Here is a 144,179-nt window from a genome sequence, read left to right as displayed (position 1 = left end):
AAGGGTTGTGCTGTTGTTGGTTATCTGACAGTGGGGTAGTCGTTCTGTGGCTGACAATGAGTGGTGTCAATATGGGGTTGGCTGGGAAAGGCGCTGAGAGAATGGGCATACTTTTGTGATTGGTAAAGAAGTTGAAGGTGTGGCAGCCTCAAGATAGCTGGAAGTGCCATTCAGGAGTGCTGGGGTGTTGGGTCCCAAGTCATCAAATGCAGGGTTCATGATTGTAGGCTTTTCAGCTGTGGCTGTTCCTCAATGATATCATTTAAGTCTATTGTTGCCATATGCTTCAGCAGGTGCACATTGTTACTTGATGGCACAAATGCTGGTAGCTGGCTTTTTGCAAGCCCCTTGAAAGTCCACCGACCTCATCAGCAAGGCCCACCACATTACGAAGATTGTCTGCAGATTTTGGCCCCTGTTTTTTTGCCCACTCCAAAGTGTCACTGTAGGCAGGTTGGTGGGGGCCTGGCCTTTCTCCCACTCGGTGGTGTCATATAGCGGCAATGGCTTAGCCAGGGTGATGTGCCACAATGGCCACGACATTGCCATTGAAGCTAAAGAACGTACAGCATGCCAACGCTGGGACTCTCACAAATGCAAAGAAAAGCGAAGTAGAGAATCAAAACATTACAATGCCAGTAGAAAAGAAATAGAAACTTGTAGCAGAAAGGGTTGTCCGTTGACGAGAAGAACATACAAGCAGAACTGTAGCCCTATACAGTATCAAAGCCTCCCGATGCCAGCCCAGAGTGAAGAAGACACTTGAAATGGATAGGAACGTATTGGGAAGCACACAGTACTGACCCTCATACACTTTTAAACCCTTCAAATGGGAAAAGTAAGCTTACAATGGCAAAGTACTGCAACCGACCTCGGTCACTGAATATGACCATGCTGGGTCGTCAGTTTTCCTTGGACTTTGGGGTTGAAACCTCCTTCGCCTTCTGAGGTCTCTTCCATTTCATGAGTGGCTTCTGACATCCCAACTGGGGAATAAAGTTGAACTCGGGGGCATGTTCTGTTGCTTGCCATAACACCTGATGCTCTCCATTTAGTGATCAGTGAAGTTGGATTGGATCTGGTCCTGGTAAATACTGTGTTGATAGCTTAACCAGCAGGAAAAGTGTTATTGCCAATAACCACACCCACTTTGTTTTAAGTGCTGAAAAGGCCATTGCCAGATCAGCAGATTTTCATGCAAATGTCTTACTTTTTCTGTTTGAAGTGCCACCATGCTATGTCAGCGGTTTACTTTGAGGGTGCCAGATCCCTCTAATGGCCTCTGATAAACTGTACTTTGACTCGGCAGGTGGGGGAGGGGAGGTGAGCGAGGACAGGACAGCTTCAGCTGAACAGCGCTTTTGAAAAATCTGATGCTGTGGGAGAGGGGTTCATTGAAAAGAACAGTAGGCAAGCTCAGGATGCATGTGTTGTGTGTAGCACATACCAACAAGTCCCATGCATTCTTCCAATGGTAAAACAGAACGCATAAGATTCTGCATCTCCTAAAAACAAGAATTAATAAACACACTAAGGAGCAATATCTAGTGAACATGGGGATAGATGAGAATAATAAATAACAATCAACTAACAGTACAAATTGCACACATTCCTGTGCATCTGTGGGCTGCTCTGAACTTCTACTAATATGTATTGTTAAAAGTAACCAAAGAAAAATGTCAGTATGTAAAAGGCTTCCAATAAGAATCTGGCAATACAGTAGTAAAAAAAACCTAAATGTTAAAGATGCAGATATCAAATGTGCTATTTATTGCACATATTTAACATAACAGTGGAGCAAATCGAAGCCTCAGACCAAGTCCAACTGTGGCATAGGTCCAAGTACTGTAGACTTCATGGGCCCAAAACTGTTTTCTCAGCAGTCAGTGCTCTATCAGGAGTGAGTGAATTGGTGAGTGAAAGTCGGTGAGCAAGGAGAGAGTGGCTGAACAGTGCTTTTGTGCTGGAGCAGGCATGGCTCTTCATCAAGTGGAGCAACCAATCTATGGGCACGTGTGTTGTGTGTAGTACATACATGTTAATGTTAATGTTAATGTTAATGTTAAAGGTCATTTGTACCGCGCACTGTCACCACCGGAGTGGTCCCCTGGCGCTCTGGCGGCTCTGAAAGAGGGGGGGGATGGTGGGTTAGTGGGTGGAGGCTGGAAAAGTGCAAGATTGCAGTGATGTGCTGTTGGCAGCCTCAGCCCGGTGGTTCCGTCGGCTGGGCCTGGGGTGTATGCGGCCGGTAGTCGTCGTGTGCTGATGTGCGAGTCTATGTGTTTTTTTTGTTTTGTTGTTGCAGTGTAGTGAAGTTCGTGCGGTTTGCTGCGCTAGAGGTTTGTGGTTGTGTTTGGTTTGGAGTTTGAGAGGTGTATGCAGAGAAGGAAATTGTTAATGGTATTCGTTAGTCATCTCTATCCTGGACTGAACCGTGTAATCTTACCCGACGGGATGCTTGTACACCCTGAGCCTCAGGAGGTATGTGCCCGATTTTCCATTCGAGGCCGTTTGAGGATCTAGCTGCCCCCTCCGCCCGCTCCCTTAATAACCTTGCATGCTCCTCCCCCCCTCCACATGACTAGCGCCGCTGCTAGTGTCCATACACCCGGTTGTGTGGTGATTGGTGGTATATTGTCTGTTCCACAGCCTCGTGGGACCTAGTTGTGGCTGTAAGGGCGGTGGGGAATGGTAAGGGTTGGCTGGAGTAGTTGTATCCGTTTCTCTGTGTCTCGCGGGTGGACCCCTGTGTCCAGCGTCAGCCCTGTTGGTGCCCCGGGTACTTCTGTCGGTTCTAGCGGTTTGTCACTGTCCTTTTTTGATGATTCGTTTGTCTTATTGTTGTTTTGGATTTATTCTCCGGTGTTGAAGAGGTAGGTTACATATCAACATGCACCACACATTCTGGAACATGCAGTCCTCCAATGGTTAAAACACAAATGCATGTGCAAGAGTCTGTAAAAACAAGAAATTATAAACACAACAATAACAAAAAATAATTAAAACAGCAATGGATAGTGTAAGGGTATAGAAGTCGGAGACCGACATGACAAACAGATGGCATGCTTTTGGCTATGGACTTTTATTAGTGAGCAAATAAAAGAGAAAACCCTATCTGACCCTAGCTCTAATGGGGTTTCTCTGCCTCAACTAATACTGAGGAAAATTTCAGGATTTCATTCTAAAGCAAAGAGTCCACCATCCTGTGTCAAAAAGCCTAATTCCATCCATTACATTATAAACTTAACTAAGAAAGAGAGGTGGTCTATTTGGTCAAGAAGAATGTCTCTCTTCTTCTGGATAATAATCCAAAGTTCAGTTCTTGGTGAAGCAAACCAAATTGTTCTTCCCCAGGAATGTAAATCAAACATCACAAAAAGGTTCTTTGAGTATATTCCAGCAAAACACACAAAACAATAGTCACAGCGTTACATGATGACTCCCTCCCCTTGACCTTTCTATGGTTTCTCGATGGTTCTCATGATGCCAGGACACGTGCCTTTCTTCTCCTGCCTTTTAACAGATACTTCACAAAGCCAACAGGACACTTCCCTACTCTTGTTTCTTTCCACAATGTTCATCAAGACCAAGAGGTGTGTCTCTCTTCTCCTGGCCTTTCCCAAGCTCCTCAGGATGCCAAGAGAATGACGTTCTTCTCTTTGCTGGTTTAACAATGTTCATACGACCAAGGGGTATGTCTCCCTTCCCCTGGCCTTTCCCAAGCCCTTCAGGATGCCAAGGGAATGACTCCCTTCTCTTAGCTGGTTATCACAATGTTCATACGACCAAGGGGTATGTCTCCCTTACGCTGGCCTTCTCAAGCCCTTCAGGATACCACGAGAATGGCTCCCTTCTCTTGGCTGGTTATCACAATGTACATAATATCAAGGGTGATGTCTCCCTTCCCCATGCCTTTTTCAAAGTGCTCTTCTGAATCTCCAGTGTTCACTGTGTTCACAATCTAACTGGTTTACTACCAAGCAACGTACTGTGACTATGATGATGATCCCAGAGGCAAATCATCATTGGCTTTGGGTCCCCGGCCCTTCTCAGTTCCTCTAGGTCCTCAGGAGTTACACCCAGTTTACTATCCTGCTAGGCATTCTCCCTTGTCGGGTTCCAGACCCTCCTTATTAGTTTCTTTCTTTGGCACAGATTTCAGACCCCTTTTGTATTGGTGTCCTTCTCTCCTTTGGCACCCAGAGCCATTTGGCATAGGCTTCTCTCTCTTGACCAGACCCTTTTGTATTTGCCCCTTTGGGTCCCAGACCCTTTGGGCAAAGGTTACTCTCTCTTTTGGGGACTCACATAACCGTCCCAATCTCCTCATCCTCTTCTGGGTGCTTACCGGTGTCTCTCATTTGTGTACGAGCTTCGATTCATCTCGCCAGCATCTCTTGATCCTTCCAGGGACTGCAACAATTCTGCAACGGTTCCCTTTGGACTTTGGGCCCCCTCTGATCATTCAGGCTACTGCAGCTATTCCCAGAGGCCTCTTCCAATCGTTCCAGGGACTGTGACAGCTCTGCAGTGGCTCCCTGCTACTAGGTTGTGCAGTCCAGGTGGATCATTCGATCCAGCCTTCTCATTCAGCTCGTTGCTCCGGCTCCTGTCTCCCACTCCAGCCTATCCACAACATAACTTCTGGAGACGTAACTGCAACCGGGTATCTTTCTCTGCCTCTGCTGTTCCTTCCTTCATACAAGGATTTAATCTCCTGGTACCTCCAGGGAGGGCCTCTCCAATTCGAAATTCCCTTTTCTGTTTAAATGGTAGCTCGGCCAATAGGGATCCTATAGCAACTAGACCATTCAGTAGAGGTGCTCTTTATGCTTCCTCACTTCCTTGTCCCAATACTGATGTTGAGGACTCCCAGTGATTCAGTACAGAAGGGATATATGTAGTCCACACTCTTCCTCATCTCAGTACTTCCGACCGGGCTGGTATGGCAAAGGTACATGGGTACACTATATGAGGTACTGGTGGGAGGCGGGTTCGAAGTTGTGTCGGGGTTAGGTGGGCTATGGGGATACTGCATTCTCCCCAAGTCATCACTAATCCCATAGGGGGATCCCCTCCCCATGAGATCAATCCGCTGAATACCAATCCCATGGGAACTATCGGGTAGCAGCCTCACCTCCCTGGTCTCATGGGAAGGTGCTCGCCCTAGGGGAGAAGTGACAACATCCATGGATTCCTCACAAAAGGGGAACAAATTAAAAATAATAAACAAGCATAAGAAGGGGATACATTAAAACAATAAACAATTAGTAAATAACACAGATGTAGAATGTACTGTTTAATGAAGGCAGTAGAGTAGGTTCCAACGTGGGACCCGATTGATTTAGAGATCACCTAGTTGATGAGGTGTTCGTCTAGTTGATGAGATGCACACCAGGTTCGAATCATGGACCCAGATCTAACCTGGGTGCACCAGGTACACATTCAACCCTGCATCCTGCGCTAGCACTGAGAATGAACAGCACCTGAACCCATATCTGCCTTAAAATATACCTTGGTCACACTTTCCCCCACCCAGCAGACTTTCAGCCAGGGCCACCACATGACGGTGTGCGTAACTTCCATTTCCTATAAATTGCAAGCACCACTTAATAATAAACAGACTCTTGCGAGGCTTTGTCTGGCATAGTGCTAGGATGTGTTGGTGATGAAACTGATTCAGAGAATAAAAAAAGCCTTATTTCTTTTTTTTTTTTTAGTCAAGAGCAGCCGAGCGCTGTACAGTGTTTGGGTAGCCTATGTTTGGAGTGGGATCTTCAAACAGTAGCACAGTACTCTGAGTTGCAGCATAAATCCTTGGCCAGGTGTTGTTGAAAAAAATCAATCTCCAGTGAAATGCACTCCAGTTATGTATGTTTCTTTATAACAGGTTAGATAAGCACTGTGGCGAATCAGAAGAAGTATGCTGATACTCTTTGGACATGTTCATGGCCTTGTATTAAAGAGCAAGAACAAGGCCTATCTCTCCCTATTGATATGGGGGTATTCCCTCCCTACAAAAACGAACTAGGGTGATTGTCAGTCATCTGTGAATGTCCAAAACAAACTGTCTGCTGTCCAACACTAAGCTAACTCCCCCTACCACTATATTAATATCCAAGGTCAGGATAATGCCACCCTTCTGCTGAATTGTACTTCTCTATCACTATTATTTCTTCTTTCAAAAATTAATTATCAGATAGTCTCTCGTGACTTGTATCAACTCTTGAAGTTCCCTTTGTGGATTCTTGATTCTGTTCACCTTCTTAATATTCCGTTTTTTAGCCTTTTTTGGGTTCCTCTAATTATCATGAACAGTCTCAAAACACTTTTGCAAGTACCTGTTTGGTAGAGAAATTGACCTCTTGCATAATAACAGTTCTCATTAATATCATATACTTGTTCTGGGATATGGTTCAAACTATTGGTTTCTCTGGTTTTCCATTCACCACACCCATTTTCTATTTTGTTCATGTGTTCAATAGTACAGCCATTTGTGGACTCTCCCTCTTCATAAGGTATTATTCTTCAGGCTCTTTCATATCCCCCTTCAGGGTTTTCTGTTTCTTCCTTTCTCACTTTTCTGCATTTATAGTTCATCAAGTTTGTTTTCGAAACTTCAATGTTTATACTGGGGCGAGTTTCCCCAACTCAGTAATAATTCCTGTTTGGCCGCCCGTTCTCCCTGTTACTGCCTTTAATGTCAGGAGACTCTGGGAACGTCCTTCCTGTCTTGCTTTGTTATCGGTTCGTTTTTCCCTGCATTCAGGCTCCAGAATTTATTCTCCTGCTGTCTCGATGCTCCGGCACACAGATGGACTGTTTCTCGTTTTCTCGCTGTGGTCTCTGCACTGTTCCACATGCCCCTGGTTGACCACGACTCCTTTGCAGCCACACTACCACTTCTGCTCGGCCTATGGCCTACCCCAATACTGCATTCAGGATTCTGCGACATCTCTTGCGCCTTTCTCTCTCTCGCTATCTTGTCGGGGCTACAGCAGTTCTTCAATGCAGGTTTGAACATTGCTGGATCTGCGCTTCCCTTACGCTCCTCCTCATTCAGCAATGATGCTGGTGGGGGCCTTCCCCTGCTCGTGAATGCATGTCTCCCTCTCTGTCTCCTCATTCAATATATGTCCACTCTTCAACGTCTTCATCTCAGTGGATTGGAGACTTGCATTTAAAGAGACAAGCTCTCTTTCTCGTTGCAAATAACATACGCTAACTTTTCTTTTATCCAATTCTTGAGTTTTGAAACTTCTTGGCACTCCAGAGAGTCCCATGTAGGCCATTGTCTGCACTAGTTTAGGGAGTTTCACATAGGAACAGGAGTTCTTGTCCTATAAGGGGCAGTCTCTTCCTATGAGGTCCCACTTGCCTCCACCCTTATGGAATGTGTTGCGGAGCAGGCTCACCTCCTTAGCCTCACAGGGTGGGGGGCTCCCCACTGGGGAGAAGGGAAAAGTTCCCTTGATTCATCACCGTATCCATAAATTAAACAATTTTCACAGGTTTGTGACGAGCAAAGATAAAAACACCCTGGCTTGGTGTGCGATTCACAATGACATTTTGTGCTCTCCTTATCTTTGGAAGTGGCTAATCATGCTCAACTCCGAAAAATATTATAGTATTGTCTTAAGAAAAATAATGTAATCATTCAGTACAAATGTGTAGATACATTTATTAATAAAATTAATGTGGTGTATGATACATAAACATAATTCTACAGAGCCTTGAAAATATGATTTGTGCTTTACTATAATATTTTTAGGAGTTGTGCATGGGTATCCTTTTCCAAACATAAGGAGTGTCCGAAATTGTGTTGTTGAAAAAAACACATTTTGAGAGGTTTGCAAAACTGGAGAATTGCAGGCATTCTAAGCTGATAAAAGGATTCATCTCCAGAGGGTGGGTGCGTGACAGGAGAAGGATTGTTTGCAGGTCCTCTCTTTGCGGATGAGTGGAGATTTGAGCGGGTTGGTCGATTTGCTGTGTGAGGAGCATGTATCACCAGATGCATGGAGATTAGCTGCCTCATACTCTGGTGTGCTACTCATGACTGCTTTGCAGATGATACATGCTGGGGTCAAGCGTAAAAAAAGAAGTATGTTATCGCTGCCCACCCTTCTACCCCTCCCCACTGCCATCATGCAATGTAAACCCCATAGAAGGGTCCTTCCTTTTCGTCACTCCACCCCACACCGCTGTGTTTTACAACAGTACTATTGAGACTGATCAAAACACAATTGGGGGTCATTACGAGTTTGGAGGTAGCCATGGCGTTATTAGCGCCATGGCTGTCTCCAAACCCAGGTCCGGGTCCGGTCTCACTGAATGGGGACCTACAGGGTCATTCCAACCTTGGAGGACCTGGTAAGTCCCCATTCAGTAAACCATTCCCCATTTGAGCCCCCATAGGACTCAATGGGAATGGGGAAGGCGCTAATTACGGGCCCGCTATTTGCGGGCATGTAATTTGCGCCCTGGTCCCCTAACGGGAATCGCTAAGGACGTCTGGTCTGACCAGACGTTTTCAGCGGGTCCCGCTAGGGAACCTCGGAATAGGGCGGTAAGGGGTTACCGGCATCCTTACCGGTGCCGGTTTCCCCTTACCGCCCACCTCGGAATGACCCCCAATGAAAGAAAGTGAATTTAAATAACCACCATTTGTTTGTCATTGTCCTCCAAAGCATGCAGCTTTAAGCAGCCTCCACCTTCTAATCACCTACCATTCGCACCTCTTAAGGAACATGCCCAGGACTATATCGCCCCGCCCATTTCCTGTGCAGACACTGTGTCTGCAGCCGTCAATCCTTAATTGAAGAAGGCAAACACAGATCACTGGCAAGCATGTGCGTTATGTCCCAATCAGTCTATACAAATATGCAAAACCAACCCAGCACCTCAAAGATATCGCAGTCAGATGTGACACTGGAGTGTTACCTGTCAGGTCCAGGTTCAAATCCCCAGTAGGCGAGAAGAGAAAAAACAGGTGTTCTTCCTTGCCATCCTGGAGCAGTGCACTGGGTCACATAAAGTAAGGGAATCATGGTGGATCGTTCCAAAAGGTAAGGGAATGTCATCCTTTTTAGTTCCATCCCACTTTGTCATTCGGACAGCCAATGTCTTTCATGCAGGTTGGGGTGATTTGGTCAAATGTTCATGCACCCATAACAAAACGTGCAGCAGCATGGGAAATTACTTTTAGGGGAGCAAAATGAACTGCTCAGCGCCACATCAGGAAGACCTGATCCCCTTGATGTTTGAGACTGCAAGGGCCTGTGCTACAGTTCGGAAGTCCTCTGGAGGGATGAAGGCTTTGATGTTGCTATGGGTGGAGATTTGGGGGCCGTTTGTGCCTTCTTGGCTATCTGTTTCTGGATTAAGAGGGTGCTTTCAACGGTGAAGCCTAAGCGTAGGGGGGCAGCTGTGTGGCTCTGCAGGAGATCCTGCCCCCTACCTCCCATGTATTGGATACATGAAATTGTGCCGTGCCTAACACCCGCCATAATACCAATACTGCAATGAGTGTTTGAAAGAAGATACCCATTGAGACAACCCTACCGAATGTACCTTCAACGTGATGATACCCTACAGAAGAAAAAACCTGAAGGAGTGTGAAAACAAGCTAACCAATTAATTAATGATGTCATAAGAAGTGTGCACGATGTCTCGAGATGCGGGCTAAAGATGATGTATAGATCCTGAAGAACCTAATGACGAAGTAAAGAATTGAGTGAGTTTTCCCAATATAGAAAAGGAAGATTACACATGCACGAAGCACTGCAGAAAACCAACCCTTCAATAAAATGTACAGTCGCTGAAACGCAAGATAAATTAAGTCATCATAGAAGCTGGCTATGAGTAGTGAATAGCATGCAGGCGAAGCCACCATCGTATGGAAACTGGACATTGGTATCACAAACTTAGTAGGCCAGAACCCATGAAGCTGGAATAGGAAACTGTGTTGAAGCAAGAAAAATCAGCTCATGAAGCTGAAGGGCAAGGCTGCCTGGCCTATAGTCAAGATTCAAGAAGCAAGGTCAGCTATCTGTTCCGAGGAAGAATTAGTACGCATAGGATTAACCTTTTCGTATTAAGATCCAAGGTAGAACACAAAGGATGCCAAACTTCAATTAATTTTGAGCATTTAAAAGCTGCAAAATGGACCAAATCGTGGTCTCCCGTCACATGAGCCAAGGATGGGAATAGAGCTTGAAATTGAAGTGCCAGACATGAAAGAGAGTGCCCTCAGTCCTGTGCATTCCCAAAGACAAGGATATTCTACAAGGCCAAGTACAAAGAAAATTTCTCGGCAGAAGGCATGGGCGATGAGAGATGGTAGGCTAATTGGGTGGTGAGGTAGCTTCTTGACCTACCTCCCTACACCTTGGATTTGGCTTACATGCTGCTAAGTGAACCGAATGTTCCATACATGGCACAAGCATGCCAACCAATTATATTAGTCCATATAATGAAGAACCTTATAATTTTAAGACCAATGAGATACTGTGTATATAATGTTTCCGAAATGACATTTTTTTTAGAGGTAGTCATAAGTTGTCCACCTGATAACGGGCAGCCAATAACAAGCCTAGGTCCTTTAGAAAAGTATACTTAGATGTTTCCCTTAACCAATCCCAACCCTCGATAGGTTTTTCATTACTGCCACATAGTATGACGTCACTGATGCACTATTGATATCAAAAGTATGTTTTTTGCAGAGATCGTTGAGAGACTGAGCATATGTCTGTTGATGTTCGTTGTAACCTCCATGCTTTAGATAATTGTTAATAAAACAGTACTTTGCCATCTTCCTGAGTTGGTTCCGTTATTTGGATTCAGAATTACTCTGGTGTGATCCCATTCATTAAATATGCACGTTCCTAAAGGGCCATAACCTCACGAGGATGTAGCCAGGGATTTAAGTGGGGTAAGAAATTGAGGGGGGGAGCCTCATTTGGGGGCATGCAGCCTAAGAAAGTACACAAACCATAGTAAGGTACGCAAACAAATATATGAATGCTTATAAGCATTCATATATTTGTATGCGTACCTTACTATGATATATAAATGTATATAAGCATTTATATATTTGTATGCGTACCTTACTATGATATATAAATGTATATAAGCATTTATATATTTGTATGCGTACCTTACTATGGTTTGTGTACTATGCAAGCCATTGTTTATAAACATAGAAATATGTCACATATTTCTATGTTTATAAAAGGTGGCTTGAAAAGTAAACAAACCATAGGAAGGTACGCACATTAATATATAAATGCTTACATTTGTATATTTGTTTGCATGCCTTACTATGGTTTGTGTACTATGCAAGCCATCTTTTAAGGTACGCACACATTTGTCTGCATACCTTATGGTTTGCGTACTTTTCAAGCCATCTTTTATAAACATGTGCATGTTTATAAAAGATGGATTGAAAAGTACACAATTCAATCCATCTTTTATAAAGCTTTGACGACGGACAAAGCCAGAGGCGTTTTTGTCCATCGGCAAAGCTTTATAAAAGATGGCTTGAATTGTGTACTTTTCAAGCCATCTTTTATAAACACAGAAATATGGCACTGAGTCGCCAGGTTCTCCGAGGGTCAAAGACGCCTCGGTAACCTGGGGAGGGGGAAATGAAAGGACAGTAACTTCCTCTGGTGAGCCCTCGCGCGAAGAGTCACCAGAGGAATTTACAGTGCCTGACAGAAGGGCCAGCCAGCCACAGCGCTGGCTGGCACTTCTGTCAGCTTGCCTGACTTGATGGCGGGCGCATCTCCCGTCGCTGCCGCAAAGAGATAATGTGTCCCACCAATGAGGCCCCGGCTCAGTCCCACTTTTTGGAGACTGCCGGGGCCCCGATCTGGCTGGCCCCGGCACACTTAAAGCACTGGATGTAGCTGAGAGCACGTGTATAAATGACGCTCTCAAGACGAACGTTCACAAGTGAAACAACCCATAGCAAATGCTTTTTCTGATTTTATGTGGTGGTGTGGTGGTTTTTATGGAGTGGGCTTTCATGCCCTCTATTTCCATATAAAAGAGTAAAGTGAGCATAGAAAAAGGACAGCCGTATCTGCCATGCTGGCGTCAGAATGTCCACTGCAATAGAAACCCTGATTGCCGTACACGGCCTCTGCCGCCACTGAAGCTCTTCCAAGGTCGCTCCTCTACTGGGATCCTGCGCTCACTCACAAGGGGCGGGCGCGATATTCCGCATTTCTCTTATCACAGACATTAACTGCCCGACAAATGATCCAGTTGTCTGGAGAGATAAAAACTCGGCTTGTGGTTTCCACAGACTTTGATTCCCGCCTGTTCCCGGAAATGTACGTTTTTAAGTGGGTAGCTGGAACAAAGTAATCCGATTGGCTGTGTAAATTAGCGTGCTTTTCCGATAGAGAACACACGTTCTTCGTTTGGAAGCTAATAGCCTGACCCGTCGCTCGTCAATCCTTTTTCCAGACGCTCCTGTTAACTACAGAAGTTTGTTCCAGTGTGTCTTAACTTTTGCAACGTGGTAAAACAAGAATAAGTAAAGCTGGTAGTGTTCGAGTGGAAAGGGAAGTGAGTGGTGGGTTTGCAGTGAGCGGCCTTTACCATAGGGATGAACTTGTGTGCAAGAAGCGAAGATTGTCTTTCATTCAGACCAGATCTGACAACCACTAAAATGGTGCCTTCTGTTTCAAGCTCCCTAAAGTTTGAGAACCACCTGTTTTCTTCCGGCGTGACAAATCTGACATCTGTGGAGGTCTTAAAGACACCAGGTGTTCCACAGGCACTTCTGGATAAAAGGTGTGGGCATCATCAGCGCTGGTGATTTGGGTCCGGTTCCTTCACATTCCTGCTGCTTCACCCCAGTATTGGTTCCAAAGGGCAGTGTTAATCCTTAACAACGGTGATTCATTCCATGCAAATACATATTTTACAGGGATAGAACACCAGACTCATACCTTGCCAACCTGACTTCACAGGAAGAAATCACTCTATTAATGGGCGACTGAAACAACGCACCCTCACTGGTCAAAAAATTACCAAAAAAGAGGCCAATCCTCCAAGGCGGAGGTCAGCAACCTTTGGCTCTCCAGATGTTTTGAACTACAGCTCGCATGATTCATCACCTTTGGTTATGCTGGCTAGACCGATGGGAATTGTAGTCCAAAACATCTGGAGATCCAAAGGTTGCAGACCCCTGACCCAAAGGTCTCAAAATCCAAACAATCACGAATGCACTTACTTCTCCATTACTAAGACCATAGAAGAAAGAGAGCAGTGAATAAAAGCCAGAATGGAGACACCACGGAAATATTCCGAGGGAGTATTAGATACAGCGCGTTAAGTGGGCTGGGGCCAGCCGAGGCCAGGCCCCGGCTATATTCAAAAAGTGAGCCTGAGCCAGGGTGCTGGTGGGGCCCCCCGGACAAACCACAGTTTTGACAGGACACATTATCCCGCCGCAGCCGCGACGGGAGATGCACCCGCCGTTAAGTGAGGCGAGCTGACTGAAGTGCCAGCCAGCCACAGCGTTGTTGTAGCTGGCTGCCACTTCCGTCAGTCACTGTAACATCCTCTGGTGACCCCTCGCACGAGGAGTCACCAGAGGAAGTTACTGTCCCGTTGTTTCCCCAGGTCGCCGAGGCGTCTTTAACCCACGGGGAACCTGGGGATTACATTAAATATTTCGAGGTTTATAAAAGTTGACTTGAAAAGTACTCAATTCAAGCCATCTTTTATAAAGCTTTGCAGATGGACAAAGATGGCTTGGGCTTTGTCCGTCGTCCGACCTTTATATGGCTTGAATTGTGCACTTTTCAAGTCATCTTTTATAAACCTAGAAATGTTTAAAAAAGATGGCTTGAAAAGTATGCAAACCATAACGTACCCACACCCATATATAAATCTTATATATGTGTGTGCGTATCTTACTATGGCTTGTGTACTGTTCAAGCCATCTTGAAGTACACAAACCATAGTAAGGCACGCAAACAAATATATAAATGTAATCATTTCTATATTTATGTGCGTACCTTACTATGGTTTGTGTACTTTGCACGCCATCTTTTATAATCAGACATTTATAAAAGATGGCTTGCATAGTACACAAACCATAGTAAGGTACGCACACAAATATATAAATGCTTTCATGCATTTATATATTTGTTTGCCTACCTTACTATGGTCTGTGTCCTTTTAGGCCACTCGCACCCCATAGGTCATGCTCCCAAATGAGCCCCTCCCCCCACCTTGATTTCTTAACCCACTTAAGGCCCTGATTAAATATCCAACGCATAGCCGGCAGGGGCGTTGCTAGGGGGGGGCTAAGGGGGCTACAGCCCTGATCTTTTGGTTGTAGCCCCGGGTAGAATCTCAGGAGCTACAGCCAAAAGACTAGCTAGCCCCCAGTCCCAACCGTTCCGATATCAGCGTAGCCCCGGGTCTTTTCCAGACCTAGCAACTCCCCTGATAGCCGGTAAGGTTTGTCCAAAATGAACCCTACTTGTATGATTCTGTGCACCGAGGTGTCACGCCATACTCTTGGAATGAGTCCCAATGAGCAGCAGTAGTAGTATACTAGTGTATTCTTGGGTAATAGACTTATTATACTATACACAAATAGAACAAGAGGATGCAGATATTTGTCATTTATAACGCGCCTGTACACAATACTAATTAACAATAATACACAAGCACAATAACAGTAAAAGTGGCTATACCCCGAACACCCCACTGCACATCAAAGCTAGACATCAAAGAAAAAAGCATCGCTGCACCAGCAACTCTACTTTCCTCCTCACACAGCTCTCATAACTAAAAAACATGAAGCACACATGCACATTCATCCAGGGTGCTCAAATTCCTCCTCTTCATTGATGTGTATGCGGCCTCTAGTGCTCCTGCCCAAAACAAGTGCAATCTTGGGTGAAAGGCATGTTAAGTGCAACACATATTTGCCATATCCTGCTATAGTAATAATAACTGATCATTGATGGTAGCAGCTGCAAAATGGTGTGAGTACCTGGGCATCTAATAGCAGTGATTGGCAAAGGCCTAATGTTTATGCATAAGCCAAAACTGTTTCCTTTGCCAATGCTTATTTTAACAGGACTTTAGTGAAGGACACATATAAAGCTGATAAATCGAGTGGATAAACACAGACCTTGTTAAGACATTTGTATTACACCAGCAACATGTTTAAAGCTCCAATTAAGTTATTAACTCTCAGAAGACTGCTTTAAAAAAAACAACACTGGCAGGCACTTTGAGAGCAAGGTTTGATGGTAAGGCTTGACAACGTTAGCTCAAAGAAATCCCAGCAGGAAGGGTTTTGGGCGGTAAGGGGCAGGAAGTGGGTGGGAATGGCCAAACAGATTAATTATCATGGCTACGGGCAGTCAATGGGTGGGTAAATAACCAAACAGCACACCCTTCGTATCCCTCCTCATAATATTAATATGACAAACATGGCAGCTACCTGAAGGAGGCCTGGCCAAGAGGTTCCACAGAAAATGAATGAGGTCCTGAGAAATCCCAGGAGGGGAAGAAAGGAATAACAAGATGAAGAGAATATTAGTATAGAAGATGGAAGGAAAGGACTGCAGTAATTGATTGTAGTAGCCGCGCCCCAGCTTGGAGTGTGTACATTCACTCGGGCCTCAGCAAGGACTGCTGGCCATTACCGGCAATGTACGCCCCCCCGGCTGGGGCATGATTGCTGTTTGCACCCTGTGGTTTTCCAGGGGTGCAAATCTTGTTTTCCTCTTGAGATGGTTTCCATGCTATTGCGCCTACCCAATATCCCAAAAGAAAAGAAAAAAGAAAAAGATGGCCACCGCCATTAGAAGAGGGACTTAGTCCCTTTTCCATTTCCCTGGTGGCCGCGGGTGGGAGGAGCGCCGGGACCAGTGCATAAAGCTCCAGTCCAACAGGTAAGTGTGGGGGTCGGACGGGGGTTGGTTAAGGGTGCTAATGTCATTGGGGGAAGGGGAAGGGTGGGGAGGCAACATGAAGAGGTTCCCTGTTGCCTCCCCACAATCAAGATGGCGCCATCTGGGGTAGGGCCTCGGGTGGCTGGAAAGAGCAGACGGTACATACTATTCTCGCCCACTCTTCCAGCCACCTGTTTGGCTGAGTGTCATTCCCTGGGTGCGAATGACCCTTAACAAAGAAGTGAAAGGATACACCATTTAATTCCTGATTCAAGAACTGAAAATTAAGATTAAAATGATGGGCTCAATGTGCCACAGCAAAATAGTGTATACATGCTGTACTCTGTACATCTTTATAAACCCGTGACATCTAAATATTGGCTCAAGTGTAGTGTATGTATGTTCTGTCGATTCCTTTGCACAAAAGGTTAAAGCCGAAAGTGCTAAATGCAAGCTTAAGACAGACTATAGCAATTCCTCCCTCACATCTATGGCTGACATCTGCCACTAACAACATCCCCAAGTGCTCTGCTGATAACAAACATGAGCTACAAAGACCGTGTGCTGCCCTGTTTCTCTCTTTATGCTTGAAATTCAAAACACAAAAGGCACACAGGAGCAGAGCACTTCAACTCTAACTTTAGAAGTTAGTTGCTGAGCAGGCCCGGCAATTGCGCTCTTGCACAAATATGAGGAAAAAAACGGTTCACTTTTCAGGGAAAGAGATGCATACCACAAAACGTGGTAGGGGCCACCCCTGGGTTAGTCTTGTGCAGCTTTGCAGCTTTAACGTAGCAAACCTCTGAAGCGGTGAAGCTTGCTCCTGTTGCAGAGCTAGCCTCTTGCTAATACATCCATACCTGTGGCTGTCTTCCCACCCACCAGTACAGTATTTGATGTCCTGTGGCCTCAATAATGGCAATGGCAAAGAATTGGAGGACAGAGAGCATCAAATACTGGCATAAAAATACAGGCAATGACACCAATAGCTAGGGATGGCGGACATAGGTTAGAGCATCAGTCACATGTCAGACCTTTTCTCTTTTGGCTCAGGCTGCATAATAGAGCCACAGCGCTTGCCCTTCTGACAGCTTCAGGATTGGTTCTTGGATTTATTTCTATTTTCATCCCCTCCTTGAAGTGATTCCCAATGGCTCCCCAAAAGCAGCTCTGGTGTGACTCCCCAAAAGAAGCTCTGGTGGAACTCTCTGCCTTCAATCTATAAGCTTGGATGTCTTGGAGCAATTCATGCAGGCATTGGTTGTGCCCCTTATTTTATCTTCTCTGACCTCGTAAGGGAACATAAGGAAGACATGCTGCTGGAACCCTACTTTTCTAATATGGAATGATTCTCTTTTCTTCTTATTCACCTGGCATTATTTAGGAAAAAGGACCCACGTGGTGTGTAGTAACCCTCCTATGTGTGTTGCCCCTTTAAGGGGGTATGTCCCTCACACTTGTATTGCCCTTTTAAGATGGGCCATGACTGTGTCATGGCCCAAGCTAATACAAGGGAGCCCTGCAGGCACATGGAGCAGAACGGCTGCAGACTCCGAAATGGAATGACCTGAGTCCGTCTCTCATTAGGGCCTGCAGGCCCACCCTGTGTAAGCAGGGCCTGCAGGCCAGGTTGCCATGCCCCCCCCTGCCAGCAAGGCAGCCTAGGTTTGCATGTGCGGGCAAGGCTTGCCCTGCAACTCCAAAACTGGGTGTCCCCCCCCAGCAATCCCCCAAGGCACTGGGTCTCTGAGGTGCTGGTGTCCCATAGCACCTCAGGGGGTTGTGGGATGTTCATGGCCAGCCCCCCTAACACCGAGGAGGGGGCCATTACCGGTCGGCTAATGTGCCCGAGGCCATAGTTAGAAGCCAGAGCGAAGCGAGGGCTTTAATGGAGCCACAGGGGCATTACCCAACCGGTAATGGCCCCCCTACGAGGGTTATATTGACATTAGCACCCCGGCATGTCGAACTGGGATATTAATTGCAATTTGTCTCGAGTCGAGAAACGGCGCTGCAATCGTTTCTAAAGTTGAGAAAAAAAAAGAAAAGAAAATGGCTGCCGGGGATTGGGAGAAGGGACTACACAAAGTTCCTTCTCCCTTTACATGGCAACCAGTCAGGGAAGGAACCCCCGGAGTCGTGACGGTGAAGCATAGGCTTCAGTGCCTTCTCTGTAAGGTAAGGGCCAATGAGCTTGCTTGTAACAAGCTCATTGACCCTTATGGGTGCTAATTTCCTTTAACTATACTTACCACTTCTTTATTTATTTACTTAATTGTTTTTTCTATAATGTGCCTAATATCAAACCTGAGTTTGGTTTCTAAGCACAGATCCAGGATTCGAACTTCTGTTGCTCTGTGTGGTCTTGCTTCCAAGACCAGCGCTTTGCTCCTGTGCCATCCTCCTTTCAGACTATACATTTCTATTTTGTTTACCTTCTATATTTCTCCTAAATCTAATCTAAAGGTGATCCATTCTTGTATGAACTGTATACTATGTTAAAGTAATATTGTAACCATATGTTTCATAGTGTACTTAGAAACAATGCTATGTGATGGCACTTCCTGTTTTGTCAAGAGGTAAACGGTTGTGTTCAATCGCTTCCCATGCCACTTCGGGGTGGGGTCAAATTACATCACTTCCTGTGATGTCATCAGAGGTCAAGAGTCATGTAATGTAATTTCCGCTACCCCAGGTATTTTGTCGAAATGACGTCCCTGAATGTGCACAGAGAAAACGTCTGGCTCAATGTAAATCCAGTTTTGAAACCAAACTAAATCCATGTTTTGATTCCTTTTGTTGGATTAACAGTAAATAGTGTGATGAGATGCATAAGCTGTGAAGTCCCACAGACTTCTTCATCAGGTGGTGGTGACACGCCTCTATGCCGATACAAAGGTACGCACTGTGGACTTGCTGCCTCTGTGACCCATTTCACATCATGGTGTAATGCCTGCAATGCCCAGACCTAGCTGTGCTGTAGAAGACTTCAGCATCCAGGATAAGCTGGACCATGCAACTCTCCATCCTCAGAAAGTGAACCGTTCCAAGCAGCCTCACCAATGGCAGTTAGAGAACAGTAACATGGGCACCACATTGTTACAACTGTTTAATTACTCCGAAAGGGGACTTTTTTCCACTCTAAATGTGTGTGTTGGACCTCTCAAGTGTGCTTCGTTAATGGTGTTCCATCCACTGGTTTTCCATCTGTTTCCAGTTACAGAGATGAAAGCGACATGGCCCAGTGGTGGAGACCCAAGACGCCATGGGATTCCGGTAAATTGCCTAAAGTAGGAGTGTCTCTTCCAGCCCATCTGCCATAGGACTGTAAATTAGAAGGACCACATCCTAAAAGATTCCCCCAATCCCTGCACTGTACTAAACGACTGCTCATTATATGTATTGAAAACTATAAAGGAAACTATAGGTTCGTATCCAAATGCACACAATTCTGTTCATTAGTGTCTTCATTCTTTTTGACACAACTAATCCCCTTGCGGTAACATTGAAAAGTTAGTGCAAGTATGTATTTTGACTCTCATACTGACATTAAAGCAAGACTTTGGATAAGGCAAAGTGAGGACTCACAATATATTTTGTAGGTATCCTTAATGTTGGAGACACTGCACTTCTTTGAGACACAAGGCAATGTCATCATATTTTGAGGATATGAAAATAGTGAGGTGGGGAAAAATATAGTGTTTGTGGAGGTCAGGGTGCGGGTAGGCATTAGAACAAGGGCAATAAAGCATGGAGGTTAGGGAAGGGGCATTTGAAAAGAGCCTTGTATTGTCAGAAATAGAAAAGGGTGTGGTGAGGGATGGAGGGTGGTGTGGTGAACATGGAACATTTCAGAGAAGAATGTGGCAACATCAGGGGCTGGGAGATGTGGCAGTGACAGGTGGTATTTATAGGTGGAACCAATGGGTACATTGTTGTGCAAGCGTTATTGTTAGAAAAAGACGCCGTTAGTTGTCGTGGTTATAAATAGTAAAAATGCCTTATTCAGATGCCAACGAGTCCGTGTTTGGAATTGATAACCTTTGACAACGTTCACATGTTTGCATATGTCAAAAGGAGCAACATTTTGCTCATCTGCATCCTCACACTGGAATTGAAAGGGCAATAGTCTTATGCTGAGGCTCCAAAATGGAGGTGCCATGTGGGACGGCTAAGTATCGCTCATAAGAGAAAGGGAGAAGAAGAAGAGAATCTCGCCTCACTACGACCCCACAGAATCAGGTCTTCTGGAAGGACACCCCATGCTATGAGCCTTTGGAATCTGGTCCTTTGGAAGCACAGACCGCAATATCAGGCCTTGGGATCTGGTCCTCTGGAAGGACAGCCCACACCATGGGCCCTTGGAATCTGATCCTCTGGAAGGACACCCCACACTATGAGTCCTTGGAATCTGATCATCTGGAGGGACACCCCACTTAATGGGCCCTTGGGATCTGATCCTCTGGAAGGACAGTCCACACTGTGGGCCCTTTGGATCTTATCATCTGGAAGGACAGTCCATACCATGAGTCCTTGGAATCTGATCCTCTGGAAGGACACCCCACACTATGAGCCCTTTGAATCTGGTCCTTTGGATGGACACCCCACACGATGGGCCATTGGGATCTGATTCTCTGGAAGGACAGCTCACAGTGTGGGCCCTTTGGATCTGATCATCTGGAGGACACCTCACATTGTGGGTCCTTGGAATCTGATCCTCTGGAAGGACACCCCACACTATGAGCCCTTTGAATCTGGTCCCTTGGATGGACACCCCACACGATGGGCCATTGGGATCTGATTCTCTGGAAGGACAGCTCACACTGTGGGGCCTTTGGATCTGATCATCTGGAAGGACACCTCACATTGTGGGTCCTTGGAATATGGTCCTCTGGAAGGGCAACCCACACTATGAGCCCTTGGAATCTGATCCTCTGGAAGGACAGCCCACACCATGGGCCTTTGGAGTCAGGTCCTCTGGAAGGACACCCCACACTATGGAACCTTGGAATCTGGTCCTCTGAAAGGACAGCCCTCTATGAGCCCTTGGAATCTGGTCCTCTGGAAGGACACCCCACACTATGAACCCTTGAAATCTGGTCCTCTAGAAGGACATCCGAAACTATGGGCCCTTGGAAGCAGGTCCTCTTGAAGGACACCCCCACACTATGGTCCTCTGGAAGGGCAACCCACACTATGAGCCCTTGGAAGCAGGTCCTCTTGAAGGACACCCCCACACTATGGGCTGTTGGAACCTGGCCCTCTTAAAGAACACACCACACTATGGCCCTTGGAATCTGGCCCTGTGAAAGGACACCCCACACTAAGAGCCCTCAGAATCTGGTCCTCTGGATGGACACCCCACACCATGGGTCCTTGGAATCTGGCCCTCTGAAAGGGCAGTCTTTTTTAGGGGATTTTGAGATTCTCTTTACTAGATAATCCCTGACTGTTGCACAAACACTGATTGTGCCATTCGTGGAGCATTTAATAGGATGCAAGGGGGCAGGGGGAAACAGGACCAATTCTCCCTAAAGGTGATTTATTATGCTTCCTAAACACAGGGGAAAGGCACAATCAAATGTTGCAATTGTTTGGAAACACAACATTGAGATGGCATATGCTGGGCAAGGTATCTGGTCATTGCATCGAATGAAATAGCATTGCATGCCATACCAGAGGGGAAAAAAAGCATTGAGAAAAAAAAGCATTGAATGCTTTTTTTTAAAGGTAAAGGGTTTAGTTATATTAAAATGGGTTTTAAAGGTTAAAAAGGACCCCCCCCCATTAAACAAAAAACATGAAAAAAATGCATTTTTTTCTCTGGTATGGCATTCAATGCTATTGCATGACTATAAACCGGTTGTATACGAATTGTTCGTATTACAATTGTCCGAATGACAATTGACCTTCTGCACAATTGACCAAATATAAACGGTCAATTAGGATATATATGCGGGGGGAAACCCCCCGCAACCCCACACCCAATCCACCCCCCCAAAACCCCCACCCAATCCCCTTATATTATTATTACCTCATCCCAACCCATTATATAAATATAAATGACCATACGGTCAATTGTGCAGAAGGTCAATATGGACCACTGCAAAACGGTCAATTGTGTCATTCGAGCAATTGTACTCGAACAATTCGGGTAATACCCTATAAACCGTTGGCCAAATCTTTGACCCGGTTGTCTCCTTTTCTACTAGTTTTAGTAGCAATAATCTTCTTGGCCTCAAGCATTGCTTTAATTTTCTAGCACCAAACACTGTTAAGCACCTGAATGTCTGAAGGAGATTGAGGTGTTCTGGTTAAAGCAAGGGACGAGAAAAGGAAGCTGTTATGGAAATCTTGACACTACAGTATGTATGTATTTAAGTATGTATGTATGAAGGGGATTCAAAAGTATGAACCTGGCTGGGAAACAGAGCGCTGGACATGGGTGGACACACCCAGGGTTTTACAAGTGAGGAAGCCGGGGCAGCAGAGGGGCTGGGATCGATAGAGAGAGAAGGGAATGGGGAGCTCCAGAGGCTGAGTATTTGGGTTGAGTTGAAATATCAGCACTTGGCCAGATGGTAGGGTAGTGTCTTCAGGTCCTTCCTGAAGTGTAGGATGGTGGGGTTGGGGGGCAGTCTTATTCATGTTGGTAATTTGTGAAGATGGGTGGGGAAGCCTGCCACCCCCTCCTTCTCCTACTAAATTAATGACAAGGAAGAAAGCCAGCAAGCACCGCAATCACCCATTCTATTTCGGACGAATTCCCAACGGACTCATGATTGATAAGTATGTTGAGAGGTATCCCCTCAGCCAGCCATACCAACCAAAGGTAATACAGATCTATCCATGTGTGGATTAACTTAAGAGCCACAGGCGATGATTAAAGACACCTGTATGGACAGCTTGAACTGAACGCCACAAAGCCATGTTGCTGATGTCGTTAGAGACACCACGAAATAGCAGCGTTAGACATGAAGCACATGTGCCATCTGCACTTCGGGACACAAACACATATTCAAATACGTGAAGAACAGGAGCACAGAGCTCTCTAGTTAGACAACAGATACATAGACATACTGTCATTGCTTTTGTTATTTTGCTATTAGTCAAACGCAGCAACGCACATCCTGAGCAAGGCTTGCAGATGCTTAAACATGACTAATCCTATGGAAATGCAGGAGCACCTATGGGACCTGACATAGCCAAGTGTGACTAACCTATGGAAATGTAGCATAGCATGGACACTGTAGAAACTGCATTATAATGTTTAGGAAAATGACAGCGGACCTCAAACCTCTGAGCAAGAGACGAGCTGAACTGATTCAGGCTGGACATAGAGCAAGATGTGTGAGACAGAACCTGCAGCCAAGGTCAAGTGACACGGATGACATTCCAATCCCCAGATGACAAAGGGACCAGCTGCAGAAAATGCTATTAAATTCTCATAATTCAGAGCTGCACAGCTCAAATTTGAGGTCTCTGAATATGTGTCGCAGCCGAAGCAGAAAAGGGACAGCGATCGGCAGGGGGAAAGGAGAGCTGATCTCAGGTTCCCAGACATAAGTATGCAACAATATGCAACGAGTGTTGCGCTGATCAGGAGAGCACTCTCATAAGCTAAGGTGGTGCACACAAGTTACAATGCAGACACATAGTCATTCTTATTACCTTGAAGAGGTACACAGTGAGCTGAGAACCTTCGAGGATCCCAGGCCTGGAGACTTCAGCTCTAGTCAATCACAGTTTATTACTCTAGGGGTGGGTAGCAATGGGAAAGAGCCAATGGTAAGTCCACCACACTGCAACAATGTTATAGTTAGTAACTTGGGGATGGAACAGGCCAGCCACCTGACATGCGAGGACCAGTAGAATAACATCTATAATGTCCACTATAGGTGATAGAATACTCAACACCCAATCCCTTGGTCCGATAGGTTTTCTGGAGAGGGGCCCAGGTTGTGTGCAATGCTTATGACATCGGGTAGTAAAACTGGCCTGTGAGCCGAGGCCTGGGTACCCCGCCCCCCCAACAAGTTGGTAGCAGAGGTTGTGGATGGCTGCGCCAGAACGGCACCAATTTGTCTCCTTCACTGCCGAAACTAAGAGACTGCAGGACCCTCACATATTTTGAGAAGACAGGAAAACGTAGGCCTGTGAAAAGGTCATCAGGAGCTCCTTGGAAATGATCCTGCCCGAAGTAAGCGAGTAGTCCAGGCAGACCAGGAAGGGGAGGTGAGCGCCTTCTGGAGGAGTCAGCAGTCGAGCAGTGCCAGCAGACCACGGAGTGTAAGTATTGACCCATGCTAATGGCAACTGTGGGTGTGAGGGAGGGTATTGAGTATTGTGAAGTATTGTTTATCACTGTTGAGTATTGCCAAAGTATTGTCTAGTATTGTTAAAGTTATTAGGGACAGGAGTGGAGTAGAAGTCCCTTTTCTGTGTTTAGGACACATTCGGTCTCAGAGGTAAAAGGTTCTGGTGAATAACCTAAACTATTGACTCAAGGGCACCGATGACAGCAGAAATGTAAATAGCAGTATTTCTGTGGGTTGAGCGTTTAAGCACGGATCATAGATGACGGTATCCCCATAGGTTTAGCAAGGGAGCGGCCTAGATTGCGGAAGGTGAATTGACTGTTTAAGTCTCCTTGAGTGAGACCTTTTGCATGCTAGGCGACGCACCGGGTGCAGTTCGATCACAAGAGAATATTGTGTGGTTTGGGAGTAATAGGCTATTAGTGTTTGCGTGGTATTTGTTTTGTACTACCTTGTCTAGATCGTTGATGTCACACGTAGGTGTGCACACAGGAAACGGAGAGCATGAAATGGCGAAGAGCTAGTATTGGAAACTTGAGCTGGCAGACAAGGTGAACCAGTGGCTGCACGTGGAAGGCTCCTGCGCAGTATTGTGCGAGTGCCTGAGGATGCAGTGATTGTGAAGGAGGGGTGGTGTCCAAAGCATTCCTGATACGTTGTGGAGCGGCTCGTAGAAACTGATAAGTATTGCCATTATATTGTGCATTTCTCCCTAAACAGCGGACTATCGACACCCTCGACTTGAGGTCCGGTAAAGGTACTGATTATGTATCAGGGGAAGTGCAGGGAGACACGTGCCTTCAGCACCTGTGTAAGACACTCCCATCTTATCGGGAGAAAACTTACAGGTTCAGCATAGAATGGTCCAAAGGTAATGAGGGAAAGTTAACTAAACCATGGCCATCTTGTGGAAGTTTCTCCATGGACGTGCAGCAATCACTACTGACACACATACAGGGTACTTATAAGAGGAAGAAGTTGACAAAGTGCATGGCCATATTCGAGTTGTGACGCATGTATCAGGAGGGCGAAGGGGATACAGCAAGGTGTCAGTGGATGCTGAGTCAGCAGGAGGTGAAAAAGCCAGGGACTCATCCCTCCGCCCCTCCCCATGTTCCTCCAAGTGTAGCATCCGATGACACAGATGATGAGCAAGGGATGTACCCAATGGGAGCATTAAGGGCAGCAGAAGGGTACACCAATCCAACATATAATCCACCACCATATACTAATGAGGAAAGACTGTTAGGCGCAGGGCACAAAGCTACCGAGTGAGAGGCAAGCAGTGAGGCGCAGAATAGCGAGAAGGAGGGGTTCGCGAACATAGCCACGAACAAATGGATAGGAGGACAGATACTCCTGAAGCTGAAAGGGAAAAAAGATGGAGAGCAGAAGGGGCGACTAAGGCAATGGAGGGTCTGAAGAGAAGTAGTTAAGCAACAAACTGGGCACAGATAATGGATGAGGAGGAGAGGAGGGAAAAAGATCGGGAAGAGAGAGTAGAATGGGAGGACAGAGAGTGGAGGAGAGAAGAGAAGCTGGAGAGGGAGGATAGAGAAAGAAGGAAGGAGGAGGAGAAGGAACGCATAGAAAGGCAACGAGAGGAGAGGATCGAAAGAGACCTCCCAGTCGATGAGGATGGGGAAAAACAAGCAAGTGGCATGGGGTTTTAGGACACACACCGGGAAGAAGGAGGGCTGCAGCTCATATGAGCAGACACTACTGGCAAACGACTCACATGCCCAACAGGACACCATTACATAAATAGATAGGCTTAGAGACCTCCCAGGATGTAGAAAGGGGGAAACAAAAATAGCTTGTTCAAAGGGATTGTTAACAAGGATATATGACAACAGTTCCAGAATACCCATACTAGAGCCAATAGATGTATGCGCAGGCATTGAGAGTGAGAGAGGGGACCGGCAAATCAGACTGACCAGAAGAACGCATGAGGAGAAGGTGGGGTGCACACAGATGCCCTTATTAGAGAGATGCAACCTCAGTGTGTACCATGGAAGCACACAGACAAGGAGTCTGTGAAGTGTAGGCTACCATTGTTGAGTGCAGGTGCTGGAAAGTGGATCTATGAGATGGAGAAAATGACAGTTGGACACAGGTTAGCTGTGGGAGATGTGAAGGGACTTTTAGTATCGATCTTAGGAGATGCAGCTGATGACGTATGGAAAAGGGCGGGGTTGCCGGTGGTGACGACACAAGATACAGCACATAATGGTTCACCATTTGCAAACTGCAGAGCTGCAGTATGGTAGGCCCTGAGGACCCAGTACCCAAAAAAGTCAGACATTGAGACAAATACATCATGGAAGATGAGGGAAGACGAAACCCCTGTCCAGTACATTGAGGAGATTCAAGATCTTTTGGTGCCTTGAAACTTGAGAGCCTTGGGACAAAACAGTAGCAATATGTTATCATATACTAGTACAGGGGCTACCAGAGCCTGTTCAGAAGAGTTTGCGGAAATTGGTAGGGATGGAAGCAAAGGGATAGCCTGAAATACAACTCACTATATTTCACTGTTGTAGGGTATGGCTGTAGAAGATTAAGAAGAAGGCAGAGAACAGGAAGGTGGATGAGGTGAAACTAGTACAGAGAAAACTATCCAAGTACACGATGGGAGGGGTGGTCATAACAAGCCCCACCCCACAGGCACAGCATTAGCAACAGCCACAACACCAGCAGTTTGATTCACCTACGGGAGGAGGGTTCTAGGGTGGGATTGCCCACAGCAATGGTTATGAGAAATTGGAGGCCAACAGATGCATCACAAGGGGGATTTCCAGGAGGGTTCCCAGGATATGAGCAACAGGTTCAGCAGAACCCAGGGGTTTTTCCGGGGGATTTCCAAGGGGAAGGGACGGAGCCACCACAGTGTTGGACCTGTGGCCAATCAGGACACATTTTGCGAGTGTTTAGGTACAGGGGAATGCAACAAAATTGGGGGCGCAGGGCAAGCAGCCCTGTCTCGGGGACCAGGATGATTACTATGCACAGGAACCATAACAACAAAGACAGATGCAGGGCACATATGAACAGATGCCATAAGTACAAGCCCGACAAGCACAAATGCAAGCACTGTTGATGCCAGCACCGGTACCGCAGTATGCACCTGCACTGCAGATTCGAGGGAATACACAGCAATTAGCACATATGCAGCACAATGACCCAGACTCAATAGCAACAGTTCCCATCAGGCAACTGTGAGGGGTTACCATGGTAGGGAGCAACCCCTTTACAGGGAACAGCATATCCCTGTACCCTCAATAGGACAGCCCACAGGCAAACTTGATGTGTCCCATCCTGTCGATCACACCCAATCCGGCGGAGGAACATGGCATAGGGGTGGCGATAGGTGACAAAACATTTTCCTTTCTTATTGACACAGGAGCAACTATGTCCTGCATTAGGGAATGAACATTTACATCGTCAAGCGATGCCATAAACATTCAAGGATTCTCTGGGGATCGGTAAGTGGTTCCTTTTACAGAAAATATCTCACTTTCTATAGGCGATCACAATCTATCTCTACCCTTGCTTTACTTTCGACAGACACCTGTAAGCATTCTTGGACAAGACAATATGAGCAGACTGAACATGACCATCTCATTCACAGACAAGGGAATAGTGTGCTCCACTCCAGGAATACACATGCTCAATGTAAGACAGATTGTTCAAGACTATTAAAGACGTAAAGTACAGAGGGGGGTGCCAGTGGAACCAGACATTTTCCAGTATGGAACTGACATTGCCATTGCATGGCTCCCAGGAATTACAGGGAAGGTTTTGCGAGTTCCAAATGAGTACCTATTCAGGCCTGAGCTACCAATGGATGAGCAGGAGGGAACCATAATGCCAATAGAAATAGAGGCAGTGGTTGCGAGAGAGGATTGGATAGCAGTACATCCGATGGATGACACAGGAAGGGCATGGAGAGCAGTGCTCGCAGTGGCAGAAGGATGCAAGTTGACCACAGTGACAGATGAAGAGCTTTTCAGGTAAGAGAGACTAAAGATTGAGATGGTGTTCAAAATGAGTGTGACCTATTGGTTACAAATACAATACAGGGAAGTACCACAGAGGATGGTGATGGTGCTGGAGGTAGCAAAACGAAAAATGAATGCCACCCCCATTCTGGGAGGAGGACATGGCCAAGGTACGCAGCACCCTATGGACCACAAGTCCCTATGACGTGTGTCATATAAAGAGCATAGGGGAGTGAAGATCAAGATGAAGCCAGGAGCAATCTTACCAAGAGGGGAACAGCACCCCAGCGCTAAAGAAGCAGATGAAGGCATTTATGATACAATCACAGCCCTGATTGAGAGAGACATCTTTGCACCATCAAAGTCGGTGTTCCCTGTGTAGAAGACAAAGGGGGCCATAGCGTTTCGTACAGGATTTAAGGCCTCTTAACCACATTGTATAAGCAGAAAATCATGTTATTGCAAATCCAGCGACAATTTTGTGCAGCATTCTGGGGGAAGCTGCCAGGTTTACGGTCATTGATTTGAAGAATGCCTTCTTCTCAGTAGCACTACACCCAGACTCACAAGACTTGACCAGATTTATGTATAGAAACCAGAAGTGGAAACATGCACGTTTACCACAAGGGTACTGCTAGTCACCATCTATCTTTAAAAGAGTGATGCAGTTGGACTTAAGTAACATACAGATGGAAAGCACAGTTTTGCAATATGTAGATGACATTTTGATCGGCAGCACGACAGAAGATCAGTGCAGGAAGGACTCAGTACACATGCTGACTGTGTTAGCTGACAAGGGATACAAGGTGGACAAGGCCAAGTTACATTAATGTCAGAAAGAGGTGCTATACATTGGATAGTTTGTGGGGTTATGTAACTACTGCACAGCATGGGTCTTTGACTACAGCACATACATAAGGCCACTGCTGGCCGCACTGAAGGAAGCACAGAAGGGAAACAAGACACCGATATGGACCGCAGAAATGACTGAGACATTCGAGGAACTGAAGGAAGCAATAAGCATAGCACCAGTGCTAGGGATCCCAGACTACAAAAAGGAATTTGTCCTGTTTTCACAAACTGACAGTGTAGTGATCAAGGCAGTACTGACACAAAAGACAAGCATGGAACACAACCCAATAGCCTACTACAGTGGGCAACTCGACCCAGTGATGAGAGGACACTATCAGTGTGAACAAGATTTGGCATCTGCCGCATTTGAGTGGAGAAGTCAGCAGCAATAAACTTGGGGTGCACCACCACTTTTTATGTGGAGCACGCCCTCTTTGGTATACTGCAGAAGCCAACGAGCACACTGACAACACAAAGAGCATCAGTATACGAGGTGATACTTTCGAATGTAGGCCTGAAGATAGTGAGATGCAGAATTTTCAACCCATCAACGTTTTTGGCAGATGTTTGACAGGTAGGAGACTATGCATACGACTGTACATCTAACATAGAGTTGTTCAGTGATACTCGCAAGGCAGAGGAAGATGCATTTGAGGGGGGGAGACATGCACTATATTGACGTGTCATCAACAAATGACCAGACAGATGGGGTCAAGCATACTGGGACTGAAGTAATAAGACTGAAGGAAGACGGGGCAAGCAAAGTAGTAGCCAGCGTGTAACTACCATGCCATTACTCAGCACAAGCAGCAGAATTAATGGCCCTAATACAAGCACTGTAAAACAGCATATAGAAAGAAGTGACAATCTATTCCGACTCAACAGTCAAGTTGTGACATCAACAGTACACTCTGGATTGTCACAATGTCTCAGGAGAGGGTTCAGTGGGGTGGACGGGACCCCGGTACCACATGCGCTTCTTCTGGGTAGATTGATTGAAGTAATTGCTTATCCAAAGAAGATAGCCATAGTGAAGTGCCAAGCACACTTGAAAGGGGAAGATCCCATCTCAAGGAGAAATCAAGCAGCAGACTTTGAGGCAAAATGCGCAGCATATTTTGGGGAGCCATGGTAACTAGGAGGAGCTCCAAATGTGAAGGAGTGCACCAGAAATATGGTTCTAAAGGAGGGGTACAATGTATTACCAAAGGCGCAAATCATGGAGCTGCAGGGAGCTGCACCGAAGGAAGAAAAGGAACTGTGGACAAGGAGGGGATGCTCAATGTCTCCAAGGGATGTCATGTGGTTGCAGGATAACAGAGGGAAAGTGGTGATGCCAATAGCATTACTGAATACTGCATTGACACAATTGCACTATCCAACACACACAGGAAAGGAGATCATTGCTACACGCATTAGAGAAACATGGTTTTGTCCCAAATATGGTGAAACACATGGCTGAATTTGTGAGCAATTATTTGGTTTGTCAGATGTTCACAGTAGGGCATACTCTGAAATTTGTGAGAGGAGCCATACCGAGGCAGTAGGCCCATTCCAGCATTTACATGTGGATTATGCAGACATGATCCACATTTGTCAAGGATACCTCTACATGATAATGGTTGTCTGCCCATTCTCCAGGTGGATAGAGACAGGGCCCTGTTCACATGCTGATGCCCTTTGAGCGGACAAATTCCTAGTCAGAGAAGTGTTCCCAAGATGGGGTGTGTGTGAGTTTCTGCAGTCTGACAACGGCCCTCGCTTCATCAACAAAATGTTCCATCACATTACAACATTGTTGGGCATTCAACACAAGTTTGCCTGTCGGCACCACCCACAAGAAAATGGAATGTGTGAACGTCTGAACGGTCTCCTGAAAGAGTGCATAGCCAAGATGCGGCAGAGTACCAAAAATAACTGACTGCACTGTTTACCTCTTGCCTTGTTTTCATTGCGCAATAAGCCTGGGTTCGACCACCATTTAACGCCCCATGAGGTAGAGGCCGGACGGCGCATGCATCTTACCCTGGCTCCGCCCACAAGAGCACTGAAGGATTGTGAGAATAGTGCAGAAGTGTTACGACAGGAAATTAATGATTATATTACTTCATTGGTGGCTAGCGCTTCTTTTATCTCTCGTCAGATACAATGACACCGGGGAGGCCCAGAAGACAGTGAAGAGAGCAACTGCGACAGTGCACCACAAAATTCAGGGTTTTAAAACACTGTGAAAGTGGGGGACATCGTCCTCCTCAGGAACTTTGTGCGGTGCTCTAATGCGCTCAGGTTCATGGGACCACACATTGTGGAGAAAGTGGCATACCGTGCTGTCAAACTCGAAGGGAGGCTGGTCTGGAACCACTTGGCAGACGCCAAGCCCTACAAAGCAGCGGCCTTGCCTGAAAACCATGGCACAGTGACTGACAGGGCCAACGTTCAGTACATAGGAGAGCTACAAGTGCGTTCTGAATTTACACGAACGAGAGAAGGACATCCAATGGTCATGCGCTCACGAGAAGCAGAAGTGGAGACCAAACTCCTTAGTGACATAGATTAGGGAACACTGTCTGTTTGTTATATGTTAACAGCCCGATCCCCCGGAGTATATTATCTTGCCTTTATAGAATATTTGGCCCAAACATACCCACAGCTTGAGCACGGTGAACCCCAGTCCTTGCCACACTAAGAGATCTATCTGTGAGAAAATTGTGAGAAGGAGTGTTTGCCTTTGCCATCAGTGATTACCTGGTCCGTGGGGCTTAAAAGCACTTACACCACTAACACAGTAACACATTTTCTTCACGCATTTCAGGCGGGCAACTATATCTTCAAACTGCAAGGATCAAGCAACGTAAGTGAAAATTAATGACATGTTAAAGAATGTGATGGTTTTGTTGGTCCTAGCAGTGTCATTATATTCGTATTTTGTAAAGTAACTTGTGTTGCTAGTGCTACCTCTGTACCCTCTTATAACATTACCCCAACCCGATCAGGAGAAAACGGCTGATACCGTAAGGAGAGGTAAGTGCAGTGTTCACACAGACATGAAGGAGGTTGACATGTATCTCACTGATACTGCTCAAGTGTCTAACAATATGTGGTACAAACACATGACAAAAGTAGGTAAGGAAACCACCGCAGAGAGCTGTTATGTCTGCTCCTTAATCCCCTACACAATGAGAGCCCCCAGAACATAGCAACTGGAATACCAGCAGCAAGTGCCCAGTGCCTAATGTATCTCGCGATGGTGCAAACTCGAGGGAGATTTCAAGGGAAGACAGCCACGCTGAGATGGCTGTCCAAAGCAACGTTCCCGCATGAAGATAACTACATAAAGACATTAGACATGATGAACAATTGCTGGCAGTTAGACGAAGGGACACAGTATTTAACTGACAAAAGAGAAACAAAGACTATCATCTCAAGGACCTACTGTATCCCTGGACAAGAGTGAGGGAGACAGGAGGAGAGCCAGGCCACTGGGAAAGACCACAGATACTAGTGTATGGTCAAGTGTACACCAAAGATGGATGGCAGGATGGAGTGGTGGGAAGCAAAGCACTGACACTAGCACAGTCACCAGTGAACAAGGTACAGCAAGAAAATGGCAAGTGCCTGAAGGAATGGGACGCGAGTTCCAAGTTACTGACATGGGAAGAAAACATAAAGGCACAGGCGTTGTTCTATCAGAACAGCAGTGAAGTTGAAGTTGGCGAGAATGTTGGATGCAAGAGTATTGAACAACACCTAGCAACGAAGGTAGGGACAGCAGTGCTGATGGATCACTACTGAGCTTGTGGTTCGAAAGCATACGAGAGGCTGCCAACCGACTGGGGAGGAGTTTGTTCATTGGTACACATCAACATGCCTTCGTTGGTCGTACCAAAGAAGGAGTTGAACCTCGATGAGTTCCTGAAGATGGAAAATAACAAAAGAAAGAAGAGGTCGATCGAAGTGGTACGAGCAGAAAAGGAGAGAAGCCAGCTCAACTGAACAGAGTAAAGAAAGGGGGAAACCACTTCTCAGAAGCATCAGAGAAAGCACTCGATGAAATTCCAGCAGAACACAGGCTGTTCAGCTGGACCACAAATGTTCTTTGCATCAATAATACCTTCTGTACAGATGTATACAAATGCAAAATGCTTACAGATCACCCACTGGGATCTGATGGCAACGATCAATTCCACTACAAATGGGTTCAACATGATAAAGAAAGAGCTTGTAGTGATAAGGTTGGTGGCGCTCCAGAATAGATATGATCTGGACCTCCTCAGAGTCATGAAAGGAGGAGTTTGCATAAAGATAGGGAGGTTCTGTTGCACATTTACACCTGCAAACATCGAAGATAACAGAACACTATCATATGCAGTGACGCAGGATGCATGCCAAAATGGAAGAACAAACAAGAGGGACAGGAAAAGACCAGAGCTGGATAGCGTATATATGGTTATGGATGCCATCTTGGCTGTCAGAATGGCTGAAGGTGATAATGGATGCATCAATATTGGTGGCAATGTCAATGTGTGGGATCAAAATCTGCAGGGCAAGGTGCAAGAAAACAGTGGAGGAAGCTATCGGAATGAAGGTCCTGATGGATGTGAATATAGGAGGAGCAAATGATGAGATTGTGGCAGAAAGGAACAAGATAAGAGAGAGAATTGCGCAATGTGAACTGTTCCCACTCCAAGCACTGAAGGTGGACAACCCATTTGATGCAAAGTACTATGAAGGGAATTGGGTTTGGTGTAACCCCGAAGGAGTATGCTGTTACATGAACTGGTTGTTTGATGATCACAAAAACTACTATGGGCACCTAGGAGGAATAACTAAGATATGGCAGCCAAGAGCAAAAGAACTGTCATATAAGGATTTTGTTGACAGGTCGACCAGAGGGGGTCTGAAGAGCAATAGGGAAGCCTGCTACCACCTCTCCCTCCTACTAAATTCAAGACAAGGATGAGGGCCAGAAAGCACCGCAATCACCCATTCTATTTCGGACAAATTCCCAACTGACCCATGATTGATATGTATGTCGAGAGGTACAGATACAGATTTATCCATGCATGGATGAATGAAGACATCTATATTGACAGCTTGGACTGAACACCACAAAGCTATGTTGCTGACATTGTTAGAGACACAACGACATAGCAGTGTTAGACATGAAGCACACATGCCATCCGCACTTCGAGACACAAACGCGCATTTGAATACAAAAGAACACGAGCGCATAGTTCTATAGTTATAGGACAGATACATAGATATACTGTGATTGCTTTTATTATTTTGCCATTAGCCAAATGCAGAAAAGCAGAAACTGCAATTCCCTTGGGGCATGGATGAACCACAATTGGCTGAAGTTGAACAGAGACAAGACGGAGGTGTTGGTGGTGGATTCTCCACCGGACCATTCACTTTGGGTGCCTTCCTTTTGGCCCTCTTCTCTTGGTCCACTTACGGTTGTTAAGGTGAAGAACCTGGGTGTAGTGGTCACAGTGTCACTCTCTATGGAGGCACAGGTTGCAGCAGTTTGCCAGACAGGCCACTTTCACCTCAAAATTCTAAAGAAGGTTCTCCTGTTTATACCTCCTCATCTTCACCCACCGGTAGTTGCAGCCCTAGTACTAAGTCGTCTGGGCTATTGTAATTCATTACATCTGGCCCAATCTAGGGGACTAAGCCAGCGGCTTCAGTGCCTTCAGAATATGGCTGTGCGGGTGGCTACTGGCTCTCCTTACGAGGCTCACAATTCTCCAGTCCTGAGCGCTCTTTACACTGGTTGCCTGTCAAACAGTGCATTGTCTTTAAGGGCTGTGCTTGGTGCATCGTGTCCTGCATGATCAAGAGGCAGAATATCTGCGTGACAAGTTTACTTGCTATTCTGCCATGCAGCCATTAAGATCTGCGACTGCGGGTCAACTTGTAGTTCCCTCTTTCCGATACTCCCGCATTGGAGGGTGGGTCTTTTCGGTCGCCTCGGCTCAACTTTGGAACAGTCTTCCTTTGACTTTGAAAAATCCTTCGAATCACTGGGCTTTCAGAAGAGCTTTAAAAACACACCTGTTCGAGTAAAAATAAGTTCATATAACATAACATAAGCTAAGGTGGTGCACACAAGTTAAAATGCAGACACATATATTACCTTAAAGAGGTACACAGTGAGCTGAGAACCTTTGCAGAGCCCAGGCCTAGGGACATCAGCTCTAGCCAATCACATTTAGTACCCTAGGGGTGGGTAGCAATGGGCAAGAGCCAATGGTAAGTCCACCACAGTGCAACAATGTTATAGTTAGTAACTTGCGGATGGAACAGGCCAGCCACCTGAAATGCGAGGACCAGTAGAATAAATATAATGTCCACTATGGGTGGTAAAAAACTCAATACCCAATCCCTTGGTCCGATAGGTTTCCTGGAGAGGGGCCCAGTATGTGACTCAATGCTTACAGCATCGGGTAGTAAAACCGGCCTGCGAGCCAAGGAAGAGTGAGATGTGCATGGATATTCTCTGTTCCTGTGCTGATCTCTGTTGGTTTTGCCTGTAATAAATCGCAGTTTTAACTTGCCGTTGACTGAGTCCTCTGTGTATCCTGGGGGAGGGAGTTGGGCCCTCCAAGTCTGCAAAACTTCCAGTGTCCCTCTGGCATACCTGGGGTTCCTCCCCAACGCTTGTTCCAGAGACAGCATGCCTAGGAGGAAAAGGCCCGTTTCCTGTTTGTTACCCTCTTACAGGTCTTGTTTCTACTCCGGCACTGTTGTGACCTTTGGTGGTGCGCTAGCCTCTCAAGCGAGATGGTGAGCTTCTCGCATAAGTAGAGTGTTTTTTGACTGTGACTGCTTCATATATGATACAGGCTGCCTGGACATCACGTGTTTGAGGGGTAGCTGGTGCAGCTCCTTGGATGGAGGTGATGTAGTAGAATGTTCTTAAGCATGTTATAAGGCATACTGTAGAATGCTGGACAGCTTTTGGAGGTGCTGAGGTTGCAGCTGGGACCCCTGTGAGTAGATCGTTGCTGATGTACAGGTAGGAGATGACCAGAGCTTGGACAGCTGTCCTGAAACTCGGGGTAATTTTCGGTCCGAGACACAACCACACAGTCGGGCTGAGTAGGGCATATATCAAGTTGCCCTTATGTCTCTTTTAGTGTAATCTTCATCCTTCTGACATTTTCCATAAGAGCTGAAACCCCTGCTGACATCAGACCAGGCTCCTGTGCTTGTCTTGCTCTAGCAAGCGTCATTGGTTAAGGGCTGTATGCTTGCATTCTCCACATGAGGGGAGCTGTTACCTGTTTGAGAGTGGGGTTCTGAACACATGATCCTAAACTGCAAAAGTAAGCTAGCAATTGCGTTCTCAATCACAGTGTGCGCCCACACCACCAGCTTCACTGCTCGAAATCTGTATTTGCCTACAGAATTCCCCAGCTCAAATGCATAATCATCTTTAATCAGGTGAAAGGTAGGCCATCTGTGCTCTGAAGCAATGATTATAGCATAATGTTGTTCATGGAGCCTGCCTAAAGCACCACCATCAAGAGGTCGCCTGTGAAGGCCGTATGGGCCCAAAACATATCGAATCTGTCCCCATCGCAAGGGTGATGCCCAGACTGCTTTTCTCTAGGAGTGACTTCAATGCCCCATTGTGCCTTTACATCTTGAAACATCTGTAGTATGAACACGTCACTAACATCTGAAGAATGACCACAGAGGAAATTATATAATTTCAGAGCTGTCTGAAAGGCAAAAGTCATTCCCTAACACAACATCTATTATGGACTATTGCAGGATTTATGGAAAATAGAAAAGAGAACCAGCCATATTACAATGGGGTAAAAGTGAGTCATGAAATAGGTACTTTAAATGCTGTAAATACTGTTTTAAGGAGACAAATTTAAAGTGGCAAACAAAACAAAGCAGGAAGTCGCCAATATAATGTGTTATGACATATTGTATGGCTTGATAAATGTTGTCCTTTGCTATGGGAATATATTTGGTGTGCTTTTCTATAGGATGTAATCTGATGGTGCAGTGATGTGTTGTGGTGTTGAGTGGTGTGGCATTTCATGCCACGACTTAAATTTAAATTATATTATGCAATACGGGAAATGCTATGTTGTATAATCATGTATTTATTTATTTATGTGTTTATTTACTTATTAATATACAGAAGGAACAATGCTCTTTTGACAGGAAGCAGTGGGCTTCTTACAATGGGGTGAGTTTGAGGGACATTCTGACCAGTTTGTGGAGGGGAGTAAAGGGATCAGTCGCCGGGACAATATATAAGTGGTGTGAGAAACCTGAGGGTATCCTCACTCTCACTCCCCTGGATCCTCTTCTGAGGTGGCCAAGGAAAGGCCATCGCTTTTGGATCGGAACCCTGGGGGGTGGAGAAGTGAATGAGGATCATCTGGGTGGAGGGTCTTCTGGGATTGGGAGTGGGGTGCCCACAGGTGAGACTTTCCCTGTTGATGACTAACCTAACCCTCCCTCTGCCTTTATGGGTTATTGTAAAATGTCTCCCCTTTGTTCCCCACCTTTTACCTCTGACAGTACTGGGACTAGGAAGAGGCGACTAAGAGTGATGAACAATAACACCTCATTTCACCACTCTAGTACTGGGATGAAGAAGTTGCCTGTAGAGTACTTTAAAGGTCAGGCATGTCCTTTTAATTATGGTCAGGTAAGCCCAATTGAAAATCCACACCTCCAACCTGTCAACGGGTTGCAGGTGTGTAAAGGGAGACCAAAAGTGCAGCAGAGGGTGCAACAGGGATGCCTGTGTGGCACAGATCAGCAGGGATCCGTGTCATAAGGAGGCAACCGTGTTGGGGCCTGACAGGAAGTCAGGATGCCGGCTGAAGTCCCAGAGACCTGTGGAGACCTGTGGATGCAAGGGCAAGTTGGGCTGTTGCGCCATCACAGGTGTGGGAGCCTCTGAGTTGGCGAGCAGCTGAAGCTGCGACCAAAGAAGGAAAAAGAAAGGACTCAGTCCAGTTGCGTGCGAGAGCAGCAGAGCGGCCGGCGTGTGGAGGACCTCCCCCGCGATTTGAGCGGGGCTTGCTGAAGCCGACCCTCCAACCTGAGAAGCAGGAGCAGAGAAACAGAGCCCAGAGAGGAATGCAGAGGACCGGTGAGTGTGTGGGAAAGTTGCTCAGCCCTGGGGTTCTCCTAGTGGGCTACGCAAAGGCAATCAAGTGCTGCATGTGTTTCTTGAATACCGAACTGAATAAAACTTTGAACTAAGGCTAAAATACGGTTATTGAATACTGAACTGAACAAAACGTTCTAAACAAAGCTGAATTAAGTATATTGATGTTTATTGAATGCAAAACTGAATGAAATTTTGAAACAAAGATGAATTACATATATTAAATATTAAACTTTATGAAAACCTTGAAGCTGAGCTAAAGTAAGCTTAGAACATACAGAGCTGAATGAAACTTTATGGGCAAAGCTAACAATGGATGACAACCAAAAAGGTAAGTGCCCATTCGTAAAGAAACTTACTGTAAAGAGCACACGTGCCTAAGAATTGTAATAGAAATGTGGGAGCATGACAAAGACCACCACAAAGTGAATTTTATGTAGGTGAGGACGTGACATTGGAGATTTGTGACGCACTGAGGTATGTTAAATGTTACCATCTGGTGAGGGTAAGATAGATGTTTTTTGATTTTCAATAAATACAATTATGCAGGTAATCCATCTCTGAAATCGGGGGGTCTGCTGATCGTGCCCCCTTTTCATAAAAAGCTCCATGCCAAAAGCATAGTGCACATGTGTACCCTGCTCCATCAGTCTCCTGGCATCTGCAGCACCTGCCCTTGAGTGGCACAGGACATGTTCAAGCTCACATGGGCTTTCTTGACAGCTGCTGGGACACCATATCCCTGCAGCCTGTCTTTAACTTCCGCACCACTGAGCTAAAATGTAATTGTGGTCCTATCAGTCTGGTCCCTGGGCAATTGCTAAGAATAAGCCATGCCTGGTTTTGGTTGGTGACTGATAAGAGCCCATAATTATTAAAGTCACACACTATTTGATGTCATACGAGTGCCAACTCTGTTAGCCAGGTCGGCTATTGAAGGCTACGTGGTTTCATAGCTAGCCTGCATGTCTCCACTTCAGCAAGAGAGACACAAACCAGGATGTGATTCTCCTTTGATTCTCTAGGAAGCTGGATAACACCTCCCCTCAAGCCCAGGAACATTCGCCAAGAGATCACATGGGAACGATACTTCAAAGAGGCATAGGCATAACAAAGACCAGCCTCACAAAAGGTGTTGCACACCAAAGGCACTTTGAAACTGCAGGACTGGGAAGGGCTGGTAGAGAAACTATAGTGGTCAGAGTTGGACTGAGAAGGATTTAGTTATCTTATTTTGGAGATATCTTCCCTTCATGTCACCTCCAACTCCTGTGGAACAAAGCAATCTGAGTACAATGAAAAAAGGCAAAGGCCACTTGTTACAGCTACAGGGTTTGGACACCCTGGAGCAGGCTTGTTTCAGTCCAATCCCCTGCGGTATTCTACCTTTAAAAGGGAAAGGCCCCCCCTCATTCCTGTTTCTTTCCTGGATACCAAGAAGAAGATCTTTCTGAAACTGTGTAGGGAGAGCAGTCAATTTCAAAGTTCTCTGCCATAGAGGTGAAGGCAAAAGGCAACCAAGGCGAGGAGGGCTCTGCCCCCTAACCATCACAGGGGATCAGTAGGGGTGAACCACTGTAGACTAAGGCCTCAACCGCTGGCTTCACTGGAGCCGTGCTCCTGCTCACTGGAGATGAAGGATACCCTGTAGGTGCCATCTGTGCTCCATGGACTATGAGTGCAACAGAAGGACTTACTTTATCACTGGAGACCCTGATCAGGCCTCGCAGAAACCAAGACGTCAAAGGGCGTCGTTGGGATCTAATTCCACACTGCACAGCATGTGACCCTGTCTGTTCCAAGTTTCTTTGTGCCATGGGCCATTGCAGTTTGGACCATACCCCTTGTTGGACCCAGTAGACCAGCTCACCAACCCAGCAGCGAACCACCACCTCAGGAAGTTCATAGAAGCCAGGCTCAATGATGGTGAACCCCCAAAGACAAGAAAAAGGTACTGTGAAAAGGCCCTGTCCCCCTGGTCCACGTTTGGGAGCACTATCTTTGCCTTTTTCTTCAAAGACATATTTGAACAGTGGCATTTCTGCAATTGATTGCCCTATTCACTCATGTCCCAGTACCCAGAGTGCTATCACATACAAGTTGTGCATTGTCTGTGTTCTTTCCAAAGGCGTGTGTTTTAGTTTAGTAAGTATACTTATTTTTATAGAAGCTTGGTTTGACATTATTTTATTTTGGAGACGTTGTACCATATGTTTGGGTTTCTGCTCTATTATATTTGCAGCCCTTCTAAGGGTAAAGCCTCTGGTTGGCTCATTTTACGACAAAAGGCAACAGTGGTATGAATATCTCATGTTTGTGCCAGTTTCCCTTTTATGATTGGGGTTACTGCTGGTTCAGTAGTAGCATGGGGCTGAGTAGGTGCAGTAGTCATTGTGTCAATACATTATGAGATGTCATATGCAATTTAAAATGATGCAGTGTTTTATAATTCGATACATGAAATGATGTAATGTGTTTACTCTGGCATGATATGTTGAAATGTGCTGTGATGGATGCAACATGATATTGTATGAAACATGACAAGATATATGATAAAGCGATGTGATGATATGATATACGTTATGGTGTAATGGGCAAACACATTATGTTTTTTTATATGATTTGTGACATGATGAGATATTAAATCTTAGGGGTAGGCTCGGCACCCGCTGACAAGAAGCAACAGCACTGCCTACACACAGCCCTCCAGGGCACAAATAAAGCTTACTGGAAAGGCTTTTTTAAATGGATTCTAAGAGGCCTGCCATGGATTTCTGCCGACGAGGTCCACGAGCAGCGTGGTATGTTTCACGCCATGGCGGGCCTCCTCAGGGGTGAAATCCATTGCGCACTTTTAATATCCCCCTGAAGAATGTGGCCTGGTTGGCGCGTAGAGATTGCTCAGGAAAACCCTCGGTTTCCTGCCGGCTTCCTGAACTCTGCTGCGGTCATCTCACTGTTTTTCTTGGCTGGAAATTCGATGCAAGGCCATGACTTAAACCAGATGTATGTTCCCTGCATACAACAAGCAACACGATTCGACCCGGGGGCCGCTATCTGCCTGCAAGCTCGAGCTACAGGGTGGGTATTAGTCGGTTATTAATACCCACTAGCATCAGCATTTCACATCAGGCCCCTCTTGCTATGCCTCTGTGTGCGCTGCCATAGACGATGGGATGCGGGTTGTCATTTTCTGTGTGGGGTGCTGCGTTATAATTCTCTGGCTGCGACATCACAACTGGTGCATTATTTTTCCCACCACCACATTGGGTTTTGTCGCCACTGAACTTTTAGTGCTAGGAAGAGGGGCATGGCTGGCAGCCGATCACAGCTCTCATCTTCCACTCGGAAGAACGGCCCTGGGGTCAGTAACTCTCAGGCCTTTACAAACCCTAAAAGTGACCCTTCTAAACAATGCGCCATTCTCCTGGCTTCAATGAGCCGACTGAACATTCCAAATAGAGAATATTTATCACCGCATATATGGATTGTTAAGGCTTTGCTGATCGAAAATTTCACTTCGAAAATCAGATTAAATGGCTTTTATGCCTTGCTTTCTCCAGTGTGACAGAACAATGGCTAATCAGCCAATCACAATTTGATTCTCCAGCTGCTGCCCAGTTCAACAATGATCTTACGCCACAATGCATGTCAACGATGACTGCGTGCATGTACATTCGGTAAAGGACATTTATATTACCTCCATGAAAACCAAAGCCTCGGACAGGGTTTCCAAGCTATTGCTGCTGCCCGGGAGCATTTCATATGGCATTATCATGGGATAATTGCCTTTCAGCCTTGTCATGCACCCTTGCTTTTGCTGGCCGAGCATATCTTGGATGTTGTAAAATGATCTCTTGACAGTGCACTACAGAACGTTTATTAATGTTAATCTATCATGGTAGAATTATACAGGATAATGCACCCCCATCAAAAACAATGTTAGGATATTATAAGCACCCTATGAGTTTTGTGTTTGTATAAGACATGAAACCTCTAAAGCAAAAATAACATCTCTTTCTTTGTGACCTGGGTGCAAGGTTGGTGGAGTGGGCAGTGCTGTAGTAGCATGCCACGCCCAATTTATTTCTGACTCAGCACTGTCGGTAGAGGAGTGAACCCGCCTGTGGCCCTTCATATCAATGTGACATTTTATAGCCAAATCCTTTGTTTCAAAGTCTGCGACCCACAGAGGGCCGGACCCAGGCTTACCTTTTTGATTGTGCTTTCCAATCTGCTTTCGGGTAGTGAAATCATAATCTTTTTATACCAGGTGCTCAATGGCATCTATTAAATTAAAAGCCAACTTAGAATAAAAAGACACAGTTGCTTTATTTGGTTATTTGTATTCTCCCCATCGTCCAGTTCAATGTATTCTAGATCCACCAAGGACAGGACAGAGAGTGCAGGAATACCTCTGAAGATTGTAAGGAATCTGGATCGATCCAGTGGAATATCCCAATCATCAGTGAATATGGACCCAAAACTTATCCTTAAGGATGAACCCCCTTCTTGTCCTGATAACTCTATCCCCTCAAGGAGCTGGATCCTAATCCATTGGAGGTCATCATGGTTCTCAGAGAAAGTGTTCTGGTGGAGTCGGCTTTGCATGACTCAACTGTCAATTCCTGAACTTGATCACTGAACTTGGCAACAGCAGCAGCCACAGTCGTTGGGAGCATACTCAAAACCTGGGGGTTTAATCCCGCAAACTCTTCCCCGCAACCCTTTGCATCAAACACTAATTAAAAAAAAAACTCTCTTGTATCTTTCCTTTGTTTAGACTTTGTCTTTTCCTTTGATTGTGTCTGCTTCGACGCTGTCTGTCTCGATGTGTCACCTCATATACCACCCCTTCAGTGCTGGGTGGCACAGGATCAAGTAGTGAAACTTGGGATTGGATACTTTTTCCTTTGTCTACTCGTTACAATTGATAGTTGAAACTTCAAGTATGCGTTCTCTAGAAATCAAATCTTGCTTAGGGTCTGGCTGGGTCATTCTTACATTTTTTATCAGGAATTTTCTTTATCCCTGAGCTTAGGGCACTTTAGGAACGTGCATATGTAATGCATGGGATCACACAGATAAATTTCAAGTCCAAATACCCGAACCAACTCAGGAAAATGGTAAAGTACTGTTTTATTAACAATTACCTAAAACAGGGAGTTACAACAAACATCATCGATTTCACTACACAATTTATTATACAAAACATAGACGTTATACTAAAAATACATCAGAGGTGATGTCATACTATGTGGCAACAATGAAAAACCTACTAAGGCTCATGATTTGCTTAGGGGAACATCTAAGTATATATTCTATAGGAACTACGATTGTGATTGGTTGCCCACTGTCAGGTGGACAACACCTGACATGCCTAGAGGTATGCCTACCTCTAAAGCATGTCATCTTCAGAAACATTAGATACACGGTTTCTCATTGATTCTGAAAGTATAAGGTTCTTCGTTTTATGGACCACTACAATTGGTTGTCACGCTTGTGCAGGTCTAGAACATTTGGTTCACTTAGCAGCACATAAACCCAGACCCAGGTGCAAGGAGATGAGGCATGACACTACCTCACCACCCAATTAGCCCAGCATCTCTCATCGGCCATGCCGTCTGCCATGAAAATTGTCTTTGAACATGGCGCTGCAAAAGTATACTTGTCTTTAGAATACATGGGAGTGCAGGCTCTCACTGCCGTGTTCTGGAACTCCAAGTCCAAACACTATTTTCATCCTTGGCTCATGTGACAGGAGACCATGTTTTGGTCCATTTTGAAGGTTTTAAATGCTCAAAGGGAATTAAACGTTGCACTCTTGGTGTTCTTTCTTTGCACCTTAACAAGGGATGATTCATTCTTCACACGTTTGCTCTTTTCCAGAATAGATAGGTGACCTTGGCTGCTTCAGTCTTGACTCCAGGCCAACAGCCTCCTCTTGCAGCTCCACAATGCTTATTCTTGCTGTGACATAGTTTTCCCTTCCCTCTTCATGGGTCCTGGTTTATTAAATTCATGATACCGATGTCCAACTTCTATACAATGGCGGCTTCGCCTGCATTCTTTTCACTATTTATAGCCAGCTTCGATGATGACTTAATCTACTTGAGTTTCAGCATCTGTACAATTATTGAACGGTTAATTTTCTGCAGCACTTTGTGCACATTTAATCTTTTTCGCATTTAAAAGGTCACTTGATTCTTTACTTCATCATCAGTCTCTTCAGGATCTATACATCTTCTTCAGCCAGTATCCTAGGACGTTGTTCATACTCTTTTGTGATGTCACTGGCTCCTTTTCCCTGCTCCTTCTCATATTCCTTCAGGGAGCTCCTCCCTCAAATGGTCATCCCTTCGAGGATACATTTGATTGTTTTTTTTTTAATTTCATTGTATTTGGTTAAGAAAAAAACCTTTTACAATATCTCTTCAGTACAATACAACTCATAAAACAAATAATAAAATCCAAAATAAATTCATTAAACCACTAAAAAACTCAGAATTATCATCATACATTGAAGGATAGCTCCTTGAGTAAAGTAGTTAAAACAGGGGTAAATAAGAGGAAGGATAAGGTAGAGGAGATGAGGATAGGGTTTTCTCAATGGGTATCTTCTGTCAAACAGATGTTGCGGTATTGGCACATCTGCTGGTGTCAAACACGGCATGATCTCAGGACTCCAGCATATGGGAGGTAGGTAGGGAGGCAGGGTTTCCTGCAGAGGCATGTTTGACTCGTGTGGTCATGTCTTTTACTTGCCATGTATTAATTCCTTTACCATCCTCCAAACCAGTATCTACTAATAGAATAACAGCGCCTATAGGAATGGAAGGACTGTTAATATGCGGCAAGTTTGGAACATTACGCCGGCCTATAATAAAGCTGCATTACCTATTGTTATTCACAGTAGATCGTAAGTCAAACTGCTGCCTTAGAGCTTTCATGCCACTCGAAATCTTAATCGCCTGTGCCAAATGTGATCTAACTTTCTCACATATGTGAACCAATGCATGGAGGACCAGGTTTAGGGCAAACATGTCTATAGAACCGTCTGGAAAGTTTGAAAAATCAGAAATGTTGCCCTATCAGATGGATCCTCGCTATTCACTCCTCCTGGTGTTGTATTAGAGTTTTCCCCAGGCTCTGCCGTTGTCTGCAATAAACAGACAAGGTGAAGCGCTTAAGCTTGTTAACAGAATTTCTAGATTTGATATTTTGTTTTCTAAGCTTATGCAAACATCCATCAATAAAGAGTTTGCCATGGACACTGGGTAAATAACTGAGATATCATTTGTTACACTCTTACTAGACAAACCCAACCGAACTTCCTGACCCTGATCTCGTTCTGTTGTTACTCCCATAACCACTTGACTGTGTCGTGGTATTTCCATTTGGGGAAAAAACAAGTCATTTTTGCTTGGGGGTTTTTGTCATTTTTGTTTGGAAATGCCTCTTGCAAAACGGATGACACTTTGTCATTATTCTCAGCCTCTTGGCTTCGAAGGTTGTGTCGTTTCTTGGACCGCTTCATTCTAGGGGTGTAATTGCTCTTCTCCTCACAGAGCCTCAAGCTTGTATAGAGTTAATACAGTTTCTTACCTATACGTGCCAGGGGAAATAGGATGTATAAAAAAATACAAGCACCGGAAGCTTGATGGCAGTTGTGCCTGGTGTTTCACAGAAATAAAAGTACACATGTGCTTACCCTTGCTAAAGCTCCGAGCTCATCAATTGCCAGAATCCGATGCCAGCACTCAACAGCTGGACGAATCAGGTCTGCACCATGCAGCATTTTGACCTTCCGGGATGGTTGATTTCTAACTGCCAAACTGCAAAACAGTACTCCAGTACTCCGCTGCACTCGTGTTTTTCAAAGAAGCTGATGTATTCCTCCAAAGCAGTCTATGCTGCCACTAAAGCCATTTAATGAAAGGATCCCAGAAAAACACTGCTCCAGTCACCAGGCTGCAAATCTGTACTCCATTACTCTGCTTCCATTTCTTAAGATCACAGAAAGACCGATGTCAGTTTGCCCAAAATCAGTTTCAGATTTTCTGTAAGGTCTGCATTGTAGCTCATGTCATTTTAACATCCCTCTGTAGTACCTGTTACTATATGTTGCTTTATGTTTTTCAAATGCATAACTACAAGTACCAGAATGCAAAACCTAAACGTCAGGGCTGACTGATCTTCTCACACCTGACGGGGACAACCTGAAATCTCTGTAAACTGTTGGCTGTTTTGCATTTCTACACTTAAAGGCCCACTTATTATTAATATTATTTATTACTTGTTACGTGCAACACACCCATAGGCCTTAGTGTGCACATGAAAAATACACAAGAAACAAACAACAGACAGATAAATACCAAAGGGATAGTCAATCGCAAATCTAGGGTCAAACCTAATTCATTCAGAACACAAACAGGAAGACTAAATGCCAGGTACTCAATCCTTAGAGTTAGAGAAGAAGGATTGTGTTGCCATCGTAAATTTAAGAACACAAGGCATTGCGTTAGGTATGGGTGGCATATTGTTCCAGACCCTTGTTCCGCCAAATCTTTTCAAATTAAACTGCGGCTGGAGAAGCTTAGTACAGTCATTAGATCTCAATAGTCTTGGTCTGGGAGCATCTTGTAGTGGATCAGCCAAATAGCGCGGGGCATTTCCAGCTCTATATCTGTACGTCAAAGTGAGAACTGCGTGTGAAATTCTCTATGTAATAGACAACCAGTGAAGGGATCTTCACGTTCCAGAGGCATGATCTGACTTGATCAGCCCTCGAACTGCCCTTACTGCACCATTTTGAATGATCTGCAAAGCTTTTAAATTGGTCTTGAATGTACTCATCAACAGACTGTTACTATAATCGAGTTTTGAGTTGACAAGCGCACAGGCTCAAAGAGATTCATTATCTGCTGATAGATAAGGGCTAATCTGCTTCAAGAGTTGTATGGTGTATGCTCCTGATGATCGCAAGGGCACAATATGCTTTTTCATTGGCAGTTGAGAGTCTAGATACACTTCAAGAGTTTTTTTACAAATGGGGCTTCAGGTATAATGCAGTCAGCAATCTTGAATAAAGTAAAGTGACTCCAACTTCTGGTGTTTACTAATGTTTACTAATGTTGTCAAACCTATGTTTTCCAACCTTATATCAGCGCTGGACACAATGGCTTGGTTACCACGTTTCAGCAGATTACTTCGAAGGCTTATTAACACGGGGCCCAGAAACAACTAGGATCATAAAAAGTTCAACCGAGACAAATACCTGGTTTAGTGGTGAAGTAATCCTGCAGGGGAAAATCAAGAGAACCTGTGAAAGGAATTGGCGCTGGAACCAATGCCTTGAAACCAAAACTGCATACAAACAAGCAGCAGCGGGCTATGAAAAAGCCATTCTTTTAGATAAACAGGAGGATTATAATACCAAAATTGTAAACGCAAAATCAAACTCTTGTGAACTTTTTTCAATACTTAAGGAACTAGAAGGGAGAAAGCCCCCTAACTCCAACCTCATAAAAAGTGATACCTGGTGCCAGAAAATCCAGAATTAATTCATAAAGAAAATTGAGAAGCACCATTCAGCCATTAGAGAGTGTCAAAAGTGCTTCCAGCGTACCATCTCCCTTATGACATCTGAAGGTAGCTTGTCTGTTACACATAATATCATCCTTCATAAATCCCGGGTCCAACAAGTATCTGAAAGCAAAGTTTATAAAATTGTGTTAGGCCTGAGAACCTCTTCTTGTAAGAGGGATCCCTGGCCCACCAATGTAATCAATGACTCACTAATGTTTCTCACACCTTGTATTGCAAAAATCGTCAACTCCTCCTTCCTATTTACATGCATATCCCCCTGTTTGAAGGAAGCTTCGTTAACTCCACTGTTAAAAAAGAAAGCTTCGATCCGGAGGTTGCTGGTAACTATCGCCCCATCACCAACATCTCCTAACCTACCTGTGGCTTCAGGAGCACATCAAAAGTACGGGAGTCGTCAGTCTTAGTTCCGTGCAATGCACGGTACAGAAACTGCTTTACTTGACTTAAAGGCCAATTTACTGGAAATTGTTGACAATGGCCATATGGCCATGTTAATGTTGATTCATCCTTCTGTTGATCTCGATCATGTTGACCACATTCTGCTGCTAAAAAGGTCGATTGAGATTGCAAACTGCTCAGAAAGTGCATCTGCTGTGCAGAATTCTGCAGGACTCCTGTCTCTCTCCTACACTGTTCAACTTATAGACACGCCCACTGTTCGATCTCCTGGATAGCTCTGGGGTCAAGTAAACCAACTATGCTGTTGACATCCAGCGAATCTTTTGATTCTCGGGCAAACTATGATAAAGATCTTAAAATCATAACTCAGACCAATGTGTTCATTCAGTCAGCCATGAATTCTTTGGCGCTTATTGGTAGTAAGACTGAGCCACTTATTGTGGAGTCAGTCCCACGCCACCTAGGGTTTGTATTTACACGTTTTAATACGGCTGGAATATGCAGGTCGAAGGAGATCAGAAAGTGATCACACCATGGGCATGGAGTTAAGAGGAGAGAGGAGATCATGAAGTTATGAGCAAAGAGCCAGTCAAGGGTATTACCCTCCTAATGTGTTGGACTGTTGACATACTGGGAAAGTCCCATTGCAAAACGGGCCGAGGTTAAAGCAGTGGCCTTTTGGTCTGAGTCATGTGAATTCATCTTAGAGACACCTGCTTTTTATCAGTCACTCACACCAACATGCAGCTTGTTATTGATGTAATTAAAACATATTAGTCCAACAAAAAGATTACATTGACTCGGCAGTACGGAGCCAAATTATCCAGAGTGCAAAACAAACAGGGAAACAGTGAGGCTGAAACTCCTAGCCCATGCCTGTGGTGCAGGGGCTGATTTTTTTAATTTTTTTTCTGAGTGCTTTACCCCATGGTTCCTCAACAAATGCATTTTCATGGACAGAAATCATAAAAGTGCCAGAGAGAGGCCATAAGCCTTTTAGGATTGTGAATATCCAAACAACACCTTATGTCCAGTGCAAGACTCCCTCATACCTAGTTTTGTGGGTTCCACATAGTCCTCCAGATAAGATTTTGAAGTGGAAGCATTTTTTTATGCTGGGAGTAAAATGATTTTTTAGGGAGTAATAAATATGTTTACCTTCTGGACATGCTGTAATAACAGTTCTTTCTCCGTCTGGCAATATGTGTACTACTGGTCCAAACATATATACGAAACTGCGTGGGGGTAAAGCAGGGGCACAAGGTCCTATGTGTCTCTTTCCTATATTTTTGTTGGGAGTATTTCTACTCTCCATTTTTATTTTTTGAATGTATTTGTAAAAGTGGCTGTTACACCCCCTTATGTATAGGGCCGGCGCCCCTGGTAGTTGGCAGTCTTTTGTTAATGATTATAATGGTAGAGAATAATGATAAAGTGTCATCAGTTTTGCAAGAGGGATTTCCAAACAAAAATGACAAAAAAATGATATACCACCGTACAGTCAAGTGGTTGTGGGAGGACCAACAGAACGAGATCAGGGTAAGGAAGTTCGGATGAGTTTGTCTAGGAAGAGTGTAACACATGAGATATCAGTTATTCAACCAGTGTCCATGGCAAACACTTCACACATATAGCTGTACACCGGGGCTATATAAACCCACACTATGTTTCCTATGAGAGAATGAATTGGATGCAAATGCTACCATGAATTGTTAAGGTTACTTCCTTCCGTGCAGATCTAGGTCACCCGTTGTCCGAATCAAATATCACGTGTTTGTGTATTTGATTCAAGTTCTGAATTTATAAAGTTTAACCTTCACATGTTTCCATGTATGGTCATGGTTCCAGCCCTCCCAGAAGAAATAAGGCTGCCGTTGCCATCAGAACCAGATATGTGACGGTGTGTTAGCACCAGATTTCAATCGCCAGGACCCCTGTGTCCTGTGGGATGTCTGGGAATTCAGCAGACAGTAGTCAGGACATTACATGATAAACTGTACGTTGCACTGCAGGAAAATACCATATCATTTTGCGGAGATGACTATTAGCGTAACATTATCTTGAACAGTTAGTGATCGAATGGGCAGTGCTGTGTGTTTGACTAGGTCACTAATTCCTGATAGCTGGCATGAGAACTGAATATTCATTATGCGACTGTGCCATCTATCATGTGAATACTGTGCTGACATGTGGAGCGAGTAAAGGGAGTGGAGGCATCCCTAGCGATTCAAATGTAACTAATTGCAGATGTGGGCTCTGGTGATTACAGGAATACATTTTCATTCATTATGTGTAATCGTAACAAATTACATGATAAACTGTACATTACATTGTAGGAACAAAAGAATTGCTTTGGCAGGCATGACTAGCACTGTAACATTATCTTTAACAGTTGGTATGTGGTGGGTGGGGAGCACCGAGTGAGGAATTATGTAGGTAACTACTGATTGTGGGCATAAGAACCGAATATGATATGATATGATATAGCATTTATAACGCGCCTATCCACAAGTGTTTCAAGGCGCGACAAGGCAAGGGAGGTGGAACAAAGGGAAGACAGAACAACGATCCTACTAGGCGAGGTATCATTCAGATCACGCAAGTGCATGGGGAGGGGGGAAAGGGAAAAGTGCATGGGGAAGGGAGAGGGGAAAGTGCAGTACATGGGATAGTAGAATAAATAAGATAAATAAAAACGGCCACTGGTGGCAAGTGCAAGGTAAGTGCAGACATAGGTGCTGGTAGGGGGACTGTAGGGATGCAGAAAACAGTCCCCGGGTGTAGGGGTTGCCAGGGAGGCAGTGCAGGTGGGCAACTGGCCTGGGCCTGAGAATCAGAACGGAATTTAGCATGGGAGAGGGGGAGAGAAAGCAAAGGCAAAGAGGAAGGTTTTGAGGTGCTTCCGGAACCGGAGATGGTTCTCCCCATGTTTCAGGGAGGCAGGAAGGGTGTTCCAGAGGGAGGCTCCTGCCGAAGAGAGAGATCTACCACCAACTCGTTGCTTGGAGAAGCGAATGACCCTGAGGGAGTTGGATGCGGATGAGCGAAGAGCTTGAGAAGGAAGATATTGAGGAAGAGAGAGTTGAAGGTATTGCAGCCCCCGACCCCAAAAGGCCTTGTGGACAATGCAGAAGGTTTTGAACTTAATCCTCACAGCCACTGGGAGCCAGTGAAGAGATTTCAGTCCTGGAGAGATAGGATCCCTGGGCTTGAGGCCAAGGACAAGTCTCGCATTCCTGTTCTGGATGAGTTGCAGAGGGCAGAGAGTAATGGCAGGCAGATTTAGATAGAGGCTGTTACAATAGTCCAGCCTAGAGAGAAGCAGGGCTCTGGAGACAGTGAGCTTCTGGAGGAAGGAGAGGAAAGGAAGGATACCTCTGAGGAGGTGCAGCTGGTAGTGTGACTTCTTAGAGACGTCGGAGATGTGAGGAGAGAAGGAGAGTGTGGAGTCGAAGATGACTCCAAGGTTTTTAGCCTTGCAGGTGGAAGCAGGAAGAGGACCAAGGGAGGACGGCCAGAGAGATGCAAGGAAGGAGGGAGCGGGTGTGCTGATGAGTAGAATCTCAGTCTTACTGGCATTAAGGCAGAGGTCATTGGCGGCACACCACCCATGGATGCCAGACAGACAGTCAGAGATGAGGGAAGGAGAGGAGGAGGCCGAGGGTAGCCTGAAAGTTAGATGGGTATCATCCGCATAGCACTAAAAGTTGGGGTAAAGAGCGGCCAATTATTGGGCAAGGAGTGCCAGGTACTGGGTGAAAAGCCAGGGTGAGAGGTTAGACCCCTCGGGGACACCACAGGTAGAGATAAAGATATCAGAGAGGAAGGACCCAAGTTGGACCCGGGAGGGTCGGTCGGAGAGGAAAGAAGTCAGCCACACCAGAGCCTGACCAGTGATACCCAGGTTATCACAGAGACAGTTGAGCAGGATGGCATGATTGACAGTGTCAAAGGCAGAAGAGAGATCAAGCAAGATGAGGACACACGGGGTGTTGGAGACAAGGTTAGAGAGCAGGTCATCACGGATGTTCAGGAGAGCAGTTTCTGTGCTTCTGGCAGCTCTGAAGCCAGACTGATGGTCATGAAGACAACCATGGATTATAGGGCCTGGGCAATTAGTATGGCGATGCTCCGCTGAAAGGTGGAGTGAGCAAAGTTATTTGCAACATGTCTATTGATCCCGAAGGACCTGATTTCAATTGTGGGCTTTGCGATAAACAGGCATATCTTAGAGTGCAGTATTTATAGTTGTAATAGGTTACTGGGAAAAATACTCTTTTAGGGTGTTGCCTTAGGTGTTATAGATATAGATAGTAGAAATATATTTCCATGCAGCAAGTGGAGCAAAACGTGAATATAGATATTTTCATGCATTGTTATAGACCTATCTGCTGCCCTATAGTTCAGGTGAAACCTGTATTGCTAATACCCTTTGACTCAATGGAAGTATTTTATTACTTTTTTTTAAAGTATGTCCTCCCCCATTCCTCCAAACCGGATATTTTGGGAAAAATGTGCCTAAAGATGGAAAAGTCATTAAGAAAACAATAAATGTTTCAGGGACGTCATTTCACCAAAATGCCTGGGGTAACGAAAGTGACATTACACAACCCTTGACCTCTGATGACATCACAGGAAGTGATGTCATTTGACCCCCCCTGGTGTGATATCACAGGAAGCAATGGAACACGACCTTTCTCCCCTTGACAAAACAGGAAGCTGCATCACATAGCATTGTTCTTAAGTACACTATGAAAAATACGGTTACTATATCACTGTAATGTGATAAACATTTCATACAAGAATGGAACACCATATGTTTCATTAAGATCAGTGTGTATAGGTCCATATTACCAAATTACTGTGAATGCAAGTAGACGTCCATGGCCAAATGATAATGATGTGTTATTATATAGCACTTAAGCTTAAGCACTTTAAATAGAACAAATATACATACAATATCACCCAATCTGTGTTGGTACTCATTTATCGACCTCTGAAGAATTAAAGGCTGAGTTGAGGTGTTTAAGAACAGGCTAAATCAGTGACTCACCCCCTAAAGTGTGCCTGAAATAAATCTGTAATGAGTTTAGCAATTATTCTATAGAATTCCAGAAAGACAAATTATTTGTTATTTATTCCTTTTCTTTCTTATTTAGGGTCACTGCTGAAAGTCTTAGACTTGTTTAACCCCTCTTTTTAAGAGGCCTGAACAACAAAGCCAGCCACTCCAGAAGCAAAGAGCCACATGGTGCTGGCCACAGCCCAGGAGCTTAGATTAAAATTTTTAGGGTAGCAAGGGAGTCCTCAGGGGTCGCAGTTGCGGCCCCTGGCATCCCCTAAATGATGGCCCTGAAATGTTTTCAGCCTTGTCCCATTCATTTTCCCAAAGGGAATAAAGTGCTCTGATTGAACATATGTAGTGTGTAACCCGCTGGATAGGCCTGCATCAAATAAGTGTAAGTGATTTCAATCTGGCACACACCCAAGTCAATGCCTAGCGTGTAATGCACAACTGAAATCCTTATTTATTTTTGTCTAAAAGTTCTTTGTTCTGAACGATGTACCACTCATATCACGCCCCTCTCCTGGAACCCCACTCCCCCCGGTCACACTGAACCAGGAATCAGGCTGGTTTGCAAAGTTAAAATATTTATATAAGTAGTTACCATGTAATCACACTGTTTTAATTGGTATACAATAATCACCAATGGGGTGATGTAACACAGAATAATCTCTTTAATACACAAGGAGTAATAGTAAGCAAAACAATGCAGCACATAAATAATACTTTTGTGTGTGTGTGTAGATCAAATAGCACTGTGGTTAAAGGTTCCCCCTGCACACCCCTCAACCCCCCAATAGACAATGTAAAGAGGTAGGAGGAGAGAGCAGGTATTCATGAATGGCAGAATTCAAACAAAATAACAATCCCACTTTCCCCAGCAAACACAAGAGAAAACAGAATGGACTGTCAAGCTGTCTGAATGGGTTTTAAAGTTATCTTGAGAATGGATTGGGCAAAAACACTAATTATGGTTTAAATTGCTGAAATTGTTATAATTCTTATGGGAGCCGCTTTGGATAGTTGCACACAAACACTAGGGGCCTCATTACGACCCTGGCGGAAATGGAAAAATGATGGCGGAAATGCAATACCGCCATCGAACACCGCTCGTTGCGATCATGACCCGTCACCGTAAAGTACGATGCCATTAGCGACACCGCAGTGAACGGCAACGCTAACTGCACCAAGTACGCGCACGCGCGCCTTGCAAAACCGGAATCACCGCCATGGCGCAACGGTACGCGAATTCTGACCCTAGCGGACATGTACTGAACGCCATCAAGCACGTCGTAAAGTACCATTCCGCCATGGCGAGAAATACGGCAACGCGAACCAACCGTAAATGGCCCACTGAGTGCCTGTACTCCACTCCCTGGCCTCATCGCACAACTCCTGGCAGGCGCAATGTACTCACACCATGCAACCAGTGAAATCCACAATTCACCCATGCATGCCAACGTAGAAAAGCATGCAGGGGCTCAAAGCGCCCCGTGAGTGGGCATCCATGTACGGCATGTCACCATAGCCGTACTGACGCAGCACAGGCATGTGAAGGTACAATACATCAAAATGAAAATCAAGAACACATGACACAAAACAACAGTAGTCCCCCATCGCTTGCCACCAGCGCAAGGCAACATCCAAAACAGCATCCTGAGGGGGATTGCACCAGCCCTGTACTCATGCCAGTAAACAAACCAACCATCAGCAGAAGCATGTACCACACAAGTCGGCAGAGTGACTGAGCAGCCAGGCTCATCCCAAGAGGGGCCGATGGGAGCTGCAGGGCACAGATGGCATCAATACAGAAGCTATTCCAATGGACATGACCCCAGTCCCCCTCCAACAAACGCACGCAAACACAGTCACCTGTGACCAGCCACATTCTGAACAACCCATCATTCCACCAATCGACCTGGCTGACAGGCACCAGTCGGCCAAAAGCCAATCCCCCGCCCCTGAACAGCACATCATGTAAACAGTCACAATGGCAGCCTCTATCCGTGACCATACTGTGCTACGTAGGCAAACGCGGCCAGTACTGTACCACACAACTCAACTCAGAAGGCGGAACACAATGCAGATCATCACGCAATACATACCGCCACAAAGCGAAAATCGCCACATCACCTGCAAAGAACAACGCAACACGACAAATATCGGAATACAATTTAAATGCACATCCAAATGACAAAGGCCCCACAGCAATTTGCAAAATACCACCAAAACAACCATCATCACCGAGGGCTGCATCTGCAATAATTGACCGGCTTCCACTTGTGTGACGCCCTGTACCATCATGGCACACAGGGCCTACATCAACGTTCCAAAAGGCAACATGGAAGCGGCAAGAACCGCAGGTCCGTCCCATGAGGCAGGCACTAGTCGAGCTGAAAGGCCGAAATGTTGCACCTAGCCACCAGTACAGCGTAAGGGCATGTGGCCCATTGGCGATCGTCCCATATGATCGAAATGGTGCTCCACTGATTCACCCGAAGCTGCAGGAGTCGAGAGTAAAAACCATCTGGAGGAGTGGCGTAGAGATGGCATCTGCAATAGGGCAGGAGATACCTGTCACCCAAAAGAAACACAAATCAACCGATTGCATTACGGGACTCATGATGCATTACAATCTTCATTCAACACACCAAATCCACACCCACATGCATGCTAGCCCACTCCAAAGGAATATACACACCCCTACATCAGTATCGAATCATAACGAAACCAATCGAGCTAAATACACCATTGGCAACGTCGGTTACTGTGCATGCGTCCGTCAAGATAGAACCCATGACATGGGATTAGTAACGTGCCTAGACACAAGTGTATGAAGGCGCGTCGAGACAGGGAGGATCCGACAAGGGCAGATAGACGTATGTCCCACTATGGCAGCCTTGCATCACATAACGCAGGGGAAGGGGAGTGAATCAAAAAACCCATGTACATGGCAGACCCTAAACGGAATCATCAGTCCATGCATCCACACATCATTCCCTCATCCCGCAATGAAAACGCATGAATATTCACTCACATAATATGTGAAACTTCCATCGCGTCTGTGCGTAATGCAGTCCGCAAAAACCACTGTGCCCCTGGCCGGATCTGTAGTGTTGTGAAGCAAGATGGATTTGGGAACGTCCTGCCTTATCGTCCACTACGCTATTGCGCATCCCATTCAATTCATATCATTCATTGCCTGCTCGTTATGGGCCATGTCCCAAGGACATTCTACAATAGAACGTTACATTTCCAGCCAGACCTGTGGGCGTATCCTCGCCGCTACTTCAAAACCCAAAATGCTGGCCTTCGAATTCCTCACTTGCAACATTACGTCGAAAAGGCTTCTGTGAACGCTTGCATTCACAATTACATCAATGTAGTGCGGCTGTGTGTCATGATGCTAACTGGCTGCAATCACAAATGGGACGCCACGCCCGTCGGTGAAGTACGTTACTGTGCTGCATGAGGGTCGGCCATCGATCGAGCCCTACATACCACTGACTCTTCACAGGTATGTAAGCGGCTGCAATCATAGCATGTGTAACAATGGGAGCATAGCATGAAGATCAGTCAAAGTACATCACACTGCCATCGGGATTAGATACATGATTCAAATCCCAAGATGCCATGCGGCCAAATGCAGCCTTACGTGCGGGACGTGCTCGACCAGAAGGGATTGCATCTGCCACAGATCCATTCAATCAGCACAGGTGGAGGCCATACAGGCCGACAGCACATATATTGCAGACCCAAACCCCTCCCACAACCACTCCCACTCCAAAATGCTACCGGCAGGACTAGCGATGTTGGGCCTGGGGTACCAGATAGCACTGCAAGTGCTACAACTACAAGAAGACGACGAACTACAACAGGTACAACAACCGGGCGCACAGGGGAGACGGAGGAGAAGGAGGAGGAGGAGGGCAAGGCAGGGTCAGCAAGGCCCACAAGCACTGCCACTACCACCACGCAGGCGGCCCGCAATCCCACGCCTCCGAGCCGATCCGTTCAACCTCACTGCTGAGCAGATCCACACCCTCTACCGTTTGGACCGGGACACCATAATCGCCATTGTGGACATGACACATGCTGACCTCGTGAGCATGATAGATAGCCCAACCGCCATCCCACCCCTACTGAAGGTGGTGTCTGCACTCCACTTCCTGGCCACAGGCACCTACCAGCACACAGTGGGACAGTTGCATGGCATTTCACAGCCACTGTTCTCACGGACACTCTTCCAAGTGCACGATGCCCTCCTGAAGCACGCCGACGACCACATCACACTACCACGCACGTACCAGGAGATTACCAACGCTAAAGTGGGATTCCATGCACTTGGCGGCATCCCGGGTTGCATTGGTGCCATCGACTGCACCCATGTTGAATTGGTTGTCCCACATGCCATGGAGGTCCAGTACCGCAACCGGAAACAATTTCATTCAATCAATGTACAAATGGTGTGTGACTCCAACAAGATATTTACGCATTGTTGTGCCAGATTTCCAGGATCTACCCATGATTCTATGGTCCTGAGGAACACAAGAATACCACGCTACATGGAGCGACACGCAGGGCACAGATCCTGGCTACTCGGTGAGTCTCATTCCATGCATGACATCGTGGCCCATTTGATGCGTCAATGACCTTGCTGGGGGGGGGGGGGCTACTTAGCACTATCATTCCACTGACACCCTTTATTCGTCTCATACAGGTGATGCCGGGTATCCACTGAAGAGATGGCTCCTTACACCAATCCGGAACCCACAGAACGAGCATGAGGAGGACTACAACCATGCCCACTCACGTACCCGTGTGGTCATTGAACAGGCATTCGGCCTACTGAAGGCTCGTTTCCGCAGCCTCAGCAGGTCTGGCGGGGCACTCATGTACAGCCATGAGAAGGTTTCTAAGATGGTCATGGCATGTGTCATGCTGCACAACATGTGCATACGTAGGAATGTGCCCATGCCCCCTGACGCTGTACTGCATGCACCTGAAGATGATGATGATGATGAGGGTGGGGATGTGGAGGCACCTCAAGGAGTCCATGAGGCACAGGATGCACGTGCAATCCGACAGAGCATCATAGATGCATGCTTCTAGCAACCACGCATGGTGCCTATTACACGGAAAGGGGACCTGTGGCACTGTGTGTGTGTAGTACAGGCACATTGTGGACTGTACGCCTATGAAGGCCTCGTACGCAAATATCAATGTCCACACATGTCATTGGATGATAATGAGGTGCTGTATTGTTAATGTGATTTGATTTATACACCCTATGGACCCGCCACCCAGTGAAGCCCAACACACCCCCTCCACCCTACTACCTCCCCCCCCAACACCAGTGTCCAAATATGCATGCTGTCCGTGGGTAGACGCTATTGCAAGCCCCCTCTACGGGTATCAGGGGCACCCCTGCCCGTGGAGCGCAGGTTCCTGCCAGATCTGCGTTGGGGGCTGCCCTGGACGGAACTTGCCACGGATGATGTCTCTGCCTGCTCGCGTCCATGCATGTCTCTGAGGGTTTGTGAGAGCTCCGAGAGCACACGGCGCACAGCAGCAAGTTCAGCACAAACGTCTTTGGACGTCGCATGCAGTTCCCCCCTCAGGCTCTCGGTGCTTTTCTCCATTTGTGCTCTCAGGCTCTCGGTGCTTCTCTCCATTTCTCCCCTGAGGCTCTCACTACTTTTCTCTATTTGTGCCCTGAGTGTCTCGGTGGATGTTTCCATGGCTGCCCTGGAACCCCCGCATTCATTTGCATGGTCCTTGAGTAGCGTGGACGCTTCCTGCTGTTGCTCGATCAGCAGGTCGAGGGACTGTTGCCTCTGCTGGGCCATGGACATTTGCGGTGGTGTGACAGGGGGGCTGCTCAACACATGTTGCCTTGGCACAGGACTTGTGGGGGTTGGCCAGTCGTCGTCTTCAGGGTGCCCCTGCGTGGTTTCGTCATGGTGTAGGGGATGGAACATGCAGGGGGATTGGGAAAGGTCATGGATGGTACCTACGTCGCCAGCACTGTTTTCCGTGTCGGAGCATGCTGGCATGACAGCTGTGTCACCTATGGTGCTGCTACCACCAGAGGCAGTGCCATCAGATACGTTCTTTGGGGGGACCTGTGGTGCTGGGGTTGTGGACTTGCTGGCTGCTGGGGTGCCTGTTGCAGTCCCCTCCAGTGTGCTGCCACTTGATTCCTGCTGCTGCCGTGTCTTGATCCTTGCACCTGAGGTGGAGGCTCCTGGGACGTTGGTCCTGGCCCTCTTTGCAGGCGTGCTGGTAGGGGTGTCCTGCAGCTCGTCGTTGGTATCGGACCCTGTGGTGGAGTAAAGAGGGGCGAGCGTTAGTTATGGGTCTGTCGGATTTGGAATGGCAACGTATCAAATGCATTGGGGTGGTACATGAGGCTGATTTGGGACTGGGCCTTGGAGGTGGTCTCATTTTCGTGTGGATTGAGGATGCATTCATTTGGCTGCCTGCAGTTAGGGGGTGCATGCTGCACTTGTAGGGGTTGTTTATGGCTTCTTGATTGATTTGTTTGTTCATTCTGACTTTTAGAGGGCGCTGTCAGGGCAAAGTATGTATTGCACTATGGGGTCACATGGTACTGCACATGTTCGTGGTTTGTGGATTTCGCATTGTTTCTCTTGGCCAACCTACCTGATTCTCCGGATGTCGGCACTCCTTTCTCCATCCCTCCGACTCCCTCTATGCTCTCCATTCCTATGGTGGAGGCGCAGATTTCCTCCCAGGGGGTCAACTTGATGGGCGACTCTGAACCCCCCCGGTAGCTGTGGCGATGTTCCTGTTCGCAGTAAGTATGCTGCGTACGCGGATCCGCAGGTCGTCCCACCGCTTGCGACATTGCTGTGGCGTGCGGGGTGTTGTCCCCACCGCACTTACGCGCTGTGCCACCAGGGCCCATATGGCCTTCTTGTTGGCAAGGGCCGTCCTGGTCATTTGACTGGAGAAGACGACGGCGGAATTTTCCTGGAGGGTCTCGGTGAGCACGGTCAGTTCCTCTCGGGAGAAGTGTACCTGCCGCTTGCGGTCACACGCTTTCTTGGCTACCTTTCCCATATTTATTTTTTTAACTGGGGTTGCTAACGGGTTGGGATGTGTGTCAGGGTCGGTTTTTTATGGTTGTGTTGGGATTCGGATTTTATAGTTGTGCGGCGTGCTGTTTCCCGTTCCGGCCACATGCTTTTACTTCCGTTTCCGTATATTTACGGTGGCCGTAATTTGCGGTGCACGCTCGTTACGGTGACCGCTCATTTCGGTGACCGCTAAGATGGGTGGCGGTATTGCACCTGGTGCAGCGTACGGCGGCGGTAAGGGCCGTTTTGGGGTCATTTCCGCCATCGCAGCCTTTCGGATTCCGCCATGGCGTAATGCTCGTGCCCGATGGGTCGTGATTGGCCGCACTTTGCTCCTTCGTGCAATGGCGGAAACGCTATTTACGCTGTTGCGGTCCGGTCAGTCACTTTCCGCCAGGGTCGTAATGAGGCCCTAGCAATGATTTAATACCAAGAACAATTTGAAATCTGAAAATGGAGGTCGGGAGCAATCATAAGCTGTTTTACACGTGTCACAATTTCGCAAAAACTGAATATGCCGCAAACCTTTCACTGCACAATAATTGCGATAATGGGAAAACTGTATGGATTTGGGATGCGGATTTAGATGTGATTCAAAGCTGTGGATGTTAGCTACAAGCAGAAGTTGGAATTGTGTTACTAGCACAAAAGCCGTGGATGTTATGGATGTTTTAGTGGAGGTCATTATTTCAAGATGGGCGCAAGAATGGACAACGGGAATACGCTTTTAAAATGACAAAAAGGATTTCTTACACTAGAGGATAGCTATGAAGACAACGAATACCACACAGAAACACAGCCACTTGATCAGGGTGACTGAGGCTTGTTCAGATGAGAAAAGATCAGCGTAGAGATAGTTTTAACAAAATTAGCACAGGAGGAAGATAGGAGGGATTGGATAGAGAGTTCAGGCAATTCAAAAATATTTCTAACAATGCAGGTTTTGAAGACAAGATAGGATGGATTTAAGATAGAGATTGGACTAAGCAAGGTACATATGCTAGTGACACAGTTCTATCTATAGATACTCACTAGATATGTTTCAAATGGAACCGTCAGGATTCTGGTCAAGGATTCTGGTCAGGGATTCTGGTCAGGGATTCTGGTCAGGACAGACTGCTGGGCACAACGGATTTTGGCAGCGTCAAGGTGCTCTGGACACGGCACAGGACTGGATCTGATCTGCAATGCACTCTGGTTACAGCATGTCACAGGATTGGATTGGATCTGCCCTTTTTGGTTCTGATGATATTTATTTCAGCAGGCAAGCAGCACAGAGCAGCCCGGTTGTATTTTAGTTCCCCTTAGGTTTGCGGGGTTGGTTCTGGTTCTGGAAATTGAGGCCTAGCTGAAAGTGGTTCAGCTATGCAATGGGTTCTGCTTTGCCAAGTTTCTGGAGTCTGGAGCAAGGAAGCTGGAAGGTTCTGCAGCAGGGTGCTCCACCAACTTTTGGATAGTGGGTGAACCTGTCTGTCTTATTTTGCCCTCTGCTGTCTCTATTTATGCTATGCTGAACTGAAGGGGTGTGTGTTCTTGTTTATCCTAAACTCGCCCCTTTGACAGGGATTGGTCAGAATCTCCTCTCTGCCTTGATAGGAGGAGAAAAACAGGGTGTCACCTTTATGGTGTGGGTTTATGAGGCTTTGAGTCTACCCCTAGCCTCTTGAACACAAGATCTACTTTTGACACAATCCATATTTATACATATGCAACCTCTATAACAACCACATATATAGATTACACATTTTGTACAGCAGCTACTTCTCTAAACCCGTAGCTGTGGGATCTTGTGTCTGCTTTTCCCAGAATTTCGCCCTTTTCATCAGGAACACAATTTCCCATTTATCAGCAAATTTCTACAAGTGTACGCGTATAATGTGGGCATAAGTGTATACAGTTTCATACTTCTAGCAGAAACACATTTGGTGTAAAATCACATGTTCTGCTCTTTCCTTCCACAATATGTCACACGATCTTGCCACCTCTTGAAATGTGCAGCCAAACATTAGATTTACAATTCTATTATTTTCATGTTTTTGACAATTTTAAGTGGCAAGTTATAGGTATTTAAACAAAATATTCTTTGTGAATGTCCAGCAACAGATGGCTGTTTGTCTTCACCTCTTTTTGTCTCCCTTCAGTTCAGGAGAATTCTCCTCCCTGTTCTCTTGGCAGAGGCCATTTTACGACGGTCTTCACACCTACCCTTTCCCGCTTTGCAGCTATTCATTGTTTCCTTCCCCACTGCAGAGCAGGTACTTCCCCCACCCTATAATTATCATTTAGGTGTGATTTCCTGGTGGAGGGAGCTGGAGGGGGAGGCCTTGCCTCTGTGAGGAAAGCTGTTGTTCCAGTTTGGTTGCTTTAGCCAGGCTTAAATTTAACTGTTAATTCTGCAGAATTTTCCCTTAGCATACAACAAACCTGTGGGATCAAATCACAGCTAAATACTTATTCAAGATTTCAAACCATGGAATCAAATCAATTACCAGATGGGTTACTCTCAATAACAGGATTTTGACAGATCCACAGCGCCACTTTTGCTGTGGAAATTCCTTGATGTTTTCAGCTTTTCAGGACATTGTAAGTTCACAATGATTTCTTATACTAAGTGAATTGTAGCACCCAGCAAGAATTTTGGATGTTTGGGGGTGTTTTATACCAACATTCTGCAGTTTCAGCAACAAAGAAAATGTGATTTAAAGCAAGATTTTGGGGATTCCTTCAGCAAAGCACTACTTTTCCTTCTGTGCTTTATCTTCACATGTTGTGGAGCCCAGTGACATGTTTCAGGAGTGCGATCTCTGTTCCACCACTGACAACATACATGGCAGATTGGGCAGCCATCTTTTTGTGCTTTGCACAGCGCGATTTTCAGAGGTTTTGGCGCGCACTAGGGTTTTTCGGCCATTTTAATGTTTCTGGCACCATCAGAACACAGTGATGCCGCATGGCAGAGCAACAAGTGGGTTAAGACATCCCACATAAGAAACAAGTTCGGCACAAAGCGCTGCAGATGTGCCTTTTGCTGGTTTACAGTAAATCCTTCTAATCATTTTTAAACTGTTTAACAGTTTAATGTGCTTCTGGAAAACGTTATCTCCCATGGTGTTTTGCAGAAGGTAAGCTTAGAGGCTTTTCAGAAATGAAAAGCAGCAATTACTTTGCTTCATCCAAGCAATTCCTGCAGAAAAACTGCGCTAAGCCAAAAACAAAAAGTGCTCAACATGGTAATCAAAGGGTGTAATAATATCAGATGACAGGTAGGGAGCGGGACAGATGAGCACACGTGCAGTGGGGGGGTTTGGGGTGGGCTGGGAAGCCTGTTTGGGGAAAAAAAATGTGGCTTTACCCGTGGCATTGCACAGAAATCTCACAAGATTAGCGAGATGATGCTGTCAAATGTGGTCAGGAAAAAAATGCATCACACGAACCCAAGAGTGAAAGGAGTTAATGACAGGGGTCATATGGAAAATAAACATGGAATAGAAATGGGGGAACCTAGAAAAGTGGAGGGGACACATGGTTAAGGACAGTGAGGACAGGGGAGAGTGACATTTCCAGGCGCTTTCCGTTACCACGGTAATCTGCAAACTTTACCTTGCCATGGGAATCGCACTGCACGATCCCGAGAATGGTTGCCAGGAATGATTTCCGCTGGAAGAACCTGTTCATTGTTTTTAAGGGACTAAGAAAGGGGGGTAACCAATAGCCTATTGACTACTTGGGTTAATGTCTTAAACTTGCCGAGAGGTGAGATTCACTATATTGGCAGTGGACACTGTCAGTGGCCGAAGGCTAGTGGGACCTGTGGCTGCTGGCCAACGACGTAGGGCATGGCTGGTGCAATGTGGTTAATATTTAATATTAGGGAGGGGTGCAGACCTCAGATGGTAGGGTGGGGCCACTGGCCATGGTCAAAAGCCTGACCTTGGCCAGTGGCTTTACCTTTAAGTTATTGTTACAACAAGGACCATGGCCGGAGACCATGGTTAGGGCAACTGAAAAAGTATATCATAACAAAACCTATGAAATTCACTGAAACAACTAAAGCTAAGAGATAGTTGAGGTGAGCTGATTTATTCCAACAAAACGCTTAAAACACAGTGGGTATGGGAAGTGATCACCATCTTAACTCAGCTGGCCACCCCATTGCAAAGCCCATGAGCACATACATGAAATAACAGAAGGGATTCACAATGATATACAAAATTACATCATGGGGTATCTTTACAGGGTGGGGGGCGAGATAAGGCTATCATCACTTCCCACAGGACTGAATCTCCAGGGATTTGTTGCAATAACTCAGCTCACAAGTGTATCTTAATTAATGCTTTTTTGCTGAATATAGATATAAATAATGGAGGTGCAATCCCATGCAGCTTGTAGGGTCATAGATCTGATCAGTACCCGCATGAGCCGGATACCAAAAGGTGGAAGCACCAGCCATGGAGCGAACCGACAACTGACATAGCCTGAGACCTGTGGAAGCTGTCCATTAAGGAACATTAGCCCATAGAGGAAGGGAGTGCCACACTCCTTCTGAGCCTTGCTTGCCCAGGTCACTGCACTGTCCCTGATGATGAAGAGGTCAGATCACTTACACCAAGACACTTGGTCACTGACAGATTCTGCATTTTATGGTTACAAAGCTTAGCCCAGGTTTGAGTCAATTAGCAAATCTAGCCATGAGTTCAGTTCCCGAGTCAGGCAGATGTTTGCCTTTTCAGTGCCCAGTATGGAGGTTATTCCCTACAGTCTTTAAACTCTGGTTGTCTGCACTTGAGCACCACCATAAAATGCCTGCCATTCAGGATGTTAGGGTAGGGGAAGCCACTTCTGGGTAGCATATGGCACAGTGTAGCATGCTCCGCTTAATCAGGAGGAGTTTGTGGCTCTTTTCCCCAATTAGTTAAAAGTTTTGGCTCTTCTAGTGGCTGAAAAAAACATTCAGATTATAAGCACTGATTATTAATGAGGATATTCCAATTCCAGGTGTCTAGCTTGGTCTCTTCATAAACCTCTTCTGGAATTTACTTTCCATATGTCTGTTCTCAGGCGTGGAGCGTTTGGTTTTTGGACGGACTCGAGCTCATATTCTTAGCTGAGGACACTTGGGTTACATCTTGCATTCACAGACATTGGTAAAATGAGGTCCTTGTTCATTTTACTGTGTTCTCCAAAAGAGTTTAATGAGTCCTGAAAAGAGCTTGGTGTTTTTTCTCCTCCTACTCATACAATTCATGGTAACAAAATGGTTAATTTTCTCCCAACTGGGTATCTGTTCCAAGCCTGGAGGAATGTTTATTTTCCCAAGCAGCGGGACTGGTCTATTCAAGATGGTGGGGGGAGGGACCCAATCCAGGGGAATTTCCATGTTGGCAGAGGAGATAAAGATCAGAGCCCAGGAAGGGAGGGTAGGCGGAGACAGAGGGTGGCATTAGGGTGTCTTTCGATTGGTGCAGGGTGGGGTCTCTAATATATGCCATGGCCCATGGGAGGGTACCATTAGAAAAGTCCTGGGGATACTGTGAAGCCACTTGGGAGATGGACGGACAGGAGTTAGTGCTGCCTGAGGCTATATGGACTTTTGCACCCAGACTGGTCTTTGGAATGAAGACTGGGCTGATGATACGCCTGTTTGTATTTCTCTGGCCACAACACTATAACACCCTACCCTCCACCCAACACCCCTTCCCCCCACACTCCCAAGACCGAATAGGGCAGTGCGAAAATATCTTTCTTCCAAGGACTTTACCCTCTGGCTCTCTCTTTGAATGCAAGTTGGGCAGGTGGAGTGGTGGGGGCACTTTTCACATTGAACACGAAGTGGATCTTTGCATGAGTTCTGAAGAAATTGCAGATATGTAAATACATTGACTATTTTTGTTTAAATGATGTTGTTTTACATTACGACTGTCACATTCCTAACTGTCGAGTGCCTTGAAGCGTCTTTTGTGTAGCATTTGGCACGTTGAAACTAAATAATAGCAAACAGGAAAGGGCCCTGCGGCATGAGAACCATGGGAAAGCCTGCATTGAAAACATATTTTTTAAACAACTTCAAGTTCCCTTTCCGAAAAGCGCTGCGGCAGCATTCACACACAGCCATTGGACGGTGAAACTGAGTGAAAGCAGAATTCCTCCTAAACTGCTTCTGCTTAATATTAAATCCTACTCCACCGTCAATTCCAGTGGCATTTTAAAGGCTCATTTGACTCTCCCCTTAAAATTTCAATTAATGAGCATTTAAGGAGGGATTTCCTGTTTCTTCAATCACATTATTATGTATTTGCATTTCAAAGTGCGTCATCGTAGCCTTGTGAACTGCGCGCCAGTGACATTTGATAGCAAGAGAATGGCCAGACGAGTCTGGTCTCAACAGGGAAGTGTGGGCGTGTCCATGACGTGGAGCATGGTGGTACGGCATCTGGGCAGGGAGCAGGCAGCACTGGTCTTAGGATGAACAAGCAGTGGGAATGACGCTGCAGTGGCGTCGCCAGGAATCACATTTTGGAGGGGCACAGAGGGGCCAAATACAAAAGTAGGGGGGTCACAGACAAAAGTGGGGGGGCACCTATGAAAGGTAATGTGTGACGTCACACGCGCTACTGCAGAGAGGCTTTTGTGCACATCAACTACCCACACCACACTGTACCCCCCTCCCATCAGAATACAGGCACAAAACCATTCAGTGACCAATGGCCCTCCATTAGCAGTTTTGTGGCTACATTCTGATGCAAGGGCCTGCAAGCTGCTAGATCACTGCTCACTTTGAGACAAAAGGAGTATTGCCTTGTGATTTGCAAACATTTGCCTCAGTGAGTGTCACAAATCACACCACGAAAAAGAGAACACAGTCACTGATCACCTTAGGTGGGGGGGGCACAGGATTTCAGAGGGGGGACACTGCCCCCACCATTCCCCTCCTAGCGACGCCACTGATGATGCAGTCCAGTTCCTGTCTGTGCTGCACTCTAGGAAATGTCTCCTGTTTTCAGGTGTGGGATATTGTTCGATTGCTCATCCGGAACCTCAGGGTGAATGGCCAGGACACCAAAGCAAACAGACGCCATGTTGTTCCATGCGGCTCTCTGACAGGAGATCCACCGGCACCTCATACTTCTAGAGGGAGGAATGGGTAGCAAAGGGTAGGGAGAGCACATAGCTGGCACTGCGCAAAATGGCAACTCTGCACTGCCAAGGCCTCTCACAGACACGCTTAAGCACATCTCAAGGCTAGCATGCCACCACAGCACGACTTAGCGTAGTATCGCCACCACACTAGTAACTGTCTACATGAACATCCTGCTGGCCAATAAGGGAAGCTCTCACCACTTTGTTTGATTACATTTTCTTCTGGTCAAAGCTCTGAAAACGAAACGTTCATCCCGACGATCATTGTCACTCACCCATATGTATTTATTTCCCTGCACGCTGTTAGTTAAAGGAATGGTTTGGTCAAAAAATGTTATTGTCCCTACAGGTCGGCCATGTGTTTTTAAGCCTAAGTCGCTCGATTTTAGAAAAATTTCCTATGGACCTTACTCGAGTTTTCGTCCATTAAACGCACGCGAAAACAGGCACCAGGGCGCTGCCATTTTGTGATAATCCTATCACTTGCCGCATCACCCTGGCTGACCTGCTTTTGCGGCACTAAATCATACCCCCAGCCCCTGAGCCTGAGATTATCAAAACATTCATATTCCCCGCCTCTCTCCGTGACGTTACTGTGCTGCGTAGGCAAACGCGCCCAGTCGTCTTCTACGCGACTTCACACAGAACCCGGAAACCAACACAGATCAACTCACAACACAGCGTGCCACAATTCGGAATATGAAACTCTACTTTAAAATCAAACAGCAATACGGTAGATTTGGTAAAGTACATTTATTTGACATTAAATGTTTAGAGAATATTCAGTAATTGGCATATTAAAACGGAATAGATTTTTTTTTCTTTTCTCTCGATCCGCAAATCCGGAAAGGTTTATCGTGAGTCACGCGCTGTTCCTTTATGGTACACAGGGTGTTGGTTTTCGTTAAAAGAAGCACTTTGGACGCACGGTGAACTGCAAGGCTGTTCCATCAACTAGGCACTAGGCCACCATAAAGGTCGATATGTTGCTTCTAGCCGCTAGTACCGCGTAAGGGCATATGGCTCCTTGACGATCGTCCCATAAGATGGTCAATGTAGTGCAGTTGTTTACAAGAAGCTGCAGCTGCCGGTTGAAAAATCCATCTGCCGGGGTCTGGAATAGGTGGCAGTGGCAATAAGGTAGGATGTACCTGTTTAGAAAACATAAAAATTGAAATTAGTCTCACCAGCCGATCTTTATTACTATTATTCATTTTATTTATTACGGGCGAGCTGAAACTATTTGTTTGCGAGGATAGTGCAATGGAGTATGTTCGGCTCTAAAAGCAATGCGAAAACTAACGAAATAAATCGAGGGAAACACACAAACTAATGATTTCTTTTACGGTTGAACCACTGAGAAACGACTGTTTGTCTACATGCCTGTCGAATGGGCACATGCATGCCCATGTGCCCGGTAGAAAGACGATTCCACAAATGTTGTACTTGCTCTTCATTCATTCATTCCGGTATAAAAGCGTCTAAAGAGTTAATTACATTATATTTGCCATTTCCATTGTATCTCTGCGTAATGCAGTCCGTAAATCCCACTGTGTTCATGCCAACGTTTTCTTCATATACTGAACTAACATGAAACTCGGTCTAGTTTCAGAATTTTCAGCCTTATCGTCTCTTATGTTATTGCCCCCCTCCTTCAAATGAAGTCCTTTCGGCATGGTCCCTGTCTCTCAAGGTAAAAAAACAATAGAACCTTATACTGCCAGTGCGATTAGCAGGCCTCTTCAGCCCGCGAGGAAAAAATCAAAGCCGCTGACCTTCACTCTTCATGAGCGTACATTCTTACTTTGCAACATCCCGTCTAAAGCCATCTGTGAGAACTTGAATTTTCGACTCCATGTTTGTACTAGGCCTCAATGTGCAAATGCGAACTGGCTTCTCTCCCATCTGCAGCGCCTTGCTTGGCGCGTTCTAAGGCCCCCAATTTTGTCCTCGTTGTCCACGAGCTTTGCAGCCCTAGAGAACCATAACTATGGAGACATTGACTTTTTGGGGGAAGGTCAGGGAAAGTATAAAGTACCCGAGGAGTTGAGTTGTAAGTGAGATTTATTGTTTATTTGTTTTATTATTTGCAATACGCAAGCCTCCCCTCGGTTAACAGTGCGCAGCATTTACATGAGATTGTGAAACTTAGTTACAGCAACAAAAATATATACATACACATATTCACAAGGTCAGCGATATGAGGTGAATAGAGAGAGAAGTCAAAGATGACACCCATGTTGTTCGCCACCGAGGATGGTGAATGGAGGGTTTAGGGTTAGCATACTTTGTATGCACACTGTACATTATTTTCAAAAAGACAATCAGATTGCAATGATTTATTTAAACAGGGATTTGACCTTCTCAACGAGCTCTGCTTTCGGTGAACATGGCACAGTGGCAATGTTTGGTGGCAATGCATCAGTGCTCTACACAGAAACGCTCAAAATTCCATATCTGTGCTTCTCTAGTACACTAACAATAAGGCCTTTAACAAAGTCGAACTCTATTTCCTCATATACTGGTTTTACCGCCCATTTCTTAGTTCTTTTTCCAAAGGTCGTAGTGTAGCGAGCCATCCCTACATTTCCCGTAGTCCTAGACTGTTCACGGCCCACATTCTCGTTATGGGCCAAGGCCGCTAGTAGAGTCCTATGTTTCATGCCCTGTAAGCTGAAATGCAATCGCTTTGGCCTGTGCTTTAGGCACATCTTGTGGAACACCTCCAATTCTCCTGTGTGACAGAATTCTGTCAGTCCCCTCAAATCTCTTGATAGAGTTTTATCGAAAACAATCTTCTCAATGGCTTTGTGTGTAGGTGAAGATGCAACCAACCACTTCTTCTTCCGTGCCTCCTCTGTGGACAAAGGGCCATGTTCACATTGGTGAAAATGTTGGTTTTCTGTCCAGCGGTGAACGTTGGTACAGTGGTGCATCAGTGACCGCCATTTTTCAAGTAGGATTTCCACTGACTCTTCACAAGTTTTGGAGCTCCACCAAAGATGGTTGCTGATAGACTGGGACCACTGTGAAATACTTTCAAAACCTTTTTTTTTCCCTGCAGCCGAGATTTTCTTATTGATTGATTTAGCAAGATGCCATACATCAAATTGATGTTTAATATGTGGGAACTGCTCTCTCATTGTCTTGGCAATTGAAACGTGTCTGTCCGTGGCTATGAGGTCGATGTGCATTCCCCTTGATTGTAGATATTGCAATGATTTTATAAATCCTAGTTTCTCCATGCCCACTGAGGATTTACATTGGGACACGTGCACGACCACCAAACTCACAATTTTCTTACTATCCATGCCCTGAAAGTGGTAGGTGCAGTACTTGGCAGAAAATCCAGGGCTGTCGCACTGTCCATCGGCGGCTAGCCTGAATCGTTTCCCTTCGAATGTACTTGCTAGAGACAATTGTTCAATTTTCCAAGCATCACTAATGGCCGGAAACAGATAATCATGTTGGTATTTGTAGTACTTCGTTTTAGAAATGAAATGGAGTCCCAGAAACTGAAAGAAAGACTCTAACTTTCTAAAACTGGACCCACTAAAAAGTGAGGCAGCTGCACACAGTAGATTACCTGCTGGCAGCTTCCACAGCATCGGTCGTGCAGACCATGAGAACGCATGATTAAATTTACAGGCGGCATGTTTTTTGACGTTACTGCCTTGTTTTTGACGAGTCACATAAATCAATGGCTCCCCACATACTTCCCCTCCAACTGAATGCCCACATTTCAGCATACTTATAATCTCCATCAAACAACTGTCGAATACTATGTATTTGCCCTCTTTCATTAGACTGTCATCCGGTGTGAAAGTTGTTTTCGGACTGTGCCGTTGAGCACATATCAACAAATTCGAAAGAATTATCGCTGATATCCAATTCTGATGCGTCGGTGGGTACTCCTGCTGGTTCATTCTCAGTCATTTCAACATCTGTTACTTTTTTGGATGGCATTTTTTTGCCGGGTGTAGATTGTGTGAATTGATCTGCGACTACTTCAGAGCTATCTTCAATACATTCAGTATCATCTTCTTTTGGTGGTGCAGTCGAACGGTAGCAATGGTCCAATACAACTTTACTGGATTCTCCGGACACATTCAATTCATGTTCTGGCCATTGGACATGAGCATCCCGAGTCTCAACACGCCGCGTCTGAATTAATAGTTCCTCCATAGTGTAAATGGTCTGGCAAGCAACATCTCTCATTTGCTTCACTGTCTGTGCATGTATAGTTCGTACACCCACGGGTAACTAGAGGACAGATTGGAAAAGGGATGTTCATTTTAAACACAATAAAAAGTATAGTACAATTGACAGGAAAAAAACATAATATAGTCCCCAACACAAAACAATTCCTAAAATTATGAACTGTTTGTAACTAACCTTATTTTTGTTTCTTTTCTTTGCAACTTTCTTGACTCGAACTTCATCATCTTCACGCTGTTGCTCCGATTCGTTTCCGCATGTCTTCCATTCCTCTTGCGCTGCAACGACTATATTTTCTGGATCCGCATAGACAGCACGGAATGACGCTCCATCAACTCCCTGAAACATAGTACTCATAAAACACACGTGAGGACGAACACACAGGTACATCTCAATAGCTAAACACAAATTAAACATTCTGTAGAACAATCAAACAACAAGTATTCGAGCTCTGATGATCTAGTTCGATGGAACTGTCAGTATCCATACCTCTGGCTCCGCAGGGACTGCCATGAATGGTTGTATTGGAGAGGAGGCATCAGCAACTCCCTGAAACACAGTACTTGCATTAGTATGGTTTTCAATATTGTAAACATAACACACACTTGGGGTCGACGGCACAGGTACATATAAAGAGATAACCACAAATGATGCATTGTCTAAAAGAATCAAGGAATATCTAAATATGATCAGATTTCATCGACTTATTTCTCCAATTTAGTTACATCTGCATCATCTAAATGGGATGTTGTTATTGTAGTGGAAGCTCCATCGTCTCCCTGACATACAGTACTTGCTTTAATAGGGAAGAAAGTATAGCAAATGGTATCACGTTATATGATGACGCTCGATGGAGCTGTCAGTATCCATACCTCGTACTGCCGAAGAATATGTAGGAATTTTGTAAATGTAGTGCGCACTTCCGAAAGCTGTTGCGCCGATTCGTATACGCAAGGTCCCGCATCCACTTCCCCTGGAATTACTTGAATGTCAGGCTCCGCATAAAGTGCAGGGGTTGATGCTCCATCAACTGCCTGAAAGATAGTACTTGCATTAGTAAGGATTACAATATTGAAAACATAACACACACTTGGGGTCGACCTCACAGGTACATGGCAATGGCTAACCAAGAATGAAACATTGTGTAGAACAATCAAACGACAAGTATTCCAGCTCTGATGATCTAGTTCGATGGAGCTGTCAGTATCCATACCTCGTGCTGCTGAAGAACATCTAGGGATGTTGTCAATGTGGTGGATGCTTCAGCATCTCCCTGAAAGACAGTACTTGCATTACTATGGATAACACTAATCATAACTGAAAACAAACACCAGTGGACGATAACTATGGTGTATATCAATTGGAAAGCACTAACCAAACATTCGGTAAAATAATTACACAATACAATAAAAATATTACTTGACATGCATAAAACAAGTCTGTAGCGGAATAGCCAAGTAAGATTACCTGATACACACCAGAAGGGGTTGATAACTGCGAGCACGTCACGGATGTAGAATGTTCTTGCTTCAGATTCAAGGGATAGTCAAGCAGTTGTAAAGGTAAATTATTGATTGATAATGAAATGCCAATATTAAAAATTGCCATGTAAGGAGACAAAATAATTGAGAGTAATGCTATTGAAAATGCGCAATATAGCACAGTTCCCTGTGCCCATATATAGATTTTGTTTGTGGGTTATGAAATTGAAAAAGAATATATTGATAAATGTCATTATTCAAAAAGCTATACACTCATATCAATGTCGAAAGTATTACAAGGGACACAACACCTAAAATATCAATGAATCCAATCGGCTACCTACACACTACCGCAAGGCCTAAAGCTAAATCCGGACACTTGACTCACCAGTGGTGGAATGTGAACGAATAGAGTGGGAATAGCGTTCGCGAGCAATTTTCGTGTCGTTCGCCGTTTATTCTTCTTTGTTACCCAAGATGTTGTGTACATGTTCAAGGAAAAGTGCCGGCTGCAGATGAGGTATCAATCACCCCTCTTGTCCTCTAAGACTTGTTGGACTCTACTTTCCAGCTCATCCAGTGGATATCCGCAATGTCTAACCCATTCTCTTATTCGATCAACAGTTTTCGGAAATAAATGCCTTATAGTGCCTTCAGATTTAGCATGGGTCTTCGAAGGGCAACCGATAATCGAACAGGCAGGCATTGTTGAAAATTCTGAAAAGTAAATATCGACATTATTATACAATCTTGATGAATAAAAATGTGATACAAAAGTAAATGAACCATATAATGTTCAATGTAAGGTTTGTTTTGGTCGCAGGAACTATACCAGTTCATCATGTGCGGCTTAGTATTTGCATAAATTGCAGAAATGTATACATGATGTGACTAAACTCTGAACATGTGACTCGTCCCTTGGATGTTCTGTCTTGCACGAGAAGGAAACATGCTTACATTATAGACTGGACCCCCGAAGGATGCAATTCGATGACAATTGACACAGATGAAAATACATAGATCTATTGATAGCATAACAATGGAAACTCAAGTCAATATCAATGAGACCAATGAACATGGCACTATTGAGTACTCTACTCGCAAATAGATAGAAATTTAAAAATCAGCGAAATATGACTAGGATACATGGCCTTACCTTGACCAACAAACAGTTGGATTCAGCAAGCAGAGCAGTATGTTGCAGGAGAACAGGTAGATGGCCACAGGTAGCACACTGACGAGTTTGCTTGAAGCAGTCACAGAAGTTCACGGATAGCACGACGACGAGCAGATTAGCATAGATCTCAGTGGTTCTCAGGTAGCACGTTCAGGAGTTGACTTGCAAAGCACAAAGATGTTCTCATTAGACATATCAAGTGGTTTATAAAGTATCACAAACAGGGGTCTGTTTGTGAATGAATGACGTGTGTATGTCGTGGTATTATGTGGTTTGCCGGGGGCTGGCCAGCATGAGGGGGGGTCCTGGCCGGACACACGGAGTCTGAGGAGGCCATGTGAGCGATGGCCCCTTGGCGTAGGATACCTTTTGAAGTGTACATGCTGTTTGGCACCTTGGCCGTTCGCGCCCCTGACAGCCCCCCATGGCAGCGTGCATCCACTGGCGCGAACCGCCTTTGATAGAGGGGGGTGGGATGGATGGGCCTGGGGCATGCAGATAAGGCACAGGAAGACTGCTGAATTGAGACACACTTATGTGGATTGCAGGGGTACGGCCTGCTTCAAGGGGGAGCCCTGCCTGGAGACATAGAGTCTGAGGAGGCCATGTGAGCGATGGCCCCTTGGCATGGGATACCTTTTGAAGTGTACATGCTGTTTGGCACCTTGGCCGTTCGCACCCCTGACAGCCCCGATTGGCAGCGAGCATCCACTGGACTTGTTATGGACTTTTGTTTTTGTTAAACTAACCACTTTTTTATACTTTATATAGTTATACTTCGCCTTTGATAGGGAGTGGGGTGGATGGATGGATGGGCCGGTGGGCCTACAGACAAGGCACAGGAAGACTGCTGAATGGAGACACACTTGATTCATTTAAAAAATTGAAACAACCTTTGTTAAAATATATGTGGTGTTTTATTTTGTTTCTTTTTTGATGGCACAAAAATACAAAACTTTACACATTGTACAGGTCAGGTTGCAGCACAGCAAGGGAAAATCCCCTGTACTGACCGCTGTCACTCGGGAAAGTTTCTCTTATGGCACGAGCGGCACAGGCGGGTATTACTCTTCGAACGCGGTGTCCAAGCCTCCCGTGAAGCCACCATGTAAAGGAATGATAGGCCACCAGCCGGTACCACCTGTGAAAAATAATGATACAAACTGTTTTTAAATGACCAAGATAAGTTGATTAAACGTTTGTTGTCAATGACAATTCTTGTATCTAATGGCATTCTGCTCGGACAAATGCTATCTAGACACTGCACACTATTGAACGACTTTCTTTCGTTACAATGATATGTAGATGTAATTTTGGATATAGGAGACGACCATGAAATAGTAGTGGCATCACAAGCAGATTATACTTACTCGTTAGTCGGATTACGAGGACGAACAGTTGCGCGAAGTTCGTGCATAAGCACCATCATTATCCTCAACACGGACCGTGTGAGGCAGGCTGCCCTGAAGTCTGGCAGCTCGGTGATGCATTGCGGTCGTGGCTCGCCTTTCCGAAATGTAGGCCACGCATCCCGAGTTTTCACAGCAGCAGCAGTTCTCCTCTTTGGTAGGCATTAGCTCGCACCGATTGCATGTGCACCAGGTGGAAACACCGTCCATGCGACTAGGTCCAGTGTCTTCATCCGTTGATTCGTCCTGCCAACTGCCGTCAGAAGCCCCATCGTTTTTGCGTGTTTCCCTTTCCAGTAGTTCCTCCTCGGTATACTTGGGCTCGTACATGTAGGGCATTATTGTAGCCATTGTGTGGTAAACAAACAAAAATAATTTATAGCGATGGTACAGGTGTTCCCACGGGCTACAAGTGGCAAAGGTAGCTGACCAGAGCACAGAAACGAGTCACAGAATACTCAAAGTAACACAGAGAGAGGAATGGAATTGAAAATCTGCTGCTGTGTGTTGTGAAACGGTCTGTTTATACTTATTGAGGAAAGAGGTGTCTTGCCATTTCCATGGCGACACGTCATTAGCTGAAGCGCAGCGATTGTTGACACGAGGCATGCTTTGGCGTTGTGAAATGGGTGGTACACATCTGCTGATGACAGGCTCAGAGGCGGGGGATATGATTTAGTGCCGCAAAAGAAGGTCAGCCAGGGCGATGGGGCAAGTGATAGGATTATCACAAAATGGCAGTGCCTGTTTTCGCGTGCGTTTAATGGACGAAAACTCGGGTAAGGTCCATAGGAAATTTTTCTAAAATCGAGCGACTTAGGCTTGAAAACACATGGCCGACCCGTAGGGACAATAACATTTTTTGACCGAACCATTCCTTTAAGTTTGCATGTTTTCTCCCACACTTCCTCTTTCGCACTATTTGGCTTCATTTCCTTTACACCTCATAGACCGCAGACTGGCTGCCACTCTGGGCGGGGTCACAATTTGCCTCTACAGGGAAAATGCTTGGTCCTTCAAGACCACTACGGTGGTGATGGGAGTAGTATAAAAAAACTAATGACACAAAATGAAACATCCACGAATAATGTCTCCGCCCAATTTGTGAATGGAAGCATTTTCCACAGCTAATGGGACACAATGAGCAAAGTAGTACCTTTGCAAACCGAGCGAACATTTTAGTTTGCATTGTACAAATGGTTTCTACCAGATCGCGCTGTAGCCTGTGGATTTTTGACTTTCTACCCAATTCTTATAAGAAGCCTCCTTGTCCATTCCATTGCATCTTGGAATTGGCACCAAATGCCATCTAGTTGGCACAGTTGGTTCTGATTGGATTTTACATTTCACCAGTCAGTAGAATGTACCTAGGTTTTCATATAGGCCAATGTCCAAAGCCATTCGCTTCAATGGATCCAGGAGAAGTAAATTCTAACTGGGAATACAGCAGGTAAACATTCCACTTGGGATAACCACTTACTTCGAGCAGTCAGAAAACAGTTGCACTGTAAACGCGGTGAGAGTTGTTTCAATCTCATCTGTGGGAAGGCAATTCCAATAAAAGGAATCACGTCTCTGATTCCTTGGGTACATCTAGTCCATATTCTAAGCTTGCATGCATCACAATGCCCCTCTCTCTACACCCCTCGTTGCTTTGCAACATCATCTCCTTTGGAGAGCGTCACAAAGCAGGCTATTGGGAGCCATGTTGAACTTAAAATGAGAGGCCTGCTGTAAGGAAATGCAGTCACGCAGGATAAGTGAAAACACAAGTTTATTCCAGACCGACGCGACAGCAGGCACTGCTTCTGGTGGCAGGCTCTAACTGTCGGTCCACTCCAGAACCACAAGCAAAGGTGATCGCACCTCGGCCCGGATGCTGAACGCCAATCTGATTGGTCCACCCCGCCCAGCCTATCCACTTCACCGATCTTGGGGCACCGGCAGGCGTGAGCCGGCGCCACAACAAGGCGCACACTAAGGCGCCTGTCCTGTGCCTGAGCGATTGAGGCAGCTGCGTCCACAGGAGCAGGAGCTCCTTTCTCCTGGCTGCCGGAGCAGCCCACAGACAACTTCCTGCATCACCGTTCCCAGAGGTGAGCGGGAGATCTTTCACTGCTACCTACGAGGGTGGCCCCTTCACTCCAGCAAGGCTCCACTCCTCAATCCTATGCCATCCACACTGCTGAGTGCATGATTCCCCTCTGCCTGCAGGGCTGAGCATTTTTCTGCCGCTTTGTGTGTACGAAGAGTACACAAAGACAAGATGGCCGCCTGATCGCACCTTGGCCCGGATGCTGAACGCCAATCTGATTGGTCCACCCCGCCCAGCCTATCCACTTCACCGATCTTGGGGCACCGGCAGGCGTGAGCCGGCGCCACAACAAGGCGCACACTAAGGCGCCTGTCCTGTGCCTGTCCGTTGCCGTATGGGCCGTTGCCCGGAAACGCTGCCCAAATCAACTACTGCACACTAGTTCGTAAATTCAATTTGTCCCCCTGACTTATTTTTGTGCAACTCTCGCTGCCTTAACGCCTGCCTGCACTCACACTAACTGTGCACCTCTGCCAGCCTACAGGGGCCCTGCCACTGTGTTGCCTTTGCCATTGTGTTCCTCTGCCAGCCTATAGGGGCCCTGCCACTGTGTTGCCATTGCCATTGTGTTCCTCTGCCAGCCTATAGGGGCCCTGCCACTGTGTTGCCAATGCCATTGTGTTCCTCTGCCAGCCTTTAGGGGCCCTGCCACTGTGTTGCCATTGTGTTCCTCTGCCAGCCTATAGGGGCCCTGCCACTGTGTTGCCATTGCCATTGTGTTCCTCTGCCAGCCTATAGGGGCCCTGCCACTGTGTTGCCAATGCCATTTTGTTCCTCTGCCAGCCTTTAGGGGCCCTGCCACTGTGTTGCCATTGCAATTGTGTTCCTCTGCCAGCCTATAGGTGCCCTGCCACTGTGTTGCCATTGCCATTGTGTTCCTCTGCCAGCCTTTAGGGGCCCTGCCACAGTGTTGACGTGCCAGCTTTTATCGGCCCTGCCACTGCAAGCGCCACCACTAGCCCCTAGCTGCCCTTCCAGACCTACAACTGCCACTGCACATGCCACGACCTGCCCCTAGTACCAGCCTTGTACCGCATAGCACCACCCAGCTCAGTGCTCTAATGCATCCCCCTGCCACCCACCTCACAGCGCCCACACCCCTCCTCTCCTTCTCCTCTATCTCGCTCATTACTCTCTCTCTCTGGGCCATCTGCAGCTTGCTCCCTGCATACCCAGACCTCCCTCCACCGCCCTCCATCATGCCTCACTCCTCCCTATCCACATCACCACACACCACTCTCAACCACTGCATTACCAACCCTCCTGAACACCTTCTTAGGCGTTACAGACTAAGAACCTGCACCAAACCCTCATTTTTGCTTCACAGCTCCCCACCGTCTACCCTCAGTAGGAACCAAAAGCTCAGCTATCGCACCCACACAACATCTTTATTCAGCCCACGCACATTCCCACCACCCCCATGCGCTCATACATGCACCCCTCCTTCCATCAAGCACAAGTGCTCCCACCACCTTGCTCTCACCGAACACCAGCACTCAGGACCCACCACCTACCAACCGCATCCTAAAATGCGCACTCATTAATGCACGCTCCATCCATGCCCATGCCATAGAGATCAATGACCTCATCACCACCCACAAACTAGACATGTTAGCAGTATCTGAAACTTGGCTCCATGAAGTATCCAACCCATCCCTACACCTTGCCCTCCCACAGGATTACACCATACTTAGGCAGGACCGCAAAACCTCTAAGGGTGGGGGCGTTGCCCTCATCTATAGAAACTCACTTGCCATTAGGCAGTGTAACCAACATTGGGACAACAATGCTGACCTTCTCTACGCCAAACTAGCTCTCTCCCCTAATTGCACCATCAACCTCTTAGTCACATACAGACCACCAGGCTCTCCTCCGGACGTCCAAAAGCACCTCCTCCAAATCATTAGCAACAACCTGAAAAGCTCCACCAAAACCATTCTACTTGGTGACCTTAAACTTGGCTTAGATGACTCTAAGGACAAATCTGCCACACACCTGGCCAACGATCTTTCCAACATGGGGTTCATCCACAAAATCACCAAACCTACTCACTGCAAAGGCCGGTCCATCGACTGGGTAGCAGATCATAACTGTTCATCATCCATCACCTCCATCTCAGCCCTCCCCTGGACAGATCACTATCTCATCCAATTCTCCATCCCCACCACACCCACCCGTAAAATCCTTACTTATGCACCCCCCGCCAAAGTCAGAAGCTCCAAAAAGCTCACAGCGACCAATCTCGCTCCTCTTCTTGATATCCCTGAACTCAAGCATCCCTTTATCCAAGATCCCATCTCTCTTGCTAACATCTACAACAACGCCCTCACCCAAGCCATTGACTCTATTGCCCCGCTGGAAGACAAAAAAGGAAAAAAATCCATGCACTCCAACTCTTGGTTCTCAGAAGAACTATCTGTCTTGCGCACCTTGAAGCGCAAAGCCTTATCCAACTGGCAGTCTACGCCCAACCAATCCTCTCTCAACGAGTTCAAAGAAATCTCACGGACCTACAAAAATGCCATCTGCGAAGCTAAATCTAAATCATACAATCAAAGAATAACCAAATCCAGTTCCAAAACCAGAGAAATATTCTCTATTTTCAAAGAACTCACCACTCCCGAGTCCAGCCCAGACGAAATCATCAAGGATGAAGCTTGGTGCACAGTCATCCAGACTGTCCTCCTAAATAAAGTCAAAACGCTTCAAGACAAAACTGCATCCCAACGTAAAGCACTCAATACCTCTGCCACGCCTCCCTCTCTCCCCCCTCACAACCCTCACCCGCAAATACCCCTCTTTGCCTTCAGAGAAGTTACAGAACTAGAAACCGCCGCTCTACTCAAAAACATCAAACCTTCCACTTGCAAGGGAGACATATGCCCTCCCACTATCATCAAAGAGTGCTCAGAAGCCCTCACCCCCATCATCACAGCCTTCATCAATGCCTCCTTCTCCTCAGGAACCGTACCTCATTGCCTGAAAGAAGCTTGGGTTCGCCCACTCTTAAAAAAACCCTCCTTAGAACCCACGTCCCCCATCAACTATCGCCCCATCACCACCGTCCCCTTCCTCCTCAAAATCCTTGATAAAGCAGCCCACAACCAAATTCAGCAATACATAGAGACTCATTCTATCCTAGGCAGAAGACAATCAGGCTTTCGCAAAGGCCATGGGACCGAAACTGCCCTACTAGATTTAAAAAATCAAATCACCAAAATAATGGACACAGGCAAACCTGCTCTCCTCCTGCTACTCGACCTCTCCGCAGCATTTGACTTAGTGGACCATGACATCCTCACATCTCACCTTTTTAATGCAGCCCACTTCTCCCTTAAAGCAACCTCTTGGATCACCTCCTTTCTAGAAGGCCGAGCCATGAAGGTGTATTCTGACCAGGCCAATGCTCCTCCGACCACCATAAATTGTGGAGTCCCACAAGGGTCATGCACTGCACCGACTCTATACAACCTCTTCACTAAACCCCTCTTCGACCTACTGGACTCCCTCGGCATAGCTTACACTAACTATGCCGATGACACACAAGTCCTCCTCCCCCTCACTGGAGACTATGCCCAAGACACAGAAGCCCTCTTTAACATTTACTCCACGATCCAAGCATGGATGGTGATCAACGGCCTCTGCCTTAACGGAGACAAAACAGAGATCATCATCCTGGCCCCCAGCGAAATCCTTTCCAAGCTCAGCCAAGACTACTCACACATAACCATCGACAACACCAACATACCTGTCTCCACTCCTGTGAAGACCCTAGGAGTATACTTAGACGCTACTCTCTCCATGACAAGACAGGTCAACGCCATCTCCTCCTCCTCCGCACTGACCACCAAACTCATCTTCGCCATAAAACCCTATCTTACCACTCCCAACTGCCTCTCCATCGCTAGAGCCACCATAGGAGCCAGGCTAGACTATTGCAACGCCCTCTTAGCTGGCACTTCAACTAAAAATCTAAATAAGCTCCAAACAGTGCAAAACAATGCGCTCCGCGCTGCCCTGCACATCCCCAAATTCGACCATGTGTCGCAGGCCAGAAGAAATGCTCACTGGCTCCCAGTTAAAGAAAGAATTAACTTCAAAGTACTCTCCCTCACACACAAATGTATCAATCATACCGCTCCTTCCTACCTAGCAGAAACCATCACCAGGAAATCCTCCCTTCGTCCTATAAGAACCGTCCTATAAGAACCCCCCATGACAACTAACTCCGAGTTCCCACCATAAGAAGAGCTAAATCTGGAGGCATTGGCTTCCCACACATAGCACCTAAACTCTGGAACAACATCCATAACTTTCTCAGAGCGGAACCTTCACTATTTTCCTTTCGGAAATCCCTCAAAACCATGCTCTTCACATAATCACCTCCTACCCTCCCTTCCGACATGAACGACACATATTTTAAACGCCATGATGTCTGCACTGCTAAGTTTGTAACTAAAACATGATACTGTAAATCTAATGCCTTGTAAACGTATATATCTAAAACATGATACCGTAATTCAATATGCCTGTAAACTTTAACAACCTTCCTTCTGTAACCAGCCAAATGCTTATATGTAACAGCGCCACGATTGTGCATCATGATCTTTTCACGATCAATATTAACACTCCTTGCCATATCTAACCAGCCAGGGCACAGTTTCGTACCTGGTTGCCTACCCTTAAGGCACATGAACAGAGACATTTTTCTAACAGAATGTGGGGTAGTTCAATAGTTCCATATCATTTCTCTCAAAATCCTTGACTAATTCATGCCCGAAGCCATGGCCAGTTGCAATCCACCTTTCACAAATCTATTTGCCCTCTCCACCAAACCACTGGCCCTGGGGTGATATAAAGCTGTCCTAGAATGTTTGATACAATATCTTTTCAAAAAGGCTAACATTTTGTCGGAACAGAACTGGACCCTGTTATCAGTTACAACTTCCGTAGGGAAACCCTCTCTATGAAACACCTCCTCAAAGGTTGTGGCCTCACAAAGAGCCTTCCATTCAATCCACTTAGAGTTGTAATCAACTAATGCAACTAAATATCTGTAATCATCAACCAAGTTCTGTAGTGGTCCAACCAAATCAACGGCAATCTTCTTCCAAGGTTCATTGGGTACACTGACAGGAATTATTGGTACTTGCTTGACTGTCTTGTTCTTGTCGCTTCTCTCACATTCTTTGCAGTTCCTCACACACTTCTCAACATCACTATCCACACCCGGCCACCAGAATGATTGACGTATATATCTCTTTGTACCTCCCATTCCTAGGTGTCCCTGATGAGCTATGCTCACCAAGTGAGCCCTGATACCAGTGGGAGGAATTACTTTGCTGCCCTTTCTGAGTGTTAGTCCATCCTCTGACAGATTTAACTCATCTTTTATTCCAAATTACCTGTCCAATTTCCTCTCAATTTCATTCCTGTGCAGCCACCCTACTTTAGTCCACATTTTGATCTGTTTCAACATAACATCTTCTTCATCAGCATTCTTCCATTCATCCTTCCCTATGGCATTATACTCAACTTCTGAGATACTGAATTCTTGACTTACAGACACATCACTTACATCACTGCAACTTGTAGGTTATCTGGACAGGCAATTTGCCACTATATTCTCCCTTCCTGGTATGTACACCACTCTGAAATTGTAACCCAATAGCTCTAACATACATCTCGATATCCTGGGAGAACCTTTGGTCCACCCTACACTGCCCAATAACTGAACTAACCGCTTATGATCTGTCCTCACAATAAAAGGTTGACCCCAAAGATAAAACTTAAAATGTGAAACAGCCCATAATACCGCCAATGCCTCCCTTTCAATGACGGGAGTAATTTTTCTCTGCCCCCCTCAGGGGTCTTGAGGCAAATGCAATAATGTGTTCAACCTTCCCATAATCGTACTGAGCTAAAGCAGCACCCAGTCCCAAGGTGCTCTCATCCACTGATAACAAAGTCTTCCTGCCTGAAACAAACCCCCCTAAAGAAGGTGCCTGGATGATCCCCTTTTTTATTTGCTGAAATACCTCTTGACACTCACTCGACCAGTCATACTTCACTTTTTTCTTTAGCAGGTCCCGCAAGGGAGACAAAATTGTAGCAAAACCACTGACAAATGTATGGTAGTACTCCTCCAGGCCCATGAAAGAACGTAACTGATCCTTGTTCTGAGGCTGGGGAACACTACTGATGCTTTCAACAAGTGAATGTTTGGGGGAAATGCCATCACTGGAGATCTTGTGGCCTAAATATTTCACCTCCTTGACACCTGTTCCACACTTGTTCCTTTGAACAGTTAAACCTGCTTCTTTGAGTCTTCTCAACACAGCTCTTAGAATTTCATCATGCTCAGTCTCATTGCTCGCAAACACTAAGATGTCATCCTGGAAAACAATAACCTTGTTCAACCCCCTTAACACTTCCTCCATCACCTTCTGAAAAACAGACGCAGCTGAAGCTAGTCCAAACGGCATGCCATTGTATTTAAAGGTACCTTCAGGAGTAATTAAGGCGGTTAGGTATTGAGACTCCTCAGAGAGGGGAACTTGGTGAGAAGCTGCCGAGAGGTCAATAACTGAAAACAACTTAGGTTCCCCAAGTGTGGAAAGGGTGTCCAAAATATTGGGAAGAGGATGCCTCTCAACCACTATGTTCTGATTTAAACTACGTAGGTCCACACATAACCTTAACTTCCCATTGCTCTTTGCGCTACTAAAACAATAGGTGACAACCATTCTGTGGCCGTCACAGGTTCTATTACACCTTTGTTCATTAGATCATCCAATTTGTTGCGTAGCTGAAACTTCATATTCAACGGCACATGTCTGACCTTGTGCACCACTGGATGTGCATCTTTCTTGAGCTTTATATGATGTTCAAAATGCTTAAGTCTTCCTAAATTTTCAGTAAAAACTTCGGGAAATTCCTTGGACCAGACATCCTCAATTTCAGCAATAGTGACAGGATCAAGTGCACTTGCTTGTACTCTCAACCCCAAACTTCTTTGCTCCTCCCATCCCAATAAAGAAACACCTTTCTTAGCCACCAGAATGTTTGCCTTGCACCGCCTCTTCTTGTATAGTACTTCTGCAGAGAATTGTCCTAAAATCTCTATAGAAAACTCTCCATATCCACATGGCCGAATATCAGTGGGACAGATTACACGTTCACACTTCCTCAATGTATTCGTCAAAGTGTCACGTGATATGATTGTCCACGGGGAGCATGTGTCAACCTTCATCATGATCTTGCAGCCATCAATATCAAACTCATCCACAGGCCCCTTTATTTCTACGAAGATGGCCAATATCTCAAAAACATGCCTGGGAACAGGTTCTTGCGTGCTTGTCACCTCTTGTATATTGTAACTTCTCTGAATACTTTCATCACTGCTGTTCCTGGGTTCTGGCCTGGGTTCTACACGATTTATGGATATGATCTTGCAAACATTCGCAAAGTGCCCTTTAGTTTTGCACTTGAAACACTCAGCAAACTTGGCCGGACAAGATGGATAGTTCGCTCCATGCCTGGGATATCCGCACCTAGTGCATGAATTCCTTGCATTCCACATCCCCCTTCTGTTCGCAGAGAAATTGGGCTTTCTTTTCTGGTCAATTGCACACACATTTTGAGAACTCTGCTTATCAATCCTTAGCTCCTTGACATACTGGGATGCCTGTTCTATACTCCTAGCTAATTCAACAGCTTCATCTAGCTTCATGTCTCTGGCGAGCAACTTCTCCTGAATCCTTACGTTGTTTGTACACCTGAGAAGCTGATCTCTAATCAGTGAGTCAGTTAAGTGTTCAAATTCACATGTGTGGCTCAAGGATCTTAAAGAGGCAATGTAAGATTCCACTGATTCTGATTGGTCCCGCACATGCTGGAAGAATTTGTGTCTTTCAAAACTCGCTAGGCCATATAAAGCACTGCGTCCTTCCACACCAAGATTGTGCACCAAAAGTGCTTTTTGCACGCTGAACTAAACCTATCCCCCCCCCCATTGCCACAAGGTCATTCTCGAAAATATTCTTCCACCTGTCCCATCTAATAAGTGGTCGTCCAGGCTCATTCAAGAAGGAGACGGGTGGGGGTATGGTTGCCGCCATGTCAACAGTGCAGACAACAAGGCAACAACATGTGGGGACACACTCTTAAACAGCATATTAATGCTTGAGACCATCAACTTTGTTCACCAAACAATCGACCATCACAAAGGAAAGAGACTCCTCCTGTGTACTACAGTCTCCCTTGGCAAGATTAAGTGCTGATCAAACAATGGAATTCCTCTGTGCAATATAAAAGGAGTATTCTGCTCAGAATCTGCTTTTCCAAGACTTTTCGAGGGAGTTAGAATATCAACATTGTTCACCCTTCCTTTGATGTGATTGTGATGCGAAACTGACATCACAATGCTAGTGTAGGTGGAGAAAAGCCAGGCTCAGTGGAGAAGGCATCTCTCAGCAGCCAACGTCACAATGGTCCTGCTTTTAATTGGCACGGAGGCTGGGCCAATCAGGGAAACAAGGCTAGCTACTCCTCCTGGTGCCCCCGCATGCGCGCGCACAACAGGGGTGGTGAACGTCACTGCTCGAGACCAACAGTCAACACACAGCTCGAGCGTGGCTTCGCTCAGGCACGGGCCCGCCCAAAGTCATTAAAAGCACAGAAAAGTGTTGCAGGGCCTGCAGCGTACCAACCCTCGAGGGTACACCACACCCGCTTGCCTGATGGAAGCAATGAAGATTCTCTCTCGTCAAGTCATTATTGGTATGCCATTGCTCAGGAGAAAATCAATGTATAACTTGGTAAATCCAACATTATCACGCTCCTCTAAAACCAAACCACATTTGCGTTCTTATAGTATCCGGGAAGCTCCACAGTTTCTATTAAACTGCCATAGGAACCTGTCTTAAATTGTGTAAACACAACACAGCTAATTATTTTAAACTGGAAGCCTTTTGTCTTTCATATTTTAGTCTTAAACATGTTGCCTACAATGTATCAACACTCAAGGCAATAAAGCAATGGCCGTCTATACTCTCAATTAGCCATGCCTGAGAACGTGGGGAGACGATTGATTGAGATGATCAATCAATTTTACCATCAGGCCATCATCATGAAACAGCTCCTCTAAATTCCTCAAACAAACTTAAAGCTCCAATGAAAAAACGAGCGAAATCCATCTCAATGGACATAAGGTCCTTATGGGCAAATAGAAGTCAAGCTGATTCCACCATTTGCCTCCTAACTGCTGAGAACACGGATGAACCCATGGGACAAGACCCTATGCAACATTAAAATGAGATACCAGAAAAGATCCTATTACGTCTCCCATCATTAAGCAGTGGTGTAATGTCACAGTTCACACCCCATGTGCAAGATGTCACCGCGAGGGATGTAGCGCCAATTACGACCGCAGTCACAAAAGCGCTGATACATGATATGGCGGTCAGTGAACAACCAATCCTGTACTCCCAAGTGGCAACCAACATGGCAGAAAAGTTGTCCCTACAGGGGCTTAATGTGCAACCACCATCGAGAGCGCTGACACAAACAAATTACCTCTCTGCAAAGAAACCGCCAATGTTGACAACCACTGATCATGTATCCGTGATAGGAGTAACCCAATTAGATGAACAGATCTTACATGAAATAGAGAGAACCCCATTAAATCTATCTCATTCGCCTATACCTTACCCAGAATCAGGAGAATCCTCTTGTAGTTCCTCAGCTTCATCACAAATGTCTTTTGTCAAACCCACTGCAGGACCCTCATTTGGTTTCCAACCGCAACCCCCAATGGCCATGGAAATAGCCCTGAGCGCTATTAACACAGGAATTCATTGCCTATTAAAACATTTTGAAATACTGGACAAAAAAAGTGATGCACAAATGCACCTACTGGACCTAGTATCTTCCAAGGTCGATTGGGTAGCAGGAGAACTGCTCCAACTACATAATTGACGAACACGCATCCATACTAACTCAATCATTTAGCTCATCCCTACTCTCTCTCTGTGTCTTCGAGCTCTTTTCTCGCTTCCACTCCCTCTTGCTTCACTCTTGCTTATGCTATTCTTCCAAGCAGAATTTGGTCTGGTGACCCCAGGCGGGAGCACAATCTGCCTTGGACAAGAATCTTGCACTTGGAAACTGCTACAACGGTTATTCAGCATGTTATAACTACCAAATGTGTCTCGTATGTGTCAACACCAAGGCAGTAGAGCTAGTTCAAGTGTATGGGCCTCATTACGACCCAGGCGGTAAGTTACCGCCTGGGCCGTGACTTTACCACCATGGCGTAAACTACGTTTACGCCATGGTGGTTGGCGGACTTACCGCCCCATTCCGACCTTGGCGGGGCGGTAAGTCCCCAATCCCCATTTACCCTTCCCCATTCCCATTTTTGCCTCATAGGGCATAATGGGAGTGGGGAAGGCGTTAATTACGCCACCGTAAATTACGGTGGCGTAATTAACTCCATGGTCCCTTAGCGCCATGGATTTTAACACCTGCTAAAAGCAGGTGTTAAGTCCGCCATGGCGCTAAGGGACCTCGTACTCAGGCGGTAAGGGTCGGCGCTGTTTACGCCGCCGTAAAACCCTTACCGCCTGGGTCGTAATGAGGCCCTATGTGTATTATCTGATAGCATGAAGAATACCGAGAACTGAATATGATTGTGGTGAGTTGCCGGGAGCTGCTGTGAAGGAAAATGTAGTGTGTGTTAAATGTGGACTGGCTTCAGACATTGCTTCTGCTAAGGAGTTCCGTGCTGCCAGTGTGTCGTGCAGAAGGTGTAACAGACATGGTCACTATGCTTCTGTGTAAGGCTTCTGGAAAGGTGGAAGAGTCTGAGAAAGTGGTCCTTAACATTCATGGCGAAGAAAGTAATACTCCTCAAGATATGAGAGTTTCTGTGGTGTAATTGTGTATATGTTGGTGGATTTGAGCTGCCCTATGCTATTGTGGAAAAACAATTGTATGAAAGTGTGCTCAGGAGATTGAATGAACAAGATCGCTCTCTCTGCCAATGGCTGTGTACTGATATCTTTAAAAAGGTTTTTCATGGAAGATATTGAATTTGGACGGGTCACTCAGTTGCCAGCTATTATTTCATGGCACCACATTCCATGGCTTCAAATAACTCCCATTTTTATTATTGTATTTTTTTGTTGTTGAGGGGGCCACAAAATCCATTACTGCAGAAACACATCCGTGAAAAAACTGACCCAGACCCATTGGATTTAAAGGAAGACGTACATGAGGCAAACTGCATGTGTCGAATAATGGTTTCAGCTTGTTGGGGGTGGAGGCACAAAGCAAATTGAAGACTGATGTTAAGCCTGTGATATGTTAGCAGGTGCATTCTATCTCTGCATCCTTCATTGCCTTGAGTGTTGATACATTGTATGCAACATTTTTAAGACTAAAATATGAAAGATAAAAGACTTCCAGTTTAAAATCATTTGCTGTGTCGTTTTTGCACGAGGTAATACAGGTTCCTATGGCAGTTAGATAGAAACTGTGGATGGAGCTTAGGAGTAGGTTTTGTGAAGAAGCTATAAAACCAAGAGAATGACTGGCGCTCATTGCAATTACTCAAAAATGTGACTCAAAGATGCACATGTATATTGGCTTGAGAGATTTAGACAATGCACTTTGGGTGGCTAGACAGACCATACCTAATCTTGATGAGATGCTGTTGATGATGGGAAGGTCCACGCCGTTCAGAGGTTTCTACATGTTTTCTGCTCACCATCAAATTTTGCTTCACCCAGATTCACAGCATCTCAAACCAATCTGTACCTCCACTTCCGGAATATCACTATAAGTGTATGATGTTTCTTCTTGCTGACAATTTGACGGTTCATAAGAGAGTGATGAAGAATTTGTTTGGGCGTGTGAGGGTGATGTCCTGTTTCCAGAATGGCATCAAGATATAAGGGAAATCCGAGGAGGAACATAAAAGATGGATGTTGGATATTGTGTCTGAATAAGACAAGAGATTACTCTTTTCGGCCATACATCTAAGATTCAAAACTCAGATAAGCTATGCCTTGCTCCCAAGCTAAGCAACATCACCATGAGCTGTGTGCCGATAATTAAAAACGTACGTTTTTATTGCCAACAAGGCCTAAGCTTGGAAGCTCAAATGAATCAGCTGGTAAAATCATCATTTTATAGATTGAGGCGTCTATGAAGTACTCTTCCTTATTTAGAAAAATTGAATTGTTCAGTTGTGGTTGCTTCGATGAGGAATTTAAATATTCACTATTGCATTTCCTTATACCCAGGCACTCCAAATTTTCAAATTGAAAGAATACAAAAAGATCAGAATGCAAACATTCGACTTAGTTTTCAGATTTGTCAAAAGAACTATCAGCACTTTTTTGCAAATCTCTCCACTGGCTTCTGATGAAGCAACGGATGGAATTTAAAGTGTTGTGTCTACCGTTTTTTATGCTGAAATGATAAAAATGTATTGCTGGTTCCCAAAGCCGGCATCTAAAGAAGACTGCAGATTTGCAGTGGCAGCTTCTAGCTTATGGAATTCTCTGCCAAAACATGTCCATCATTTTCCAGTTTAATCAAATTGTATTCCAAGTTTATAAAACCTTTTGCAGCAAACCCTGCTGTAATGAGAGGTGTGATGAGGAAGGGGTTCCCTTTGCTCAGTCAAATGAGTGTGCTAATGCTTTTCATGAGTTGAAATAGGTCATTGTAAGGGTCCTCCCTTGCACCATTTTGTTTTGGGTGCCAAGATGTATGTTATGGCTGATACTTGTCAATATGGTTTGGGGGCTGTGTTAAATCTAAAGTAGTATCAAGTGGAAATGCTTCTCACATGTTGAGTGATACTGAAAGGGGGAAGTGAGCTGTGTAGAGATGAAGCTAGGCTGGTTTTGGGCATGAAAACCATTTCTGTATTTGTCTGGGGAGTCCCATACACACTGAGGACCAATCATTAAACACTACTGCCTTTACATATCTCTAGAGGGTCTGGTATGTTAATTCCTCACTTTGAAAAGTAGCTAGCTATGATGTATGAGTTCTATCTTAGGGTTCAACTTGTGCCTGTGTGTTGCAATGTGGTGGTGGATTATGTATCACTGCGACCTGTGCAGAATGCCTTGCAAGGGGGCAGGGGAGTGAGATGGCTGTGCAAGCATGGGTAGCAAATGTTCAGGAGAATGTGTGCGGGGTCGCTAATGTGCAAATGGGGTTAGAAAAGTGTGTTAATGACGGGAAATTGGGAACTATTGAAAAGTATGTCAAGGATGGTTGGCCTTACATAGAGTAGTATGGAGGAAGTTAGAGGAATTTTAGAGATTGATTGTTGGTATGCAGTTGACGGGTATTATTATTTCTATTATTGGCTTGTGAGAGAAACATGTTCAAATTGCACACAAAAATAATTTGGAGAGGAATGTTACCAAGACAAGACTAAGGGGGTGGTGTTCGTGACCGGCTATAGGCATAGATGTAAAAAAGGCTGCAGGGGAGTGGGTTTCAGTTATAGACGTGACAAGGTGTGATGCAATTGAGAATAAGCCAGATGCAGCCCCATGGAAAATGTGGTCAAATATTGCCATTGACATGACAGATGTCATGCATGTTTTGGGTAGAACTGTGACATTTGCTATCATAGTTGTTGATTATTTAATTTGTCGCACTGGAGAATAATTTCAGACTGAAAAACACTGCTCCTCGATCGTGTGATGAGATACTTACAGAAGGTATTCCACAAGGAAGATTACCCAATGAGATTGTGCCGGTCAATGATGTTCTATTGACGCCCGGTGCTATGAGTGAGTTTTTAAGAGATTGGATGATGGCAAGTTTTGGAACAAGAGCAAAGTTTCGGAGTTCAGCACATAGTTGTTCTTCTCAGGGGCAGGACGGGGGACCAAATTCTGGTGATGTTTTAGGCAGCCTAACACAAAGCAGCTAGGTGATGTTACTGAAGACTTTGCTGGAGCAAAAAGAATGAATGCATATGAGGATGTGCCTGAGACTGGAGAGTAGTGTTGAGTGTCTGGGTTTTCAGGCAAATAGACAAAGGAAAAAGTCTACCAAGTTTCAGTATGTTGCATTCTATAAATGTGTCTCTTCCCCCATGCATTGCAATACATCTTATCGGAGGCATTTCTAGGGCAGACTGAGGAGGCTATAGCCCCGGTGGTGTGGTTGTAGCCCCAGATACAAGCTCAGGGGCTACAACCAAAAGGCTTGATCCCGAGCCCGATAGTCCCGACATTAGCATAGTGCTGGATCTCATCTCAACCTCATAGTTTAGCTCTGTCCAGGTACTATATTTGTTGTTTGATGTTGCAATGTCATGATTGTCAATAACACATCTGTTATCATTATTCAATATGATAGTACTCATAAGGATGAAGGGCTGAGTCGGTGGGTCTTGCTCAGATTCAAAATGGCACAGTGCAAGGGGGTTCCAAGTAAACTGTGAAATATCCACCAGGATTTTCTAGTGTGGTCTAATGATGTCAATATGTATAGCTGGTAAACCTGAGCCTTCATGGCTTGTCTCCTTAGGGCAAATGTTCAGCTTCTTGATGTTGCCATTAAAGTAGTCATAATCAGAGGAATCTAGGTTTTTGGGTGTTCAATTTTCGGCACCTTTAATATGTACATATGTAATATGTAACCTCTAGTGTATTCTGACTGACAACCTAAGATCCACACAATCTTTCAGTGACATATAGGGGATTGCAATCTCAGTACTTCTTTTCCCCATTGATTTTCCTCTGTGGCCAGAGGCAAACTATGCAACAATCCCTGGGAATCAAAGACAAACATCATGTTTAGGCTTGAGGCGATAACATTCAGCTCTGCGCTGTGCATACACTGCCAGGGAGGACTGACACATAACATCCTCAATATCAAGCATACGCACCCATGGTGTGGGCCAGAGTACCAAAGAGCGCTCAGCCACTTTCTGTGGTGCAAGTCTATACTTCCATGGTATGCCACTGAGCAAGGAGTCAAAGGTATATACCTACATGTTATTTACCATCCATAGACTACAAATACACTTCATGAGTCATAAGCATATATTAGAGATGGGTGAATGACCTAGAAACAGATTCAAGGCTATCTTAACAATGAGGGTGTTCACTTGGATCAAAAGATTCAAACCATTTGGAGTTGAGGCTCTAAAGGGTTGAAAAATATCAAAGTAGGATTCAAACCTCTTTCACCGCTACAAATATATGATGTTTTGACTCAGCTCAAATACACCTCTTCAGTAATGCTGGATTCTAGAATATTGGACCGGCATTCTAAAATGCAGTGTTACTGGTGACAGAGGATGCACATTTTTCATTTACATTCATTTTTAGAAATGACCAGATCAGTGTAAAGGAGACAAGAGAATGAACATATTCTAACAAGGCATCAAGAAAGAATCAAGGATAAGTGGCATCTTGTGATCAAGATGAAGAAGCTTATACCACAAAAATGATTAAGATATCAAGTTGATTTACACGTGTACAGATGCAGAGAAACGAAAGTAGACAAAGGCCCTCATTACGACCCTGGCGGAATTCGGAAAACGATGGCGGAAATGCAATACCGCCATCGAATAGCGCTCGGTGCGACTATGACCCGTCACCGCAAAGTACGATGCCATTAGCGACACCGTAGTGAACGCCAACGCTAACTGCACCAAGCACGCGCGCGCGCGCCATGCCAAACCGTAAACACCACCATGGCGCAACGGTACGCCAATTCCGACCCCAGCGGACATGTACCTAACGCCATCAAGCATGGCGGAATGCACCATTCCGCCATGGTGAGAAGTACGGCATCGCGAATCAACCGTAAACGGCCCCACTGACTGCCCGTACACCGCTCCCTGCCCACAAAGTACAACTCCCCGTAGGTGCAACAAAGCCACAATGCAACCAGTGAAATGCACAAGTCACCCATGCATGCCAACGAACAAATGGACCTCAAGAGGGGCCAATGGGAGCTGCAGGGCACAGATGGCACGAATACAGAAGCCATCCCAATGGACATGACCACAGTCCCCCACCAAGAAACGCACGCAAACACAGGCACCTGTGACCAGCAATATTCAGAAAATCACAACATTCCACCAGTCCACCTGGCTGACCGGCATCTGTCACACAAAACCCAATCCCCCGCCCCTGAGCATGACAACATTCAAACTGTCATATTGGCAGCCCCCATCCCTGACCTCACGGGCTTCGTAGGCAAACGCGCCCAGTACAGGACCACGCAACAAAACTCCGAAGCTGGAACCCAATGCAGATCCCCTCACAATACATCGCTCCCCAAATAGGAATATGCCACATCACTTGCAAAGAAGAACGCTACACGGCCCATATCAGAATAGAATTTTAATGCACATCAATATCACCAAGCCCATACAGCCATCAGGCCATGAACTCCAAAACACATTTCACCATTGTGGGCTGCATCCGCAAGAAATGACCAGCCACTACTCGTGTGACGCCCTGTTCCCTCATGGTACACAGAGCCACATACACGTACGAAAAGGCAACATGGAAGCGCACAGAACCGCAGGGCCGTCCCAATGGGGAGGCACTAGTCCAGCTGAAAGGCCGAAATGTTGCTCCGAGCCACCAGTACTGCGTAAGGGCATGTGGCCCATTGGCGATCGTCCCATAAGATCGTAATGCTGCTCCACTGATTAACACGAAGCAGCAGGTGTCGGGAGTAAAATCCATCTGCAGGAGTGGCATACAGATGGCAGTGGCAAAAGGGGAGGAGATACCTGTCAACCAAAAGAAAAGAAACAGAATAGAATGGCCATCAGAACTACATTCGAACAACTCACTTCAATGATCACACTAGATCCACAGCCATATGCATGCAAGCCCACTCCAAAGGATCATCACCACCCCAAAACCACTTGCGAATCATAACTACCTATATCGAGGTGAAAACACCATCACAAACGAGTGTACCTGTGCATGCGCCTGTGAAAACAGAATCCTTCAGATGGGATTGGTAACGTGCATGGACACAAGTGTCCGAAGGCGCGTCGAGACAGGGAGGGCTCAACAAGGCCAGATAGACGATGGTCCCACTATGGCAGCCCTGCATCACATAGCGCAGGGGGGGCGGACAGATCCCAAGAAGCCCTGTACATGGCAAACACTGTATCAAATCACCTGCCCATGCATCCATTCATCATTCCCTCATCCCGTAATGAAAACGCCTGAATATTTACTCACATAACATTAGAAATATCCATTGAGTCTGTGCGTTATGCAGCCTGCAAAATCCACAGTGCCCCAGCACGTAATTCCAGTCTAGTGAAGTAACATGTATTTGGGAACGTCCTGCCTTATCGTCCACTACGCAATTGCGCATCCCATACTATTCATATCAATCATAGCATTCTCGCCATGGCCCCTGTCCCAAGGACATTGAACAATAGAACGTTATATTTGCAGTCAGACCTGTGGGCATCTCCTCGCCGCTAGCTGAAAACCGAAAGCGCCGCCCTTCGAATTCCTCATTTGCAACATCACGTCGAAGAGGCATCTGTGGCCGTTTGAAAACACTAATTAATCCATCGAGTGCGGCTGTGTGTGAAAATAGCAACTGCCTTCACCCACAAATGGGACGCCCCGCCCGTCGTTGCAACTCGGTACAGTGATGAATGAGGGCCCACCGTTACTCGAGTACTACGTTCCACTGACCCTTCACAACTCTGTTCGCGACTGCACAGATGGTATGTGAAACAATGGGACCACAACAGAATGAACATATCAACCAATGTTACACGGCCATCGGGTACAAATACAAGATTGCAATAGCAAGATGCCATTCCACGAATTGCAGCGTTGTGCGCGGGACGTGCTCGGCCAAAGGGGAGAGCAGTTTGCACAGGTGGAATGAATCACCACAGGTGGAGGCCATTCAGCCTGGAAACACATAAATTTCACGCCCAGTCTCCTCCCACAACCACTCCGAAATGCTACCGGCAGGACTCGCGATGTTGGCCCTGGGGGACTTGATAGCACTGCAAGTACTCCAACTCCAAGAAGAAGACGAACACCAACTACAACCGGCCGCACGGAGGAGACGCAGGAGGAGGAGGAGGCCAAGGCAGGGCCAGCAAGGGCCGCCAGCACAGCCACCACGCAGGCAGCCCGCAATCCCACGCCTCCGAGCACATCCGTTCAACCTCACTGATGAGCAGATCCACACCCTCTACCGTTTGGACCGGGACACCATAACCGCCATTGTGGACATGACACAGGCTGACCTTGTCAGCATGATAGATAGCCCAACCGCCATCCCACCCCTACTGAAGGTGGTGTCTGTACTCCACTTCCTGGCCACAGGCACCTACCAGCACACAGTCGGACAGTTGCATGGCATATCACAGCCACTGTTCTCACGGACACTATTGCAAGTGCTCGATGCCCTCCTGCAGCACGCAGACGACTACATCTCTCTACCACGCTCGGAGCAGGAAATTACCAACACAAAAGTGGGATTCCATGCACTTGGCGGCATACCGGGTTGCATTGGTGCCATCGACTGCACCCATGTGGAATTGGTCGTCCCACATGCCATGGAGGCCCAGTACCGCAACCGAAAACAATTTCATTCCCTGAATGTACAAATGGTGTGTGACTCCAACAGGATCATTACACATTGTTGTGACCGATTCCCTGGATCAACCCATGATTCTATGGTCTTGAGGAACTCTACAATACCACGCTACATGGAGCGACACGCAGGGAACAGATCCTGGCTACTCGGTGAGTCTCATTACATGCATGATAATGTGGGGTATGTGATTCGGCAATGACCTGGCAGGAAGGGGGGGGGTGTGCGTACATAGCAATGGCATTCCACATCATACGTTTCTCGTCCACATACAGGTGATGCTGGATATCCACTGAAGAGATGGCTCCTCACACCAGTCCGGAACCCACGGGACCAGCATGAGGAGGACTACAACCATGCCCACTCACGTACCCGTGTAGTCATTGAACAGGCATTCGGCCTACTGAAGACCCGTTTCCGGTGCCTCAGCAGGTCTGGCGGGGCACTCCTGTACCGTCATGAGAAGGTTGCAAAGATGGTGATGGCATGTGTCATGCTCCACAACATGTGCGTACGTAGAAATGTGCCCATGCCCCCTGACGCAGAACTGCAAGCACCTGATGATGGTCATGATGAGGGTGGGGATGTGGCAGCACCTCAAGGAGTCTGCGAGGCACCGGAGGGCCGTGACATTCGTCAGCATTTCATTGATGCATGCTTCTAGCACTCACGCCTGGTGGCTGATACATGGACACGGGATGCGTGGCACTGTGTGTGTCTGGTACATGCACAATATGGACTGTACGCCTATAATGGCCTAGTACACAAAGATCAATGTCCACACATCTCATTGGTTGATCGTGCACTTTTTATGGCATATGTGATATCATGTTGTACACCCTATCGACCCGCCACCCAAGTGAGCCCAACACACCCCCTCCACCCTCCCACCTCCCCCCGAACACCAGTGTCCAAAGATGCTCATCGTCCGTGGGCAGTCGCTATTGCAAGCCCCCTCTGCGGGTATCAGGGGCACCCCTGCCTGTGGAGCGCAGGTTCCTCCCAGATCTACGTTGGGGGCTGCCCTGGACGGAACTTGCAACGGATGATGTCTCTGCCTGCTCACGTCCATGCATGTCCCTAAGGGTTTGCGAGAGCTCAGTGAGCACACGGCGCACTGCGGCAAGTTCGGCACATACGTCTTTGGACGTCGCATGCAGTTCCCCCCTCAGGCTCTCGGTGCTTCTCTCCATTTGGACTCTCAGGCTCTCGGTGCTACTCTCCATTTGGACTCTCAGGCACTCGGTGCTACTCTCCATTTGTGCCCTTAGTGTCTCTGTACTTCTCTCCATTTCTGCCCTAAGTGTCTCAGTTGATGTTTCTATGTCTGCCTTAGTGCCCCCACATTCATCGGCATGGTCCTTGAGGAGCGTGGCCAGTTGCTGCTGTTGCACGATTAACTGGTCGAGGGACTGTTGCCTCTGCTGGGCCATGGCCATTTGCGGGGGTGTCACAGAGGGGCTGTTGTCCTCATGTTGCCTTGCCACAGGGCTTGTGGGGGATGGCCAGTCGTCGTCTTGTGGGTGCCCCTGCGTGGTATCCTCATGTAGTACGGGATGGAACAGACAGGGGGATTGGGACAGGTCATGGATGGATCTGACTTCGACATCCCCGTCTTCTGTGTCGGAGCATGCTGCCATCAATGGGGTGTCACCTATGGTGCTGCTGCCACCGGAGGCAGTGCCTTCTGTGGCATCCGTTGGGGGGACCTGTGGTGGTGGTGTTGTGGCCATGCTGGCTGCTGGGGTGCCTGTTGATGTTCCCTCCTGTGTGCTGCCACTTGATTTGTGCTGCTGCCGTGTCTTGATGCGTGCAGCTGAGGTGGAGGGTCTTTGGCCGTCGGTCTTGGCCCTCTTTGCAGGTGTGCTGGTAGGGGTGTCCTGGAGCTCGTCGTTTGGATCGGACCCTGTGGTGGAGTAAAGGAGGGCGAGGGTTATTGGTGGGTCTGTGGGAATTGGAATGGCAATGTATCACATGCATTGGGGTGGTACCTGAGGGTGATTTGGGTCGGGGCCTTGGAGGTGCTTCCATTTGTGTGTGGAGTGAGGGTGCAGTTGTTTGGCAGCCTGCAGTTAGGGTGTGCCTGCTGCACGTGTAGTGCGTGTTTTAGGGGTTTTTAATTATTTATGTATTTATTGTGGGTTTTAACGTGCGCTATCAGGCCAATGTGTGTGGACGTTCTCCTGGACATGTGTTTCTGTTGCACTATGGGGACACATGGTGCTTCGAATGGATGGACTTTGTGGATTTAGCATTGTTTCATTAGGCCCACCTACCTGAATCTTCGGATGTCTGCACTCCTTTCTCCATCCCTCCGACTCCCTCTATGCTCTCCATTCCGATGGTGGAGGCACAGATTTCTTCCCAGGGGGTCAGCTTGATTGGTGATTCCGACCCTCCCCCGGTGGCTGTGGCAATGTTGCGGTTGGCAGAGAGTATGCTGCGGACGCGTATCCGCAGGTCGTCCCACCGCTTCCTGCATTGCTGTGGGGTGCGGGGTGCGGTCCCCACCGCACTTACCCGCTGTGCCACCAGAGCCCATATGGCCTTCTTGTTTGCGAGTGCCGTCCTGGTCATTTGCGTGGAGAAGACGACGGCAGCATTCTCCTGGAGGGTCTCTGTTAGCACGGTGAGTTCCTCACGGGAGAAGTGGACCTGCCGCTTGCGGTCGCACGCTTTCTTCGCTACTTTTCCCATTTTTCTTGGTTTCGCTAGGGTGGATGACGGGTTGGGTTGTGTCTCAGGGTGGTGATTTTAGTGGTTGTGTGGTTTTAGTGGTTTTATACGTGTACGGCGGGTTGTTTCCCGTTCCGGGCCCGTGTTTTAACTTCCGTTTCCGTATATTTCCGGTCACCGTACTTTACGGTAGGCGCACACTGCGGTGTCCGCTGTGATGGGTGGCGGTATTGCACCTAGGGCGCCGTACGGCGGCGGTGTGGGCCGTTTTGGGGTCATTTCCGCCATCGCGGACTTTGCACTTCCGCCATGCCGTGGTGCTCGTGCCCGATGGGTCGGAATGGCCCGCACTTTGCTCCTTCTTGCAATGGCGGAAACGCTATTTACGCTGTGGCGGTCCGGTCAGTCACTTTCCGCCAGGGTCGTAATGAGGGCCAAAGTATTCTTAAGGCTAGTTAAGTCGTGAATAAATTGCGGCATGCACCAACATATAAATATATGCATAAAGAAAACAGGATGGATGTTTTCACTACGTGTTGTAGCAGAATTGGACTCAAAAAGCAAGGCCTCATTTTCTATGTGTCTTAGTAAGCAAACAAATTAATTAAAAGTGAATCTCAGAAAGGCGAGGTTGGATGAACCATAAAGCCAAGCCAGGAAAGTCAAGGGACCTCATTACAAGTATTGCGGAATGGGTTAACCGGCGCCGTTAATGGTGGCGGTGCCGTTAAACCCATTCCACAATATTACGAGGTCCCCTCGCGGGACCCGATGTGGACGTCTGGTTTTACCAGACGTCCAGAGCGGGTCCCGTGAGGGGACAGGGAGCTAACAACGGGCCAGCCGTAATCGGCCCGTTGTTAGCTCCCGCACCCATTCCCATTGAGCCCTATGGGGGTTCAAATGGTAATAGGGAAGGTCTGGGCCCGGGTTCCCTGAAGGAGGAATTACCGGGCCCTCCAAACCTGGAATGGCCCGGTAATTCCCCATTCAGGGAACCCGGACACGGTTTTGGAGGCGGCATGGCTTCCTCCAAAGTCGTAATGAGGCCCAAGGTCTTATCAGGCTGGAATGGGCAGGCATTGGATACAGAATCGTGTGAAAGGACAAGCTCCTGTTCTAAAGGCATGAATAAAACAAGGAAGACATCAGAGGTCTATTAGAAAATAGTATTTTAATACACAAGAAACTCAGAATCATGGTCTACAGTCACGTTGACAGATGAAGTTGGACGGGCGATATTGTCACACCTACGCATGAGGGCAGAGCATGCCTTCACTCCGCTGAATTCTCCAGAGCTAAGATCACTCTCAAGGACAAGTTCAAAGTCTTTATTGTCAGCAGACCACTGAGGTGATGATAGATGAATATGCTAATTGGTGGGAAGCTCTGTTTTTGATGAGCTCACCAGAACCTGGAAGTCCAATCTGCGTGTTGCTAGACGTAGGTGGAAAAGTACTGATGAAGGTTAGAGTGCCAGCCAATTGTAGGGGACCACGTAATTAGGGGTCCTATAGTTGTGTAGCCAATGGGACGTTGTGTATTTAGTGACAGTCGTGGTGGCCATTTTGAAGAGAGGGCTTAGTTGCCCCACCTGATGTGAAGAAACCTATCCCTTTCACTCATTGTCCCATACTAGTATACAGTGTGTATTTAGATAGTTCCTTAGACCCAATCATTTTCCTCAATAGGTTTTTGTAGTTTGCCACGTACATTGGTTAAATGTCACCTGTGACGATTTTTTGATATAAAAGTATCATTTCTTTTTAAATGCATTGAGAGCAGGGTCAGAACTGGGACAAGAAATAGACCCGGTCACCTAAAAAAAGTGGGCCACCCATCGCCTCAAAATAGTGGCCCACCCCTCGCTTCACAACCCTTGACCTCAGATGTCATTTGACCCCACCCCAAAGTGACATCCCGGGAAGCGATGAAACACGACCTTTCACCCCTTGACAAAACAGGAAGTGACATCAAATAGCATTGTTCCTAAGTACACTACGAAAAATATGGTTATGATTTCACTAATGTGATATACATTTCATACAAGAATGGATCACCATATGCATCATTAATATCTGTGTGTATAGATCCATATTGTCAAATTATTGTGAATCCAAGCAGACGTCCAAGGCCAAATGATAATATGTTATTGTAAAGCACTTATGCTTAAGCTCTTTTTTATAGAACAAATATGCATACAATATCACCAACCTGTGTTGGTACTCATTTATCGACCTAAGAAGGATGAAAGGCTTTTTGAAAGAAAAAAAAGAAAAAAAAGAAATTGAAAAAGAAAATCTTTTTTTTCACATTTTTTTTCTCCAAACCGGTCCAGGCATGGCCAGAAACCGGCCCCCACTCGCCAGGAATGATTTCAGCCCTTATACAGGCACAAAGGCCGAGGGGGCCAATCCGACCCTGATTGAGAGATTTGCTTTGCGACTTCGGATGATGTCCGTTGTACTCCCTGTTTTAGATAATCGATATTAAAACAGTTATCCTTTTTGTCAACTACCTGAGTCATTTCGATTATTGATGTATGAATAAACTCTGCATCTACATCCATCTCAAGGGTATTGCTACTCATCTCAAAGGGCTGGAGATCGCCCAGTTGACGTGGTAGCAGAGAGAGGATGGTTAGATATCCATCGAGATAAAGTAAGCTTTGGGGTCCCAGAAATATTGCACAAACTTTGCCATTCGGCTGAAAGTATGTGAGGCTCCCTGTAGATAGCAGTGTTAGATAAAAATCTTTATGCTTGCAAGCTCGGGTGTGACAGGTCCCCCGGTTTCTAAGGAATCCCCTCCCGCATCTACGGGAAGCTGAACGAATTGAAAGTTGAAGAGGCGATAACGAGGCGGACGATCCTGAGAGTCGGAAGATGAATATCCGAATGGTGAGTAGAACTAAGCGAGGTGGCAAAAGTGTGTATGGGCAATGAATGAGAAAAGTGATAAGGGGAAAACATGAGTGACGGAGGGAGGTTAGGTTAAAGTAAATTGGAGAATGATGGGTGTTGAATATTATGTAATTGGCTTGAGGAAAGATGCCAAGCAATTAAGAGATACCGTGAAGGGAGAATTCCACAAAGAAGTAAACGCCTAGATACCTGCATTTTAAAGAATGGTCAAAAGAAACAGCACCTAAAGTCCCATAGTGGAAGACTTAGAAAACGTTCCCGGTGAAAGACGGTTCTAAAGAGGGCAGTTTAAACTCTGTAGAAGTGTTATTTTAGAGGCAGAAGAGAAGTCTTGAGGACAAAGACTAGGATATTTGTGGCCGGCCGAGTGTATTTGTCTCTCTGTTTTGTTTTATGTGGTTGTGTAATGATGATGAAATAATAAACAAGATTGATAAATGTAAAAAGGAGAAACACAAGAGTTAAAGAATTAAGTGTGTCTTTTTGAAGAACTTGAATTGATTATATTTTTTAGCAGATTTAAGTAAAAAACGTTTCATAGAGGGACTGGAGCCTGCGACAATTTGTTGCACGCTCATATTATTTTATTTTTCTTGAAACATATTATTGAAATTTGCGAAGAGTAAAGGTGAGCATTGACGATCAAAAGAGTGATGCGTCAAAATGGAGGATATTACTCCGCTTATACACTGGTGTAAACAGCTGCCGAAACATGCACCCAAGCTCAGACAGTACAGTGCAGAATGGGTTAAGGGAACTGCAGATAAAATGTTCATGCCATGGCCACAAGGGGGATTACTATCGAGGGTAGTCCTGCAGCATACAATGACATATTTGAATGCTGCATATATGGGAAAAAAGTTAGGTAAACGACTAGCAAGCTTAGAGCTTTGGAAAATGTACAAGGAGGAGAGAGAAGTGCCACCTCCTGTAGATTGGATACTTAATGTATGCAGAGAGGGGGGTGAGGAGCCTTCTGCTCCACCTGCCACACCTGAAATAAATGGCGATAGTAAGAAAGATGATGGGCTGCACCCATTAAGGGACGTTAAGGCAACAGCAGGGTATAGTAACCTGGCTTATGAGTCACCTGCGCAAAGCAGCGACGAGGGTCCAGAGAAAAATACTGAGAGAGATGTAATCTCTAATGTCCCGAAGGACAAGGAGAAACACGATAAAGAGAAAGGCGAATGGTCAAGCACATCTTTAGATACAGGACGAGAAATAAGAAGATGGAAAGCAGAAAGAGATAAGGCTGATGAGTTAGCACTTATACAGAACAAATGGATGGGTGGTCAGATTTTACTCAAACTCAATGGTAAAGGCATCGGTCACATAAGGCAAAGGGGAGATAGAAACGAGCAGGTTAAAAATTATAAAGAAAGGGAAGAAAGATTGAAAGAGGAAAGGGCAAAAAGAAAGGATAGGCAAAGATGGGAACAACAGTATCAAGATGACCAGTTGAAGAAACAGGAAAGAGCAGAAGAGCAAACAAAATATGACAAGAGAAAGAGAGCAATCAAAGAGCTGGAAAGATTAGAAAAGAAAAGAGTGGAAGAAGAAGAACATAAATTAAGGGATAAAAGAATGCAAAGGCAGAGAGATGAAGAAATATGAAGGGCAAACGAAAGAAGAGACATGAAAAAGAAAGAGGAAAACAGGGTACGAGAGGAAGCAAGAAAGCAAAGGGAGTTTGACGATGAGTTAGAACGAAAGAGAAGACAGAGCGCACGCGAACTTAATCGCATGGAAAAGGACGTAAAGTATCTTGATCCAGTAGTATCATGGGAAGATTTAGAAGAGTTCTTCTCAGAACAAGAGCCAATAGCAGATCCATCTAGAGTAAATTTAGATGATGAGTTTGGTTTCAGAAGCATTGGAGAAGCTATCAATAAGGTTTATCATGATATGAAAACTCAGAAAGCGGTGCAGATATAGGGCAAAAAATGACCGACTTGAGAGTACACAGCTGTATGATAAAGAAGGAGCCTTGTGTAGTTTTGAGCCCAGAGAGCTGTCTTTAGATAGACTGACTTTGGCGAGAGACGAGGAGGAGGGAGATCACACGAGTTGGGCACAGGAGATGTCAAATAAAGACAGAGAAACCTTCCGTGAGGAAGAAGGAGAGGGAGCATGTGGACCTGAGGGATGTTTTACAATGGATAAGGAAGTTTGATGGACAGATTTAGACCTACCTAAATCTCGGGCATCAGAGTCGCTGACGCGGCTAGATCCACCATCTAAAGTGCAGTCCCATGGTCAGAGGGGGGACTCGCCACATTATGTGAGCAAGTTAAGGTAATTGCCATGGAAGAAGGTGGTGCAGAACCATTGTCCCTACTATGAATAGGCAAATGATGAGAGTTGAAGGCGAATTTGGGGTCTCACAGTTTCCTTTGTTGGAAAAGGGAGGAGCCAGACCACAGTATATACCTTGGCCACAAACGGATAAGGATAATTTAAGGTGTAAACTCCTGAGTTTAACTTCTGTCACTGGGAAATGCACACATCAGGATATTCTGGTGTTACCACAGTAAACACTGCTCATGATGGAGCACCATTTAATAATTGCAAGGCAGCAGTTTGGAAAGCGCTTAGAGTGCTATATCCAGACACGTCAAATATGGGAGCTATAATGATGAAAAAGAAAGATGCAGGAAGTGGAGGATCCACTTGTTTACATTCAGAATTTCCAAGAACAGTGGGACTTGGAGACATGAGAGGCTTGGGGGAAACCTATACCTGTATTTTATCATATATTATTCCAGGGATGCCAGAAGCAGTACAGAATCAGCTCAAGAAATTGGTGAGTATGTAGGCAAAACCATGGTCATAAATACAGCTGTCCATCGCACATTATTGCAGACTCTTGAAAGAAAATAATCTCAAGAAAGACGATACTAGGAAAAGCGAACAGGCAAAGATAGTGCAGAAAAAACTCTCCAAGTATGCCATTGGAGGGGCAATGTTAACCAGTGGGAACAGATTGAGCTCACAGCAAGTAGCAAACATGCTGCAGATAAATAATCAGAGGCAGTTTGATCAAGGAAATATTAAGTTTATACCGCGGGGAAGGGGAGGTTTTAGAGAAAGAGGATTTCAGAATAATCAAGGAAATTTCCACTTTAATCAAGGTGGGTTTCTGAATTCTCAGAATGATAATCAAGGCATACAGGGTGGACAAATGTAAAGACCTCCGCCTTTATGTTGGACTAGTGGCATGACAGGTCATTTTTCTCGAACATGTAGCAGTCAAGGATTTGTGCAGAAAAATTAATTTTCGAGAGGGGGACTTTAAACCCACCTGCATATTCGCAACAGAGTGGAGATGGCTTTACCCATAATCAAACAGTGCAGCAGACACAGGCACAGAGAGTACAGCAAGGTTTACAGACACAGCAGGTGACAATGAGCATGCCACAAGAGAAGTCGCAGCATTCACCCATGCAGATACAGCAAAGCACGAGCACAGGACAGTTAATGACTCCTATGGTAGGGGGGTTGCTATTGATGGAGGGAATCCATTCATATGTACTGGGATGATGCTGTATCCCCAATAGGACTGCTCACTGGGAGACTTGATGTGTTCAGTACTATCTGTGACGCCTAATCCTCAAGAGGAACCAAGGGTTGACGTCAATATAGGAGGCAAGTCTTTTTCATTTTTAGTAGACACAGGTGCAACGCGCTCATGTATACGAGAGGGGAAGTTTTCGATGTCTGGAAATGCCATGAATACTCAAGGTTTCACAGGACCTACAAGCAGATTTCTGTTTACTAAAGATTTACCAGTCTCTATAGGACAGTGTGATATTTTGGTGCCATTGCTATCTTCAAGGCAGACACCTGTTAATATATTGGGTTGAGATTTGATAACCAATTTAAATATGACAATTTCATTTACTGATGAAGGCATAGTGTGTTCAACACCAGGAATACATTATTTAAATGTGATTGAATTTATTATGGCATTAGCAGGAAAGGTGGCCATATGAGGAATACCGTTAGAACCAGAAGTGTTTCACTATGATGTACGCATTTTGTTAACATGGTTGCCAGGTTTAGTGGGCAGGACTATGAGAATACCTGATGAATTCTTATTCAGGCCAAAGATACCTATGGATGAAGAGGACAAGCAAATCTTTCCTTTGGAATTACAAGCAACCATAGTGAGAGGAGAAATGGCTTTGCTTAATGGGAATGATCATGATGGCAGACAATGGTGCACAGTGATTGCCATTGGGGAGGGTTACAGATTGACTGACATCACTGATGAGGATATGTTAGGAGATCATCCATCAGATGTGCAAGTGATATTTGAAATGAGTATTACTTATTGGGTAAGATCAATTAAATGTGAGATTCCCCAGAAAATGATGCTAGCACAAAAACATCCTGAGTATTTTGAGGAAGACATGGTGAAGCTGCCAGCTTCATTATGGACATCAGGCCCCTATAATGTAGGCCTATTAAAGGGGGTTGGAGAAGTGAAGATTAAATTGAAACCAGGAGCAATTTTACCTCGAGCAAGGCAGTATCCCATCTCGAGAGGCAGATGAAGGAAGTTTGATGAATTGAAAAAAGCTATTTGTACTGCTCCAGTTCTAGGGATTCCTAATTATGCTGAGGAATTCTTTTTTTTTTCACACACGAATGGTACCTGTATGACAGCAGTCCTTACACAGAGAAACACATTAGGGTACAAGCCCCTGCCATATTACAGTGGGATTCTGGACCCAGTAAAGAAGGGCCATTTTCCTTGTGAACAATCTTTGGCAGCTGCTGCGTTTGCCATTGAGAAGGCTGCCAGTATAGTAATGGGATGTTCCCTGATGTTATTTGTTGAACTTGCATTATTTGCCATTTTGGAAAAACCTAAGGGTACATTGACTTCTCAAAGGGCTTCTGCTTATGAAGTAGTCATATCGAATCCAGCGATTAAAATAGTTTGTTGCACAATAGTGACTCCTGTAATGTTTGTAGCTAAACCACTGGCAGAAGATGAGCATGCACATGATTGTTTGAACTATGAAGAGTTCTATGATGAGATTCCAAGAGTAAAAGAGAATGCATTGGCAGCTGGGGAGATTCTTTTTAAAGACGGTTCTTCAAGAAGTGATCAAAATAATGGACAAAGATATACAGGTGCCGCTGTGGTAAAGCACCATTGATCTGTACGTTTTTGTGATTGTGTAACCTTGTACCTTGTAAGCCTAAAGTATTCTTATCTACGTGCCCTGATACCTTCGGGTCCGGCACGCATTACAAATAAAGAAACAAACAAACAAACAAACAAACACTGCTACGGGGAGTTTCAGGTACTGATAAGTGCATGACTACTGTCTCATTTTTCAGCACAGACTGCAGAGTTAGTGGCGCTGATTGTCGCGCTCGAGAATCACGCAGACCAGTAAGTAACGATGTATGGTGACTCCGCCTATGTGACATTGACAGTACATGCAGGGCTAGCACGCTGGAAAAGGAGGGGCTACCTCTGAGCGGACAGTACTCCAGTGCAAAATGCAGCCTTATTGGACAGGCTTATTAAAGCACTACAAATCCCAGTAGCCATTGCAGTCGTCAAGTGCCCAGCACACACTAAAAAAGCAGATTTTATTTCACAAGGATATCAAAAAGCAGACGAGGAACCTAAACAAGTTGCATGTTCAGATGACATTATGTCATTTGACACACTGAATGTGAATGAGAGCATGGTGGTGATGATGAGTGTGTCTCAGCGTTATAACAATTTATCTAGAACTCAATTGAAAGAGATCCAGGGGGAAGCACACCAAGATGAGAAGGACTTATGGACTTGGAGAGGGTGTTCTTTAAACCCCTCTGAGGTGATGTGGTGACAAGACAGTACTGGTAAACCTGTGATGCCTGTAGCCTTATTAAGGGTGGCATTGGACCAGCTACACTACCCTGCACACACAACTAGAGAAAACCTCATTGCAACTATTGCAGAGGATTGGTTTGTTCCAAATTTGGTAGATCATGTTGCATTCTATATAGTGAATTGCATCGTTTGTCAAAGGTTTACTGCTGGGCATACATTGCACACGATCAGCTGAGTTATTCCTAGACCTAGAGGCCCCGTTCAGCATTTGCATATTGACTATGTCGACATGCTGCAAGTATGTAATAGATATAGATATATGATTGTAGTGGTATGTCCTTTCTCAAGGTGGATTGAGGCTGGACCGTGTACTCACCCAGACTCCACCTGTGCAGCTAACTTTTTAGTACGAGAAGTGTTTCCCAGATGGGGAATATGTGAAATATTAAGATCAGATAATGGCCCTCATTTTGTTAACACAGTCTTTGAGCAAATAAGCTTGTTGCTTGGCAAAAAGCACATGTTTCCATCGGCTTATCACCCGCAAGTGAACGGTATTTGTGAGAGGCTCAATGGCTTGCTTCAAGAAAGAATAGCCAAATTGAAGCTTATATTGAAGAAAGGATGGTTGCATCGCCTATCATTGGCATTGTATGCGTTGAGAAATCAACCAGGGTCAGACCACCATCTTACCTCACACAAAATAGTGACAGTGAGGAGATGCTTCAACAAGTGGAATTAAAGAACTTTGTGTTCCCAAACTTGTCCCCAGAGATGCAGTCCTAATCCGCAATCACACTTGAAAGTGGCACGTACCTCACTTCAATGGCACTCTCATTGTAGAGGATGTCACACCGTCTGCAGTCAAGGTGCAGGGCAGACGTGCTTGGACTTTTCTAGGTGATGTAAAGATCTATGCTGGAGGACCCTCTATGCACCCACACCCATCCGAAGCAAGCATCGGGGAAGTACCACAGCACATGCAGACTAGATCTATGGTGAGGAAGAAGGACACAGAAGCTGCTGAATAAAGATAAAACGTTCATTGGACTGTGGCTTAGTTCAGGACACTCTTTTAAGTCAATAAGAAATGAGTTAAGGGAAGTTATTATGCTCTTGAGCCACAGGAGTTTCGTGACATTGGCATGCTTAAGCCTTGATTGAAAAGAAAAGGATATGCCAGATCTGGAGTTTATTTTGACAATTGGAAAAGAGAGCAGTATCCAGATTCATTTCTTACTGAGTTACTGTTTAAAGGCATGAATGGTGGTACCCAGAGACCACGTTTCAAGGATCATTCTTGCAGTTTTTGTGTTCATATTGCGTGCATACCCTGCACTTGTGGGGAGAACTATTAGCGTGCATGTTTTCTTGCAAGATCCTAAAAATTGTCTGATCATAAGGAGATTGCTCATAGCCATAGTTGAGCAGATTCTCCAGCTTTCTGAGTTCAGTGGGGAAAGTAAATATGCCCCTATCACCGGATAATGCAAATAGACCAGTCAGTTTAGTCTTCTATTACTTGATCGAAGAGTGCCCGCATTTTTTTGGGAGACAGACCGATGTCAGAACATTCATAAGAGACCCGAGGAACAGTGCAGCGCTTAATGAAATTCTCTAAGATATTATAAACCAAGTGAACGGGTACACTGAAAGAACATTAAGAAATGAATGAGACTTTCTTTCGAGGGACAGATCTGAGATTCATTGGGAAGAGGAATTCTTGTTTCATGCTGAAAAAAATCATTATGTCATTCATCATGTCGTCTGGTGAGAGGCTAATTTGTGGCATTCATTGGGAATTTGTGTTCATCATCAAGTAAGCAGCCTTCTGATCGAGGAGACTTACAGAGCCGATTCAACAGGTTACAGAAGGGCATAGTGCTGCCCCATTAAAAAGCGTTTTTCCTTCCTTAAAAAAGAAAAATGGGCAGCATTAGTAGCAATATTGTCATGCCAGATCCTGGGAAACATCCATGATGTCAAGAACCGTTGCTGCAAAATGGCGTATCTTTGTGTGATTCATACTTGCATTTTGTTTATAGTGATATTGCTTTCACTCACAGTACATATGTCTTATTATATAGACGTAAATGGAGCAAGAACTCCTGTGAATCATCCTGAACCGAAGGAAGGTACAGACGTGACAACTGCAAGGCAGTCGAGACCTTATGTGATTATTCCTAACTTAGAGATACACACGAGAACACATGGTCCTGTGATGAATAAGCCTGGGTTACCATTTAGAAAGAGATCACATTTAGAGATTATGTGGGACATTTTGATGCCTAAAATCTATGTTGACAGGATGAAGCTTCTGGAACTTTCTCCTAAACAGATAGTATATGTAAAAACACCAATTCCACTGACAAATGTTTCTGTAATTGGTCCAGCAAGAAGGAATTATGCTGACATACTTCATGAAATTATAATAGAAACTCATATGAAAAGAAAGAGACCTAGGAGACGTGGTAGGGAGGATGATCATGAGTTAAATTATTACCTGGTCAGTACAGCACATTTGGAAAACAACATGTGGTATAAGCATATGAAGGAAGTTGGAAGGAGGACCTCTGAGGAGGAATGCTTTGTATGTGCACTTCTGCCTTATAGCATGGGGAAGTCTAAGATCTTCATAGCTATTGAAATAGACGTCCAGGCAGCACATTGTCTCTCTCACACAGCACTTTGCCACACAAGAGGCCAGTTTATGGGCCGAGATGCCTATCTCAAATGGCCAACTGAATGGACAGATATAGATGAAGACAAGAAACAGAGCTCACACCAAGAATCACGTGATCAGGTATGAAAAACCTAGAGTAAACAGAGCTGGAATTAGATGGGAAGTAAACAAAAAACTTGAGAGTCCAGGAAAATCTGCAGAAGTTTGCAGATGGAAAAACAGAGGCCAGATGCAAATTTGGGGATCAGTGCTATCACCAGGTGGCTGGGAAGAAGGATTGGTTATCTGCAGAGCCTGAGTGGTCATTGGTTGTTATCAACCAACCATTGACATAGTGCAGAATGGATGCAAACCACTATTGCCAAAACTTGCTAAGCTACTGACCTGGGTCGAAGACAGAGGAGGACCCTTGCAGATAGTGCCTTTGGAAAATGCAAAATTGTGCTTTAGAAATAATGGCACAAGAAAAGGTGGAGAAAACAGATCTGTTGGCGAATCTTTGATGTACCAGGAATGAAACTTGGAACAGCAGTGATCATGGATCACTATTGGGCTTGTGGATCCAGAGCATATATGAAGCTACCCGCAAATTGGTGAGGATGATGTTCACTGGTGAATTTCATGTTCCAGTTTTGGCGATTCCAAAAAGTGACCTAAATATTGGTGAATTTCTGAAAGCAGATGAACATTTAAGAAAGAGGAGATCTGCTGAATTTCTGAATCGAGTAAAGAGAGAGAACTATTTCTCAGCAAAATCATTGATGGTATTCCCTATGAACATAGGCTGTTTAGTCAGACAGCTTCAGTCTTCACATTGATCTTTATGCCGAGTATCCAGGTTGGAGCAAATATCAATTGACTGCAGATTACTAGATGGGAATTGCTGCAAACGATCAATACAACCACAAAAGGATTCAATTCTAGCAGAGAGGAGCTGAGAGCCATACGACTGATGACTCTCCAGAAAAGATATGTCCTAGACATGATCACAGCTATGGATCGAGGTGTTTATGCAAACATCAGAGAATCATCTTGCACATTCATATCTTCTCATGACGACGAAAATGAAACCTTGACGGAGGCCATAGGAATGCTAACAAAGCTACATGTCCAGGTGATAGACTTAGTAGAGGACATTGCTGATGACAGTTGGTTTGGATCACTCTTTTCTTGGGTTCCACAATTGATGGCAGATATGTTGAAGTTCTTTGGAGCTCTGATCATGTTGGTATTGCTCGGATTCTGTGTAATCAAGATAATAATTATGCAATGCAAGAAGACAGCAAAGAATGCCATAGGAATGAATTTATGTCAAATCAGGATGGAAGTACAAAGACTTGACAGATGAGGAAATGAGAAACTTTGTGAAGGCCGGTATCCATGAGGGAACAAAATTCCTGTATCCTAAGAACCATTAGAAGTATGTGGGAAGATGGATATACTGCAATCCAAGTGGACAGTGCATGCTTATGACTTGGAACAAAGAGGAGCATGTGAAATCAGCTGAATGCCTGAAATCAGTCATAATGATATGGGTTCCAAAAGAAGCATTACTTCAGACAAGTATGTCTAGATGTGAAAGATGATGGGGGAGTGATCAATGAATCACCCAGAGGGGTGAGTGTAGAGGAGCAGCTAAGTACCCCCACCTCAACCACTTCACCCATGTTGCTTATATGTTGGGAGCCACAGTGTGAGATATGTGCGGTACTAGTAAGAATACCAGTATGAAAGAAAATCCTGGAAGCAAGGTTACCATTGAGACAACCATACCTGCATACGAGACGAAACGATGGCCATTGGAATGAAATCCCGGAAGAAGCAGAGCAAATGAATGGCCAAGATGAATGGTGACGTCATGCAGAATCAAGCTGACGTGTATAGAAGAGATGCAGAGACAAGAGAATGAAGATGTTCTTACAAGGCATCAAGAAACAATCCAGGATAAGTGGCATCTTGGGATCAAGGTGAAGAAGCTTATGCCACAGAAGTGATGAAGATATCAAGTTGTTTTACACATGTACAGATGCAGAGAAACACAAGTAGACGAAGTATTCTTAAGGCTAGCTAAGTAGTGAATAAATTGCGGCATGCGCCAACAAATACATATATGCATAAAGAAAAAAGGATGGATGTTTCCACTACGTGTTATAGCAGAATTGGACTGAAAAAGGAAGGCCTCATTTTTAGTGTGTCGCCGTATGAAAACAAATGAATTAAAAGTGAATCTCAGAAAGGCGAGGTTGGATGAACCATGAAGCCAAGCCAAGAAAGTCAAGGTCTTATCAGGCTGGAATGAGCAGGCATTGGATACAGAATCGTTTGAACGAACAAGCCCCTGTTCTAAAGGCATGAACAAAACAAGGAGACATCAGAGGTCTATTAGAAAATAGTATTTTAATACACAAGAAGCTCAAAATCACAGCCTACAGTCACATGGACAGATGAAGCTGGACAGATGAGATGGTCACACCTATGCATGAGGGCAGAGCATGCCTTCACTCCACTGAATTCTCCAGAGCTAAGAACACTCTCAAGGGCAAGTTCAAAGACTTAATTGTCAGCAGACCACTGAGGTGATGATAGATGAATATGCTAATTGGTGGGAAGCTCTGTTTTGGATGAGCTCACCAGCACTTGGAAATCCAATCTGTGTGCTGCTAGACGTAGGTAGAAAAGTACTGACAAAGGTTAGAGTGCCAGCCAATTGTAGGGGAACACGTAATTAGGGGTCCTATAGTTGTGTAGCCAATGGGACATTGTGTATTTAGTGACGTTCACAGTGGCCAATTTGAAGGGAGGCCTTAGTTGCCCCACCAAGAAACCTATCACTTTCACTCATTGTCTAAAACTAGTATAGAGTGTATATTTAGATATTTCCTTAGATCCAATCATTTTCCTCAATAGGTTTTTGTAGTTTGCCACTTAGGATGATGTTAGTAATACGTTGGTTAAACATCACCTGTGATGATTTTTTGCTACAAAAGTATAATTTCTTTTAAAGGCATTGAGAGATTTGGTTTGAGACGTCAGATGATGTCTGTTGTACTCGCTGTTTTAGTTAATTGATATTAAAACAGTTATCCTTTTTGCCAACTACCTGAGTCGTTTCGATTATTGATGTATGAATAAACTCTGCACCCCCATCCATCTCAGGGGTAGTGCTACTCATCTTAAAGGGCCGGAGATCACCCATTTCATCACTTTATCTACAAAGGTGACCTGCACAATTCAGGCAGGGGGAGAGGGGTGTGTGTCATTGCAAGTGATGCACAAGACAGCCCCTTGCATACATTAGTGTCGGGTCAGCGATAATGTATGAAAGGCTCCCAGGACTCATGTGGGTGCGCGTTTAACAATCATTGTGACATGTTAGTAAAAGGAATGTTTCTATCCCTGTTTGAGAGATAGAAATGGAAGTAGGGCAGCAGCATAAACTGCTGTTGTTCCATGTTAAAAAAAAGAAATGAATGACAGCATCCGGAATGATGCTGTCATGCATTGCGCATCCCAGTGCAGCTACTGAAAATATGTGCATGTGAATCTGACTAGTTTGTGCGCAATGCAATGAGCATTCCATTTGAAATGCACAGAAACACTTCCTTATTCATAAAAGTGCAAAAAGAAGTGGAAAAGGGTACCTGAATGTGTGGATCTGTGATGCGCACATTCAGGCACCTTTTGAGAATAGGGCAAAAGTTTAATTTGGCACAAGTGATGAGATGCACAAGACCTGTTTTAGGGATAGAATTGCAATTGGGCATTTGAAAGAAAATAAATGAGCCTGTCATGTTGTGTGCATTCCTCTGTGCCTGTTCCAAATTGGCGCAGCGAGATGTGACAATGAACCCACAAACCCCCAAGTGAACCAGCTAGACTGGGTATTTACAAATAATTTGAAATCCCAAAAGGTAGCAACAGACCCTTGCATCTGGTCTGACCACCACCTGGTTACTTTCGCGATACAGCTAAATAACTCTACTAAAGACACTGAAAATCCCCACATCAAAGTTTTGAGTAGAAACTTTAAAAATATAGGCCTTGAGCAATTGAAACCAAGCGTACAGAAGATTGCAAAGTCTTTTCATGACAAAGAAGACTGTGAGAGCATGTTACAGAAATATATCAAACATATGCAGGACTTGGTGGAGAAAAATGCCCCACTGAAAATGAAATTGGTGAGAAAAAACAATAACCAATGTAAGTGTTATAATGAGTGCATTAATAAACTTAAACAAGAAAAACGAGCCAAAGAAAGAAAATAGCGACAGAACCCGACTCTGGAAAACAAAGAAAACTGAAAACGCTCAGATTATAGTTATAGGAAAGGAATCAAAGACGCTAAGAAAAACTATTACAATAGAGAAATAGAGGCAGCCCCTAATGCTACTAGTAAAATATTCGATATACTTAAGAGTATTGAAAAACCCAAGATGCTCTCACCCCCACATATTCCCACTAAGGAACATTGTGACAAGGCTCAAGAACTATTTGCTGCTAAGATCCAGAAAGTCAGAACTAACATCATCACGGCTAGAGCAGCTGCAGCCACAATGGCCTATCTAGGAGACACTCCCAGACCTGACAAAAGAGAGAGTTTCAGTTTCTCGCCTATCTCAGAGGAAGAATTATGCTTGACAATGTCAAAAATTAAGCCAAACTCATGTGCAGAGAATATTCTGCCCACAAAGATAATTTTGGACCATAAAGAACCTTTCTCCCCTGTCTTGACCAGGATGGTCAATGCCTCTTTCAGTGAGGGAATTGTGACCAAGGAGATCAAGGAGGTGACGATAACACCACTGGTCAAAAAAGCGGGTCTGGGTCCAAAAGATCCCAGTAACCTACGACCGATTACCAAATCAAATTTGATCTTGAAGATCTTGGATAAAATTGCAACTAATCAATTGCAGAAACATGTGGAAGCTTTAGTGATATTGCATGAACAACAATCAGGCTTTCGGCCTCTCATAATACTGAATGCGCCATGCTAGATCTACAGACCCACATGCTGGAATTGGTTGATAAAGGCAAAACCGGGATACTTATGCTGCTCAACCTTAGTGCAGCTTTCGACCTGGTGGACCATCAGCTACTACAATTAGCATTAGATAAAATAGCAGGCTGTTCCCCAGTGGCACCGGCGTGGCTGGCCTCATTTTTGAAGGACCGGAGAGCCAGAGTACACTGGGGCGAAAAAATTCTCTGAGGCTGCCCCCATTATTTTTGGAGTCCCTCAGGGAGCAAGTGTATCCCCTTTATTGTTTAATCTCTATATGAAAAGCTCTGTGACCTGCTAGAAAACATTGGCGTATTCTTCATGAATTACACCGATGACACACAGCTAATCTTTGAACTAATCGGCGACCATGACAGAGATAGCACAAAAATAACAGAGGTCTACAATATTATAGACCTCTGGATGCAAAAACACTGGATGTGTTTGAACAACACCAGACCGAACTGATGATCTTCAGAACACGACAGACCAGATCCATGCTTGGTGTGGAATACAAAGCTTTTACCATCAAAGAAGCTAACATCCCGGTAATGCTTCAAGTTAAAACATTGGGGGTGATGTTTGAAGCATCAGTGGGTTCAGAAGCACAGGTTAATTACCTGCATAAAAACAATGCTTACTATCTGCGCTTACTGAGAGCCATAAGACCATACATCAATGAAGAAAACACAGCCACCATTGCAAGAGCAATTATATTATCTCGTCTAGACTATGGCAACACTTTACTACTTTGAGCCACAAAGCAGGAGATAGAAAGGAGCCAAATAATGGAAAATGACGCAGTTCATATAGTTAAGGGAATCAAAAACAGAGAGCACATATCGACAGTGAGAACATCCTTACATTGGCTTAGAGTGGAAGATAGAGTCAAATTTAAAGCCATGACAATAGTCCACAGATGCCTATTTGGAGAGGCACCGAGATATTTTAAAAAACAATTTTCTTTCTGCATCCCCCCTGAGATGTCTCAGGTTAGCCAATGCAGGCTTATTGAACATACCCTGTGTAAATTGTGCTTTAGAGCGCGGCAGATCCTTTCCAGTTAAGGCAGCACAATACTGGAACAAGTTGCCTGCTGACCTTCGGCAAGATGAGGATTATCAGATGCTTATTTGGCACTAGCTGCTAGCTGGAATCAGGTTGTGAATCTGTCTTACCGGTTTTTCCGCGCCCTGATGCCTGTGGGCATTCAGCGTGTTATAAACACACACATAACATAACATACCATTGATGGAAATGCAGAAGGGGAGAAACAGGCATCTAAAAGGGCACACATCCAGATGCCCGGGAGGGCGAGAATGATGGGAAGTTGGTTGAGGTTTTTTCATTATATTTGTGTTAATTTTCTTGATTGTAATATTCTAATGCCATACTCTTCTGCAAAACAAAATAAAACCAAATGTGAAAAAGAAATTGGGCACACGTATTTTTTTTGTTGGCACAATTGATTGTAAGCATTAGTCCAGAATGTGCATACATTGTTAATTCCACGATTTACAAACAAAAGGTTTTACGCAATGATCCGAAATTCGCTTTGTATTTGTTTACAGACACTCAACGCATGGGGGCCATTTTGTCTGTATCTCCCAAGATTCTTAGCTAAGCACAGAAAAAGGTTAATCTGAAAAAGGAAATTTCCTATCCACTCAAAAATACTGAAAAAAGAATCAAAGACTAATACTGACGAGCTACTCCATCATAGTCTTAACGATGGCATCAATGCTGAGGCAAACCCTATTCAGTTTTAAAATAAATAAACCAGATACAGCGGGAGAGCCTCCATATTCCTAAGGTTAAGTCCTAGAACTCTGTCTCACTTCCAAAACATATCTAGAAAAAAACGGCCTGAAATTTTGAAAAATCCTAAAGATCCCATCTTCACCCAAGTCTATGAGCAGGAAGTCGCCGTTGCAGCCCACACCTCCACCCATCATTATTAAACAGATGTCTAAGATTGGATCAGCCATAACAAAGCCTGTGGACCCAACTGAATAGCCACCGTCATTCATTTTCATTCCACCCTCTCCTTGTAACTCTTCCCTGAGGTCACTGATTCGGCTATCCAGCGGCAGCAAGGGCTTTAGAAAAAATAGATGAACGTATAAAGGATTTGGCAAAGGGCGCAAAGCATGGGCTCATTTTGCAAAACGAGCTCTGAGATATTTCACCTAAGGTCCATCCAAGCTCTGTGATCAGAGAGACATGAAGCAGCAATCAAAGACTTGGCAGGACTCTATCTTTATTTTAGAGGTTTTGTTTCTATATGTACATGTGATGGATTGTATGTCCATATCAATACTCTGTGGCTACAAAATCACAAGCCTGTTGGGAAATCTGCTGATTTCCTTGTGTAGCCAAAACTCAGGTGTGAAATGTACCTCTCCGTCCTCTCTAAACCAGACACCACCGACAAGCTCTTATTTTTTGCTCTCTTCCTCAGCTTGCCACACACCCTTAGACCCACCGGTGGTGGCGCGGCATGCTCTGTCTGCAACCATTGCTGAGTGAGCGAGTACACCATTTTTGAGCACATGACTGTGACATTCTTATTACACTCCTCTTCTCATGTGTCTAAAGCTTAAGTGGTTAAAACTCAGTGCTGCTCTCTTTCTATAAACGTGCATTACCCCTTCTTCCACGACCCAGTCATTAATAACAATAATAATAATAATAATAATAATAATAATAATAATAACCCCCCCGCTTAGCAATGGGGGAGTTAGACAGTCTTTGCATACAGAGTGTTGCACTATAAAAGCAGACAGCAGCAGACAATGGCGAGTGTGGGTTGTATGGGTGAGGTCTCTGGTGGTGTTGGAGAAATACCAAGAGAGCAGATGGAGGAAGCAGAACAGAACAGAGCAGAGCGTTGGAGAGGTGGATTTGGAAAAGGTGAGGTACTTAAGAGAGTGTGGTATCAGTGGTTTTTGTTTAATGCAGTGTTTTGCAGTGCAGGAAGTGGGAAGGAGGAGTTTAGGAGTTGGGAGCGAGAGGACAAGACTGAACATAGTGTGGGAGATAGTTGTTAGTGTGAGAGGGTGTGAGTGTCAGCAGAGTTTGAGGCTAGTACGGAGGGTGTAGAAGTGGGATGCAATGAGTAAGCTGTATTAAGGAAGTGGGAGGGGCTGAGAGTAGGGAATTGTGAAGGGCAAGGTTTCTGGTATAGTGGAAGAGGTGAAAAATATAGGGAACACTATAGTGTAAGAGGTGAGCAGGGCACCATATCCCTAGGTTACTTGAATAGTGGAAGAGTTGAACAGGGCACCATATCCCTAGATTACTTGAATAGTGGAAGCGTGAGCAGGGCACCATATCCCTGGGTTTCTGGTATAGTGAACAGGGAGAGCAAAGCACCATATCCCTAGGTTACTTCAATAGTGGAAGGGTTAGTAGGGCACCATAACCCTGGGTTACTTGAATAGTGGAAGGGTGAGCAGGGCGCCATATCCCTGGGTTTCTAGTATAGTGAACAAGGTGAGCAAAGCACCATATCCCTAGGATACTTGAATAGTGGAAGGGTGAGTAGGGCACCATAACCCTGGGTTACTTGAATAGTGGAAGGGTGAGCAGGGCGCCATATCCCTGGGTTTCTAGTACAGTGAACAAGGTGAGCAAAGCACCATATCCCTAGGTTACTTGAATAGTGGAAGGGTGAGTAGGGCACCATAACCATGGGTTACTTAAATAGTGGAAGGGTGAGCAGGGCACCATATCCCTGGGTTTCTGGTATAGTGAACAGGGTGAGCAAAGCACCATATCCCTAGGTTACTTGAATAGTGGAAGGGCAAGTAGGGCACCATACCCCTGGGTTTTCCATGAATCGGACCCACAGTCTGTAAATAATAATAATTATATTTTAACCTTATACCTATCCCCCTACAGTGGGTACTGGTGTGCAAGAGATGCTGCTGCTGCCCATGGATTGTGTTCTAAAACAATCCAAACTAAAACAAGGAAGGTTAGTGCCTGCCCAGCCCCCCAAACTCCCCGCAGGTGGCAGTGCCAGCCTGCAGTTTAACATGCCGCCAAAGCCCCCAGACTGAACCTGGACCAACCGGCGGTGAAGAATAACATGCTCCGTGTCAGAGCTAGAAAAAAAGAAAAGTTGGTAAAGGTGGATGGGGTTGGGGGTTGGTCTGCACCCCCTCGCAATGCCTGTGAGCCCCCAGCACCCCCACAGACCCAGCCAGCAGACGTCCGTAGTGTTCGGGCTCCCCGGTCGCACTGACGCTGCCAGGAACGCCCCCTTTATTTATAGTGCACGCGGCAGAGTGCAACGTCACTCTGCCGTGTGCTACATCCCTTAAAGGGGCAGCACTACACTCCTCCTTTTTCATGAGGACAACAAATTTACTTTATCAAAATCACACAACAAACAAACATATCAACCAATGTAACCATAACACATCACACAGCGGTACCCCTTTAATAACAGCCACCCTGGGTCCCCCTATGACTACCACGACCCACGGGTCATTCAGGATACCTGTCCTAACATGTAGTCGCTGAGGCAAACAGGTTTCCCTCGCCCTGTCCTCAGGGGGTACCTCCTTCTCACCTCTGGCACAGGAGGTCCATCAGCTGGCGTCCCCTCAGCGGAAGACGGAGGAAAGGGGCCAGCACCCCCGCCCTCATCGGGTACCTCCACATTGTCCTGATCCTGGGGTATATCAGTCCTTGTTTCCCCCAGTCTTTTGAAAAAGCTCATGTTCCGTGTGACTGATGATCTGCCATCCCTGTGTCACAACTCTACCCCCCTTGTGTACGTTTCATGTAAATTGTGTTGTGTGCACCATGTGTCAATCATGCCTTGGACTGACGCAAGTCTAAGAGCACACCTTTCCCTGCCTACTAGGGTTGTTACCCTGTCCAACTGTGGGAAATTTGTTTTTGAGTGTAGTTTTGGCCTCTGCAGTTGCGAGGTCTACACACATACGTGTTATCACTTCTTATCACTAAACCTTGTCCGTTCACATTGTACCTTTCGTGCTTATCGAAAGATCTGTAAAATAAATTGTTTTGATTACTTGAAAAACTTTCTGTGTTGATGCGAATAAACACACACACACAGAACTTGGTCTGGATTTCGTCATCCTGATTTTTTGTTTTTTTGTTTATTAGATTGCAGTTTCCCCGACAAGCACGCCTGGATCAGGAAGGTCCTCATCATGTCATCAGGGTCATCCCCTGCACACGCCAGTGACAGGTGTCTGAGACGACCGCAAAACGTGTCCAGAGTCTCATCCTCCTTCTGGCGAGCCGACAGCAACACAAAGCGTTCATAGTCTGCGTTGGCTAAGGGAATGAAGTGATTGTGGAGAGATGTCTTGGTTGCATCATAAGAGGCATCAGCAGTCTGGAGGGACTTGAATATTTCTTGCACCGCAGGCCCGGCAGCATATAGCATTGTCACCAACTTACTGTCCTCAATGGTATCCATGGTAGCCCTGAAGTACATGTCGAGGCGGTCAACCCACCGCTTACATCTTGGCCCCAGACTAGATGGAGGGCCCGAGACGACGAAACCCAGGGATTGGCTGGAGCGCCGCAGGGGCCCGCATTTGTGTTTGAGGCGCAGGCTGAATGCATGGTTGGGCCACAGGTGGAGGCTGACCTTGAGGTAGTTGCTGGTCCGCAGGTTGCCCATCGCCTTGGTCGCCAGGTGCACTCATGGGCTAAGTGCACAGGCACCCCAGCTAGAAGGAGCAGGGGCCGCAACTCACCTTGCCAGAACAGGCTTCCCAGGCCATGAAGTACACCAGTCCAGAAGCCTGACCTGAGCTCACCAGCCAGTCATGATGATGATGATGATGATGATCTCCAGCAGGCCCTCCAGGCCATGCAGTCCACCAGTCCAGAAACCTGACCTGAGCTCAGCAGCCAGTCATAATGATGATGGTGATGGTGATCTCCAGCTGCAGAACTGCACAAATGGGCCACAGTTCAACAGTTGGTTCCACAAATTGAGCCAGGGAGGTCCAGGGACAAAGCAGGAATCAGCTGTCTTCCCCAGAACCTCACCTTCACTCGGTGTAATTTGCCCAAAAATGGAAAAAAACTTCAAAATTTAGACATGTGTGGGCAGAGATAGCTGCCCGCTATCAGTGTATCCAAAAATTAGGCCTGGATGGCATTCATGGGCCCCTCTGGAGCACCGTGATCATCCACTGCCTGAATCACAAAATGGCTGCCTGCCTAGTGGTAGACACCCGGCCCGTGGCATAGAAGGAACAAAATTTCTCATCCGCTCTGCTTCAAAAATTCCATCAGTAATCACTGCCGGCCCCGGACGACATCCCGGGCTCGTCACCACTGTTGGGGGTTGGTCTGCGCCCCTCGCGATGCCCGTGAGCCCCCAGCACCCCCACAGACTCAGCCAGCAGACGTCCATAGTGTTCGGGCTCCAAGGTCACACTGACGCGGCCGGGAACGCCCCCTTTATTTATAGTGCACGCGGCATGCTACATCCCTTAAAGGGGCAGCACCACAGATGGGTAGTGAGGCTGGTGGCAGTGTATGTCTGCTCTCCGCCGTGCAGGTGCACATCTCCTCTGTATTCCTGGGCCACTGGGAGGTGCATTCTGCTGTGCCCTGAAATCAGAACTTTTGAAAAAGGGTAAAAAGAAAAAAAGACATGCAGCTGCCCGCGCTAGTTAGAAAACACTGTTGTCAGCACATGCATTCAGTCTAACATGCCGGCACTCCCCCTGGTGTTCCCAGGTCGAGATGGTGTGCTCTGTGGTCGCAGCACCTGAAGGAACTAAAGAAGAGAGCATGTGATGAGGCGAACGCTGCTTCTGCGTTATGAAAAGTAGAAACTCCTGCATAGTCTCAGTTAGATTGAATGCTGCCAGTGTGCGCATCGCTAGAATTGGAAACCTGACTTGCATCATTAAGTGTCCAAAAGAGCGTAAAATCAACTGCCACGTTCCCTTTGTGTAGTCTCGAGTCAACCATCGGTCTGCGGAAACAACGGCGCAATCATGTTTTCATCTCATGCAGCATCTAAGCGCCTTAGACGTGAAAAGAGGACACACAAGCAGCACCTACCTCTACCAATCTGTTTGGCACACGCATTGGAATCTTGTTCTTGGGCTGTGTTGGGAGGTAGCATTCAGTCAGAGACATAAGGTTGGCTTTGGTAGATGGGAGAGAGGGAGAGATGGGCGAGAGAGCCCTTAGCATGGCCCATGCCACCAACACACCATTTCTCAAGATGATCCTGCCTGTGAGAGGCTTGGTGCTGCATGGTGCTGCCTCTCCGAAGCCGGCCTGCCTTCATGCTGCCACTGACTCAGGCATGACCCTCCACTGAGAGGGCGCTTGTGCGGCCTATATGGGCGTAAGTAACACTTTGCAACCCCAATGCCCTATCTACATCTAGGGTATTCCCGCCTGGGGGAGCCTGAATGTGGTGCAGCCCAGACACCCTGCCACCAGTGTCTCGCTGCCTGCCTCATTATCTAGGGTGACCAGATTGTAAAAAAACAAACCCGGGATGGGCCATGGAAATAGACGTAGGACTAAAGTAAATACACATACAACTTTCGTCCTACTTCTATATCGCTGGCCTGTTACGGGGAAGGATGGGTGGGGGGAGGAGTGGGTGTGCTAACAGGCACACTCCTCTCATTGGAGGAGAGTGCCGGGGAAGGGGAGGAAAAGGGGAGTGAAAAGCATTTCATGCCCCCATTCGCACAGGAAAAGTTGCGCTGGGACCCGATTTCAGGATTTCGAAATTGGGTCAATGCAAAAAAAAGGACTGTAGGCGAAACCCCAGACGGGGTTTATAAAATAAAAAACTCCTGGGACCCCGGGACGTCGGTTGATTTCCCCGGACTGTCCCTGGAAAACCCGGACGTGTGGTCACCCCACCATCATCTGTGCTGCAGCCGGTGTGGCCCCCGTTGTCATCAGATGCGGCTTTGCCAGCTTATTAGTTGTGATATCAACTATCCTGGACTGACGCAAGTGTGAGGTCAAACTGTTTTCCCACAGCCTCACAAGTGTTCAAAGAACACTCAGTAAATATGTCCTTTTGAGTCTGTGAGCCTGCATGTCATTGATGTGCTTGAAGTGGTCCCAGTAATTAAGTGTATGTGAAGCTGTGATTCCCACAGATTTCTGCATGCTCAATATGGTTCCAGTAGCTGACAATGGTGTCATCCATTGGTTGAAGTTTCCCTTCTCCCTGCCGAATAAAGTGTTCCTCTCAAATGTGTTAGAACTGCCAACATGCCACCAGCAGTCCACCAACTCCGACTGTCACCCGTAAAATATGCAAAGGGTGGTCAGTCTATGTGCTAATGTTGGTAATTGACTGAATCCCAATGTATGTGGTTATTTGTTTTACTCCACAGTCCTGAAGTGGACCCGCCATTACTGTCCATGACTTGATTTATTTGATGTCCATGGATGTTGTCATTGATTTGTTTGTTATGAAAAAGGTTGTGTGTGGTATTGCCCCTTTAAGAATGTATGTTATGACTTTGTTATTACTGCCTATCAATAAAAGGAGCCTCAGCCAACACATGCCCCAGAATAGCAGCAGACTCCATGAATGGCCCTTCTGCCACGTGTCTCCTTATTGGCCCTGCTACCATGTCCTGCAGGCTGATGCTGTGTGATGCCGTGTGACCAAGGTACTGTGGCCACCACTGATCTGGTTGCCCCCAGATAAGTGTGTGTAACCTGAGAGCCCTTAGGCCGCTGGCATGCTTTGTGACCACAGCCAAGTTGCGAGCCCGGGAGCCCCCGGCAACTGATGTCCAGTCGTGTAACACAGCAATCAGGATGACCCTGCAACTGTCACCCCACAGCACTGTCTGTAACTGCTGGGTGCCCCCAGCACTGATCAGGCTGGCCCGTGTGACCACAGGTCCTGCCACAACACAGAAGCCCACCGCTGCCCATGTGCCAGCAGAACTTTTGCAGCCATTCTTCTTGTGATCCAGGTGCCTGTTCCGTCTGCACTCAGTGGCGCGGGTGTACATCACAGGCGAGAGCCTCCACGAGGGCCAAGGATAACTGAAAGGAAACCAGTCTATGCGAGTGGCGCGAAACCCTGGGGGCCGCATACTTGGGCTATGAAGTCCTCCCACCAGCGAGCCCGGAAATCTGACTTCATCTGCTAATTGGAAACAGAGGAGCCTTATGGCTGCCCCGTCCCTTCCGCCTGCATTCCAAGAGCTGCTAGAGCTGCTTGCTTCTCAAGCGTGACGCATCATCATTTTTCTGTTGTTTTTATTTTGACAGCCAAACGCAGAAGTCATTGTGAAACATATATATAATTGTGGCTATTACTTTCAGGAAATACAGAAACAGATCTTGGTCTTCCCTATTAATTATGACGTCTTTTCTTTGAAATAGACGCACGTCTAGTCTATCCACTGTTTCTGAATCACAAAGATGTTGCTCAAAAGACGACAGTGAAATGGACTTGTGAGATATAGAGAGAGTGGTAATGGACGATCTTTCTTGGGATAATTAATGAACAGCCCTGGCTGAATTCAGAAGTCACCCTTTCAATCTTTCCAACCAATACACCCCATTAATGACATGAAGACCTGCTTGGCTCTGTCAGGTCAGCTAATTCTTCTCAGCACCTGGCTAACCAAACCTGCGAGGAGGTTTCACACACCTCGACAGCAGTTAAAAGAGCCATCCTCATTAAATCTACCAATTCAATGTCTACAATTGAAACACGCTCTTCATGGTCTCCAGCTTTACTTTCTGATGATTTGCTCTTCTCCAGGGTCAACCTGCTGGCAGGGTTAGTGATCTCCCAGGGGAATCTCAAACCTGCGGATTGGCACCCCACTAGCGGCGGCGTAAGTTGGCTGGGATGGAGTCGCCTAAAGGAGCTGAGTTGCTTCATTATAATTCATCACTAAGTGATGTTTTAAACAGGGGTAGTGGGGTCACACCACTGGCAAACGTTGATTACTAAGAAAAAGTGCTGTAGCATCAAGGACAGGTGTCAGATAATCAGCAGGTCATCCCAGAATCATCTGGGGCAAACCTGTTGATGCTCTTGAAGTAATCGGCAGGTCATCCCAGAATCATCCCCAAATCATCATGGTTATGTTCTTGATGTAATCGGCAAGTCATCCTAAAATCATCAGGAACAAAGAGTTTTCTAAAATAGGGATGATGTTGGCATCATCAGCAAGTCATCCTAAGCTCATCCCCAAATCATCGTGGTTATGCTCTTGATGTAATCAGCAAGTCATCCTAAAATAATCGGGAACAAAGAGTTTTCTAAAATAGGGATGATGTTGGCATCATCAGCAAGTCATCCTAAGCTCATCCCCAAATCATCACCCACCATTCTGAGAGATTTGCTGATGACTTTAACAGCCTGATGACTTCTGATGATGTGGGAATGACTTCTAATGTAGTTCGCTGATCATCGGATGACTCCAGGATGGTCTCTCAAGTCATCCTTTTAGACCTGGGTATCTGCGTGCTGTTGTAAATTATAACTCAGCCTAGCTGAGTTGAAACAATTCCCACGTCACTCCAACAGGATGTTTGGATTAGGACTCTGCAGAGATTCACGGTTTTTCAAAAGGTTTGTGGAGGTTGGTCCTGCAGTTTGGATTGGAGCAACTACCTGTGAATGATCAGAGAAATCAGAGAGGCGCCATAAGAATCATCGAGTCAATTGCAGCGCCGCTAAAAAACCGAACGGCTGCGGCTTCTGGCTACGTGTGAAGGATACAGGGTTGGCTAAAGAGACAAGTATGTAATGAGAGAATTATTGATGATTATATAGCAGCTCTGAACATTTTGTGGACCCAGGGCGGGTCTAAACACCCGATTTTGTTTTGTGGGGTGAAAGCACATGGACGTATATGGGCGTGTAAGGGGTTTGGCGGGTGAGATAGTGGTTTACATGGCGGGTAACAACCGCCAAAGGCGTGTGAGTTGAGAGGTATGTGATTATGTTGATGATTCTAACAGTACTAAAGCAGGAGGATGAAAATAAATGCATGAAGAATAAGGATTTATTTCGTGGGCCCTGACTACAACATCTGCACGGCCTAACAATGACTCCCCCAACCCCCGCCACAATAAAACATCAACTACAGAACATCTGCAACACACAATCACTCAGACACAAAAGCTGAACATACGGTACACAGGGTTCTAACGCATTTCTTAAAAACAAATGGAAAACACGTAGGAGTAGCAAAGAGGTATGATGAGAACACTTTGAAAACCTAGGACATGTCTCCACTGTACACTCTTTGCGCAGTGCTGGTCTAGAGCCTCTGACATCTTGAACCTTGTAGCTTCCGATTGCTGTTCGGACAGCTGTCCTAACAGTGCCTTGTTTCCCTAAATACAACCAGCTGGCGAGTTTAGCATATATCAGGCATACGTTCCCCATAGTGACTTTAGTGGCTTTGATTATGAGATAAGCTTCAGCTAAACATCCAGTACATTGCTTTCAGTGAAGAGGCCCAGGAGTGATGGACCATACCATACACCAGTGTGAGGTACACATCCCAGTGATATGCTGTTCAGCTCTGGGGTCTAGAGTTTGGCAGACGGCGTGACACAATCACTCTGCCCAAAGAACACCAAACAAGTCATTTTTGGTGCAAAATCCAGACATCACATATAGCCCCTATTATGCCAGTGCAAATAGCTTGCCATCCAATGGCACCACAAGCGCCCTGGAAGTCAGAGTTAGAGGCGAGCTCAGGAATTCAACATACAGTCTGTAATCCTGTCCCTCCTAAGACATCTTTACCACCACGTCCAGGATTCAGGGATATCTACACAAATGTCTAAATGTCAGTAGTCAATTCGCTTTATTTCGGTTAAAACCCATAAATGTTTGCAAAGAATAAAAACATTAAAAAAATGAATAACGATTCGAGATCTATTTACATATACAGCTAGAAATAGGTAACTCAAGGTTAGCACAGTGTGGAGTGAAGTTTGTAGCAGGTGTGTCTCTGTTTTCTGTGACTTTTAAAAGCTTTGTTCAAAGATGTCTGCCAGGCCATATGACAGATGGATCAGGGAGTAATAGTTGCAGATATGAAAGTGCATGGAGTAAAACCACTTGCTTTCAAAAGAGGTAAAATTTTGAAACAACGAATATGGTGGTATTTATTGCAGAAGACAATAACGTGCATTGTCCATTCTCATGCTGTGGGCCAAAAGGGCTCGTAGAAATGTCCTCGTTGGAAAGTGGCTATGTGCGGCCCAGTGGCAGGGCGCAGAACCTAAAAAACCTCTTTCTAGCTTTAAAATCTCTACCTAAATTAGATATTGTTCTAGAGAACTTTATGCAACTTGAATTAAGTGAGCGCCACTGATCGTTTTCATTCATTCAGTTTCTTGTCTTTTGTAACTAGCATTTTCCTTCTCATAATTTCTTAGCAAATCTGTGCCCTTTAACTATGTGCCCATTATGTAAGTACAACGTTAAATAGTTTAAATAGTGAAGATAGTGTGTCATCCTCACCTGTCGAAATGGCTGACTGAACAAGTCTCCACTAACAGCAGTGTGCAACAAATACTGATCCGTCATCTGTCCCCAGTACCCAAATGGATTCTTACATCTCCAGGAATCCACAGTACCCATCATAGAGTAGGTTGCAGGTCAGAGTAGACTCAGAAGTCTTGTCTGTGAGCACAAACAAGCTACGCCGGCATTACCACATCTAGCTGTTGCCCGTAGCCTAGCAGAGCTGCGATCAGCAAGACTAACCATCAAGGCACCAAATGATCAGTTTGCCAACTCCCTGGGAAGTCTGTACCCCTTCTCAGCACTCAGACTCTGACACTCCTCCCTCCATAACTTCTTTTCAATATCAGTTGGCAACCTCTCAGTCTCATGACCACTCTCACTTCCTTCTTTCCTAAATTATCTTTTGACTTTTCAACGGTCTACCATAAACCAGGCAGGGCGCCATATTCATCGACCTAGCCTTGGAGAATAACATCCCATCATAGGAAAATCCTGCAGGGGATTTAAATCTTTGGCCAATCACTGTGAACAAGGAGCATGCCTCTAACCGCTGATAATCTATCCTACATAGGATTTGAGCAACTTATTCAGGCAGAAAATCACAGCGCTCCACATACCCCATCCCTGGATTTCATCTTCAGAACTGACAAATGAAACATTTCATTTCAAGCCACATTGTGGCTGAACTCTCACTAGCAGCTGGATTTCACAAACTTCATCAATCGGGTATGGTCGCCGCACAATGATCAACAGCCAATCAAATTCCTCAATGAGACCTGTACATGATAACTGCAGCTGCACTTTGGGATATCTTCATGACCTTTCAGTGCACCCACTTTAGATGGGTGCCAAATTGGCGAGGGCTGCGCGTCCTGAATAACCAACTTGCTTTATGCACTAATCCAATGACATTCGAAATGCCCCAAATCAGCAAATAAGGCCATAGTAAAATGATTTGGATATGATCCAGCCGACATAACTAGGCAGGGTGGCTACCAGAACTATGCTGAAAGAGACTACTCAATGCAGAAGACAGGACCTTCTGCAAGCCCACATCAGAGGTAACAAGGTGGTATGAAGGGCACAGAAAACACACCTAGCCACACAAATCAGTCAATCTGCGCCTACATCAAGCTAGCCATTTAACCTCTTTACGGATAATGGATTTGCTACTGGAATGCTTCATTGTTAGGGAGAATTCTCCAGAATGGCTAATTTCCCTTACCTACTGAGTCCCTCAGCAGCTTTGCTGGATTTCAAGGTGGGTAACCATAGAGCTTGAGTTTTTTGCAATTGTGTGGTCTCTGAAGAAGTTTAGCCCATACTTGTATTGATCTACATTTGTGATTCAGACAGACCACGAAGACTTGCGATGGTTAATGCAAATGAAAGGGGAAAACCCAAAACTTCTAAGATGGTCAATCTGCCTGCAAGGGTTTGATTTCACCATTGAGTACAGGTCAGGAGGTCACCACCAAAATGATGATGGTCTCTCTAGGATGTTTATAACCGACTAGAGTGAAGAGATTAATCCAGGAGTGGATTAAATACTCCTGTCCCTTAGTCTTGGTGGGGGCGAGTGTTAGGGAGAATTCTCCAGAGTGGCTAATTTCCCTTACCTACTGAGTCCCTCAGCAGCGTTGCTGGATTGCTAGGATTTTTTTTCACCTGGTATGAGTGTGAGCCTTTTTTTCCCACTCTTACATGTGTTTTGCTGTGTGTGTTTAACATTTTTGTGTTCATAGACTGTGGAGCTTCACCTACTCCATTGGCATCATCTTTTTACTGTGTGTTACACAGCACCCTCAGTGCAGTAACACCGGGTTGTCTTTTTCAGACCTCCCACTTTAAACTCCATATTCTGGGACTGACTACTGTCTCTCAGAACACGTAAAGTTTCCATTGACTGTATTAGTCTTTTTAATTCACAGACCCAGTACAAACTACCTTACATAGAGTTCTGGAAAGGGTTAATAGATATCCCTTTTTGTCTGTCTCTCATAGAACATTATTTTGTTCCCCTTTCTTTAAGATTTGGCTGGTGGCAGTGGTACCTATCATATATTTCCTTCCGTGGTTTATTTAAATAGAGTTGGTACTGTTTTAGGCTAAGTTAGTAGCCTCGAATATAAATCCGCTGGACCCCATTTACTTTTATTTGGTTCCGGCCGGGTTTATTTGCCATTTCTTTTTGTAAAGGTCTTTCTCGTGTTTTACTCTGCACGCCAAACCAGGTTTGGTTTCTTTGTTCGCCGTCCTTTGGCGGGCTTCTGCACAGAAGCCCTCCTTAGGCGCTGGAATGTCTGAAGGGGACAGGATGTGAGGGAGGGGTTTGAGACTCCCTGCACAGAGTCTCCTTGGAGACCCATGTCGCACTCTGTATGATTGGCTGTGGTGACTGTCCCCCCAGGACAGCTATCCTGCTGTGTGATTAACAGCCAGACTGTGTGAATGGGGGAAAACTGCATAATAAGCAGGTCTCTGGGACTAGGAAGGCAGAGTTGCCACTAGATCGAGAGAACCAAAGAGAAGCTTAAAGAAGAGGACCACTACTGAAGTGGGAGAATGGAAAACCAGGCTCCCGTCCTTCACCTCTCGCGCTTGGCCTAGAGGGTCACGACCCAAACACCCGCCACGAGAAGAGTTTGCCCATTTACCAGACGACCAGGTACCCTGGTACAGGAACATACGGATGTGTCCATCTGCTTGCCCAGCAGCCCGCACTGGCCATGCCGACACCTGCGGCACGGATCAACTAGACTAAAATCTACACGTCGTTAGAGATGCCATGACGACCTAGACAACGGGAAGCACATCTGTACAAATATACACACTGGACATTCCCACACCAACCTACACGAAGAATATACTCAGTGCTATGACGTAGGCGACAGGCATATTCACGGACGTGCATCTTTATTATTTTTATATAGGCTTTCAGAATGCAGAAACGCAAGACGCGTCATGAACTTTTATTAGCTTGCTCACGCTTCTCTTTGAAATCAGGTACAACGATGAGAAATATAATAAAGACAATACCGATTATGGAATTATATGCTCCTATAACCTAAAGCACCTGTGCACCAAACGAACAACTTATGCACCGGGCCAAAGTAGGCCTCAAACAAGAGCTCCCGTGGACATCAACAAGACAAGAGTCAGTTGCTGATCCTACAGAATGAGCTTAGCGAAGCAACCAGCCAAGGTCGCAATGTTGCAAACCCACGTTCCAAGAGCAAATCATCAAAGGCACGATGTTGCAATCTCGCACTCCGCGCAGCAACGTTAAAGTCACACCGACAAATTAAACCAGACGCACAGTAGAAAAACAATATTAATTGTGCAGAATTATGCCTCTTTCACGGTCCCTCCCCACGTGATCAAGCCGAACCTGACGAGATGCCAAACCCTGGAGAACAGAGGCGTCTGGATCCCTCGCTACGAGACACTGGCAGATACACTTGAAAGGCTCAATGGACATCTGCAACAGTGGGAACGGTACCCCGTCTAGCTATGAATAAGTCCTCACATTGTCTGCATGTACCCATAGTGAAACATTGTTGCAACTTACAGGTACACCGAGAGCTGGGAACGACGGTGGTCCCAGGCTGGGAAGCTCACGGGTGCACCAATCAGAACTTGGGGCTCTTATCACTGACGCCAGCACATTTAGCCAATCCTCAGGAGCCTTCATGTAACTATTTTCATGTATCTAATTGTAGGGACAACCCAGATATACCACCTGACTACACCTTATCCACTAATATCTTTCTCTATATGTGTGCTATACTAACCCTACCACTCGAACATCCAATTAAGAGTGGCGATAGGTTTTTTGTTAACTTTCTGAAGTGACGCAAGTAGCGCGTCATAATACAGTAAAAAGGGCCTGCGAGCCCCACAATTGTGTGTGTGTCAGGACGAACGCGTGCGCTCCTTGACCCATCCCTGCCGTTTTGTCTAATAAACAGCAGAGTCACCATGCTCCTTGTGTGCGTCTCATACTCTATCTCATCTTATCTGGGATACACACGGGAGGAGTTGGGGCCTCCCTGCCTGGAGGTCTGCGGACGGCCCGGCCGACCCCGGCAGAATTTCCCCCCGACAAGTTGGAGGCACTGCTGAGATCTGTTTAAGATCGACTTTTATTTTTACTTTTTCCAGGCACTCCCGTTGCGAGGAGGCCCGGCGGCGCGGCCCCCTCTGCCGTTGCCCCCTTCTGAGGACTACAGGACCATCGCGGAGCTGCGAGAAGACCGGACAGCGCAATCCGGATATTGGCCCTCGGGAGCCGGTTGAGAAGTATCCCGCCCGCGGTTGGCGAGTGTCCAGACGTGGTCCAGACGAGGGGAGGTGGCGAGCCGCTTGGAGGGGTGCACGCAGTCGAGCGGCCCTGCATCGAGAGAACTTGGTGAGCATGGCACACACAACGAGCAATGCGAAATTGTGAGGGAGGGGGGAGGAATTAAATAAGGGAGGAGGGAGGTGTTGCACAGGTGCGCGGCGAAGGTTTGACAATATAGTGTTGGCAATGGAATGAAAGGGAGTGAAAAGAGTGCGAGAGCAGTGACGTGAAAGAGGGGGGCGGAGCACGAAACATCACGTGTGGTCGCTCGTAGACACTGATTGGCCTAAATCGCGACTAACGTGTAGGGGTGGGCGTGTGTGGTTTCCTACGATTTGGCATTTATTGATCAATGAGTAGATGAGGTTCCCTATTGTTCGAGCAAGAAACTCGATAGGTAGATGAGGTTTCCTATTGATCGAGCAAGAAACTCGATAGGTAGATGAGGTTTCCTATTGTTCGAGCAAGAAACTCGATAGGTAGATGACGTTTCCCTGTAGGGGGTAGCTAGTTGCATAGTTGCCAAATACGGAAGATAATTGGCTGGTTAAGCCCTCCTGTTGAGGGGCGTATCACACGCGAGGCGACGCAGCGTGTGCAGTCCAATTATATTATTGATGAGATTACCTTGTTCCAGGAGAGACAGGAAGACAGCTGTAGGGTTAGCGGGGATAAATTGCAAGTGTATTTTGAAACTAATAATGAGACTGTACTAGTAGCGTAGAGACATCGGTGACGTCACCAGTAGGGATTTTATAGGATATAACGAGCACAAGGAACATTGAGTTTTGAAAGTGGTGGGGAAGAGAAAAATGATGAGGGAGCGGATAAGAAGATAAACAATAAACGAGTGGATTGGAAGAGGAGAAGGGGAGAGGGGCGTGGCTGAGCACGGAGAACGCCAGCCACGGCAAATGTAAAAGGGGGAGGAGAACGAGGAATAAGGACGACTGTATAAGATCGTCGTAAGGGGTACGCAGTCACAGGGGGCTGCGTGCGCTTCGGCCGCAGGGGGCCGTAGGGGAAGGAATATACAATACAAAATTATACATATATATATATATTTGTGTTTTATTATTTCTTGTTTTTTTTTATTATTATTGCATACTTGGTAAAGGATTGTCGTAAGTCCCCACACTTACGGGGCCAGGTAAACAATATAAGGTTGTAAATTGTAAACTGATAACGAAGGGAGGAGTAACAAGTAGGGCACAACTATGTCATATGGGACAGGGTCAGGAGGGTGGGGGAACACCCTCACTACCCCACTACAACACATATGCACAACACTGCCACCCCATAGGGAGAAATTAATTAAGTACAGCATAGAGTGGACCCAGGGGACGGATAACAAAATGTTAACACCATGGCCGCCTAATGGTAGTTTCGATCCATATGCCCAACATTCATTGCTAAACCACCTGCATAATACATACAAGGGGAAGAAGTTGGCGAGCCATATGGAGGTGTTTAACTTATGGAGGATGTTCCAGGGATCCCGACCAGGACCAAATGGAATGTTCTCTGTGGGAGAAACACCGGAAGTAAAGGAGATTATGAAAGAGGGAACGGATGGGGAAAAGGGGTGTGAAAGAAAAAAGAATGAGGAGAATGAAGGAGAGGGAAGAAAAAAGATTGACACCTTAGAAGACATAAAAAAGGAACCGAGCAACGAGATACCCATAACACCGGGAGTGAAAACAGAGAGAGAAGGGTTGTACCCTTTAAGAGAATTAGGAGAAATGGAAGGACAGTTAAGGGCGGCTGAAGGATACTCGAACCCGGCTTACAGCCCTCCACCATATGTGGCTCACAGGAAGATAGTGGGGGAGGGGAGGATTGGAGAAGAACAGATTGTAGAGATAGGACATGATGAGTGGGTAGCTGCACAGATATTATTAAAATTACGGGGTTCACTAACGGGAGAAGAAAGGGAGGCTGTAAAGAGAACAGGCGAGGATAGTAGAAGGGAGAGTGAGATGAAGGGGGAGGAGCTACTAATACAAAGAGAAGAGATTTTGGAGGAAAAATTGGCAAAACTAAGGGATGAGCAGAATGAATTACTAACACAGCTTGAGAAGGGGGAAAAAGAGAGAGTGAGGAAAAGGAAAGAGGGTAAAAACGAATTGGACAAATTAAGGGAACGAAATGAGGAGCAAAGGATAGAAGATGGAAGGGTAAGAGCAGCAGCAGAAAGGGTGTCAAGAGTAGTATTGAGAGAAAAAAAGAAGGAAGAAGAGGAAAAGGAAAGGGAATTGGAAATATGGAGGAGGAGGGTAGTATCAGAGGCAGCTAAGAAATATGAAGAAGAGAAAGCAATAGAAAGAGAAAGGGTGAAATGGGAAAGAAAGAAAGAAGATGAAAGAATATTGGAACAGATGAGCAACGAAGTGATGGAGGAATTAAAAAGGAAAAGGGAGGAAAATAGTAGGGAAATGGAGGAGAGGAGTGATGGGGAAAGAGGAGGGAGAAATAAGGAGAGTGAAAAATGGGGGGATGTATATAGAAGTAGAGAAGTAGCGACAACATCAACACCCGGGGGAACAGTTGATAACAAAGGAAGAGGAGAAATGGAGCGAATAGACTTAGAAACAGTAACAGTAAAGGGGAAAAGAACAGAGTGGGGGATACCATCTATGAATGATTTTTGCAGTGAGGAGGAAGAAGGAGTAGAAAGGGTAGGAAGAAAGAGTGAAAGGGAAAGCTTAGATAAGCTGTACCTCACTAGAACCAATATAGACTCGCCATGGATCCGTAAGAGAAGGGAGGAGCTGGAACAAAGTGAGGAGAGGGTGCAACAACTAGTGGAAAAACAAACCCATGAAGCCACACCATCGCCATCTCCATCACGCCCTCCCCCATCGCACCCTACATGTTCAACAACCACACGCACGCTGCGCAAAATAAAGCTTGCGCCATTCATGGACGAAGTGACTCCCTATGCGTGCCGGCTTAGAGACCTCCCTAGCCGCAGGCAAGACAGACAGATAAGCATACCCATATTAAGCACAGAGGATGACGAAACAAGGGGAAGGGAAGGAGAGGTAGGTAGGAGGAGGAGTAGAAAGGAAGAATTTGATGTGGTAAGGGAAATAGGGGAGGAGGAGGGGTGTGAGGACTCAATATTATGGAACATAAAGGGTGACACAAGACACAACTTAATGCCACTGTTGGAGAGAGGAGGGGTTAGACCGCAGTATGTACCATGGAAGCATACGGATAAAGAAAATATAAAATGTAGGCTCCCATCACTAAGTGGAGGTGCGGGTAAGTGGATATATGAAATGGAAAAACATACCGCAGGGCAGAAACTAGCAGTAGGAGATGTGAAAGGCCTGTTAATATCAATATTAGGGGATAGAGCGGACGACATCTGGAAGAGAGCGGGATTCCATGGGATAACAATAACGAACACATCGCATGATGGGGCACCATTTGCAAACTGCAGACATGCGCTATGGCAGGCACTGAGAGTACAGTACCCAGACACATCAGATATAGGAGCAATCACTTCCCGTAAGATGCGTGAGAATGAAGATCCCGTTGATTATATACAGGATATTCAAGAAAAGTGGCGCATGGAAACGAGAGAACAATGGGATAAAACACCAGCCATATTTTATCATATACTAGTACAAGGGCTCCCAGAAGGAGTACAGAAACAACTAAAGAAAGTAGTAGGAATGGAAGTAAAACCATGGCCTGAAATACAGCTGACAATAGTACATCACTGCAGGATATGGCAAGGAAAAATGAAACAAAAGGAAGAGGACAGGAAAACGGAAGAGGCCAAACTAGTACAGAAAAAATTAACTAAATATACAATGGAGGGGGCACTAATAACTGCGCCCACAACAATGGCCCAAAGCCCCACGCAAATAGTGGCTGCACAAGACCCAGCTCTAATAGCACCTCGACAAAGTATAATACAGCAAATGCCGCCACTACAATTACACGCACAAAACGTGGGAGGAGGGTACCAGATGCAAGGAGCTGGGTATTATGGGTATAACAGAGGGAGAGGAGGATTTATGAGAGGGAGAGGATACGGATATAATACCCAACAGCAGGTGGGGGGAGTTGGAAGTTCATACCCCACAGGGCAACAGGTATACCAGGACAACACAGGGAGCTTTCCATGGCAAAACAGAGAACCACCCGTGTGTTGGAGTTGTGGACTACTAGGACACATGTCACGCACGTGTAGGGTCAGGCCAGGGACACCAGCATGGAATGAGCAGGCACAACCTAGGCCATCGCAAGAACAGCAGGGCATGCAGCAACAGCAATTAACACAACAACAGCCACTGCAGCAACAGCAATTAACACAACAACAGCCACTGCCACAACAACAAGTAGTGATAACACAACAACCCCAAAATGAACAAACACAATTGGGTAGGGTGACGGTATTGGGACACAACCCTTACACAGGAAATGGCCAATCATTGTACCCCCAATAGGACAGCCCACAGACGGCCTTGGTGTGTCCCATCCTGTCAGTAACACCTAATAGTGCGGAGGAGCCACGCATAGAGGTAACGATAGGTGACAAAAAATTATCTTTCCTTGTTGACACCGGGGCAACCCGGTCTTGCATAAGGGAAGGTAAATTTAAGATGTCAGGCGAAGCCATGAACACCCAAGGATTTTCTGGGGCTAAAGGATTGGTTCCTTTTACTGATAACGTTCCCTTATCTATCGGAGATTACGATCTGTCAGTTCCACTATTGTATTATAGTGCCTCACCAGTAAATATACTGGGGAGGGACATAATGAATAGGTTAAATATGACAATCTCCTTTACAGAGGATGGTATAATTTGCTCTACTCCAGGGATTAACATGCTAGCAGCACGACAGATTATGCAAGCATACTGTGGGCAGACAGCGATTAGGGCGGAACCAATAGATGGCGAGATATTCCAGTATGGGACAGACATGGCAATTGCATGGATGCCAGGGATAGAAGGTAAAATATGGAGGAGGCCAGCAGCTTACCTGTTCCGACCAGAAACACCTGTTAATGAACAGGAAGGAAAAGTGTTTGCAATAGACATTGAAAGCATTATTACAACAGCTGAGTATATTGCTGTGCACGCCCAAGACAAAGAAGGAAGAGCATGGAGGGCAGTGATTGCACTAGCAGAAGGATGTAGGTTGACCCAGGTGTCAGATGAGGAACTGTTTTCAGAAGAAAAAGAGGAGGGGGAAATGGTGTTCATGATGAGTGTAGAAATATGGTTACGAGTGGCTCACAAACATATAGCGCAGAAAATTGCTATGGCACTTGAGGCACCTGCATGCACCCCAGTCCCCTTCTTTAAGGAGGATATGGCAAAGGTGCCCAAATCATTATGGACCATTAGCCCTTATGACGTAGGATGCATTAAAAGCATAGGGGGTGTACGGATAAAATTGAAAAAAGGTGCAATACTACCAAGAGTAAAACAGTACCCATTGTCAAAAGAGGCAGATGAGGGCATATATGAAACTATAACGGCCCTTATAAACAATGGCATATTGGTCCCCTCAGAATCACCATGTAACACGGCTGTGTACCCAGTGCGCAAGGCTAAAGGGGGGTCTTGGCGCTTCATACAGGACCTAAGGCCCTTGAACAACATAGTGGAAGCAGAATATCCAGTAACAGCAAACCCGGCCACAATATTGTGTGGCATTCCAGCAGAGGCATCACGATTTACAGTAATAGATCTTAAAAATGCTTTTTTCTCAATACCACTACACCCCGACTCACAAGATCTAACAAGTTTCACTTACCGAAATACTAAATGGAAACATACCAGGTTACCACAAGGGTATTGTGAATCACCCTCAATTTTCAATAGAGTTATACAGATGGATTTGGGTAACGTTGAGGTGGAAAGCACAGTGTTACAATATGTGGATGACATAATAATTTGCAGTACAAATGAAAGCAAATGCAGAGAGGACTCGTTAAAAATGTTGACTATATTGGCTGAAAAAGGGTATAAGGTAGACATGGAAAAAATACAATACTGTCAGGAACAGGTACTGTACATTGGCCAACTGATATCCCAATATGGAAGAAAGATTGCACCACAAAGAGCACAGGCCATATCAAGCACTCCCATGCCACAGACTGTGAGAGAACTGCAGCAATTTTTGGGGCTATGCAATTACTGTAGAGCATGGGTGTTTGATTACAGCTCATACATAGGACCCCTGCTTGAGGGGTTGAAGGAAGCAAATAAAGGGGAGAAAAGGTTGGGGTGGACTATGGAAATGAGGGAGGCATTTGACGAATTGAAGGACGCGATATCAACAGCTCCAGTACTGGCATCCCCAGACTATGAGCGACGATTTTTTATATTTTCACATTGCGACTCAGCAGTAATGAAAGCAGTATTGGCCCAAAAAACAAGCATGGGCTATAAACCAGTAGCATTTTATAGCGGTCACTTAGACCCCGTGATGTTAGGCCACTTCCCTTGCGAACAAGGCCTCGCTGCAGCTGCTTTTGCAGTAGAAAAGGCATCAGCAATAACCATGGGGTGTCCAACTACACTGTTTGTGGAACATGCATTATTTGCAATATTGAATAAACCCAAGTCCACACTAACGACACAAAGGGCATCAGGTTATGAGATCATTTTGTCTAGGGCTGAACTAGCGATTGTTAGATGTAGCACTGTTAACCCTGCAAGATTTCTAGCAGAAATAATTGAGGAGGGAGATTACGCCCACGACTGCACCCAACTAAATGAAATGTATTCATGTACTAGAAAAGTTGAAGAGAATGCACTAGAGGGAGGTGAGCTTTTGTTTATTGATGGGTCATCAACTATTGATCAAGGAGATGGGATAAGGAGAACTGGGGCAGCAGTGGTAAAAATGATGGAGGCTCCGGTGTGTGTGGCTATGAAATGTGTACAGTTACCACAGCATTACTCTGCTCAAGCCGCTGAACTAGTTGCACTAATATTGGCATTGAAAGAAAGTTTTAACAAACGTGTAACAATATATTCCGACAGTGCATATGTTACATCCACTGTCCACTCAGGGCTAACAAAATGGAGGAGAAGAGGGTTTAGGAGAGCTGACGGCACTCCAGTGCAACATGCCCTCTTGTTGGCTGAATTAATTGAAGTAATAAACGACCCCCAAGAGCTAGCCCTAGTAAAATGCACCGCACACACAAATGGTGAAGACCATGTCTCAAAAGGGAATGCAGCAGCAGACGCACATGCGAAATATGCTGCATACTTTGGTGAGATATGGGACCCCACAGACTCACAGAGAGGGAGAGGGAGGGGAATGGCTAGGGAGATGTTAATAAGAGAAGGGTATACCCATCTCCCAGCCACACAGATTATGGAATTACAAGCAGCAGCACCAATGGCCGAAAAGGAAATATGGGTAAAAAGAGGATGTACAATGTCACCAACCGACGCACTATGGCGCCAGAGTGGTACTGGGAAAGTTGTAATACCATTGGCACTTTTAAATACCGCCCTGAGCCAATTACATCACCCAGCCCATACAGGCAAGGAAATAATTGCAGCACGAATTAGAGATGATTGGTTCTGTCCCGAGTTAAATTCTCATGTTTCAAATTTTATCAGCAATTGTCTCACATGCCAACAGTTTACGGCCGGTCATACCCTAAAAGTGATAAGAGGTACCATACCCCGGCCAGAAGGACCCTTTCGGCACCTCCACATTGACTATGTTGATATGATCAACATATGTCAAGGTAATAGATACATGATTGTAGTAGTATGCCCATTTTCTAGGTGGATTGAAGCAGGGCCCTGTTCACACCCAGATGCATTTAGAGCAGCCAAATTCATAGTAAGAGAGGTCTTCCCCAGGTGGGGAGTGTGCGAAGTATTAAGATCAGATAATGGCCCACATTTCGCAAACGAAATGTTCCAACATATCACAGCCCTGCTGAGCATAAAGCACAAATTTGCATGTGCATATCACCCACAGGCTAATGGCGTATGTGAACGCCTAAATGGCTTATTGAAGGAGGCAATTGCAAAGATACAACAAACAACAAAGAAAAGTTGGTTGTATTGACTTCCGTTAGCATTGTTCGAGCTGAGGAACAGGCCAGGGTCCGACCACCACCTCACCCCACACGAGGTGGTTACTGGACGTCAAATGCGCCTTCCTCTAACGCCAACGTCAAGGGCATTCACTGACCACGAAAGTTCAGCGAATATACTAGGTGATGAAATGTATCAATATGTGTCATCTTTGATTACTAGTGTTGTGTTTGTGTCTCAACAGCTCGAGCGCACACGGGGCGGGTCCACCAGAGATAAAGAAGAAGGCGCCAGTACAGAATTAGAAAAAGAGAACTTGTGCAAAATTGCCAAAGGTGACCACGTGCTACTTCGCAATTTCAATAGAAGATGGAACGATAAAAGGTTCACCGGTCCACATCTGGTAGAAGACGTATCAACAAGAGCAGTAAAACTAAAGGATAAGCGTGCTTGGAACCACCTACATGATGTAAAGATATACAAACTGCAGACCCGCCCCAGCGCCAACGACAGGTCCATTGGAACAACAGCAACAACATCCCTGACAGCGGAAGGAAGTTCTACCACAGACAACGACCCAATTGTTCCCTTACCTTCTCACTACCCAGACACCCCAGAGACGATAACTGACGAAGAAAGGGGTGATCACTACACTGCCCACCCCATGGTCACACGTTCAAAGAGTAAAAATAATTACGCCATCCCCCCCCCAGGACAGTTGTAACATAAACTAAAAGAACTTGGTCGCACAAATACACATGTAAACACGTGAATGTTCTCTTTCTCTCTCGCACATACAGGAACTGCGTATTATTGTATTGTTAAGTAGAAAGCTAACTAACAAAGTCCACTGTCCAGGCGTAGATGGTACTCCCAGACGATAACTACCCAGAAGAATTGTCACACCAATTTGTATACGAAATAAAAAGGCCAACATACCTAAAAAGAAGAAGGGTACGTGTTTACTACACAGCCTTCCTCCTGGCCATAGAATATTACATGCCCCACCTCTGCCCATACTTGCCGGTCTTAAGAGACCAATCACTTAGAGTAGCGTGGGAGCAGCTCTTCGCCTGGGCACTGAATGACTATTTGATAGGGAGAGCTTAAAGAAAACAAAACTAACATTTAAAACGAGCATTTCTGAGAATTTTTAGGCGGGCAACTTTAACGTCGCAAGAATAAGCTGCCAGGACTGCAGCAAGGTAAGAGCAAAATGCCGGTGAGATTAGCAATTGTAATAAAAATAATAGGGATTTTGATAATCACCGGATTTTTGGCTGCTTCTGTATGGCAGTATAGCTGTGCTATCAATTTTGTTGCTGCACCCAAACCTAATATACCCCCGTTCCTTGCTGCAACAGGTGTTACGTCAGGTGGTAGTAGTAACATTACACCAAAGAAAAATAGAGTTAAACGCAGCACATACTCAGACAATAAAGGTATTGATAATTATGTACAAGATTCAGCACACGTCACAAACAATATATGGTACCAACACATGACCCGCATTGGTAAGCAGACAACTGAGGATAGCTGCTACGTCTGCTCATTAATACCATACGCCATGAGTGCGTCACGAACATTTGTTGCTACAGAAATAAATGAGAAGGTAGCACAGTGCATAATATACTTGGCACTGTTCCAGACGAAAGGAAGATTTCAAGGAACTGTAGTGCACATGACATGGAAAACACGAGACTCATACCCATATGAAAACAACTTCCTCAAGACCTACTTGAGTTATCACAAGACCAGTTTACATGCTGAAGCATTCAAATATATAACAAGTGGCCCTGCAAAAGGAGAAACACAGAAAGTAACACTGAAGTATCTACCATGTGATTGGTACGCCACTGAAATTCCGGGTAAACAAGGATGCTGGGAGAGGCCGCTACTGACGATAACGGGAAAGGTGTATCTGGATAACAGCTGGGAGATAGGAGTGATTGGCAGCAACATGGTAACAAAAGAAACTATCTCAACCATCGAGACACACAATCACCGATGTTGGACGACGTGGATCAAGTATGTACCAATGCTCACATGGGTAGAAGAAGATGAAGACCCAATAACGATACTACCGTTGACTGCGCCCAAGGTATGTTACCAGCATAAAGGAGAGGTGGACGTAGGATATAACACCAATTGCGCAAGTGTGACGGAGTTACCTGAGGGGGGAGCAGGAACAGCAGTAATAATGGATCATTATTGGGCCTGTGGAGAAAAGGCATACCATACACTGCCTCCCCTGTGGAATGGTGTGTGCACAATGGTACACGTCAATGTACCATCACTAGTGGTACCTAAGAAGCACGTCGATGTGGCGAAATTTCCTAGAATGAATGAGGGGGATAAGAGAAGAAAGAGATCTGCACCACTCCAGGAGGAGCAAAGGAACAGGACCAACAGCAATGACACTGTCCTAAATAGAAGAAAAAGACAAGGAGAGCCGCTGACAGGAAATTACCTATGGGGAAGGTCGGAAACGGCACTAACATCAATACCGCCAGAACACAGACTATTCAGCAGAGCAGCAATGTTCTTCTCCTCAATAATACACCCGGGATTACAGGCTTACGCAAACGCAAAATGGCTCCAAATAACTAGATGGGAACTAATGATGACCATCAATTCTACAGTAAATGGGTTCAACGCAATAAAAGAAGAGCTGCGAGCTGTAAGGATGGTAGCACTACAGAACAGATATGTATTGGACCTTCTCACAGCAATGGAAGGAGGAGTTTGTGCAAAGATAGGACAATCATGCTGCACGTTCATACCTGCCAATGATGCTGACAATGGTACACTGACAGAAGCAGTTTCACAATTAGCCCAAATGCACTCTAAAATGACGGATGAAAGCAATGGTGTGAACAAGGATGAGAGCTGGTTTTCACTATTATGGTCATGGATGCCATCCTGGCTGTCAGATGGACTGAAAATAATAGTGGGCTGCACCATATTGGCTGGAGCTACCCTGATCATAATTAGATTTTGGAAGGCACGAAAGGCACGCAATACTGACGAATTGCTGGAAATGGTGGGAATGCACCCCTTGATGCCAGCAGATGACGGCCAGCATACAGGTGTAATTATACAGGAAAGGGAGAAGCTGCGCACCCAAATAATTACCAACCATCTAGACCCACCGTCAGTAAAGACCGAGAACCCAAGAAACCCCAGGAGCTACATAGGAAGATGGGTATATTGTACTCCTGGGGGTACCTGTGAATATATGTATTGGTCATTTGAAGATCATGTAAACCACTATGGACATCTCGGAGGAATAACCAAGATATGGCGAGTAAGAGGAGATAACGAGAAGGATATGTTTGTGGTCGACAAGTCGACCAGAGGGGGGACTGAAGTGGGAGAATGGAAAACCAGGCTCCCGTCCTTCACCTCTCGCGCTTGGCCTAGAGGGTCACGACCCAAACACCCGCCACGAGAAGAGTTTGCCCATTTACCAGACGACCAGGTACCCTGGTACAGGAACATACGGATGTGTCCATCTGCTTGCCCAGCAACCCGCACTGGCCATGCCGACACCTGCGGCACGG

The sequence above is a fragment of the Ambystoma mexicanum genome, chromosome 1p (assembly GCF_040938575.1).
Source record: "Ambystoma mexicanum isolate Mex_15411 chromosome 1p, UKY_AmexF1_1, whole genome shotgun sequence".
Classification (NCBI taxonomy): Eukaryota; Metazoa; Chordata; class Amphibia; order Caudata; family Ambystomatidae; genus Ambystoma; species Ambystoma mexicanum.
The sequence above is the reverse complement of the archived record's forward strand: the minus strand, read 5'-3'. Positions refer to the sequence as shown.